General features: G+C 38.0%; 5 protein-coding genes and 1 non-coding gene across 6 annotated transcripts; 5 read left to right on the top strand and 1 right to left on the bottom strand.

The window, feature by feature from the left end:
- The first annotated feature begins 3,411 nt into the window (after positions 1-3,411).
- gpatch1 (G patch domain containing 1) lies at positions 3,412-25,758 on the top strand. The gene is made up of 20 exons (XM_041269120.1): positions 3,412-3,494; positions 4,352-4,486; positions 5,016-5,101; positions 5,721-5,881; positions 7,699-7,796; positions 8,220-8,278; positions 8,936-9,184; positions 10,673-10,823; positions 11,133-11,212; positions 12,914-13,118; positions 16,058-16,339; positions 18,130-18,308; positions 18,876-19,003; positions 19,481-19,623; positions 20,044-20,234; positions 21,759-21,960; positions 22,806-22,922; positions 23,248-23,363; positions 23,836-23,978; positions 25,074-25,758. Exons 1-20 carry the CDS (start codon positions 3,422-3,424, stop codon positions 25,102-25,104), a joined length of 2,829 nt encoding a protein of 942 aa, XP_041125054.1. The 5' UTR covers positions 3,412-3,421; the 3' UTR covers positions 25,105-25,758.
- Positions 25,759-27,405: 1,647 nt separating this feature from the next.
- LOC121325434 (WD repeat-containing protein 88-like) lies at positions 27,406-37,838 on the top strand. Its single transcript, XM_041267902.1, has 11 exons — positions 27,406-27,712; positions 29,370-29,480; positions 30,000-30,088; positions 31,519-31,582; positions 32,179-32,317; positions 33,224-33,356; positions 34,345-34,529; positions 35,982-36,064; positions 36,475-36,543; positions 36,951-37,043; positions 37,518-37,838. The coding sequence occupies exons 1-11, from the start codon at positions 27,602-27,604 to the stop codon at positions 37,641-37,643; spliced, it is 1,203 nt and encodes a 400-aa protein (XP_041123836.1). The 5' UTR covers positions 27,406-27,601; the 3' UTR covers positions 37,644-37,838.
- Positions 37,839-40,006: 2,168 nt separating this feature from the next.
- On the top strand, positions 40,007-40,080 carry trnat-agu. The gene has a single exon. It is a non-coding gene; the product is annotated as a tRNA-Thr (tRNA).
- Positions 40,081-40,398: 318 nt separating this feature from the next.
- Positions 40,399-48,829, top strand: LOC121325454 (cysteine-rich venom protein-like). Its single transcript, XM_041267936.1, has 10 exons — positions 40,399-41,035; positions 42,172-42,324; positions 42,872-42,979; positions 43,790-43,887; positions 44,059-44,156; positions 44,242-44,265; positions 44,989-45,081; positions 46,020-46,121; positions 46,707-46,832; positions 47,565-48,829. Exons 1-10 carry the CDS (start codon positions 40,883-40,885, stop codon positions 47,642-47,644), a joined length of 1,035 nt encoding a protein of 344 aa, XP_041123870.1. The 5' UTR covers positions 40,399-40,882; the 3' UTR covers positions 47,645-48,829.
- Positions 48,830-52,435: 3,606 nt separating this feature from the next.
- LOC121325278 (low-density lipoprotein receptor-related protein 3-like) lies at positions 52,436-90,665 on the top strand. Its single transcript, XM_041267712.1, has 7 exons — positions 52,436-53,308; positions 57,751-57,798; positions 67,493-67,631; positions 80,261-80,466; positions 83,995-85,081; positions 85,486-85,618; positions 88,927-90,665. Exons 1-7 carry the CDS (start codon positions 53,143-53,145, stop codon positions 89,734-89,736), a joined length of 2,589 nt encoding a protein of 862 aa, XP_041123646.1. The 5' UTR covers positions 52,436-53,142; the 3' UTR covers positions 89,737-90,665.
- Positions 90,666-93,863: 3,198 nt separating this feature from the next.
- Positions 93,864-115,888, bottom strand: LOC121326280 (asc-type amino acid transporter 1-like). Its single transcript, XM_041269520.1, has 11 exons — positions 115,641-115,888; positions 112,931-113,135; positions 110,296-110,447; positions 106,848-106,973; positions 105,398-105,551; positions 102,796-102,919; positions 101,474-101,577; positions 99,957-100,053; positions 99,063-99,212; positions 98,462-98,639; positions 93,864-95,838 (listed from the first exon to the last, which is right to left on the bottom strand). The coding sequence occupies exons 1-11, from the start codon at positions 115,798-115,800 to the stop codon at positions 95,732-95,734; spliced, it is 1,557 nt and encodes a 518-aa protein (XP_041125454.1). The 5' UTR covers positions 115,801-115,888; the 3' UTR covers positions 93,864-95,731.
- Between the last annotated feature and the right edge of the window lie 6,008 nt (positions 115,889-121,896).

The following is a 121,896-nucleotide window of genomic DNA, read 5'->3' as shown; positions in this document are numbered from 1 at the left end:
GTGGTGGCAGGGAAACTAATACACCTGCAAAAAAGCTTAGTTTAAGTGTACACTATCCTGTAATCATAGAAGTAAAAGCATTCTCATTCCTCTCCACATATTTCAGCTGAAGCGTGTTTACTTGTTCTCTTGTCAGTGTCACACACAGACACCCTGTATGTATTCAGAAGACCTGACAATCAGCACTTTTGTCATGTGATAATTATACAATAAGTTTGAAGTGCCTAACATACAACTAGACAAATAGTTGCTCAAGGTCTGTAATTATTGTCATTGGCCTGGTGTGATGCAACACAGGTTCTTCAGATTCTATATTGCATGTCTAAAGAAAGCCAGGGGTCATGTTGCAGTTTAAATCCCAGGGCTCTGTTTTGCTGTTGTCAGATTTAACTTTATTCGACCTCTATTCCATATGTGAGGTGTGAGCTGAGTGTGATTTTGGTTTAGAGAAGATTCTTTGTGTCTATATCAAAGTTGTCTGTACTACTGTATGGTAAAAGCTTAGCAGTGTGCTTGGTAAAACACAAAGAAATACAGTCAAAATCATCATAAACTCTGGTTGACTTAAGTAAAAGTATTTAAGAACAAAATACATTGCTGGTTAGTTCCCTGTCCCAAGGCACTGTGGATCTGTTTACTTGACTTTAAACTCAGAATGCATCATTTATAAATACATAATTTAACAGTAGGCATTTGACAAACACAGTAGTAAATGTATAGTATATGCTTACTATTACTAAACTACAACCTCTGCACATTTACTTTACTAAATGTTGTATGAAGGCATTACCAAATTATTTTATTGAATGTGTATTATTGTGAGGTGATCTATATATTACAAATATATCTAGTTCAATTCAATAGCTGGCTCATAAGAAACATCCACATATACAAAGACTGAAGATGTATCATTATTACCTTCTAGTTGACGTTGCTGTATATTTTCAAAGTTCTTAACCTAGTCTTATGATCTCCTCCTTTAATTTTACAAAACTAGAACCAAACAACTAAGTACTGTAACAGAATTTACCAATGACACCAATAAAACACACCTGAACTATATATAAATAAAAATAGTGTTTTTTCTATAAACACAGAGAGAGACAACCATTTATTTTGTGTTCGCTGCTCCTTTGATAGAAGGTGGACTTTTGTTCATAGGGACAGCTGTTATTTGATTTGAGCAATTCTCCTATAATTCAAGGTCTTCTACTAGCAAGCTATGTTTGTTTCACAGTTTTGTAACATTAACTTGGAACATTTGCCTTTTGGTTGTGACACAGTGACAATCAGGTTTCAAGAGCGGAAGGAAGCTTTCAGAAAATGCAGTACATGTCTTGTGACTACAATAGCTACAATACACTTGGAATGCAACCAAGCAGTATGTGGAACTGTTTTGTGGTAAAGATATTTAAGACGAGATCAATCCCTAAGAAAAAACCTAGCAACGAGTATCACAACAATGATTAGCCTAAATCTATGAGTTTATAGTAGTCTGACTGCAGGGCTGCAAAACTATCCATGTACATTAACACTAGAAAAGATTGGAATATATGTTTCATTGTATGCATCATGTTGCCGTGTGCAGTAAATTCCTTATGTAGCTGGGAACCCTTTAATCTCATTCACTGCCTTACAGTCTTGTTAACGATGGTAATAACAATGCCTTTGTGTAGATGTAGGCTGTTTGTTACAGAATTGAATTAAGTTAGCACACCATTATTATCAAATTAAATTATTTCCAGACAGGTAGTTAGTCAATTTGCTTCGGATAAAACACCACCTCTTGTTTTTTTTCTTCTTTTTAGTTTTAAAATTCAAATGCTAACTATGCAGTCTTCTATTTTATTTGGTTCATATACCATGGCTGATATTTACAATGGTACCACAATGGATTTGCAGTATATATTAGTTATCAGTGTATACTAGCGTTCTGAAAGTGGCTGTTGTTTTCATTATATATGTCTCAAACTTTTTTTCAGTGTAGATTGCACATGTGCAGTTTGCATGCCTTACTTTCAGGTCATTTGTTACACGCCACAACACCACAATGTCACAGCATGTCCATGGATTCACAGATGAAGATCAAGACTACTTGACAGTAATGTATGCAAACTAAGAGATTATTTTGATGTAACAATTCTTCCTTTTCAAACTACACATGAGACATACATAGTGAGTGGAAGGGTTTGACAAGAGAGATTTATGGAATAATTTCATTAGCTATAACCGCATTAACAATATATAGGGGGAGTATCTGAAAGCTGTCAAAAGAGCCACGGTCCTTTTAAAGACAGGCGTGGCTTTACCACAGAGTTTTTACAAGCTCGGATAGAGAGCAGACTCTCATTTAATCACAATAACAAAGTATTTCAGTAGACCATGGATTTCTCCCCAACCAGCTTAGTCTGTAGCCATGAACTAATTGGACTCCTTGTATGAGTCAACTGTCACATTTCTTTGCTTTAGTGTCCAGTACGTTTACCTGTACTGATATGTGTGCTTGACATTCCGACAACATTCTGAGGTCTAAAATGTGTACAGTACTTATTTGCAACCTGTTATTCCAGTGTAGTGATTATTAATCGGTAAAGATGTATGGTTTCAGTGCTTGTGAAAGATGCAGATGCCATGCTAGCACACCTTAACACTGGTATTAACACCCCTTGCCATTCAGAACTTTATCACTGGGGCAGAGACTGCTACGTGTGGAATTGTAGGGTGCTTTGGTTTCTACTGAAACTGCCAAACACCTTTCACTTGTGACCTGAGCTGGGGTCAACCCAGTACTCTGGAGGGGCAAGTTTTAGACATACTGAGCTTTTCGACTGGTCTTCATCAATGCCTATGTTATTATTTTCTTAGGACAGAATGCTGATGGCTGGACAAAAAGTTTGTTAAATGTCATACAATTAACCACTTTTTACTTTTCCTCCCCGATTCTCTGATCCCAAATACTTTCTTAAGTGCAGCATGCAAGTGTGCCACAGGAAGCAAATCTGTATTACTGTAGCAGAACGCACGTGATTTATTCAAAGTGATAATAATACTAATAATAATTAAAAAAAAAAAAAAAAAAAACATGGAAAATATAAAAGAATCAACTGCAAACCAACATAACCACCCAGAATGTTTATGCTAGTTTAGCTATGTGTTTATGAAAAATAGGTCTCATAAGAAACGTAACATCCATTACCAGTTACCGCATTTCAGAAAGCAATTTTTTTTTGTCTTTGGATAAATGATTAAAAACAGTACACGTTTTAAATAATGATACGGCAGTCTTGCATTTTCTCCTTTGGCAAGTGTCAATATTCACTTCGAACACGAAAACCGAGCACTGCAGAAAAATACAGAGAACACGCACGAAGAATGACCAACCACAGTTTGAACCGAACGGTGCACCGTAGTTGTAGTAATCATGGCGGCGTCAGACAGTGGCAGTGAGGAGGATTGTGTTACTTACGGAACTCCTTTGGAGCCGCTGGAGGAAGGTAAATTCGTACACATGTATTTTTGTTTTAAAGGTTCCAAAGTTATTGTTTGATGTATCTGAACTTTTCGTAGGCACCTGCGTTCCTACAAAACGGCAGTGAGTACAACCGCGTTGCTCAACTGTCAGAGTACACATCAAAATGAACACAAATCCTTTATGTATCACAAATCCTTTATATATCAAACGCAAATATCGGTAATTGTACTTTGCAATTTAAACAGACTATCAGTATATGCTTTACAGTGAACGCTGAGCGATGCTGTTTGAATTTAAAGTAAAGTAATCCGCGCAGACAGAGGGGCCTTCACAGTTAAGTCCTCTGCAGCTACAGTACAGAACGTCAGTAGGTACAAACTACAGACTGTCCTGCTAGGATTAGAATTTGTAACAACCATGTAACGACTGTGGACCCCAAAGGCATTAGTGTGAGGTGGGGCTATTCCACCCCATAGGCTGATAAAGTAAATTAGTCTCTGCTACTAGTCTGTCACACTAATAGTAACCCTGAAGTGTCAGGTTCTTTATAGTAAAGGTTTGTAACTGGTTAGTTAGACAGCATTAAAGTGCTCTGTTTGAATCTTTTTTTTTTTTGGTCACAAGTTTTATGCTGTCCGTGTGAATGTTCTCTAAATACATGTAAGTGTGTGACATACAGACAGCCTCTATTTGCGCCAGTGTTCTGATTCGACCAACGTGTGCTAAAGCTAAAGGATGTCCAGATATATAGCCTATGCAAAAAGTCTGTAGTACGCTTTCCATGCTGGAGATATGCACCTGAGAGCTTTCACAATTATACATTTATATTCAGCTATGATTGGTGTTACCAATATTTCACGCTTTTTTTTTTCTCTTAAGATGAGCCACTTAAAAAGCCAATTCGACTTCAAGACCAGACTGTCAAGGATGAGAAAGGAAGGTTTCAGCGCTTTCATGGAGCGTTTACAGGAGGCTTTTCTGCTGGTTATTTTAACACTGCGGGTTCAAAAGAAGGTATGGCATAGTGATATGTTTTAAGGGGTGTGGTGGTGCAGTAATGAGACGATACAATACGTATTGCGACGTTCTGCTTGTATGATGCATAATAATAACGATCATTTTAAACTTTAAGAGGAGAAACAATGTTAAGAAACACAACAACTTTGTTTAAAATAAATATCTACGATATTAAGGGGCTAGGCTACATGTGTACAACACTATTGTCTATATAGAATAAACGACTAAATATTAAATAATCTTCCACTGCATATTTAGTACTGTATAAACACTAAAGCTAACGACCTGTATTTCACATGCATATTTCTAATAATGCCTAGACAAAATGTAAAATTTGGAAGACATTTAAACTATAAATTAACACTTGTAGATGTTACCCCTCCAGCCCTGTATCTTTTTACAAAAAAATGTAAATTTTTTAATTTATTTTTTTGCTTCACTGAGCTAATACAGATTACATTGGAGCACTGTATAATAGCTTAATTTATTGTCTTGATAGATTGCATGAATTTTTTTTTTTTTTTAGGATGGGCGCCATCAACATTTGTATCGTCCCGACAACAAAAAGCAGAAAAACAGCTTTTTAGGCCTGAAGATTTTATGGATGAAGAGGTAATTTTGTTTAACTTTTTAAATGGTTAACTATGGAATGTTAGGAACCCATTCATATTTTAGTTTGTACAGATAGGAGGTCAAGGTGTTTCACTGTTTGTTTCGATGCTTGGAGCATCAGCTGAGCTGGTCACATGTATAACCTCCCACTGCTGGAAACTTGTGTTCACGGAGCTGAAACTACCTCTACTGCAAATAAATAAATAAATAAATAGCTTAAAGGGAAACATGGTACGATTGTAAAATATAGCAGTTATTGTAACTAATATTCTTCTTGTTCAGAATTACTTGTACCTTGTTTGTGCAGCGTGTGTTGCAGGGGGACAGGTTAATGGTTACACTCTGGTATATCAGCTGCACTTAGAGAGAAGACATGTTTAAAAGCTCAGTTGAGGCCACGTTGATTCTTTAAAAAGTCCCCAGGATATCATGTCTGAAACAGAAAATTACATACAAAGGTATTCTTAACAACAACAACGAAAGACATTGGTAAAGATAACTCAGATATTTGAGCCAGATTCTAAAGTAGTGTTCAAAGAAGGGTGATCAATAAAATAATGTGGTAAAAAATAACCCAGGAATCACACTGTGATGTCTACATGTTTCCTCCTCTTTTTAGGATCTCAGTGAGCATGGGATAGCCCCTAAAGAAATCATGACCACAGATGACTTTTCATCCAAAGCGAAAGACAGAATCGAAGAGAAAGCTAGAGCCCTGGCTGCACTCTCTGCCCCAATCCCTGGAGCCACTATCCTGGAGGACCTTGTGGCTGCTGCAAAGTAAGAAAATATGGAACAGGTTAATTACAGAAGGGTGAAGACTAGCTGACGCCTACCTCTCTAGTCAGATGGTATCCTGCAAACTGCAGCTGGATTCTGTACATGGTATCCCAGATTACCCCTTTAAATAAGCGGTTGATGCAATCCAGGGGGTTCCTTGGTGCTGTAAAGTGCTCCAAAAAATAAAATTAAACAATTGCTAATTACCGTTGTTTTAAATGTCATTCCAGCTTATCTGAACCATGTTCTGGGAAGGCGTTTTCTGCTTTTGTTTTATATACAGCTCTGGAAAAAATTAAGAGACCACTGCAAAATTATCAGTTTCTCTGGTTTTACTATTTATCGGTATGATGTGTTTGGGTAAAATGAACATTTTTGTTTTATTCTATAAACTACTGACAACATTTCTCCCAAATTCCAAATAAAAATATTGTCATTTAGAGCATTTATTTGTAGAAAATGACAACTGGTCAAAATAACAAAAAAGATGCAGTGTTGTCAGACCTCAAATAATGCAAAGAAAATAAGTTCATATTCATTTTTAAACAACACAATACTAATGTTTTAACTTAGGAAGAGTTCAGAAATCAATATTTGGTGGAATAACCCTGATTTTTAAGCACAGCTTTCATGCGTCTTGGCATGCTCTCCACCAGTCTTTCACATTGATGTTGGGTGACTTTACGCCACTCCTGGCGCAAAAATTCAAGCAGCTCTGCTTTGTTTGATGGCTAGTGACCATCCATCTTCCTCTTGATCACATTCCAGAGGTTTTCAGTGGGGTTCAGGTCTGGAGATTGGGCTGGCCATGACAGGGTCTTGATTTGGTGGTCCTCTATCCACACCTTGATTGACCTGGCTGTGTGGCATGGAGCATTGTCCTGCTGGAAAAACCAATCCTCAGAGTTGGGGAACATTGTCAGAGCAGAAGAAAGCAAGTTTTCTTCCAGGAAAACCTTGTACTTGGCTTGATTCATGCCAAGGGTGCCCAATTCCAGCCTTGCTGAAGCACCCCCAGATCATCACCGATCCTCCACCACATTTCACAGTGGGTGCGAGACACTGTGGCTTATAGGCCTCTCCAGGTCTCCGTCTAACCATTAGACGACCAGATGTTGGGCAAAGCTAAAAATTGGACTCATCTGGGGGTGCTTCAGCAAGGCTGGAATCGGGCAGATTTGTCTTTGTGAAGGACGCATGAATCAAGCCAAGTATATATATATATATATATATATATATATATATATATATATATATATATATATATATATATATATATATATATACACAAAAAGTGATAATTCCTCTATAGAAAAATATACTTGAACTTTGACCCATTCGACTCCTCGAGACCATCACTTTCAATTCAAACACAAAATGTTTCTTTTTCAATCACTCGATCAGTACTCGCACACCCACAGTACAGAAATGTTAATGATCAACAAAATGAGAATAGATTAATTACATTTGTTTCTCACAGAAACTGGAGAGGAACGGGAAATTAAAACAAGGTAAAGGCAGTCATCCAAATAAAGCTGAAACAGAGAACGACATAGAATGTCTGTACAGCACTGAAACTCTACGTTAAAAAAAAAAACTACTGCTGAACCTCGTCTTCTTTAATATTAGCATCACAAGGGTATCCATCTATTATAAAAACAATAGACTGGCCTCTTCAATGAGTTATCTTCAGTCTCGTAATTTATGACGTCACAAAAACCCTAGATGGAATTATTTTCCTGTAACTCACTGAAGCCCATCTATATATTATATGCCATTGCATGATTGAAGAATGCTTGCTTGCTTTTATCTTTCAGAATATCCATTGGTGTTCAGTTACTGCGGAAAATGGGCTGGAAGGAAGGGCAGGGAGTTGGACCGCGGGTGAAGAGAAAATCTCAAAAGCAGAGACCTGGTAAGTGACCTGGTGTGGAGTTCAGAAACTAGGAGATTCAGGGTTACCCAGGGAACGGTATCTGAGAGAGAGGACGCTTTGGGAACAATTGAGACGTATGCTTTGAAGGTGCTATAGCTAATTTAATATTTCCATAAATCCCACCTTTGTAGATCTCACATGTGTAAACATTTATTTTCACTTTAAAAAGCCTTGTACTATACTAGGTTTAAGAAAGCTTTATTCACAGTTCTTACTTTCAGGTAGTTTGTTACTGTTTCACTTCCTAGGTCATTTCACTGCTGCAGTGTCTTTGGGGTTTAAGCATGTCAGTGATTGAGGGAAGAAGTTGGTTGATTAATGGCTGTAAAGAAATGAAAACCAATCAGTAAAATATGTTTGTAAACAACAATTAAATAAAACTGTATTTTATCCCATTTTTAGACACTGATATGAAATTCTACGGATGCCCATTGCCTCCTGAAAATTCAGAAAAGTCAGAGGTAAAGTACATGTTGTTATCTGTTACAGTAAATGAAGGATGTTTTATTCAATATTCTGTTTGAATATTTTGAATTAGAACAGAGTACTGAGTTTAAGATTGTTACTTTAACCACACAGCCATCGTCCTTTTTTTTAATTGACCGACTAGCTGGTTTGCAGCAGTGTTTTGATTTGATCTGCCGATTAAAACAGATCCGTTCACACTCGTCGCACCCATATGCTTAAAATATAGAAATTTGCAATTTTACACACAGGAGAACAATAGCTAAACACTCATCAATAGTGTAAAATGTTTGAGGCCTACGACTCATCTGACGACTGTCACAGAGAGTTTGATTTGTGTAATAAGCATCATTGTTCTTGAATACAGAGTGAAAAAAATATTTTTCATCTTATGAAAGTTTCCTATAGTAAAAGCATAGCAAGTGTAATGAAGCATAGGCAAGCACTGTAAAGTTCAGAGAGGTAGGGTAAAGCATAATAGCATGGAAAACTATGGTAAAAGCATTGCATAACCATGGGAACATGGTAATGGGATGTGCTGAAAGCTTGTGTTATGTTACATTAGATTAGTCATGCAAATGGACCAATTAGTGGATTATTTATTGTTGGTCAGTGCTGTGCCTGTATTGTTGAGTGTGATACTTGTTTGACAGAATGAAGATGATGACGACTATGCTCCTGAAAATGTGACTTTTGCACCTAAAGACATCATGCCTATAGACTTCACGCCTAAAGAAGGTCTGCATGGGCTGGGGTATAGAGGCTTGGACCCCAAGCAGGCTTTGAGTGGAGGCTCGAGACAAGGTCACTTCAATGTGTTCAGTGTGGGCTCTGAGAGGGCGAGCAGTCTATTGGGCGATGATAAACACCGGAGGAACAGGAAGGGCGGTGTGTTGGGACAGGTAGGGCTGTGAAAGGATATTCTGATGCTTATTTCTCTTATGTACCACTGAATTGTCTGCTGACTGTATTATTTGGGCTTGAGTAGTTGATCTACATTTGCATGGTGTATTACCTCCCATTGATTTAAAGGGCTTTTAGGTTAAGTAGCAATAAAGAAGATTTCAATGAGAACTGTTTACTCTCTATATATATATATATATATATATATATATATATATATATATATATATATATATATATATATATATATATAATATAACAACTGTGGTAGGGAATGAATGTTACAGACATATTTGTTTAATTGTTTCTGAAACTTCTTGTGGCAAAGTGGTTAACAGTGTGCAAATGCTGGAGTGATGCGGTGGTCAATAACAGGCAGACAACAATAAGCCAGGTGCAATGGTCTTTTATTTATAATTCAAAGTCAGATGACAAACGATGACATAAAGCACAGGTCTCTAGTAGTTTTTTCTCCGGAAAAAGGCGATAAAACCTTCAGTGGCCGAGTGAGACCGATAAGAACCGAATGAAGCTGGAAAAAAAAAGAGCGTATCTCATATCCCCATGCACTACAGAGATAACACGGACATAAACAAAGGAGTTAGCTGCTTCTGCATCAAGCGCTCAAAGAATATCAGGGACATTTGCAGAGCTTTTTGAGATGTTATTGTAATAAAATTGACTTGGATCGCATTATTGAGGAGTTTGGTGATAAAACGAGTGATCAGGAGAAGATTTATCAGTATGCACGTCTATAAAGAGGTATGTGAAAAATACAGCGAACAAGGGGTGGGGCTTGGCTGGAGACACAGTACTGAGTGTTCTTTTGCAATTCATGCCTTTTAAATCGGTTTTACTCTGGGGGGGGGGGGGGGGACCAGTGCGTGTAAAATAAACAGCATGTGTGAAAATAAATTGGACCTGATGCACCTGACAAGTGCTAAATAAATGGATTGCAAAGGGTTAATACACCCACAATATACAAACACTGTCACCAGTCCTAAAGTGAGTGCTCTAGTGCTCGTGGTGCAAATACAGTTTAACGTGAAACAAGTGCAGTGTTGTCCGGGTTTTGTGCTGGCCTGTAGCGATGCGACAAAACACTCACGAAAGACAGTACGGTTCTCCTTCCAGTTCAGCCTTAACCATAACAAAGGAACAGATCACTTCGCTACGTTCCCTTACCATCAATCATGACCCCTTGGTTAACGTTTGCAGCCGCAGCTGCCACATTGTTTCCCTTCCGAGTCGATGATTTAATGTACAATAGCTCCGCCCCCTTTCTAGATTTCTGCCTAACCCTTGGAATGAATTATCTGGCCATCCAGTCCAGGGCAGTCTGTTCCCTTTACACAGCACCCTCACATATCAGGAGGGAGAATCATTCTGTCTCTGTCACACTCCTGTTTCAGTACATTGGCTTGTTAGTCTCTTACTGTATGCACTGACCATGCAGCTGTGCCTCGTGTTTTTTTTTCTGGGGGAAGGCCTTTGGTGTGGGAGCGCTGGAGGATGAGGATGATGATATCTACAACACAGACTCTCTCTCTCGATATGATACCACTCTGGGTGAGGAGGAGCCTGGGGATGGCATGTACGGCTGGACGGCACCGCAGGAGTACATGAAAAAGAAAAAAGGTAAAATTAAAGCGTATGGTGCTAGCTAGCCTGCTATTCCTTTGGGAATAAAAGTACATGCGTGACTTCCTGTCATTTACATTGTTATTCATGTCACGACAACATTGTGACTTTACAAGCAGTGTAGGTCATGGCTTGTTTTTGCATAAAATGGATTGTTATAAGTGTGCATTTGAAGAAGTATTGCCATTAGTTATGGGAGAATACAGTAAACAGACACTAGTGCATTTTATTTTAGTATAAAAGAACTTTGGCACTTTTCAAATAGTGTTATAAATGTAGTCTTTTGTTGTTTTCTTGATTTTACAGGATCTAATAAAGATGTCTCGTACGTTGGTAAAATTTTAGAGGGTTTTACACTGGCTTCAATACCAGCTGCTCCTAAAAAGGTAGGATCTGGTTTGCTGGTTTTATTTATTGTAATTTTACATTGTATTACCGTGTCAGAGTTTCGCCAACGGTTTCAGTACTGTCACATTGCAAATTCCTTTGAAGGCTGTTAAAACCCGAGATATGCCTGAGGGCATTCAAAGGAAGGGTGACAATGCAAATAATCCAGAATAATGTATGTGATTGGCTTTGTGCCTAGGTAGGGTCTTGTGTAATTATTACACTTGTTTTGTGTACATTGTAACGTGATCCTGCTTTATCAAGATATTTTAACTGCCTTAAATGTAGTTACTAAAATGATCAGATGCCATGCCCATCATTAATCTGCTCCCACCCATTGACCCTGAATATGTGATTGAATGAGCCCACAGATCTTTATGAGCCAAATCAAATGCACACAAGAGGCGTAGTGTAATTATTACACTTGTTTTGTGTACATTGTAACGTGATCCTGCTTTATCAAGATATTTTAACTGCCTTAAATGTAGTTACTAAAATGATCAGATGCCATGCCCATCATTAATCTGCTCCCACCCATTGACCCTGAATATGTGATTGAATGAGCCCACAGATCTTTATGAGCCAAATCAAATGCACACAAGAGGCGTAGGGCTGTAATATGGGGCTTTTTGAATGTCCAGGACGAGGTTTGGGTTAAGAAAAGAGCCCTTTTACATTTTCAAGACCAGCCAGTCTATTTTTTAACGACCTCACCACTGAAGCACACAGAAGAAGAGCCTCCTTAGTAGAAATACGCTGGTAATGTTGGGGTTTGCCAAGTTTTTCAATTCGACTCACCAGAGCTATACCAGCTATTGGAATGGGAGATGAAAATGAATGAACTACCATTCCGTTTTGTATTAATCAGATCTTTGCGGAATATTACAAATCACTACACTCCAGGGAATTTGATATAGATGCTTTCTTTTAAGGATTAAATGCCCTTACACTATCTAATGCTCAAAATTGTGTTTTTTTTTTATTTTTTAAATAAACCTGTATCGGATGAAGAAATACAGTAAGCAGTATTTTCAGTTAAATGCTGGAATCATTGGTTCTCAAATACAGTGTATCCTAGTGTGGAAGGGATTTGGATGGGGAACAAAGCATGTAAAACATACCTTGTATGTCAATGACATTCTTTTGCATTTTACAAATCCAAACTGGTCTGTTCCTTCTGTTTTAGGCATTACTTCACAATATGGAAATATGTCGGGCTGTAATTGAAATATTTACTGTGCATAAATACCATGGTAAACTTTTTATAAGGGTTGTGCAAGCGACAAGTTTCTAGACTTTGCTTCAGTCCTCATGATTGGTAAGTGGGTTGCAGCAGTGAAGTGACACTGGGCATTTCAGTTTGTCAGCCCCAGTTATGATAGTGGGCGGGCAGAAATAAATACTTTCTATAAGACCCCGCAGTAGAGGTGTAATCGGCAGCCAGTTTCTAAATGCAATGCAAGAAATGTCATAAGCTGCAATAATTGATGCATGAGAACTAATATTCAAAAGCATGAAGCAAAAAACGTGTAAACTCATCACGTCTTCAAGTACAACTGAAAACAAGCATGTAATTTAATATATAGGTGAGGCTCCAAGTAGGGCACTAGGGAGTCGATCAGTAAAGGTTTAAGTGAGGTTTGTAAAATAAAGCCTTGCCGGTTTAATGATAAATTAATTGTTGCATCTCCTCCCTTCAGGTTTACCAGCCTCCTGAACTGCCGCGCGATTACAGGCCTGTGCATTACTTCCGTCCTGTGCTGGAGGCAGGCAGTGCTAGTTCTCAGATGGTGCAGGTACTACTGGCATCAGGGGGGCAAATGAACCAGGACACCCAGCAGACAGGCAGGCATCAGATGAACGCAGCCCAGAGGAGGGAGCTGCTTGGAGAAACTGCTCTGCAAGGTGACCCAAATTACTGTCAAACTTACATTTCAGGTTTTGTAAAGGCTCTGTATCTGATTCTTGTATCTTTGTAATGTTAATTCCTATTCCCACAGGGGTGCATATAGTGGAGGTGCCTGCAGGTATTGGCAGGTTTTTGTTGAGGAAATGAAAACCAGTACTGTGTATAAGGGCTCTCCAGCGGATGGCTCTTGAGCTATATATGGCTCATTGAGCTCCACAGTATGGCTGTTTAGTTTTAGAGGCAAATGAACTCATTCCAGTGTGTTAGGCTGGTGAAATGCTGAATATATATTTTTTTTATTTTCAGTGCTACTATTTAGGGTATTATTATTACTAAACTGATTTGAGGTTACTGGTCGTCAGTGTGGTTCCTTAACTAATAAAGTTAGACCCCATAGGAAAGTGTAGTAAAGCAGAGTGAAAGCATATTTTAAATATACGGCAAACCACTGTATAGTATTGTCGTGGGAAAGGTGTACATTTACAGAGCTTATTATTATTTTTATAATAGATACTTCGGCTCTATATAGCTAAAATGTTCCGTATGTGTTTAAAGTTTTTATTTTGTAATGTTTTTTTTTTTTTTTTTTTTTTTTTTTTTTATATATATATAAAGTAAAGCCTTCCCTGTCTAAACCCCATTATGGCATTATAACGTCATTTTAACAGGTGTTACATGCTAACGGCTGTGGAAAATGCAAGTTGGACAATACAAGCTAAAGTTTGTTTTTAAGTTTCAACCTTTTGCAAACAGTTTTAAAAGACTCCATGTTATCAGCAGACTTCAGTGACTGCCCACTGGTAGGAAACGTGGGAATGCTAAAGATCTCAGGGTCTTAATAGATTGTTTTGATATAAATTAGATACCTTGTCTGATGAAGCAATCAGTGTAACCTTTTAGCTGTCAGCAGTTTTGGATCTCATGTGGAAGAATGAATGGAGTTAAACCTGCATAAGGAGCTTGACTCTTTCAACACTGCAGACCAGTATACAGGTCTAGGAAAGATAACACTCAACACTGCAGGCTGCTTTAGTACTATAGGAAAGATAACTTCATTCAAAACCACAGATCAGTAAACCTATCTAAAGTATTTCAATATGGGACACTAGAACAATTTAATAAGTTATCCTAGTGCAGTCTTTGTGATAAAAGGTAGAACTGAAGGTGTTATGCTGTTTGCTTGAATAAGGACAAGCAGGGGTCTATAAGATGGGAGTTTTGGTGACAAGTTGCAGCCAAAAGTTATATATTTAAAAGTTGTTTCCCTTTTAACGGAACTACCACAGGGTATGTTTACAGAAATGATTGTCTTATTGTTCCCATGTGTATTGAATCCTATGTAGACCCACTTGTGTGATATTGTTTTCCTACATTGCATCATTTTTTAAAGCAATATAATCTTTTAATATTTATCTTATAATTTTAAACAACATACTGAAGTTGTTAAAAGATGGTGCTCACATTAAAAAAATAAGTAGGGAAAACGACCTTCAAATTAGCAAAATTGGACAAGTAGGTCTACATAGGATTGGATACACATTGAACAAAATAACAACTTGGCAATAGACAAGTGAATTTTCTGTGAATACACACAACGGTAGTTCCAGTAAAGGTAAAATAACGTCCATTTTGTCTGTCACTTGTTGGCAAAATTCCCATCTTGTATGCCCTTGTTCTTTTTCTTCCAGATTGTGCCTGGAGAGGGTAGAAGGAAGTATAGGCTGAAATGCAGAGGGTAGAAGGAAGTATAGGCTGAAATGTTCAGCAACACAAGTTTTTACTGCTTTGGAAACAAAGAGGCAGTGACAGAGTCAATAAGTAAGAAGTAGGTAAAATATTTGAGGGATGACGGCCATTTAGATCTGCTGAATGGCAAAACCCAAGGCGGTTATTGAGAGAGGAAACATATAGCCGTTCATGCAATACAAGAACCACAGCATTTTGACTAAATACTTTCCAGGAAGCCATTTTCTTTTTAAAACTATGTAAACATTCTGCAGCTAATATGCTTCTACTGAAGTAAAAACAGGAAGGAATAGTTTTTATTGCACCATATAAGTTAAAAAGGAATAAAAGTGGTGGCTGTGTGGTTAAAAAACCTTTAGGAATGCTCACCGTGAAAATGTTCATTCTCTGCAATGATCATTCTTCACTAAACTTTTCTCTGCTATGCATTTACCATTGTGCATCATAATAAATATTAAAAAGCAGGTATGACAGGTGTGCCTGAAGATCATTTATGTGAATAGTGTTTTCAACATACTTTTGAATGTATGAGTTTTAAAAAGCATAAGCCTTTATGATATCGGGTTTATTGCAGTATATATGTTTTCTGTACTGAGTGGGTATATTGTATGATGTACTGTACCATTCTTGATTACCTATAAGCAACTGGAGGCAGGCAATTCAACAGGAAACAAACACTCCTGAGTTGATAAACGTGCATACTAACAAGTTTTACATAACCAGCCCTAAAGTTTTAGCAATTCTGCTACCTTTTAAAAAGTCTTAACTCACGATGTGATTTGTGTGGGCATCAGCGCCTGTAAACAGTAGAATCTCAGTATCCGGATACAGAAATTACATAGACAGCTGTCTTGAAACTGCAGGTCTGTGTCAATTTGATCTAAATAATGATAAAGACAGGCCCTTTTAAAGTTGAGCTTGCTTCATTCAGTGGGTGGATGTTGAACCAGGCAGAGGTTTAAAAGGTAAAGCATGTATGACACTGAAAATGTTCTTGGGATTGCTTCTGTACTGAGTATGTATATCTTAAGATATACCAGCTTGGATTATTTATAAGCAAGTGGAGCGTTCAGTTCCACTGTTATATGACTGGTACCCTGTAAGGAGCATGGCAGTATTTCTGAAGTCCTGGAGCGAGTGTCATACCCTAGTACAGGTACATACCTAACATCTTTGTGTTTTTCCTCAGGACCCAGCTCTGTCTTTGACCTCCTGACCAGCAAAGACAAGGAGCGGATAAAAGAATTGAAGCAGGTGGCTGAGGAGAAGCAGGCAGCAGCAGCAGCAGGGAGGATCTCCGCACAGCAAGGCCTGTCCAGCCGCTTCCAGACTCCTGCTGTTGACGAGGCTCTGAGCGCGTGGCAGAATATCAGCGTGGAGGCAGCTACCGCTTTCAAACCTTTTGAGAAGAACCCAGAAAAACAAGGACGATATGACAAATACATCACACAACTAAAACAGGGGAAAAAAGGTAGTTATGGTAATACTGTACCTACAATTCCATCAAGTATTGTTTTTTAAACACAGCTGGTACAGCAGTGTACCCATTAACCTGTCTTGTTAAGATAATGGTGATATTTCCTACTTGTACCACGTTGCTATTTAAAATTAACTGCTCTGGGTAAAATGTTTTCAGAATAAACCACAATAATTTAAAAAGCAGTCAAATAAATAAATAACCTGAGCTTAAAGGTGTTCCTTGGGGGGTGCCAGCAAAATCAGCACATTTCAAAGTACACAGAAGGCTAAACTGCTGTAATAACAAACCGATGCAAAATGAAACTTGATTGTGGGACACTGCAGCTACTAAATAATCCATCCCCTCCAGCGAGTCTGCAGCCTAGGATTTATGATATGTTTTGTATTTTGAACAGTCCATAGAAAGGTATTATTTTCAATTGTACAGTGGTTTCCACACCCATCTCTGTAACAGCGTGTACATCTCTCTGAAGTCCCATGTGAAATGGCAATGCTGTTGTCATGAACGGCTCCCATTGGTTACCCCTACATTAACTGCAAAATTGTGGCACTTGTAATTTTATTTATTTATTTATTTTAATAATGATGACCTGCAGAAGACATGCAAGTTACGTTTACAGGTGCATATTTGTATATGCAAATAATTCCGTATAAAATAATTTTGCTAGTTCAGCTCAGTTGCACAGTCAAATTGCTTTTTTAACCCCATATGACAAGGGTATGCCTTAATTTATTAGGTCACTTTCATCCTATTCGTGAAAACACAGACAATGTTACTTGTGTACTATACATGTATTGCAGATAATACCGTTCCATATTATGCCTCTTTGTTTGGTCACTAGCAATTTGGGATCATATACAAAATAAATTGGCTTTATACTATATTAAAATTTGCACCTCCCGTCCATCTTTGCATGTGCTTTTAAAGTTGAAGGATCATCTCGTTTAGAAACATGTCTCTGCAAATTTGCATGGAGACCTTCACGGTACCTATTGCAGATTGGGCTGACCTATTGAAGTACTGGGCTTCAGACAACTCTGCTGTAAACTTCCTTCAGAATGTGGTGGGCTACATCGTGAGAAACCGAGAGACACTTTCCATAACTAATTCATACCAACATTAAGTCTTTTCTGATTTTTCATTTGGTAGTGCCTAGAACACAGTGCATTATGGAGGATGCACAGAAATATATTTAAACTAAAATTACATGTACAGGCTTAAAACTCTCAGCACTAAAAAACTTTACAGAAAGACGACCTTATGATAATTCTTTAAATAGTGTCTTGTACCGGGAAAAAAAAATTAAATGGGCACAATGTACATAATGGTGTGTTGGATTTGTCTGCTGTCTTGAGTTGGGTACTCTTGCCTATCCTCCAGGAATAGAATAGCTTTCCTGGACCGATATTACCTCGTTCAAGACATCTAGACTAAGTAAAGGACCCGAATTTCATTCAGGAAGTGTGTGATTGCAACAATCAAAAAAACTGAGATAAAGGATTCATACTTGTCAGTTGCTTAATGTTAGCGTGTGGTTTATGGCTTTTTTTAAAAAGCGATTGTTAGTAATAAACTGAACGGAGACCTTGGACATGCAAAGGTGTCAATCTCAGTTTTAATTAAACATTGCAATGATAAATCTATATACTGTGGATGGGTTTATAAGATATTTATTTTTACTAATACCGATGGCTGTGATATTTTATACAACTGACAAATATAGTACAGTAGTAAGAAGTGTTGGGCGTTTTACATGCGTTGTTTTTCTTTGTGCAATACAGACGCCCTAGAGTCCAGTGTGGATCTGCACATGACGGAATGGGAGAGAAGCCGTGAGCAAGACGAGTTCATCCGCGCAGCAATGCTCTATAAACCCACCAACTCGACACTGGCCTGCAGATTCACTCGAGGCAAGCATGAGGACGACACTGACAAAGTAGAAGCCCCCCGAGATCAAGAGGTAGAATTGTCATTATTATTAACTCTCAACTTCTTACTTGACACAACTTTGAAACCCAAGAAGCAGATGCACATGTTTTTATTTGCATTTCACACAACTTTCACGGTTATTTTGACAAATCTGTTCTGCTAGATTCACTTTGAATATCATTGTCTGTTTCTGTCACACTTTCTTTTAGAAATGGCTGTCAAACGTGTCTTTCTAATTTGAATCTGTTACCCCAGTCTGTAAGTAATGCTCTTCGCCTTTCATAGTGCTGTAGGGGGACAGGTTAATGGTTACACTCAGGTGTACCTGCTTTACTTAGAGGGTAGGCCTACTTGAGAGTTTCAAAGCGGCCACATGAGCGCTTTTTGACTGTAAAAAAAGGTCACCAGAATGAAACAGAAAATGATATGCAAAGTGATTTCAAAGAACAATATTTTAGTTAAGACAACTGATATTGTAGACCAGTGCCAAGTTGCTCTTTTAAAACAGCTAGAAGCCTTGAAAAGGTGATGGTTTTTGTCAACAGCCACCTGGTAATCCAACTTTATTGTGGGAAATCTACATGCATTTTGTTTTCAGAATGACATTGATGATAAAACAGCGGCTGTGAAGATGAAAATGTTTGGGAAGTTAACAAGAGATTCATTTGAGTGGCATCCAGATAAACTACTGTGCAAGCGATTTAACATCCCTGACCCCTACCCTGGGTAAGTAAACGAACAACATTGTTAACATTCCTCTGTGCTGCCTGTGTGTTCATTTTTTAGATTGAAACAGCTGTACTGTTCTACAGAGCATACTGAACTGATATCAAAAGGCTGGTTTGATTCAGGTCACGGAACACTTGGAATAAGTGTATAATAAAATGTCGGAGAACTTTTAGGTTAGATTAGAAAGACAAGTGTACACCTCCCTGTCCACATGTGTGCTTCTATTATGTGACCAATGATGGAACCTAGTGTTCTATATGCAGTTTAAAGCTCAGGTAGAATGGAAATGCATGCTGTGCAGGAAATGAATCTATAATGTTGGGACAGGATTAATGGAGTCAAAGTGAAAATGAAGTCTTGAAAACTAAATGATGTAAAGGACTGTAAGTGGAGATGATTCTTTTTAAATCTAGTTTGATTGGTTCTTTGGCAGCTGTGGTAAAGAAGCTTTCATTTCAATGTGTTTATTTTCAGCTCAAGTTCTGTTGGCATGCCGAAGGTAAAAAGGGACAAATACTCTGTGTTCAATTTTCTGACTGTTCGTGAAAACACCATGCCTACAGCACAGGGAGTCAAACCTGAGCTGTCAGCACAGAGCAAACCCAGTACCTCAGGAAGTAAGTGTTACAGTTTACTATGGGAGTGTTTGACAGGTGTGTGAAAGCAAACTTTCCTTTGATGTAACATGTGTATTCAATTTAAAAGTGATACCTTGTATTTTCTTTAACTGTTATTTAGACCAAGATGTTATCAGTGTTATGAGAAACTCTGACAAACTGTTATTGTAATCTTCACGTTGAGGTTTCGGAAACCAGCATTTCTAATGGCGCCTGGGAGTCTCTTTGCTGTATTTCGGTGTGTAAAATGCCAGACACACTCCTATTTTGAATGATTAAAACAATGAACATATTTAGGTCTGCCACTGGGTATAGGAAGATTTCACTATTACATGATCAAGTTTTGGCCAATGTCAGACTTTGCTCTGATATTTTAAAGTTCAATTTTAATGTAAATGTTTTACCTGCACTTCTTGTCAGATGCCTCGAAACCTTCAGAAACAGGCAGGCGATCTAGGTGGGATGTTTCTGCCCAAGAAAAGGAGGGCAAAGATCCTATTAGCGAGTTCCTTAGTTTGGCCAGAAGTGAAGCAGCTGCAGAGAAACAAGGATCCCCCCTGTCTACAAATGAGCCAGAGCCTGGACAGAGGGAAGAACCTCCTCCCATAGTGGTAATGCATAAAGAACTTGATTTTCAGTTTACAAGAATGTATTATGTTACCAATCTACAATCTACAACCTGTGAATGGAAATTTACATCCATTGTAGCAAGAAGAATGTTGTCTGTCTGTGCAGGGTTCATGCACTTTAAAAATGGAAACATTTTAGAAAATGGCTTTTATAAAATCCAATTGTGATTAAACAAAATAAATAAAAAAAATTATAAATCTGAAGTAACAAAATATTTGCAAACTTCTAATAAGTCAAGTTTAGCTCGGGCATTGCCCAGAATGGCAGGTGGTTAATTTTGGTCTGCAATTCCATAAACAGTGTCTAAAGGAGCTTTTTGTAACCAACCAAAGGTTGTTAGCTAAACAGTATTATTTCTAGTTTACAGATTCCCCTTAAACCAAATTGCTGCTCATTCTCTGTTTACTTGAAATTCTCAGCATGGGCGGAAGGGGACTTTTGCTATCACCATAGGGAAGTGATGTTCAGCTGAAAACAATTTCCTGGCTACTACGAACTCCTGTAAAAGCTATGAGTAGAATGTGTTTGGCTGCATTCCCTAAACAATCACAATTGCTATGATGGGCATTAGTGCAGAGTGAAACTCTTACATTCTAAATTTCACTTCCTCATAGTCAGCCACCATTTTTGCACCGTAAAAAATGAACTAATCAATAGAATTTATTACAGAACGCACATAATAGGACATCAAACAGGTAGGACCCTGGATATTAGGAAAATATTGATGTAGCCCTGTGACAGGCTGGCTAAGTGGTGATGTCAGACAAGATGCAGGAACAGAAACAAAGACACCAGTACTGCAGTGAGAAAGATGCTGCGCAGCGTTTATTTAAGTAAATAAAACAGATATTTAAAGAAAAAACACTTACAGAGCGAAAATAAAAGGTTCAAACAAAAACAAATCACAAACACAAACCATAGGTCAGACTGAACAATCGCCTTCACTGTTCCTATATGTTTTATTTTAGTTTCGTTTTTACTCGCCTCACTCAATCTCGTTCCTCCTCTCGAAAACCCACCCCCAGTGCCGAGAGCTGCAGGCTTTTATATTTGGACCGAGGGATTAACTAGTTATCAATTATCTGATAATCCCTCAGTCACTTTCTGCATAGGGTTTTGTTTTCTTTATTTTTTTTAATGTGGATGGAGCTTCACATCCATGCTGCAACACAAATACAAAAACAAAACATATGGCTACGCTGTCAAAGCAATACCAAAGACATATGTACAAGCAGGGCTTTGCCCTTCCCCTTCTCAATAATATGCAGGACTCTCTCCTGCCACCCTGCTACAAGCCCTTACTCCTTTGTTTAGATGTTGGGTGCTGAATGAAATTAGGCCTCGTCCCACTCCAGATAAATCCTAATACAACAAGATATTAAGGTAAAAGGATTTTACGAAATTAGGATTTTAGTGGTGATCAGAATTACAACAAAACATTTTTTTGAAAAGTACTATATAACGGTCATGACCATTTAATTCCTGTACATGTTGTGTTAATGCAGGAAGAGGAGGAGGAAGAGGAAAGTCGCCCACCATTGGATTTGTTCAAGGCGATCTTTGCCTGCTCTTCGGATGACAAATCTTCTTCGTCCGAGGAAGACAGTGAGGAAGAGGAGGAAGAACAGAAGAAACCAGAGGAGGATCCAGTACTCCACCAAACAACTGAGCCTCCTGTTCAAGAGACCCTACCCGATACCACTCAAGGTGAAATTTAAACCAGTCAAACCTGCCTAATGTCACCACAGAATGCAGTGAGTCATTGAGGACAAGCTCCTGATAAAATCACTTTGCTTATTATCTCGCAGTTAATATTAATCTAATTTATCAGTCACACACCTGATTACCACACCACTTAGTAGCACTTTGGTAAATAAAAGTATTCGGTTTGGTTTTCATACTTTTACGTTAGCGTAATTAAGTGCAGTGTGTTCTGAATTATAAACTATGATCACACATTAGGTTGTTTTATTACAGCACATTGTACATGTGCAGTAAAATATGCTGAACTAGCACTATTGCAATCAGTGTAATACCTGGTACTGTATTTGAAATTCTGCAGAATATTTTTTCTCTTCTTTTGTGTTCTATTGCTTACATTGCCTCTTTATTGGTGAACTTCTGATAGCCAGCTCTGCATGTCACCATATTTGTTCAGGCCACTGAAGGAATATTAAAAGGGTTTGACTGAAGATAAACAGTGAAAGAACACCCTGAATTGTGTTGCTTTACCTTTGCTGTTCCCTATCTCTTACATATTTATTCAACATAGCATGATTGCGTCCTCGAATTGTGGGATCCAATAGTAGATGAACTGCTAAAAACATATGACTGGTCAACTTTGAGTATGTATACGTATGCACTGCAAAATTACTTGGATATAACTAGAAAATGAAATTGAAATATTTAAACAAGGATATTTCACAATTCAGATTGAAACCAGGAGCATTACACCAATCATTCCTTTGTTTAAAAGTCTCCACAGGGTATAAATACAATAATCCTTTTTTTTTTTTTTTTTTTTTTTTTTTTTTTTTTTTTTTTTAAAAAAGTAACCCAACCTTCTCGAACAGAAGATGCCCCTTCTATACATTCTTTAAAGCCTTCCCAGGATCAAATAAACAACGAGGAAGAGTTTGGGCCCAGACTTCCACCAAGTATATCCACTGGTTAGTATTATTAACAGTGGCTATAAAGTTTGTAGTGTTCCTTGTTTAACTACAAATGTAATTTAAATAGGCTGCTATACCCCTCCCATTTTGTGATGTTTGAAATCATTCTGAAAGGTTCCAATTTCTGTTGTTCTCGTATCTAACTAGCTGGCATCTTATGTGAGTTAAACACGTAGGCTTGAATGCACCGATATTTACATAAATGTACCAACCGCTGTCCCCCAGCTTCCATCAAGAATTAGAGACAGGAATCAGAATGGAATGATCAAATCCAATCCTGTTTCCAAAGCAATACATATCCTTGTTTGATTTTTTTCTGCAGGACAAGATAGATCATTGTCAGTGACTACTGGTTCCGTGGTCATCGAAAAACACAAGAAGAAATGCAAAGAGAAGCACAAAGCAAAAAAAGAACATAAACACAAAAAAGAAAAGAAGGTGTGTTTTAAACACTAACCTGCAGCAACACAGTAATAGACTGCTCAAGTGTAAGAACTTGCACCACAAAAATGTCAACACTAATCTTTGACCTATTTTTTTCAAATCTATGATGTGAAGATCTAATGCAATTTTGTACTGAGCCTTCTATTCTGCTGTTTTATAAGGGTGTGCTCTGCTACTGTGGGGCTGAAACATGCCAATACATGCTTGGACTGAGGCAAGCGACATTTTCCAAATTGACAGTAGTCAAAGTTTATACAATAACATATTTAAAGATATTGAACTACCCATAGGTATTATATTTTTAAATGGTTCCAGTCCTCCTGATCCATAAGTGGGTTACAGCGGTCAGGGGAAATTCAAGTGAGGCAAAATAATTGCTGAAATATGTATTTCACGTAAGTTTGCAAATGCAGCACTTAATATATTTTTTGATTTACACCTGTTTTCCCTAAAACTTGTTCAGCAGAAAAAGAAACACAAGAAGCACAAGCACAAAGGCAAGCACAAGAAGAAGAAAGCGGAAGAAAGTAGCAGCAGCACAGACGACAGCGATGACAGCGATATGGGGGATTCACCGCATGGATTATCACCTGGAGAGCTACTGAAAAGGTACATGTTTGAAAAGACAAAGATATCCCCTGTATACCCTTAAATTTAAAAACCCTGTTTTTTTTCTCCCCAATTTTGTATGCCCAATTATTATCTGTATCCTCGGCTCACTGCTCACAACCCCCCTGCCGACACGGGAAACTGCGGCTGGAACACACGTCCTCCAAAATGTGTTCCTGCCAATCAGTCATTTTTCGCAATGCAGATCCACAGCAAGGCCACCAGACCTATAGTGCCTGAAGACAACATAGATCTGGCGGCTCCACTGCAGAACCACAGGCGCCCTATCGGCCACAGGGGGTCGCTGGTGCGCGGTGAACCGTGGATTCCCCTGCTGACCTAAGCCCTCCCTAACCGGGCGGCACTCTGCCAATTGTGCACCGCCCCCTAGGAACCCCCGGTCACGGTTGGCTGTGACATCTCCAGGTTATAGGGCGCATCCTGCACTCCACCCAGAGTGTTTTTACTGGATGTGCCACGTGGGAGCCACCCCTATATACCCTTTTTAAGAATGATATTAAGACTGTACATGGAGTTAACAAAATTCCAGTAAATCGTACCTAATATGTATTGGTATGAATTTGTAGGTCTGACATTTCTATAAAACATTTATAGTAAATGTGTATTTGGATTTTTTTAGTGTGATTTTTTTTTTTTTTTAAAAGAGGCTCGGGTGACAAACATGCGAGTCATAGCAGAAGCAGAAAACAAGTGAGGCTTCTGGGAGTTCTCAACAGACATGGAAGAAATGTAGACTTTCAAGTTTGTTTTTTTGTAGAAGTGCTTTTACTAGTATTACTAGTATTTACTGGTAGTAATACTAGTATTTACTAGTATACTGGTAAATACTAGTATACTAGTATGACTAGTATTTTAATACAATCTCCAAATACTTTTAAAAAAGAAAATATGCAGGAGTATATGTTTACTTTCTTGCATCATGTTTACAGACCAATAATTGTGAAACTTTACCCTGGTGGTTTTTCAAAAATGAATGTTTTATCTGTAGACCTTTGAATTCATAATCAAATAAAGGCATGTTAGGTAAAACTTATTGTTGAGCTTATCTATTCTAATCTCTCTCACCCCATACAGGTTAAAAAGTCTTCCTCCGAGAAAGAAGTGACAAGCAGTTCACCATGGTACCATTGTATCATTGCAAAAGGAATTGTCTCCTCTATGAGAAGAACTTAAGGCACACTGTAGCTTTTGGAATTCATCTTTATTGGGTGTTTATAGCAACATGTCTGCTGTAGACATCACTGAATAAAATAAATGTTTTTCTTCCTCCTAAATGAATAAGTACATATATAGCTTGACAGTTCAATACATGGCAATAACATATTGCATGCTATTATAATCGGCAGCCAAGAGGGTCAAGTACTCTTTTCTAATGAACATGCAGTAGTTTGAGACACTTTAAGTTAATGCATGATGTGAAGTCCTCTTTATCAAAAGAAACCCGTGAAATATATTGATTCTTCTGTATATACAAGTGCCCGCCCAGCCAGTAATGAATGGTAGGTAAAACAAAAGAACAGAGAATCAATGCAAAAAGAAGAGGGAGTTGGGCACCTTTTAACCTTTTTACCTCTAAACCTTCTTTAAATAGAACACACTGCATTTTGACCTCGTGAAGTTCCATTGCTCTTTCCTGGCGCTCCATTGAAACTCCTGGGAACCTGATGCACTCCGAACCCTGTTTTGCTTTAAGTTTAGCACGTTGGACAGGTTTAATTGCTTTGGTCTAAACAACATGTTTTTGTGATCAGTCTTATCATACAGTGGCAACCACTTTAATAGAATCAGTGGCTCATTGAATTAACCGCATATTGTAATTAATTTCTCATGGATTTTGTCAGTCAATTAGGTTCTGAGTAGAGCAGTATTTATCTTATGGTAGATGTCCTCTAAAAGCTAACAGGGCTCTTGAAACTCACTTCATACAACAGCATAAATGCCTGGCAGTCTTTGGCTTTGGACACGTAACTAAATTGTCTTGCAGGTACCGGTATGTACCTCTGTATTAGACTTGCTTAAATACTGCATTACCTTTGCAATTGACACAACTGTTTAATTAAATGCAAGGATGTGACCACATTAAGAGGTTTTTGCTGTATTTATCAGTACTAGAAAGTATAACTTCATCTTTTTTTTTTTTTTTTTAAATAATGTTAGCTTCAAACAAGCAAATGTGTCCAGGTGCATTTTCCTACCTTGTATTACTCCATGCTGGGGATACATATGGTGGAGCCAAGAGTTTTGCATTTATCTAGAGATTTGCTTCTCTCCCTACAGCTATAACAACCACTGGGAAATTTAAGCAAACCACAACGTCTGCTTTCTGAGCAGAGTGGAGTAAACTACCTGCATGGAGGAATTAAACAGACACAAAGGAACTATATTTTACTGTACAGTTAATCCTGATAGTAGGACAGTTGTAAATCAAGCTGATGCCACCCTGGATCTGTGTGATATATTTTGGAACATGTTCAGACCTTTAATTATTGTTAAAGATGTTCACTATTTTTTTTTTTTTTTTTTTTTTTTTTTAAGTGTCAGAATCTGGGGATATATGTAATCGCTTATCCCTGCCTATATAGTATGCTTATTTAATTTTAGAAGTTTACAAAGAGTTACTTAACATAAATTACTTGCCAAGTTCAAATGGTGCATGGTTTCCCTAGGGCATATCCCTTAATATTCAAGTCACTTTGGAATAATTCTGTCTTTCAGTGAATTGCATCAGGTGTTTTGTGTTAAAGCCCTTGAAAAAAGCTGAATTCTAAACTTTATTTTTATGTTGTCTACCCAAAGTAACACTCAAAAAGACATTAAGACGACGTTTAATTTAATGACCATATTTGGAACAATACCAGGCACAGTAAGAAAACAAATGCATATGTTGTCAAAATGTAAAAGAGTAAAGCGAATGATTGGGTCAAAGATCATCAAAATGGGCATCTCTGCAAACTTCTCCCAAGATCCAAATATCTTCTTTTGCTGGAATCCTTTGTCCCTTGTGCTTGAATTATCAGCTACAAAGGAAACCGCTCCCCAGAATGTGGTCCATTTGAGCTGGAAGTAACACTGGAAAGTGCCAAAACATTGCTATGAATTATAAATGAAACTCGAAACAAAAACAGAATACCCGATCACAATGTCCATGTATGTTTTTTTTTTTTATTTTATATATATATATATATATATATATATATATATATATATGTGTGTAATGTATGTATGTATATATACACACACACACACACACACATATATATAATATCATACAGTACGAAAAATACTAGCACATCTTAATTAAAAAACGGCAAATATATTTTTCGAAAAATAAAATGCTTTCAGAAATGTAGTTCTATGCGTCATTAATTTTAGTGACGTGTATTAACAGGTTACAAGTATTCGAGTCAATGTCACGGTACCTGTTCATCACATTGAAAATCAATGTTGCGACAAAGCTAAGCATTTTACGGCAATTGCTATGGAAACACAAGGACGCCGGAACAAACATCACGCGTTATTGACTAAACTGAAGTTTGATTTCTATTGAATGTCAAGATAAAACAATACAACTACACAAGACGGCACCCATTTCCCGAACAGAAATGTCTACTGACATAAGTAAAATCGACCCTCTTGCATTAGATGAAGATATTCAAGTAAAGAAAGGTGGTAAGAAGGGAACCGCGAGCTGGGAGCATCAAGAGTTATCTCAGGTGAGTAGTACCGTATATGTAAACTCCATTTACGGTTGCAAAATGTGACAGGATTATTATTTCCCTGTAAAAGTTTCAAACGTTTTGCTACTTTATTATGTATTCCACAACAGTCCAGTGATAATGCATTACACATTGCACTTTTCAGAAACGTGTGACTAGTACTTGACCTTACTGTTTAGATCTGTATAGATATCTCTTATAATAATAAACACGTGTCTTAAAATAAATATTGGTGAATGTAACTACCGTGTATATGTAGACTCACACGTGTTCCTACTTTACAATCATATTTTTAATGTGAACGCAAACTTTAAACAACTTCGGGCATCAGAATGTGGTTTAGCATGATGAGATGTGATAAATATTAAAATATGACATTATTCTAAATTGGCTCTTACAAAAAAGGGTGCAAATATGGAAAAATGTAAATTGTACAAGTGGGTCTAGATACACATATCAAATTTAAAATATTGTCCTTTAGCATATTGTAACAAATCAATGCTGTTGTTATTTTAAGGCAGCCTCAGAGTCATGCAAGTTACATATTTGATACGGTTTAGTCTTTCGTGCAATCTTATTACTTTATGAGGAAGCAGACCTTGCTTTTCTCTGCAGTTTGTTTACATTCCGCAAAGATAGTTTTATCTGTGGAGACCAGAGTTAGACCTACAACTGCTGTTGCAGATACCTGTCAATATTTAATTAATTAACGAAGTGAATGTTTTGTTCTACTTAAACTTGCCATATTATTTGCAACAACATGAGGCAGGACAAATAGAAACTATACATGTGTTATTGCTTGGAACAGGCACATGTTCTCACAGCAGTTGCTTTTAAAACTGAATTCAGCAAATGCCTGTATTGGATCCCAAAAACCATTCATGGGATTACCACAAGTTGTCCCTGTACTCTCTCTATAGGGGTGAAAAGGTAGTTTTGCAGTAACTCTTAAATGCCTGTTCTCTCTTCCAAAAGTGGATCTCAGTCTGTTTTTAAACCTGATTGTTTTACTTTTGAAACAAAAAGTTCTGCTTTCTAATAAAGTTGAGCATTCAAGAACAAATTAAACAGACATGAAGGAATCGTATAAAGTAAAAATAGTGTCACAAGCGCACATCTACAGGGATCACAATACTGATATAGGCATGTTGTGTTACCCTTGCTTTAGCTTTATTTTGCATAAGGATCCTAGTGGCTTTAGATCTGATTGGGACAGGGATTCCCAAGGAAGGCCAGCGGGTTACAACAATGATGTCTAGCACCTGCTATGTCTGACTTGGGTGTTGATTTAATAAACTCTGCTGGGATAAGCCTCTCCTGGATTTTATTAGAGCATTGTGCAGCACTAGGGAATACCCCTGGATCGACACTCTGTTTTAATGGTAATCCCTGGGCAGGTGGTTGGTGCAACCCAGAGTGATTCCTCAGTGCTGAAACACACTAATAATTTCCAACTGTGTTTTATACCAATAGGGTATAGGTTGATCAAATTGATCCCTTAATTACAGTGAATCAGGAAGACGTGCGTTTATTTTTGCTACTGTAAGAGCTGAATACCTTTCAGAAAATCTAAACCTTATCTTTAGTGCATGGTAACCCATATTACTGTTCATTTAACATCTAATTTATTTATTTATTTATTTTGTGTGTGCAGATCTTGATCAAAGTGATAAGAGGCCATTCAGATGAAGTTAGCTGTTGCCACTTCTGTTTCGAAGACAGCAAAATACTTACATGTTCTCATGACAAAACAGCAAAACTCTGGGTATGTTTCGAGAAAATGTTTGTCAAGTTCAGTACCTTATTTATTTTTGTGGCTCTTCAAAAGTTGCAGTTAATATTTTACGGGCTGGTTTCACAGACCCTAGGAAAACTTTACCTTCTATTTGTCTGGTTTCATAAACCCACGCTAGCACTACTCTTTGACTGCCTAACCTACAGTCAAGTTTATACAGAATGTGAATGGCTCTACAGAAAACTTCAAAACGCTTTAGTCTTAAGCAGCTTTTGTGGTCATTTGTTTCTGTGCTGGTTACAAGACACGCATGTTTTGTAGTGTGTGACAATGTCAATATTTGTCATTTGATTTTATGTTCCTTCCTCTAGAGAGGCAATATACATTTTGAAATTAATGATCAATGTAAATACTGTGTCTGCAACTAATGATATATATAATGCAGCTCATGAAATCTATTTCCTTCAGATGGTTTTCAGTGCGTGAGGTATATATTGGAATCTTGCATTATGGATGAGTTCAATGAAAATGTACCCCTTCTCTCTGTAGGACATTGATAATGGGGCTCCTTTGCATGTCTATGATGGAGGACACAGTGCTCCGATTATTAAATGTGCACTAACTCCTGACAACAAAAGGTGACCTTTAAGCTGCTTTTTATATAGCAATAAAAACACAAAAGCGCAATTTAATGTTGATGTGGGCGGGTGATGTTAAATAAAATACAATGGGAAAAAAAAAAAATCTTAGCTTTTTGTACAGGACTTGCAAATATCTGGATAATATAAATGATTTCCAGTAAGCCGGCATGTATTGTTACCATTATGTGGGTAGTTTGTTCAAAGAAGTGAAATGTGTCCCAAGCTATTTACGGTCTTTGAACAGACGTCACTGTGACGTTATTTTCTATATCATCACGTTCATCTTTTTAAACTGTGTAGGATGTCTCTTATTGTATATGATATTTCGTCTTGAGCAGTTTGGGACAGAGGAACACAAAGTGTCGGGTTCTGAAATATGAAAGAGACAGCTTACGCACAAGTTACTGTATTTTATTTGTGGTGTTTTTTTACTTCAAATTGTGCTGTATGTTCTATGCACAGGATAAGATGTACTGGACCTTTGACAAATCCATAACAGCGATTTATTTTAATTATCATTTGGAGGAGCATCAAGAACATAAAACTCGACAAGGCATTGTAATATGGTACAGATTATAACCATACTCTGAACAAATGACTAATCTGAACAGGGTCTGGATCTCTAGTGATTTATATGAAGCCAGAGTGTATTATCAAGCCTCTTTACTAATATGTGAAAAAGTTGTCTGGCTCAAAGAGTAAGCATCGCGTCTTTCCTGACAGCCTAAATATGCTCTGCTGCCTTGAGAATTAAATGGTTTTTAACATTCTGGAGCGAACAACAGCATAGGAAATGTGTAAAAACTGTGATTCCCAAGTGATTTTTTCATCATTATACAAGAAGCCGGCTCCCCTGTAAAGTGCTCTGAAGAGCTCTATTATTACAGGGGCTCTGTGTTTGTGCATTGCAGCAGCACTGACACTGTTGCCAGGCAACATAATCAGCAGAAAATCCACACCAAGCCACAGTGACACATCACATTCATGGAAGTGAAAAACCCTTAATTGAATCAGAGGCCCTACAAAGCTGCTGGTAATTAAAATGTTACTGATGTTTCCTCGACCCAAGGACTGTACAGTACAAATCAGTCATTTGTTTCTTATAGTGGGTTTTGCTAGGAAACTAATAATATTATTTTTGGCTGCTAGATTTAAAGGATGTGTTGTGCTTTAGCACTTCAACAGTCTCACGCCATAGAGTGACATTTTACCGAGATATTTGCTGTTGGATGATTAAGGTATTTTGTTTTGGGGCTTAAGGTACATTGCCTTTTTTCATGTTCACAATGTCTCTTTTGTACATATGATCTTATAAATTTCCTCTGCTCTGCATTAAATAATAATTTTTTTTACAAATAATTTACAAAAAATCTGGAGATTCTTGTTTTTCATTCTTTTAATTGTCACCCTTTTCTGTGTTTTATAAGGCTGTTCACTGCATCCTGGGATAAGACAGTAAAAGCTTGGGATGTTGAGACAGGATGCATTCTTGTAAGTCACAGTACGACAAATATTTCAGTGATAGTGTCACACATTTATATAGCTAAACCAGTTACCACAGATGAAAATTCCTGGTAGTTCAATAGGAACATACAGTAAAATTCATCACACACTGCGATCATATCAATTTGTTTTTTGTTTGTTTTAAAAAAAGAAGCACATATAAACATTGCAGTCCTGCATGCAATACCCAAGCATTCCAGACAGTGCATTAAAATTATTTCAATAATGTTTTACTTGCAACTAGGCAAAACACACCAAACTGTATTCTAAAGAGAAACAGAAGGTCACACTCACTTGCTATTGTTATATCTTGCTACATCAGTAAACATTTTCTTGCATTCCTTGAATATCATAGTTGATGCTTCCTTTTATAATAAAACCTGTAAGTCCGAATGACACATTCTGATAGTTCTTAACAGCAGTGAGTCAGATTCATGTTGCTTATCCGTATGGGTGGACTCACTATGTCCATACAAAGGTTAAAATGAGTCATGCTTTTGACAATATAAGTTGCCCATGCTACAGTCTTTGTAGAATGCTGTCAACAAAAAATGACATTAAGAATAAATGTTAATATTTCACAGTGGGCTTTTTTTCATGATGGCATTGTTACCTCCTTTGATGTTTCTTCCGATGGGAAGTATGTAGTATCTGGCTCAGATGCGAAATACACCCTCCACCTTATTGATGCTGAAACCGGTACAGAGCTGTGTCACCTTGAAGGTACTGCTTTAAGAATACATTATTAAATATAATAATATCTTTATATAGTGGCTTTCATAGTGGATCATCATCACAAAGCACTTTACAGAGGTAGGCTGTGAACTGTGCATTATATGCAGAGTCACTTACAATAGGACATTGATTTAACATCTTGTCCACAGGATGGAGCACAAGGAGATAAAGTGACTTGCTCAGCGTCACACAGTGAGTCAGGCAGTGGAAGAGGTGGGATTTGAAACAGTGACCTTCTGGTTACAAGCCCTAGACTTTAACCACTGGACCACACTGCCTCCTAATTGCATATAGAACATTGCTTATATTTTAGTTAATACAATGTGTGAATATGTACAGTGTAATTGACTGTATATTGAACATGTATTCTATTGCTGTTACTTTATTTGAGTTCCACAGCAAAACAGGAAGATGTAGATTCAAAACTTCCGTGAACCCCTGATAAAGTCAGCTCAGTTTATGGTCAGGTGCTATTAAAGGGTTTGACTGTATCTCAAGATTGTTCACAACCGTAGTGGAGAATATGTGTGTTACTGGCATACTTGTAGTTTAAGATTCATGTTTATGTTTCTACAAGACCAAGTAGTAGCAGCTGATACACATTAAAAAACTAGATTCTGATCTGTTTAGATCCACTTAGAAGGGGCTAACGATGTACTAAAGAGGGAAGACTCTTGATGGGCTAAACAGCCTCCTCTTGTTCCCAAACTTTTCTTATCTTAAAAACATGCACAATATTGACACAGCACCTAATAATGGAAGGCCTGTACAACATTTTATTAAATATTTTTGAATAGGGAGACAAAGTTGAATTACCTACCGGTATCTCACAAATATATTAATTTTAAAAGAACATATTGCTGTTTTTTAAATTAATTTTCCTTTTTCTACCAGACCATCATAGAAGCACAATAACCTGCTGTCGGATTGACCCTGACAGCCAGCGTGTTGCTTCTGTATCCTCTGACAAGACCATAAAACTCTGGGATCTTGAAACGAAAAGAACGACTATCTTTATTAATAAAAGGTAGGAACAAGCTAGTGCTGGAGATCATCTTAATATTGGCTTTATGTTTTCACTGCATGCCTATAGGTTTCCTGTCCCCATCACTTCCTTTGTTAAAGGTACCTGACCCAACAGTTTTTGTGTGAGGCTCATTGTGCTATCCAGTCACCTGTAACACAGGAAGTGAACCTAAAGTCTACGGCAAAAAAAATGATGTTACTACATTATATTATACAAGTGGTAATATTCATTTTTTTTAAAAAGCCCTGGTTACTGTAGCTTTAAAACTGTTAAAATGTGCAAGGGGAATGACATAGTTTGACTGTGTTGTAGCTTTGTTGAAATATTAAAGAAACTGTAAAATATTAAAGTAACTGTCTTTCTTGTGTTTATTGTTATTACTTATTCTACCATTTTGTGTTTTTGTAGCTATGGATCGTGTTGTAGTTTTAAATCTGTAGAATAAATCTGACAGCGTTTAAATTTTTTTTCAGACATCTTTAACCCTATTTCAAACAGCACTGAGTAGCTCCATGCTGCTACTGTAATCTTGTTTTTTAAATCGAATGGCACTGGGATTCTGTTAGTTCCTGGAGTTGTGAATGATGCAATTTATTGGATTACCAACACATTTATTTTAACACAGTCTGTAGCCTCAGTGCACCTTTGAAGTATTTTTTCAAGTGTTATCTACTAAGAACAATTGTTTTGTTTGTATTTTATAATATGAACTACTGTCTTTATTCTGACTTTCAAACACAGGATGCTTTTGTTAGATCTAATTGAAAGAAATGGTCAAAGAAAACTGTGGAGCTGTACATGTATATATCCCTGCAATGTTTTTTTTTTTTTTTTTCCAACAAAATTTCGATTTAATATTCATTACTAATGCAATCAAAGTGGTTATGGGTAAAAGAAGCCGGCCTCCTGTTGCTGTTTCCTACTATACATGCTCAGCATGGATGTTCAGAGGGAAACGTAATGCTATTTTCCAATTCATACATTTCAGTGGCCATGGCAATGTAATCTCAGACTGCAGCTTCAGCCCGAATGGCCGTTACTTGTGTACTGCTTCGTGGGATAAATCCTTACGACTATGGGACATCAAAACGGGAGAGTTTCGCACTCAAGGAGCAGTGACCCTGGACGAGGGTCATGCAGGCAACATCAGCTCCTGTGCATTCTCTAAAGATTGTAAGCCAGGTTCACACTCCATGCAGACTTTATTACACGGTGCAATGCCCTTAATAGAATACATTCTTAAGTGAATCGGTCACGTAGTGCAATCAAAAATTGCATTGCATTTCATTTTCTCCAATACAAAATCCACCACTTTATTGAATCAGCATCCTTGTGATTATTTTCTCAAATAAAAAACAACATATATTTACCAAAGGCAGTCTTGGTAAATAAAACCACAAGTGGTGTGAGATCAGTCACTGAATAATACTTATACAATTGGATAAACGGCCAGCTGTGAGGAATTGTATTCACTCATCAATACAAAACATCAGCATGTTGCTGGTAATATTCAAGAGTAAAAGAAAGATGGTTTAGGAATATTGTTTTTAATTTTGTGTAGTGAAAATACTGTAACTCGCAGCATTTAACTAAATCAACACGAGAATGAAAACTGCTTGATTTATGTAAACTGCTTGGTGTGATCAAAAAGGACATTTTTATTCAACTTTACGTTCTTGAACCATTGACTGTTATTCTGATGATTTCATTGCCAAGGTTAATGCAGTGTTTTACTTATGTCACTGGTATTTTGTTTTTAGACCACAGACTTTTTAAAGTAGAATTAAACAGTAGCATTAAGAAATATAAGTTAACAGTCCTTAAAGTTTTGATGTTGTTGATGTTGAAGAAAAGTGCCTGTGGTTATTTGATAAGGTTGTGTGCCAGAATGCAATTTCCCCTTGGGTCATCAGTCAGAAATGCTTCTATGACTGCTTTGCAATGTGTGTTTTGAAGTATAGAACGTCAACTTGGCAGGTAAAACTAATTATATACAAACTGCAGGAGGTGACCAACTCAAACAGAGCATAACCCTAAAAACAGAACTGCTCTGAAATACTTCATGTATGTGCCAAAGAAATGCAAATGTCCATACCAGTAATTTTAATTAAGAAATAATACCCTACACAGAGGGTATTAACACAGATTATAGACGGCGGTTTTTAAATTTTTTTTTTAACACTAACAAACCTCATCTGTTTGGTATTATTGCAATATGTCAGCGAAGTAATGAAAAAATATATTTACTTATTTTTTTAATAGAAATTCTAGGTTGATTGGTTTAGAGTCCATTAAAGCAAATTCTGATTCAACCTTTTAACCATTTATGCATATTGCATTTAAAGAATAGAATAGAATTTTAACTTATAAGTGTGACACCCGGATACACTAGTCACAAGTTCCTCCATGTTACATAGTGTAGCCTACAGTTATAGTGCAGTAACATCATACTGTTTATCCTCTTTCCTTCATCCCTATTCCCAGCCTCTCTACTGCTTTCACCCCCTGCTTCCTGGGTATCTTATACCACTGTATTGCTGCTGCATATCCTTACTGTACTGCTAGCAGCAACGACAAAACAGAAGAGAAAGTCAACAACACCTGTTTCTTTTTATTATCTTACAGCATCTGTTCTGGTATCTGGTTCCTATGATAAAACCGTAGTAGTCTGGGATATGGCAGGAGCATGTAAAAAGCTTGTCTTAAAGGTACGATAACTTATTTTAGACTTTTAAAAAAAGATTAACAGTGTTTATCTACTCAACGTTTCACTTTATTTTTTTGTTTGTGTTTTTCAATAACAAATTATTTTTCCCACTGACGTTATTACCCATTGTGTTGGTCAGTCTCCTAATGAGTCCAGACAGAGACTTCCTAGGCTGGGCCCTCGCCTCTATGGTTCAATAGCTTGGTACCATTTGTTGCTTAGATTCAGCAGGTGAAAAGAGGATTGACTTGACAGCCAGAAGACCTGTTGCTCTTTAGTTCTCCTGATCAGTGACTGGGTTGAATCAGTGAGGCAACGTTAGAATCTGGAATTTTTAATAAGGTGGAAAAAACAGGTGGTCAGTCTTTTTTTTATTATTATCAGTGATTGTATATTTATTGTAATTTTCAGGGGCATGCAGACTGGGTGACGGATGTTGACATAAGTTCTGACAAGAAGTGGATTCTGTCCAGCTCTAAGGTAGGCACTACTGCACAGACCAAACAACAAGAAGCGTGTTTTAATTATGCCTGAGTAATGTAATACAAATAACTCTGCACTTTCCTATTCTGATCATCCCAGTTTAACCACATAAGCATGTCATACATTAGTAACTTTATGATTTACTTAGGACATTAAATATTGCACTTCAGTCTAAAACTAGTGTCCTTTTTCACCCGAGGGGGCTGCTTCTGAAAAATCTTTGAAATTAGGTTTAAAAAATAACCACTGGGTGTTTGAAACCTTCCCTCTCATCATGTATTTGCAACTGTGAATTTGTAAATGGAAAATCTCTGTATAAACCAAAACAGCTAGCAAGCACATTGTCAATATAACTGTTTTTTTCTTTCTTTTTCTTAATGGTTGGAAATCAATTTGTGTTTCAGGACTCTAGTGTGCGCTTGTGGAATATCGAGAATTCAGACCACATCCCAGCAGTGATTGAGACTCGAAAAGCGAAGGGATTAAAGATAGTGAAGGTTCTGCAAGTGTATTTCTTCTATGAAATTGGTGCTTCTTATTTAAGTCTTGCTAGAAAAAGGGCTATACCAAAATAAGCGTTTCTTTTTTTTTTTTAATTTTGTTTCTTCAGTTCACTGTAACATAAAACATTTAGTCACCTGTTTAATACTTCGCCCTGATTTGGGAAATAAAGGTGATTTATAGTATCGCCATGTGGGTACAGCAAGTTTGTTACTCATTTTTATTGAATACAATTGATAAAGACTAGTCATTCTGTTTAGTGTTACTATAAATGTAAGTGGTCATTATCTTTTGGCTATAGACTTTCTAAATGACTGTCCAGGCTTTCACTTCCTCACTCTAACTGTCATGGTATTCTATGACCATTGAAGTCTGTTGGCAGGCACAGTTGATCATGTATACAGTAGTATAGGGCACTTGGAGCAGATTTTGTTCATTGTTAACCCGGTGTTTCTGTTTTTGCTCTTCAGTGTGAAGAATGTGGAAAACCTTTTTCAATAACCCAGATGGAAGACTCTGAGTTTATTTCTAAATGTGTATTCTGCCGGCTAGCCTCTCCTTCCAGATACTATCTGCCATCACCACCTACTCTTTGACACTGACTGTCACCGCTTAATACATTTTTATGTATTCTATTATGATGCATATGTCACTGATGTTGGAATCTTATGTGTCCCCACGACCAGATTGCAAACTGTGGGTGATCAGGCCTTCTGTTCCTTTGTCCCTAGGTTGTGGAATGCCCTTCCCAAAGAAATCAGGGACACTGAATCCTGTTGTGCTGTTGTTGTTGTGATCTTTTTTTTTTTTTTTTTTTTTTTTTAGCTTTAATGTTTTAAGAATTATTTTTTATTTATTTTTATTTTGTGTTCTTATGTACAGCGTTGTGTGACAGCTTGTCATGAAAGGTGCTTTATAAAATGAAGATTATTATTATTATTATTCATGTCTGTGTTTTTAAAGGTATACTGCTTACCTTTTACTAAGCTTTTACCTGGTTTTCTTTCACTTTAACACCATTATAAAGTTAGCTCCAGGGAGAGGGATGCAATCTGCACTAAAAATAATGAAATATAATAAGTTATCAAATAGCAGGCCTTTTATAAAAATGCAAAAGTAAAAAGGGGGGAATTTCATCGCAGTCCCTCTCCGGGGGTTAGTTTTTTACGTTATCCCTAGCAGGCCTTTATGTCGGAAAAACTTTTCCCGTCCCATTTTTGGGGGGGGAGGGGATACACCCTACAGTACACCATACAGTACACCCTACAGTACATGTGAAAAAGCGTCAGACAGACAAGTGTCTCCATACAGCCCACAATATGGATACTTAATTTTCTTCACAAAAGTAATTGATTTTCTCTATGTAAGTCAACTTTTAAGAGCATCATACAGACAGATGGACAAACGACTCACGAAAAAGACTTTATATGCAACATTGAAATAAACTGTTCAGAAGTATTTGCCTCAAAATGATTAACTGTTTCAAAATAAATTAAAAATAAAGGTAACAGCTACATTATATTTGCTGGATCTTGTGTGGTCAGTAAAATGTGTGAAAAAAAAAAAAAAAGTATTATCGTAATCCAATTTTCTAACTTTTAACAAAATAACGCAGGCTTCATAGTTTGTGCTATGAAAAATGCCTTCATAGTTTGTGCTATGAAAAATGCCAACATTTTTTTATTCACTGAAAGTAAGTCGGGGTTGCAAAACATTTTTGAAAATTGGTGCTAAACTGTTTTGAAAGTTTAGAACGAGAGCCGGCGCTAAATTGTCAAAACCCATCCTAATCAACGATGCAAGGCTTGCATGCAGTACTATGCATTTTTTTTGTGCTAGTTATATCATGAAATACCCCTTCATTAATTTAAACTTACATTTTATGGTATGTCTTGCTTGATGATAGCATAATCCAAAAAGGGGTACATACAGCTGGAATGTGAGTCTTGAAACATAACACTATGTAACACAATTTTTGTTCCTGGGTAATAAGTGTTATTTCCTAATTGCTTATGCCTCAAAAGTATAGAAAATGGCTATTATTCCCCACAGACTTTGCTTTTGTGACCAGGACAGTGATATTTCAAAATATCACTATTTCCAATGGGAAAATGGGCAAATGTGTGTCTTTTTGTTCACATAAAGTCAGAAAAAAACAACATATGAATCCAAATTAACATGTATTTATACTAAAGTAATACAAACATAACTTCAAAAGATTTAGAAGTGAGTAGTTTTTTGAGATTAACAATTATACTGTATTTACAGTATAATTGTAAATCTCAAAAAACTACTCACTTCTAAATCTTTTGTAGTCATCTTTGTATTTGGTATAAATACATGTTTATTTGGATTCATATGTTGTTTTTTTCTGACTTTGTTTGAACGAAAAGACACACATTTGCCCATTTTCCCATTGGAAATAGTGATATTTTGAAATATCACTGTCCTGGTGACAAAAGCAAAGTCTGTGGAGAATAATAGATATTTTCTATACTTTTGAGGCATAAGCAATTAGGAAATAACACTTACTACCCAGGAACAATTTATTTATTTATTTTTTTGTTACACAGTGTAATCATTGTATTTCAAGTGCCATTATACCAAATGTACATTAAATGTTGATATGTAAGTTCAGATGGTAGGCTGCTTATGTGGCAAAGTATGTAGTGGGTAAGTAAACGCCACACCACCACACGGCCGCTCGACAGTCACTTACTGTCGCTAGTGCTGTGCTGTACAATGTCTGACTGCGCACTGGAGAAACCCCGGGAAACTAATCATAGAGGAATTATATTTATTGTAAAAAACTATCTGAAGACGAGTTGTATCTAAGGACATTGCAGCTTTATATAATAACGTGCTTATATATATAGATATATAATAATAAAAAAAAGTTCAATCACATTCGTCTTACGTCACTGTGTTATAAAGGCATTTTTTTGCTTTTACTCACAGCGGCGTCGTGGCTTAGATGGTTAAAGCGCCTGTCTAGTAAACAGGAGATCCTGGGTTCGAATCCCAGCGATGCCTTTAAATTCGCATTACCTTTTGTAATTAATTTTTTAAAAAAAGTGCTGGCGCAAATAATTGTACAATTTGATTGCTAAAATCAAATTATTTGTTTCTCACAGTTAAACTTAAGGTCACATTAGTGTAAATAGAAATGTTACATATTGTTTTCACTAAACATACAGGAGTATTTTTTTTTTACACTGACAGTAAGTAGATGGGCGACCAATACCAAACAGATACTGTACGTTTTAATAGTATGCTACATTTCAGTGAAACTTATTAAACCTGTCATTCCTCTGTGGATGGTGTTGTAGATTGCTAGGACTGGAACTAGGAGTCGCTGTACTTGTTTTTGAAGCTTGAGACGATGAAACTGTATAACCTTTTAGGTATACAAGTACAGTAGGTTTATTAAAAATGTCCACTGACAACGGTATGTTAAAATAAATATAACTAGGAAATGTTGTTTTACACTCTCACGCTCGGTTACTCAAATTTATTATTATTATTTTTTAAATTCATATGGACAGTTTTGGTGATGGCAACCGAAGATTGAGTAACATTTGAGAACTTGGCTAAAATGTTAGCAAAGTTACCTCCAGCGGGTCTTTAAATTAAAATTCCCCGCTGCTTCTGCTATGAAATCCTTACGTGGGAGTTTCTTACAAGCACTCGATTGTCATTTTAATGAGTTAATCTTGGCTGGGAAAAAAAAAAAAAAAAAATCATATTGATCTATTAACTCCACTGACTAGGAGACAGAAATCAGCCCTTCGCAGACAGGCAGTGTTGTTCCATCTTCCCATGCTCAGAACTTCAAATGCTGTATTTATTTCTAATCACGTTAGGTTGGTTTGTTATTTTGCATGGAAGAAAAACTGATTACTCTCCGGGGGAAATACAAATCTTATTGGATTTACACAATACTTACAGAAAGAGAGCAGTCCCAGAAGCGGCTAACATGTTGAGGCTGGTAAGCTCCTTGAATTAGTTTGTTATGCAAAGACGCGATTGTATTTTATAGTAACCTGTTTTATAAAATAAATACATCTATATTAGTTTGACAATACAGATTTACTCAAGTGACAAACATGTATCAAATATATATTCTTAACAACTTTTGATGTACTTTAAATATATTATAATACAAAATATTATTTGTGTGTACAATTAGTATGTGTTTCATATACTGTTCAAGCAGGACTAAATTAAATTCTAACTATATATGAAACCAAAGTAAAATCTGATTATTTTTCATACTGGAGTACTGTTCTGTATCTCTTTTATTGTTCATCTGATACTTTTTTTATATTAATTTACACCCAGGACAAGGTAGGTTGGGAAGATCATTCACTACACATAAGTCCTTTGATATGACTATTTATTAACGGGGTATTGTGATGGCTACAAATAGCTGATTGATGTGGGGTCGCTTGTGTTTTAACCAACCCTTTGTGTTTCTTTTGGAGGGTTGTTTAATGACAGTGTGTTTAAACAACACTATGGTCAGTAATATTGAATAGAAACCTTATTTAAAAAACGAGATTCCCCAAAAGGAAAGTCTATAGAAGCTGGAACTGTTATGTACCCAATAAACAGAAAGAAATGGGAAGAACGTTTTTTTCTTTGTTTTTTTTACCAAAATGGCACGAGATACAGTAAAGATACATTCCCGCACAGATCAGGAATACTGTGTTTGTTTTCTGCGTTAGCAGCTAAGATACAAAAAAGGGAGTCGTTTAATTTCCTTCTGAAATGTAGTTCCTTTGAGTGTTCCATTTCGTTATCAGAAAGCTGAGTCGTTTGGCTAACAGGGGCACACCAATTCTTTAATTTGATTAACAAAGCAACACTTTAAACACAGTTCATTTTTTTTGATGTTTCCTTTAGAAGACTTTTCCTCTAAGTGTTTGTCAAATTAAATGTGCTAGTTTCTTTTTAGTATTTCTACAGAAAGTAAAAGGTGTAATTTCATTTCACTATTTTAACTACCCACTAAGACCATATGTGTGACCATATATATGGACCCAGAGACTGCAGTTTAAATGTATTGTGAGCTCTTCTACAGCTAGTCATATAATTGAATTAATCTTTGACATTCTCTCCTAGGAGTGGCAGGATGAGCTGGCCAGCATGGCTCAAGACTGGGCTGATATGTGTGGTTTCGAGCATGGGCACCCCAAGAGAGACGAGCTTCCCTTTAATGGAATTGGACAGAATCTGAACAAATTCATGAGCACCAATCCTGCTCGCCTTAATTCAGTAAGCAATCAAAGCTATATACTCTAAATCGCAATAGCAATTTTAAAACTAATTCGGAAACAACTTTACACTCAATAGAAGCCCCTGATTTAACAAATGCACTAATGGAGATATGTAGTAAATAGCTTTGAGAATCTTGAGCATATAGTGTTACTTGTGTACAGCACGTGCAGCAACTGCTGTATAGACCAGATTGGCTGCATTTGAATACAAGTATAGCAGTCTGGTACATAGGTATTTTAAGGTTTTGGAACACTTAAACAAGAATATTTTATTCAGTACTACTGAAGTCTCAGGCAGTGTTTTAGCCAATCAGCTTGCAAGTTTTCCAGCAGTTTTTTATTTTTTTTCCCCCCCATGGGATGTAAATTCCAAGTAACAGAGAAAGATAAAAATATATATTTTTTTTTTCACTTCAACATTTTAAAACTAGGAGAGGTAACAGAAAAAAACAGTATTTCTATTTGAAAATAAGCCATTTAAAAATTAATTCAGCTGGACACAACCAATTCACCCAGTCAGCAGTGATGCTGTGTCCCCTTTCTAGGTTGAAGCACGGACTGTGCAGGCAGTACAGGCTTGGTGGGATGAGGAGAGATGGTACAACTATGAGAGCAGCAGTTGCAATGGACCCATCTGTGGACACTATACACAGGTACATACAGTACAGTACAAATACCTCGCTTCTCCACCCAGTTTTGTATAGGTTCAGCCTCTAGACCACAAGGTAAACAATAACATAGGTCATGCATTCATAGCTAGGAAGTATCCATTTCAAATCTAATTTGAAGCATATTGAAGCTATGAAGAAGGTGTTAATTTTCAGCAGGAGAGATGAGCACATTGAGAAGTGTTTGCACTTTTTGAGATATTGCTCCAAGAAAACTGCCAAGACTATGTTTGGTAGCTCAGTGACAAAATATTATTTCCTTAGTGCATAGCCAAGGCTGAATAACATGGATCAACCTCCCCGACAATGAAGTACTTTGAGCCATGTTGCCATGGTGACGAATAGGCTCTAGGCCCTATGGTTTGGCTAATACCAAAGAATGAATATTCCAGCAGTATATTATCTAAAACTAGTGTAGCCCAGAGAAAGTGTAGGAAAAATACATCACACTTACGGGTTTTCTTGTTTTTGGCCTGATAGATAATAAAAGAGCCGGACAGGCTCTGTTTTATCCTGTTTTCTAAAAAGGCCACGGACCATTTAATAGAAACCAATTCAATACCTTTGGTCAGCACCTCCAAAAGTTCAAACATTTCTCAATGTGTGCCAAACCCCCCACACACACATCATTTTTCAGAACGATTCCAGTTTTCCTTGGCAAACGTTCTTTCATGATGAAAATGGGGCTCTTGTCGCACTGGTAAAAATGTATACTTATTTACTCATGAACTTAATAATGGCTGCACTGTTATACACTAGTGAACTGTGACAAACCATACTGTGACTCCATTGCAGCTTGTTTGGGCAAGAACACAGTACGTGGGCTGCGGCTATTTGAATGGCTCGAGATGTCCTGGAATGTTTACCTTTGTTGTCTGTAACTACAGTCCTATGTGAGTAATTTCCGTTTTTTGGGGGGTTAGAGGTCAATGGATGCCATTGGGGAATGCTAAAATATTCTTTCCTTAGTGCATAGCCAAAGCTTTATATTGCTGGATAAAGAAATCTAGACAGACCCCCAGAATAAAATGTAATAAAGAAAAGTAAATATATCTTTACTGCAGGGGAAACAAAGGCTTGGATCCAAAAGTACCGTACATAAAGGGAAAGGCCTGCTCAAAGTGCGACTCTGGACATGGCTGGTGTGAGGATGGATTGTGCAGTAAGACCTGTGAAATTCAATTGACTTGAAATACCAGCAGTGATGATGACTGTTACAGTAATATTTATCTTTTCGATTTTTACAGTTGAGTGTCCTGGTGGAAACTGCGGTAAGAATCTGTTTGTACACTTTCAAGTCAGTTCAAGTTTTGTGGTTCAAAGGTTCCCAAACGTTCTTGGCTCAAGGTCCCCCATAACATCCTGACGGAGGTGTCACCCAGGGAATCCACTCAATGGAAAGTTTGGTTCAATTACAATCACCTCCTTCTTGTTAAATAATGCACACTGTTAGCATGGCACTGGAAATGAAGATTACAAATGTACGATGGAGCCGAGGTCATTCTGAGTAACCCCAAGTGCTTAATAACAGCATCCAAGTAAACACATTGATAACATGGGCTTGGGGACAGTGCTTTCTTAGATGTTGGGTCATTTGGGAGAATATATTATTTATGCTGTGGCCTCCTTGGAAACATCTTGCAGCACCACTGGGTACCCACGCCCAGCAGTTCTGGAACCCCAGGTTTTGTGGATCCCAGCACCTCATTTTAGAAAGAACTTTCAGGAGCACTAAGCTTCACATTTAGGAAAGCTATACTGTAATAAATAGAAATATATAAATGCAATAGCAGAAGCATGCTACGAGGATGTAGGGACAGGCAGGTTTCAAACAGACAGGAAGCTTGTGATGATTAAGCTAAAACCACATTGAGGGGATGTAAACAAACTGAACTGTATACAATGCCTGCTTTCTTACTGTGGGAAAACAACAGTGATCCGAATGCTAAAATGGGGTACAATTAAACATTATTATTATTCTATTTTTTATATAGATTGCCCGTTACAGTGTAAAAACTGTGGAATCCTGAACCAGAAAAACTGCACTTGTGCCTGTGCCGAAGGATGGGACTACACAGACTGCTCAGGTTTTAAAACAAAACAAAACAAAAAAAAACAGAGAAAGGAATTAATACTGTTCAAGTCCTATTCAGAAAACTGTTTTAAGGAACGTTTGTTTAAGGAGTGTTTGTAAGCATTCTCTTAGGTTGAACAGGGCTTTGAAAAAAGTGAGTAAACAAATAAACCTTCTCTGAAACAGTTGAGAAAACTGACAACTTGATTTAAAAATTGAAATTGACTTTTTAAAAAAACAGCCCTGAACAAAATATTCCTTAAAACAGTTTGTGAATTTTGTGAATAGCTTTTAATGTTTCTACCAAGAGTGCAGTAATTGCACATCTGGAAATTCATCCAAATTTTTTACATGAAAACTGCAAAAAAAAGTAACCTAAAAATCAGAAGCCTATTTATCGTATATGATACTTATTTAATTACATGGTCTGATAGCTTGACCCCACCAACTAGGAGTGTGCATGCATTCAAATTAATAGAAGGTGTCAGCATTTAAGGGGAACACTGCATAGGAGTTCACCCGGGTTATATTTAGACCGATACATCTAGATTACAGTTGAAAATGCTGGTTGATGTTTAAATTTCAAATTGCTGCTTTATTTAACCAGGATTGTTCCTTCTTTAATATCATTTTTTTTTTAATGTACATTAACCAAAATAAATATTGTAATCATGTATAAGCTATCAAACATTTCCCTCCTTCAGTGCACTCAAAAGAACTGAAAGGTGCTGTTTTTATAAGAAAACATTGTGCTTTCCTGTATCCACTCTATGTTAAGAAAATACACTGTATTGAATATATCAGGGAGTCTGATCAAGTGTTCCACCTTAATACAGCTTTTAAATTAAAGAGATTTTTGTGTAGTGCTTTGGGACAGCCTGGGTTGTGAAAGTGAATCCAAATTAATTGTTGTTGTTGTTGTTGTTGTTGTGTGTGTGTTTCATGTTGCAGAGGCATGTGAGGACTCTGACTCCAGTTTCTGCTCTACGCTGTATGAACCAAACTGTGCCATTATACGACCAGAGCTTTGCAGAGCTCAGTGTAGACACTGTGGTAAGTTAAAAACTGCTGATCCTGGAGATTCACAAACAAAACTTGAATGTTGTGCCTAAAATCACTTGTTCTTGTTTTGTTTTGATTCTAAAGGAATTTTTATGGCATGGAGAATTCTCTTAAGCCATTGATTTTCCATTCACTTCCATTCACTGTGTAGGTATCAAATGTGCAGTTTTGAGGGGAAACCCTTATAACTAACATGTATTTTCATTTTAAATCATATCTGGTTCTACACATTGTTTCTGGGTGTCTTGTACGTCCTTGGTAATTTCCCTTGGAGAGTAAAATGTCCCACTCCCCTTCAACACCTTAATTACTGTCATTAACAAACCGCATTGGCCTTGTAGGGCTGGCCTTTGTCCTGCAGAGGCTGGCAGCGTTCCAACATCTGCTCTCGAGCTCCTGGGGTTAAAGAGGGAATTGGCTTGATCGTGGGATCGTAGGATGCCCACTGACTTTCTCTTCTCCTCAGCTGTTTGCTGTGTGCTTGCTGTTCATTGAGACCCAGACAAAATGAGAATTTCAGGAGGCTATCCACAGACACACACTGCAGATTCACTTGTACACATTTCCATACCTTAGCTCCTTTCAGAAATACAACAAACACAAGGAAGTGCTGCGCTGGAAAGATCTGCCGCAACAAGGGATACCTGAACACTGAAGGCTGCCATTGTGTCTGTAAAAATGGATACTCTGGGAATGATTGTGGTAAGCACTTTGCAGCTTGTAACAGCTATGGAGCTGACAGTAGCTTGGGGTTATCATTAAATAGCATAAATACATTTTAAATACCATTAGCCTGTTCCTGGCTGTTCTACAACCCATCCAAACCTAAATACATTACTAGACAGCCACAGAACCCTTAACAAATTACAGACAGACAAAGGCACAGCAATAGCAATGGTTTTGTAGCTACAATGGGATGCACTTTAGAATGGTACCTCTGTGGGAACATTTTTATTTTGACATAGCAGTGGTATCCATGACAGCACCATATTAATACCACAGAGACATGGTGCTACTGTATCAGAACAAGTGAACCAGATTTGTTCTAAATACATTTTATGCCAGTTATGGTATTGCTGTGGTTGCTATGGTTTCTGTTGGGTCTGAGGGTAATATACACTGATATTAAAATCTGAATGGAAGTATTCCGTGAAGGGATGTATAATTGCATACAAACTGGTGTATTACCAATGTCCCCACAAGCCAGACCTTGGGGAACAATTTACTCAACTATCCAAAGTGGTTTTGTTTTACCGCTTATCTGAAAGTACTCAATCAATACTGTGGCTTCTGTAAATGCCTGCTAAAGTAACAACACTCATAAATAATGCATCTAAAAATAGACTCTTGTACCTTTTCTGGGTCAGGCAATTAAAACTGCTTGAATTACAAGTACACCAAATTCCTATGCTGTTCTGTCTCTCTTTTTTTCAGAGCATGGAGCTGGAAATGTAATAGAAAGCTGTTGGAGTCTGTTGCTGGTTTTAGCACTGGTGTCTCTAATGTATTTGTAGAACCTGAACTGCTAATCAGCGATGTCCCTAAGGTTTTATAACCACACTTTCTACACTTCAACTTCAGTATAAGTGGACTCCAGTGACAGGTCGACTGTACTTGAATAGTTCTGTAGATTACATGTACTGCTGTTAACTATACAAGCCTCTTGAAAACGTTTCCCATGCTTCCACAGTACAGCCCTCCTTCGTCACGCCACCAGGTGTATGACAAGGGGAATCTCTCTGTCTGTTATCAACTCTCAACACTGTTACTACATGTATTGTGTTTTATGGTGGCTAGTTTTTTTTTACCATATTACTGTACCTTGTTTCCCTATGGTTTACCATGCTTTCACTACACTTTGCTATGCGTTACTATCAGTGAACTTTTAGAAGGGGTTGTTTAGACGATCTATTCAATTGATCTGTTAGAATCATTGAACTAGAATCGTGACACATTAATTATATTGTTATTGGTACCCAGTACCCAGTCTTACCCTGTACCTAGCCAGGTATATACAGTATACTCTACCTGTTGTGGTTGTATTGTGGAGGTTGTCTGCCAGTTTTGCTGGAGTGATCGTTCAAAGGCAAACCATGTTTCTTTATACTCTAAGGAGGAGATACCTGAGTGAGGATTTTACCGGCTAACTTAGGCCCTTCTTTAAAATGGAAAACAATGTATGTCCCCCAACAATACCAGCAATAATAACACTATTATTTCATTATATTTTTAACCAGAAATTTTTTTTTTTACACGCAAACATTACACCTAATGTCATCTTTGAACCTTCTTTATAAAGGTTAGATGGTGTCTAGTAGGCTCCTAAATTGAAGGTGTCAAAGCATCTCATCTAAAAAGCATGTAGACTTTAACCATGGTACACACAGGGCCAATGCATTTATAACAGCTGTCCTGTGCATTTCTCATAAGGTCAAGGGCATTATCATTGTTCTCTATTGACACTTAACTAACTAAAGTACTTATTCCAAAATGTAAACTATAATTACATTAAAATAGATGAAGAGAGTAGTGATGGCAGTGACTGTAGTTCTACTTTGAAACTAAAAGATCAGCAATGTTCTAGAGTTGGTTTGTGGTTTGTCGGTCACTAGTTTAGATGAAATATACCCCAGTCTGATATACATACTGTACAAACCCTTTTACATGAAAATGTCATTTTTTAAAATGCAATAAAATATTAACAGTTGCCTTTGTGTTTTTTTTTGTGGTATTGTGCCACTTACAAACTGCTCAAACTTCCCAATTAATTCACATGCCATTTGCAAAGACTATTTATTTTGTATCTCTTTATATCTCATGAAAAGTGTTCCTAATCATCGTTGTTTCTGTTTTTGTTCTCATGTATATTTAAGTGCCTATTTTAGGACTGTTTAGCAGTACGTGGAACATACAAACGTTTACTAGAGAAGGAGATTTTTTTTTCTGTATTACACACAACCAAACTATGGATGATCAGCTGTGATGATAAATTTTTCTATGTCCTGTGCAATGACAGATGATGAGGACACGCTTTTACATGCTGCAAACTGTGATATATACAGTACACTTGGGATGAGTAAGCCTCTGCCATATGTTTTAATTGCCTGTTGAATAAAGACAGCAAGGTGAATAGTTAAATCCCCATTAAACACCAGAACTACAGTACTATTATATGCAAAGGAATAAGCAAAGTTCTCTTTTAAATATAATGATGATGAGTATGAATAAGTATGAGGAAGATCTACATTATGTTCATATAGTTTTTTTTTTTTTTAAAGTATGCCTCAATCCTAAAATTCTAGGCGATGCAAAACTTTTGGCCATAGCTGTACAGCTATTACTGCATCTGCTGCCAGTACTCTAGACACATCATTGATTTGACCCATGGAATTAAAGGTCATTCACATTCAAATCAGGTTAAGATTAACAGCAGGGTGCAAGGATTTCCAATCTTCAGTGAGCCCAAAGCATTGTAATACTGATCAGCAGTGAGACAAAAATAGCATTGGCTACAGAAGAACAAACTTTGGATACTACACATGTTGGACTAGGATTGTGTAGAACACTTAAATAGTTTTTACATAAATGTATAAAATATGATGACTTACTTTATAGAAGACAGAGTTAACTAAATACCTGACCACTCTAAAAAAAGACATTCACCTATTTGTTTTATTTCGCAACAAAAGATCTATAATCCAATAATATTTCCCGCTACAAGTAGAAGCATGCATATTGAGTTGGTAAGTTTCATAATGACATTTTAGCGAGACAATTGCTAGAGAGGCTTGTGGACTACCAAGAAAAAAGTTCTACAACTGGGGAACATGTAGTAACACAAATACATTTTGTAGAATTCTTTGACAGTTGTATTTGTTAATATCTTCAGATTATGTAGTGAACTGACAGAAATTATATTTTAGTGTAAAATTTAACTTGATTGTGGGGCACAGACAGCTCAGCTGCTGTCAGAGCTCTGTTATAAAATAGTAGAATACAGTAATTACTTTCCTTAGATAAAGCTGTGCATCTGCTTACTTATGCAGCACAGTTTGGAATCCCTGTATCATTGAATAAGAGACAGATAGATTGCTATCTATCTATCTATCTATCTATCTATCTATCTATCTATCACTGTGTTTCCTATGGGTAAATAGCTAGTGCTCACATGAAGGCTATCAGTCAGATGTAATAAGAGCATTAGTTTATTTATAGTGGTATGTGATATTTCTTGGGCACAGACTCTCCTGGGACATACACAATAAACCGAATCATGTCTGTTGAGGTGTTGAGAGTTCATCCTGGGTTTATAAATCAGAGTTAAATTAACAGGCGGAATCACAACTATGTTAAAGACTGCCACAGTGCATTTGGGGACGGGGGAGGGTGATGCTGAGACGCCAGAATCACTGTTGAGCCCTCTTGAGGTGTGGTGGACTAATCAACGAAACACCAAGGACAGAAGGTGCCCACTTGAAGACCCCCTTACTTAGTTCAATCCAAACGGTTGTCATGCTGATGCGCTGGGGAGACCGCACTGAAGCAAATGAAATAATTCCTAAACATTTGCAGTTTTGAAAGATGCATGTTCTAACAGCCACGTGTTTTCATTTTAATAAACTAGCTCTGCAATTGGGTAAAGTTCTTAGTTTGCTTGCCTAGTGTACAGAGTTTGAAGTCTGAGTTACTACTGTACCATTATATATTCTGAAATAGCCACGAGTTAATGGTGCAGTGCCTCACACTGTTAGCAAACTGAATAATAACATTTTGCAAGATTGTATTTGAGAACTGGGATTTATTGTTACCTTATTGTTTCTTCTTGTGTTTTTGCTATTGTACACTAATTTGGTTGGTATTAAGTTATAAATATGCTTTATTCTTAGTCTGTTTTTATTTTATTTTTTTTTAACTCGTTGGTATGTGTATTACTGTATACGAGGACAGTACTGTAGTTAATTAGTTATAATTAGATATTTTGGGGAGTGTAGTTCCATTGAGAAATATGGGAATGAAAAAATGTATTAATTATGTGGAAAGTACAGTATAGATGACAGGTCAGTTTTATGATTACATTAGTTTAACTGGTTTTTAATAAAATCACGTTTAAAAGGGTTTCATTAACCATGGTTTATTATGAACCTTCTGGACTAATGACCGACTACAGAAGGTCTTTTTGTCATCCAGCCCGTGTCTGTTTTAATAAAACAACCACATTTGCTACCCTGAGCTACACTTGCAGTTAACAACCATAACCTCCTACTGCTGCAAGTATAGTGACAGGGGCATGCCGCCTGTTTTGTTCAATGGGTGACAGAGTACAAAAAAAAAAGCCTGTGTACCTGAAACTAAGACCAGGGCTACAGCGTAAACAAACTGGACAACTCTACTGTTTCTATAGAAATACAGTATAGTGCAGGCTAAACTTTGGACAAGTATAATAAACAGACAATACATAACATCGTAATGTATCATTTAAAATAATTCACCAGAATGAGTTTGCATCTGTGTATTTTTTCCGGACGCTGATGCAGAACTGATTTGCTCTTTACTTATTTTTTAAATATTACTAACAAAAAACAGAGTACAAACGTGTGCCAGAAGTGAGCCCTGTGAAAAGTGAAATCAGCAGTCATCACACACAGACCGCTATGAAACCCGTAGAACAATAACGTCAGTTTCTGCAAATCATATCTCAATGCATGAAAATAAATATAACACGTAGTAAATGTTGTATCAGATAATAATAATAATAATAATAATAATAATAATAATAATAATAATAATAATATATTATTAAATAGTAAATGTTTATTATGTCTGAAATCTATTTAAAAAAAACAAATATTTATTTTCATATACATTTACATATTTTAATGTCCTATAAGTGTTTCTTATTCAATTATTAATCACGTACTTTTTTCTCGCTTCATCTAGTGTGGTTGTTTTTTTTTTAATTTATTTTGGAAGCATTATTTGTATCTTGTACATATTTTTTCTCCTGCTTTCTTATTTCTGTATTCTGTCCATGCTGTATTAAATTGGAGAGCTCGATCATCATTTCGCAGTTTAGTTGTGCTATGGCCCTCCTGCCACGCGGGGGCGTATCTGAGTGTCACATTTAATAAAAACAACCTAAATTAAAAGCAACATTAAAAAAAAAACAGAGAAAGCGTCAAACAAACGCCAATGTATTTACAACAACACCTTCATATAATTTGTGACGTAAAATATGTTACCTCTACCTATTTAATAAATGAATTTAAAAAACAAAAACAAAAAAGAAACAAACAAAAAAAACCAAAACGTTTTTTCTTTCTCACCTGGCTGAAGCCACGTATTACTGTGGATACGCCAGGGCAGGAAGTTAAACATCATTAATCAGAAAATGAGCTAATCTGTGCCACAGCTGCAGACTTTCTGATTCATCAGCAGCAAAAGCTGTCTAAAATCACATATTACTTGGAAGAAACGTTATGGTCCATCTGTTATTAAACGAAGCAACAGCAGTGACAAAAAACTAAAGGACGATAACGTTTTTTTTTTTTCTTTTTTTTAATTCTGATGCATCAGATTTATTAATAATATTTATAGAAGAAAGTGAGGCGAAAAACAGCGACAGTTCATGCTGCAAGTGCATGTCAACTGGAATGAATGGTGCTGGCTTTGAGTTTCAGGTTTTTTTGGGGGTGTTATTTCTGTTTTGATGGGAATACAATAAACAATCAAACGGCGAAAAATGACCGCAAAAGTGACGCTATATATACCTCGCTGGAGCTGTAAGGCAGAACATTCAGACAATATTTATTGACGACTGAATAGCAGACAGATGTCAATCACATCAAGTGAATATATTATTGCAGTCGCCGGTTATTTCCACCTTCTGACGGTGACACTACCGAGGAAAACATAAAACCAGCAACCGACCGCTCGTTGAGAGAGACTGCTAAGGAATGCCGCCTTCCTGTACCTCTCTATGTGATGACGAAGACACTGCAAAAAAATCGTCCAAATGTCAGTAGTGTACGACACATTACAACACGGGGAAAGCGGCAAATGCTTTTATCCTCAGGATGACAAAATAATCTTCTGGGAATTTCGAATGATGGAGAAGGCTGGAACCTCGCCGAGTCTTCGTTTAAAATGGACATTTCGTCAAATAGCTCTGATTTCCTTTGGTGAGAGAGTCCTTGCCTTTCTTGTACCTTGTTTTTTATTTTTGCATTCAAAAATAGAAAATGTGATTTTGTTGTGTTTTGATTTGTAAACGTTTATCAATATACAAAAGTGTTATTTGCATTAACATTTTTTTAAACGTCATACAGTATAAAAGCGTACGAGATTTAAATTGAATCGTTGTTACAAAAGTGCAAATTGTATTTGTGCCTACATGTAGCAAATATACACACATGTACAGTACCCAGCGTTTCTATCAGAATGTGTGTGCTAATAAGAACTGGAGGTCTGCTGACTTCTTGAATGTCCGTCATTAACTATGCTACTCATTCAGCTGCTTCAGGTTTCAGCGAAGTGTCCCATGACGTTTAAACACTAGTACATCATATAGGTTGCTATTAGCCAATATAGAAAAAATAGCACTAGGTTACTTTTTTTTCAATAACAACATCAATACCCCATTATACTTGTATTAGGGTTCCTGAAGTACATCTGCGTTTAAATATGCCATTTATAACCGTCTACTGCTGCAAGAAGTCGCAGAACCATGCTTATTTGGTTCATATAATTCTCCTACAGCTAAGACTGGGATGTAAAGAAACTATAATAAGTCTAGAAAAGTTGATTCATAATGCATAACCAAGGTGCAATATGGTATTATCACTGATCACACCAAGGAATTGTATTTTAGTTTGAAATTCAATTGAAATTGTGGTCATCTTGGTATTTTTCACACAACTACAATACTAAAATATGAACTTGGAAATAGAGATAAGATAGCCCCGTCATTAGAGTGACATTTGCCCTTTTATTGATCTGTAACCCAAGATCTCAATTCATTGCCGTTGTGTCGAATAATGATTTTTTGTTGTCTGAATGGTTTTGTGTTTGCTGGACCTTCAAACAGGTCCTGACCTCAGAGCATTTGAAACTAATTTACAAATAACAGAACCAACTTACAATACAGCTTCATTGAAGTCTGTGTCCTTCACCTTAAAATGTGAAATTAAATGTTGCGGTGCAGAATTGTAACCAAAATCTTTGTACAGAATAAGAATGTTTGATGAAAGCAGGATGTTTGGAAGTCTCTTGGTATTAAACCGCAATGGTGGTGTTTAATCTCAGAGTTGTCACTTTTTATGATCGACACTTTTCTGTGGCCCCTTAGCAGTGGTATTTCCCATGAATCCGTGTGATTTCCATTTGCTTCAATCACAGCATCCATTCTTGGCAGGATGTGGTAAGGATGTGGGGCTTGTGGAATTCTTTATTTCTATCTAGTGTTTAAATCTGCATCAGCAGAGCCTTCATTATACCAAAGTGTGTGTTAGTCTAACCTGCACCGAGGGCTGTGATCATACAGCACTGCCTGCACTTCATGCAGATTTCTCATGCCAGCTGCCCCCCTGGGCCACAGTTAAAGATGACAATGTGGAGAGCATCATATTCTCTCGAGGTTAAAATAGGAGGCTTATCCACTGCATTTTCACTGCACTATGTCCAAAGTAGTTTAACTGAACAGCTGACCCAGAAGGAAATAATTTTACCCCTGCAAAGTTGCTACATTTATTGTGTAATATATAGTATGTATGTGAATAAAATTAAATCCATAAACATAGCTGTTTTAATGTTTAAACGTGGTACTAAGACTGCAGTATAGCACAAAATGTGTAATTTAAATGAAAAATGCCCCCCATACTCCTTACACAGTCCTTGAGAGAACACTAATGCATTTCAGTGCTCTGCCTCTGTAACTAATGCACACTGCTTCTCATTCCCCAAGTGACTGGAGTACTGTGTGACCAACTGAGATAAAATTCTAATTTATTTGGTGGCTGGAGAACTGCAGAGACCGCATTAGCACTGTACCAATTTTGAGTTGTTCAATTCATTAATTCACTAATTTAATATCTTTATATTCAGTTAATGGAAACCAGAAACGGACAATCAGATATAAAGGGCACAAGGGTATATCCACACATGCTGTAGCTTACTGTATCAAACAGAAGAAGAGTGCTAAACTTTGGAACTGGCACAAGAAACAGGGAACGCTATTATGCAATACAAAGAGTTACCAATAGGGGGTGCTGGTGAGGCCCATTCATGAATATCCAGAACCCAACCAGGATAATCAGTTTTTCTGCCTTGTCTGTATCTGGGATAATGGGCTAAATACAAAGGTAATGCTTGTCAATGTATTCAGTCTACAGTAAATGAACATAACTGATCAAAACTATTACAGTACGCTGGGGGTACGCAGGACGACTAAAAAAATGCACAAATAAAAATGAAAGAGAAAATAATGATCTTGAATTGTTTTAACGTTGTTATATATTCTCTAAACCATGGTGTATACTCATTTAATCGTTGTTTAGCAGCTCAAAGTTAACCGCTAATGGGAAAAAAAAACCAAACAAAACTCAGAATCTTTCACATCCACATTTTCCACCTGTACGAATGCGCGACTTCAATTGCATGGATTTCCACTCTGAAAGGTGAAGCAAGCGTCTGGCGACTGTGCCTGGAGAGCTCTCTGTACTGTTTATGATCTTTACTGTTTTCAACTTGTATCGGTGAAGCACAGTGTTTCTGCGTTTTTTAGAAGTATAATGAATCAATCAATCTTTTATATAGCGGCTTTCATAGTGGAACACCATCACAAAACGTTTTTCAAGATGCAATAAGTACAAGAAAATCCATAACACTTCAAATACAGAGAAATGCATGAATGCTTTGGTAAACATAAATAGTCATCACAATACTTCTACCTGGACGGTTTTTGTTTATTACCGCGGCTTTATTTTATTAACAGCAATAGCGGCTGGTTGAATATGTGTTAGGTGTTTGATACATTTCTTACTTGCAATAGGAAAATACGGTGGCCCGGAAGGTCAAGGTGACCATTTAAAAAAAGTGCTGCGCAGCATTTACGAAAATGGTGTTGAAACTTAAAAACGAGTGTGCGAACACAAAAAAATGTACGCCGGAAATAAGAACGATAATGACTTCTTGCACACATTTTTTTTTTTGTGTTCGCAAACTCGTTTTTAAGTTTCAACACCATTCTTGTAAATGTTGCGCACCACTTTTTTTGAAATGTTCACCTTGCTCTTCTGGGCAACCGTAGAAGGAAAACACAAGTCAGAAAGTGCAAAGCTACATAAAGTTAGTCCCTTTGGATAATTTTGAGTTGATTATTATAGTTTTATCTTGAGGTTAATGTTTTTGATACTGTAAACATTTTAAACCGCTCACAGTTCTGCTGAGGTTGGAAGGAAATAATAACGTGATAAATATTTACAGTGCAGACTGTTTTGTATTATTAATAATGACTTTTCCTGATAGAAAGTGAATGAGTCTTTCCAAGGATAAGTACTACCTTTTAATTCTTTGCATCCAAAGACATGTAATTAAGTTTTCTCCAGCAATTTGTCAGTCCCAGACTATTGTGTAAAATTATACATTAAATACACAAGAGAAAAAAAGAAATGTGTTAACCAGCTTATTCTGCTTATATTGCAACTGTGGTACCATTCAGTGAGCAAAAATTGTAAGGGGTACTTTAGCTGAAACCTCCCGACAGAAGGGTAGTTTCAGCAAATGGTTGAAAACCCCTGCAATACAGGACTAATGAAAGCAATAATTTTCAGCAAGTACACAGCACAGGAAATATTCTATTTTTTTTCTTAATGGATTAAAAATATCCAGATGCTGCTTTTTATTTTATTTTTTTAAATTTATATTCTATCCATAGACTGAAGGATTAGACTTATATCATGGTCCACTTGCTCCTGGAATAGGTAATGACACCGGCATGGCCGGTCACTGGATCACCCGGGTCACCACCACCCTCCCCCCCGTATTATACTTGTGCAACTACCTAGTCGTACTGCAGATGATAGTCCTAAAAACTGCCTTTACTGTATACGCCTATATGATATGTAGAAGTCCGTCAAGGTAGTGGCATTAATATCTAATACTAGTTTATTAAAACTTATTTTTAAGGTGTTGTGAATTGGACCATAATGTTTCATTCTCATCTTGAGTTATACCATATTTAGTGTTAAAAGATTTAGCCGAACTTCCACTCTGCTTCACCTCTTCACAAAGATGATGGTGACTTTTACATTACAAAAAATATGATCCCTCATTGTCTGTTTCCTGCAACCTTTCTTTGTTTAATTACTTGCATGTATGCGCTCTTCTGTGTGAGAAAACAGTGTGTTTACAGTGCACTTGCCCTCCACCTAACAGCTGACTAAAATGGATTTGAAAATAGCAAAACTGAAGTGTAGCAAATTGATGAACCGTAGTGTGTGTTTTGTTATGTTTGTTTAGCACACTAACCCACTGCACGCTATTGAGTGCTTGCCTGGCTTGCACACTAAGAATATTAGTTATTTTTTATCAATAGGATTAATGCAGTGTTCTTGTGTTTTTCCAGCTGGTTTCTTCATTGTTCGGAGAACCGAATCTACTGCAATAACAATGGGTAAGTGTCTATACTTGCAAATATTCCTTCTGTTGGGTAGAGTGCTGGCAGGCACAGTTCAGTCAGAGAACACCTCAGATTAGCCCCTGCCATTTGGAGCAGGGGTGGCCAAAGTTGGTCCTTCCAGCCCTGGTCTTTGTTCCTACCTGGTCTTTGTTCCGGATTGTTTAATTGAACCAATTAAACCTCCATCCAGACCCTGAAGTAGTTGTCTAATTTTACCTGTTAAACCTGGAGTGGAATTGCTGTCCAGGAACGAGATTGGACACCCCTGATTTAGAGACTGGCAGTTGTGCTGAACTAATACTAGAGCTAAGTTAAGACCACCAAACTTAACCTGTGACTTAAACCAGATCTGAACCCAGACCTCCCAAGGTTAAAGGCAGTGAGGCTAGTGAATAAGGATTCTGAAACCTGATTTGTGCTCCACGAATAGCAGTGTGAAGAGTGGTTGTTTATTGCTTGTCAGTTACGTTTCTTTTTTTTAATGCCCTGTGTATGTACTAGAGTAAGTGGCCTTGTTCTATTAATGCATGCATTGACTAAGTGAATTAACCTGTTTGTAATGTTGCCACGCACATGCATTCTTGCTTCGTCGAGAGCTTTCGTTTATAACATCTAAGTTTTACAACTGAACTCTGCCACACATTGATCAGGTGCATTTTTTTGTGGATTGTTATATCTTCCACTAAAAGAAGGGAATCTGAATTAACTTCATTTAGACTTGAATTTATAGCCTCAGTGCCACCGTTCGTGATGAGTTCTTCTTTAAAAGCAATATGTGACAGAATTCAATACACAGTGTCTTGTCTGATTGTTTCATGTTTTCCACTGTACGTGTTTGTGAGGGTCATTATTACAATGCTTTGGTATTGAGTGTAGTAGGAATCCAGTTTCACTGGTGCTTTTTAAAATTTATTACTCGGCAGTTATTTTTAGGCTCCTCTCACTGCTGCCACCCCCAAGCTGACTCGGGAGTGGCGAAGACGAGCACATGCTGTCCACCGAAGCATGTCCGGTCAGCCGAGCGCTTTTTTTTTTTACCCCACTGTAGACTCACTGTGCAGCCACCTCAGAGCTACAGTGTTGGAGGACAATGCAGCTCTGGGCAGCTTATAGGCAAATCCACAGGCGGCCGGCCAGACCACAGGGGTCACTGGAGCGCGGTGAGCCAAGGACACCCTGGCTGACCTACTCCACCCCACTGCGCCCCGGGCGGTGATCGGCCAGTTGTGCCCCTTGTCCCTGCCGGAATCTTGTAAACCGGAGTTAATCAGGGAGAAGCTCCTAATAACTTTGCTTCTTTAACCATGTGGTACACTTGACTTCCACCCCACTTAATATCCCTTAGGGGAGTAAAAGCATGAGATTCATTTTACATTAATATATTTGCTGTACAACATGACAACACTTCTGACATGCAGTAATGTAGCACAATAGTCTACAGACACTGCAATGTGTGTTTACAGCTTTCGAATGTGTTCTGTCATTACAATGAACAGTACTGATATTAAAATTACATTTTTTTCCATAAATTAACCTTATTCTTATCCATGCAATACATTTTTGTTCCACAGTAAAACACATTGCTGTCACAATATGTTGTGTGTGTTAATATTTTCTTGCCAAGCTGGTAAAAACTGTAGTCACAGTTTTTGCTTAATGGGTTTGATGATCACTTCTACATTCTAACTCATGACAAAGTCTTGGTGGATACATGAACAAACTGTCAAAAAACAAATAAGATCAGTAAGATTTTCTTTGTTTGTTTGGAGTGGTTGTTAACTGCAATGTCAAAGTATTTTCAGTTGAAATCCTTTTAGCAGATTCCTGTTTGTAGCAAAACCATGACAATGACTTGATCTGAGACATTCTGTTCTAAAGACTGTCCCCCACCCCATCCAGGTGGCTTTAACCAAGCCTATGGGGTCACACCACCTTACATGGATCGCATGCTGGGGAGGAGGGGTCTTTTCGTCCTCCTGGATGAAAAAAACATGGAGAGGATTTCCCTGAATACTGGCCTGTGAGCTGATAATCAGATTGAGATAAAAACAAATAATATATAGGGTACTGTAACCACCTGTACAGTATCTGATAAATTCAGAATTGTACATGATTGCATGAACGATGATTGACAAGCTGTAATAAAACTGCATTATGTAGCTTATCTGTAGTACATCCATGCTGTAACTTGTAGAACACTGGATCATAAGGTGAAACTTGAAAAATGTGTCTACTAAGTTTTATCATAAAATACAAGTGTGATTAAATGGACACAGTGAATATAGCAAAGGTAAAATTAATGCCACCTTAATGGGGGGTTTATAGTACAGTGCTTGTCTTTGGCCCAACATAACACTGGAACATTCATTTTAGTTTAGAGAACCCATATATTTTAAGAAGTTACAAGGAAAATGTGTCGCGCATACTGCTTCTCAAGGTTGAATATGAACATTGTTATTTGTTTATTTAGCAGAAGCTTTTATCCAAGGTGACTTATGCTATGCATCAGCTACAGAGTCGCTTACAACAACGTCTCACCCGAAAGACAGCACAAGGAGGTTAAGTGACTTGCTCAGGGTCACAAAGTGACTCGGGGATTGAGCCAGGATTTGAACTGGGGACTTCCTGGTTCAAGCCCTTTTCTTCAACCACCAGACCACACAGTCTCATTTAAGATAATACAGTGAACCTAGACTTGGAGGTTAACTAAAAGGCAGGTAGGCCTACCTGTATACTGGAGTTTTAAACTAAATTTTATTTTGCACTCCAGAGTATTCAAAAGCCTGTGCAGCAGAACACAGCACAGCAAAAACAAACAAAATCTACTTTGGACCGGAATTGAAATCTGCAGTGTTATTATTTTTTCTGTTGTTATAAGTAGTCGTAGTGGTACTAGTGTATCTTTATTGGCATAAACTGTTCTCTTAAATACAAGAGCATTTATATTTAAAATTGTTTAGTGTACGTGTGAGAAAATTGAAGTAGCCACTGAACTTATTGTTACTGTGCTTTTGTAGTTTAACTGATTTTTATGTTATTTTTTTAAGCATGCACACAATGTAAGTACAATAATTTTAGTAAAGTTGCATTGTGCGCATGGGAGTGAACATTCTGCATCCCTGTAGTACTCTATCCTCTTTCTTCCAGTCCTTAAAACATAAATAAATAATAATATTCTTCTATACACACAAACAAATACAAAAAATATTTTCATCCAAAATTCAGCTGTGACAGGTGCTTCAAAAACAATCATGCAACATGCTGCTTGTTGAGATTGAAAATAATTGAAATCTAGAATTCTTTCTGATTGACAGAAACAGCAGCTGTGAAACGCACTGCTTGACTCTGCTTGACTGTAGGGTATTTCAAAAAAACATTTTGTAGTCTGTTTTGTGAGAATCCGTCCTTAGACTGGTTGATGTTGATTTTCTTTTTAAATGTTTTTTCACTGTTCTCCTGAAGTGCGATGGCATTAAGAATAGAATGCAGTCTGACATTTTAAGACATTGTGAGGTCCCTGAATGAAATAATTTAGGAGTGAGTGTGTCATGACAATACTAACCCTCCTACCCCCTGGTGTGCAATGTGTTAATGTTTCCAATTGGGCCCATACCCAAAAGGACAGGAAAAGCAGGGAGAATGACCTTCAATTGAGCAAAAATTTGAGCCTATATATTATTCAATGCGCATACTAACAAACAAGGACATTTCTGCAAGTATACCCTGTGGTAGTTCATTTAAAGGTTCAAATGTCAATGTTATTTCATATGGTCTATGACTGGTGGGCAAAATTCCCATATTATAAACCCATGTCCTTTCCAAGTACCTGAACATTTAAATGCTATCCAGAATAAATAAAAACACATTCTAGTGAACAAAAAGTTTGTTACTTTTTTTCATATTACTGATGGCTCTAATTTTGTGTCAGCTGTGGCTGGGGATGAATGTCTCATATGTTTTTAAACATTCAAAGGGCCTAATTTTCTACTTTTAAAGGCATCAATCCCTCAGGTAAATCTCTCTCCTTTTTTTTATTCCGACAAACTTTAACAAAGCTTGAAAATGCATAACATTGTAGCGCTTCAGATAGTAACAGAAAAATGAAAGCAAACTTGAGTGTCTTTTAAAGTGCATTGAGATTGGTTTGTTTGATTCACTTGCAGCTTCATCCAGACTAGGGTTCTATTGGTTTCACATCGCACTTTTCCAATTGCACTCGGCTCTCTTGCTGATTTACTAGAGCGGAAGTTTTCTCTGGGAAAAACTTTTTTCCCATCATGCCCAACATGGAGAATACTTGATGTGGTTGTGCTGCTGTCTGTGTTATTTTGGTTTGTCTGGTGCTAACAACGTCAAACTGTTACCAAAGTAACGTAACATGCCAAAAGAATGTCAAGTGTTTGTTGGAAAAACGCTGTTTTGGAGGAAATGCCAGAGACAATCGTGATTAAGAAAAAGATGGACATTTAACCAACTGCAATTTAATTATTATTGATGATACTGATAGCTTGTTGTACGCGTGACAGTGTGGTGAGATACAGATATTACAGGAGCTGGCTCACTAATCGGGGAGCAACACAAATGCAACAGTGACTAATGTCAGTACAGACACTACCTCTTTGTCTTGGTACAGTGTTTTCTCTGTGAGTGTATATGGCACCATTACAGTAAAGCCAGGCGTAATACATGTGCTAAATAATTATTCAATTGTTATTTCATACTTTTCTTTGCTTGTGACAGTTTTGCTATTATGCTTAAAGAACACACTTGCTGCAGTAATAATTAAATCTCAAACACTATTCCCATCATTTGATTGAATAGGCCAGGTTGCGCCAGTTAATAAACTGCCCCACAGTGTTTGTCTGTCTGTCTGTCTGTCTGTCTGTCTGTCTGTCTATCTATCTATCTATCTATCTATTGCTATCATTATGTTGTTCTTTTCTGGTGTGTATGTGTGACACTTTCCTTGGTGCTTGCTGACGTACATCATTTCCACGACTTGCTACGCTGTTTGGAGCGGTTAGTTTCCAAGTGAACTGGAATATGTTTTGTTTCACGTTGCAGAAAGTTGAAACAGAGTAAAGTGGCAAATGTACCGAGTCCCCTTTCCAAGCGAACCAAGACAACCATTTCAAGGGATCTCAGTTCACTTGGTTTGATGCGCATCCTGGTGCGATTACATGGTTCTCAGAGGTTTCACATATCACTCCAAGCGAACCAAACCGAACCACACTTCAATCCACATCAAAGGGTCAAACGAACTACGTTTGAAAGTGCCCTAAGGAGGTGTACTTACAGCTGAAACTACCTTGAGGGCTTGTAAATAAACTGCTTGTTGAACAGGACTGTGGGACAGTGCAGCTTTAAAATACTCCATGAGTTTCTGATAGATAGATTTCAATTTGTAATGTTCGTTTTCAGTAGACAGTCTAATTTAATCAACTTGAGCAGTACATCAAATGTTGGCTTCCCGATTTAATAGATAGCCTTTAAAAGCTATTAAGGTAATACAAACATCTTCCTGCATATCTAGTTTACTGCACCTCTGGCTGATCTTTTTATTTTTCCATGCTTTCAGTTATTGTGATCAGTGAAGCAGCTTTGAAGCCTCTTTTAAAGACAGATTGCAGTACTGAAGAAATGCTCTGATATACATCCGGCAAGCTGTTTACAGTGTTGGATTGGGCTGATAACATGTTAGAAAAATAACTTTCTTCTAACCGAAAAGGCACAGAAGATGTTTTTGTCATTTTTTTTCCCCTTACAGAGCACTTACATGCACACCTTCAGCCGTAATAAAATGTACATTTGCTTGTGGAAAGCATTTCTCCCAGGGCAATGCTCGTGGCATTATAAGTATTAAAATGACAGCGGATATGGAGAAAACAAGGCAGACACAGTCAGCTTTCCCCTTGTATGGTACCTCCAGGGATGCTTGGTTTTTGTTCTCAGAAACTCTGATTGATAGATAAGTAATGATTTTGTCACAAGCCGATGTGTTCACACTGTAGTCCCTGCGCAGTCACGCAGTGAGTAAATGATAACAGGGAGATTGGTTTTGTTCACAGATAACGCATCAGTTATTCAAATTGTTCAGAATTCGTTGGAATCAATGACAAATTTCAAAACCTCATATAATGTTTCATTGGCTATACTGTAAGAATGCTTTTGCCCGAGGCAGCAAAGGATGAAGAGAGTAGTTAAGTGCTATGAGGCAGTATATGAGAGAGAGGAAAAAAGAACAATAGAAAATATCTACAGAAAGTCGGACACGTGGAATGAGAGCAGCTGTTCCAGGAGACATGTTGGGACCTGTCTTGTTCCTAAGTACACATCAGTGCAGACGTGTAAATCTTGTGTGATCCCTCACTGTTTATTTCCCTTGTAGTTCACTGTATTACCCTAATCCTATCCCCAGACCTCACCTTAACCTATTACTATTATAGACTGATTTATAGTGATATAAAAAAAAGGGAAGGATTGCTTTGGCTGAAGCGGCAGAGTTGTGATTAGCTGTTTCACACACACTGAGGCAGATCGCAGGGAGAGCGGAGACCGATGGATCAGAAGCAGAGGGGATAACTATTCATAACTCTGTACTTCCAGAGTTTAAATGTGCCATTCGGTATGTATGTAATAACATACGTATGTAAAAATGAGTGACCATCTTTTGATTAGATGAACCTTGGATATATAGAAGTCCATCATACACATACACATATACAGGTATGGCCAAAGGTTTTGCATCGCCCTGTAGAATGAAACCTGCTGTAAAACATTAAGCTGTAAAACATACTGAATTGCATACCACGTTGTAGTTTTCCATGTACTTCATGAAAAACTGACAAATTAAAAAATGGGCATTTCAAAATCTAACTGTAAAGCCATAAGTATTTGCAAGCCTTCTATTATGTGTTTTTCACTTATGGGGGAAAAAGAAAAACCCAAAATAGGCTTTATGGGTGTGGTTCACCAAATATTTTGGTTGCAAATATTTATGGATTTACAATACTGTACTACTATTATGGCTTCTGATAGACTTTTGCAATATAATTTTGTAGTTTCTTTGATTACACAATGTCTTCACATGACGTGCCACAGACTCTGACTTGAGAGATAGCCAGCCAGCCATCCATTCAGTCATTATTATTTCAGGCTTGACACACCTTTCCAATCGTCTTTTCTGTCCATCGCGAATGTTTACGGCCCCAGCGGTCTCGTGCTGATGCAGCTGAGGACCGCTGTCTTAGAGAAGCCCTGTCCTTGCTACTGGGGTACCTACTCAACATGCACCCACCAGCAAGTATCTTTCAAGTTCTAGTAGATCTTTGCCTTCCCCCATTTCTGCTAGACTGTTTGCAATTGTGCTGAGGTTTAATACTGATCTCTAATAATCATGGTTGTACCTTCCCAATGCAAGATCAGTGTACCTTCCAGCATATTTAACTAAAATGGCAAGGGTTCCATATGACAAGTATTATGCGTGTAACACATCTGTGTCTAGAAACTTGATTTATGATCGGCAAAAAGCAGAGCAAATCATAGCCAATTGAAATAGAATATACAGAGTTTCAGTAGGTGTTTGCTTGGCTTTCCATCGCTGCTGTAGTACAGAAAACAGGGTACAAGTACAGTTTGGTATTGGCAAAAAAAATAAAAAATCCCTGTTAGTTCTTAGAAAAAGGATGCCAGTAAGCTTGGCAGGCCGCACTGCCAGCTGACATACAGCTTCCAGCATATTCCATTTGATCAGCTCAGAAAGCTGCTCAGGGTTTATTGAATATTTCATTGAAGCAGATGGAAGTTCTTAAGATTAGGTGGGTCTCAAATGCACAGTCAAGTTTATTCAGGCTTGATCTACTTTAACAGTACTGTTGGAAATCATGGAAACACTTCTGCAAATACAGTGAAAACTGCTTAAATAGTGTATACCAGTCTTGACAGGCACCGCAATAGAAATGAATTCATTAGCGGTGAAAGGGGTGCCACTGCACTCGTGGGACGCCTTGACGTTGAAAGGAGGTCATCTACAATATTCAGGTATAATAAGATATTTAGTAAAGGGCTGGCAATACATATCCCACCTCCAGTTATTTGTCATTCTGAGAAAATGGACAACGTGGCTTTAATTTGCATTGGAAGAGAGGATGGTTACGTACAAATGAATGTTGAGAGATAATCTGAAGCACCTAATAACTTCTTCATATTCTATGTTGGTGATATTTTGGAATCTATTTTGCATTCATTCAACTCCAGTGACCAAATGACTGGGGAAATCGCACAATTACAAACGCTGACGTATGGCTTGATTCAGCTGTTCATTTAGGTGTACGTGTTATATAAATAGAATATTGCATGAACATTCATGGTAAACTGTGATTATTTCACTCTTTAAAGGGAGGGTCTTGGATTATTTGTCCATTCTTATTTGGGGAATAACTACAGTACGTGTTGCATCCTTTATGTACTGTGTTCAGAACTGATGTCCATCTAACTTACACAGTCCAGAAGGTGGCTGATTTTACTTTTGAGTCAGCTGAGTCAAAAAAGAAATAAAGAAAAAAAGATAACTTTCTTTAACATTATACAGAATTAAAGCTGTTCTGTTCTATTAGTGAAATGCTGGTTTGTATTGGTGAGTAAATAGTTACTCTTTTTGTTGAAGTAGATAAGCTGTGTAATTCAGTGACTTATCTCAATCTGCTGAACTGTTGGGTTCCAGAGAAGCTTAGCAGACATGTTAAAACGTATACCCTGTTCTCAGACTAGTATGGGTTGATGGATCCCCTATTGACTGCTGGTGACTCTTCAGTTTCACAGCGGTAACTGCATGTTCAAGATTTATAATGCAGTGTAGCTTGTTTTTTTATGAATTCCAGTGTTGATGGGTTATTGGCCACCCAGGTAGAAGTTTTTTTTTTTTTTTGATGAATTCAAAGTTCAGTGCCCATGAAATAATTATTTACTTTTTGGAATAAGGTAGAACAACATCCTTTGCACCTGAGGCAAAAGCAGTAAAACTGTCCAACCGCGTGGAGATATCCACTAAATCCAATCGGTGAAACCAAACTGAGCAAATTGAATGTATCAGACAGAAGTTTGAAAATGCTGAGTTTTCAAAATGCATTCTATAAAACAAAAAACAAAACCTCTTTTAAAGCCAGCATTAAAAAGGCCACTTCACAATTGAGACTGCAATGTACCGTCAATATAAAGGTCACCCCCCTATTCTATAAAAAGGCCACCATCTGCAGTGTAGTATCTATACTGTTTAATTTCTTCATTTAATAAGTTCAGTAAAACTTTAAGGGGAGAAAGAAAGAAAGTCCCGCCCTTTTTGAGACGACAATTTCAGCAAAAAGTCGATCTCCCCTTTTTAGGACCCCCTAAAAATACCTAGAAAATAGACTTATACAAAGGTTTTTACAGTATTTCTTCCAGAAGCTTAATCTAGTCACATGTGCATAATTAAAATGCTGGTGCATTGACATCATAATGTAACTATCATGCAGTGCAACAGTACAACCAAGTGCTTCAGACTATTCCAGTAAATTAGGACAGTAGTGATAAGTAAAGTATAAATATAATTGAAAATGTTTAAAGTATTCAATAAAGCATCACTTGGCTAACACTATGGTGTATTAAACAAAAAAAAAAAAATCAAGTACACATTTTTTTCCTTTCTCAGCTGCCTGCAATGGGAAGCTGGAACAGCACACAGAAAGGCGTGGAGTCCTTTACAGCCCGTCCTGGCCTCTGAGCTACCCAGCGGGGCTGAACTGCAGCTGGTATATCCAGGGGGACCACGGGGATGTCATCACTATCAGGTACACCAGGCTTCGGGCATTGGACCAGCCACAGCCTTCTCCCTCCAAAGTGTTAATAGGGACGCTAATGCATTAACTGTGTCCGTCCGCCACGTTTTACATGGTGAACACTATTGATTTTCATCATCAAACTTTTATCATACAGTCTTACCCTCCTGTAGAGGTTTCGGATTGCATTTGGCTGAAATCAGATATTTTTTACTTGTCCATTTACTCTTTCGTGTTCATACCTTTGCGCTTACATTCAAACTGCTGTTGCAGTGCCCAACTCTACACAGACTGCTTCTCTGTGGGGTGCTTGGATGAATATTAAACTTGTAATAAATTACATATTAGAAAAATTGTAGCTGTTCTAAAATCCCTTTCAGGTACTGTGTGATTTATGAGGACCCTCTAAATGTACCTGCAGAAGTTTTATAATAAATGTGGTGCTTGTCAATTTAGGGCTTATGAAAGATACTGTAATGTAAGCAATTTAATTGGTTATGTTCAGGTAAATGACACATTTTAACTCAATTACTGCATGGCTGGATGTTGGATGCTGAAACGTTTTATTTATTTTGCTAAAAAAAAATAAAAAAATAAAAAAAAATTATTAACACCTGAGAATTAGCTTAACATTTTACATAAACCTACATTTCCAGCATAATTGGTTCAGGTGTTGAGATGTTCAGACCAGGTTTTCTGGTTTAAAATACAGCCCATTAATTGTTATTTAAACATATTGCTTGGTTATCTATAGTCATTATTTTAATCCCTAACATAGACCAAACATTATTAGGTAAAAGATCCAGATTCTGGAATCTGTGTTCTATGATTCCACTGTCTGTATGTTCATTGCCAAATGCAGCCAGTGAGAGAGGGTGTGTTTGTGCTCTTTAAGACAATTGATATTCTCTGATTCAAAAGCTGGAGCTGCACATGTAGAATAATAGATGTGCAACAAGGCTGTGTTTCCATAGAGGGAGTCTGAAGACATCATAGACCATGAGAGAGAAGATCTGAACCATCTGTTTTTATTTTGGAGAATAATTCAGCCAGCAGCAAAGTCAGGCTAGGATTTTTTTTTGAGGAAACACAACAGAGCTGCAGCCATGTTTGCCATGTTGCTGTTTAGGAATTAAAATGTCTTATTATTATTTTTATTTTTTTTAATTGTCACACGGAACAATGATTGCAAAGATTGTGGCATCAGTATTGTATTGTACTTTTAGTAAAGTATTGTACTTTTTGACATCAAAATTATAGTTTTTGTTTTTTAAAAAAAAATGTCAGTACATAATGTACAGCAACCGTATAACGGGAAATTTTGGCGGTGAATTTATTTTCATTTTATTGGTGGTTTTGATTGGATCGCCAATAATACTTCCACCAATCAGAGGGTTGCGTACAGCGAGTGATCCCACCCTCTGACAGACTGGAATGCAGCACTGGTTAAAGAAGTGGTAGACCAGGGAGAGAAAGTGTCGGATGCAAAGTGAATATGAGAGTAGCAGTGAGTGAGGAAGCCAATGTGCTTGAAAACATCAATGGATTTAAAAAGTCTGGAATTGGTGATGCGATCAGAAACCCAGCGGCAGTGTAAACTGCTGCCGTGGTACCCGTAGGACTGTTCTTTTTTATGTTTATGTTCAAATGCATTAGTTCTGCACTGTATAATATTGAGCAGATTTTTGCCAGTGCTTGCTAGTCTATTAACAAGTTTGAAATTATTTCGAATCACATTTAAAGCATTTTTGTTTTGGCTTTATTGTTAACGTTTTCACAGGTGACAATTTTTGTAATGGCGCTTATTTGAAATCGCTCTTATCCATTTATTCTACTTACCACTTACTTACTGCTCCTAATGGAATTTACTCTTTACAAGCAAGTATCTTTACTATGACTGCTCTTAGGTGAAATCGCTCTCAAACATGATTATTTACAATTTTTTATATTCTTATTTGAATGTTCTTATATTTACTACTGACTTTATTGTATTTTATAACTGCTCTTATATGTAATGTGATATTATTGAACAAAATAAGTGTCTGCTAAGAAATAAAAGAATAATACTGTCCTACAGTTACTAAATGATAATTCCACTGCGATATATTGGTGAACCATAGCTACATTTTAAAACTGAGAGTTAGCAAATGCATAAATGCCTATCGTTAAAGTTAAAGTTATTAATCCTTTCTAATTACCGGTACCTTAAAATTATGGGCCATATAAGAATGATTTAATATAGTAACTGAATTTTAGAAAGCCGCCTTTGTTGTTCTCCATGTTGCTGCGGTAACATTGTGGGTCATATAACAAATTGCTGCAAATGAGATACTGTCTTAGCAGACAGATTTCATTAAGTAAACATGCATTTAAGTGTTTTTGAAATTAGTATTAAACTAAATTAGTACTTTTTGAAAAAAGTATAAGTGCAAAAAGGTGTGGCACTTTTCATTGTGATACCAGCCAAAACTTCCCATTATGTGATATTATAAAGCAAGAGGAACCTCTTGTGCTATTTAGCACATGGTCATGTATATAAGCTATATCTCCCGGTTGCAAATTGATTTCAGTCCTTTGATCGAGGACTGTTTAGTGGCGCTCATTGGACAGGTGTATCCAAATACAATTGAAAATATTTAAACAAGCCAGATGAAAAGTTACCTTGGCAACACCCCCACCCCCTAAAAAAAAAAAAAGTTTGATTTTGTGCCTCACTGTGCTCTTCACTTGGTGGGTATGACACAACAGGAAAACAATTACAGATTCTTAAATTGTAACCACATGGAGTGTAATTTCAAAGGGGCTAACAAAGTCAAAGCAATTCTTCATATTGCTTCCCACTGCCTCTGTATTGACTCATCAGCCCACAAAGATACCTAATCATTTTATCATGTCCCCAAGGTTTTTTGTTTTTTTGTTTTTTTTCTTGCCATGTCATTGTTATGACTGGGTCCTCTGCAATAAACCCAGAAGGAGTTATACAAGAACACACTGCTACGGTTTGCGTCTGTTTTAAAAAGTACTTTAAAGGTGTAATGACCGATAGTATAAGATACTATAAGAATCCATTAGTGTGTAGGGTTTCTCTTCTTGTATAACAGATGTGATCTCGTGCAGTTTGCGTGAGAGGACTGCAAAGCGAAGCTGTTCAAACTGTGTGAAATGAATTATACAAAGAGACACCCTACACACAACGTTTTAACTTAATACTAATCTACAAAATGAGGACTGTACTTAGTTAAAATAGTAGTAGTTAATAGTTAAAAAAAAAAAAAAAAAAAAATATATATATATATATATATATATATATATATATATATATATATATATGTATATATATATATAACTAAATAGATTTGGTCTTATTGGAGTTTAATACTGAATACAGGGGCAGGTAACTCTGCAAAGCCAACAATGGAAACAAATCAGGATTCTAAAAAAAAAAAGCATGAGGTGGCCTTTTTCCTCAATCAAGGTTTTACTGTGTAATGGTTCTTTTGATGGTGGCATGGAAACACAAAGCTGCCTGTTCTGCACTGCTAATAAAGCTTTTCTGTGATGAGACGGTATTCTCTGATTTAGCGGCTAGCTCTCCCAGCGGCAGCATAGCCGCCTATTCATCACCATCGCGTGGAAAAAATAAAATAAAAAGGCAGGCATTCGGGTGCAGCTATAATAAAAAATGAAAACTCTGTACAGATTATTGCACGTTTTGAGTTGCTCAGCAGCACATCAATGAGGAGAGTTTTCCCCTGATGTTCGAGGCTTCATAACACATTCCAGGGGTTAGATTACCGTGCTGTGTAGCTGAACAGTTGCTGTGACACTGCAAATGCTAAACAAAGAAGCTATTTTCCTCTAGCGCAGTTTAATCAGACTGTACACTGGAGATTAAACCAGAGCTGTGTCTGATTACTTGAGCTCCTGCTATCCTGTTTAATGCTGCCCATGTGCTCCACACAGTGTTTCATGTCAGAGGGCTTTATTGTGCTTCTGGTCCCTCTCGCCAGTACAGAAGGATCAGTGACTGAGCAGATAACTCCTGCTCCAGAAGTAAGCAGGGTTTTGGAGAGGGGTCTCGGCTTAAATAGACTAAGAATCCCTGCTGTGTGTGTAAACAATCTACTGCAGGATTCCTAACACAGCCTCAGCGTATGCAACATAGAATGTTGAATCACAATGCCAGATGATGTAAACAAGCCTGAGTTAGCAGCTTCTAGTTCAGAGAGCCAGTTTCTGACATAACAATGTAGTTTTGACTAAGGGTCTATAAGATGCTCTAACAACATTACCATAGGCTATATTTGCAGAATTGAACTTGTCTATTGCCACAATCTTATTTTTGCCCATGTGTATTGAATCCTGTGTGTAGACCCACTTGGGCAATGTTGCTCATTTGTTTCAACTTGCATCCATTCATGCCAATGTGAGCACCATCTCTAAACTACTTCAGTCTTTGGTATGTTGTTTAGCATTGCAAGACGTGATGAATATTAAAAGACAATATTGTTTAAAGATGACCCTTGCATTAAACATTGAATACAAAGTGGGAAATATTAGCTTCATGCGGCATGCTAACACTACCATTTTATTGGTTCTAGTTTGTTGCAAGCACCAAAATAAAAGGACATTACAAAAACTCACAAACTTAAATATTGCAGGACGAACGGCACGACACAGAACACGAAAAACACAAGCCACATACCTCTAACACCGACATTACCTCTAACATACTAACTGTTTCACCACTGGTGAGCCACCTTATTTATACACCCGTGGCTGGAGCCTTAATTTATCATTTAAACATTTATTCAATTGATGGCTCCAGCCACATTCCCACGTCTGTTTTTGCGGGAGGATTTCAACTCCCTCCCTGCCACCCAATATTCCCCCCCACACAGATCCCTGTGCTTCGGCAGAGCTTTCATCCTGCCTCGCTGCCAACTACGCTGAACTAAAATAATAATAATAATAAAGTACTACAAATAAACACAGGGTGGGATGTACCCTGTCACAGTTCCTAAAAACAATGTGTGAAGCCTGACAGACAGTATTACTTCATGTAATGCTTCTGACTGTCAGTTTATGCTGTCATACAACATTTAGTGGCAATTATGTGGTATTAGAGATGGCGACTTTTTATTATAGGCCTATGTAAAACTTAGTTTAGGTATGCCTGATTTTGAAGGGTTTCATTTAAGGTCTGATATCCCTGTGTGAATGCGTCAGTTGCAGTGCGTAGGTGTAGGTGCTGCAAACAACGACAAACACAAAGTTCACGGTTTAAGTATTTTCTTTTTATTTTCTTTAGTGGTCGGCTTGACCGTTGAAATAGTAATGGTGGCTCTACCCAACTATGGGTATTGCCAGCGTATAAACCAAGGGGTTGCAGTCCCAGAATAATAATACAAAAACACAGACATACAACACAATACAGACATGCCTGTGGACAGTGGGTGCTTTAGGTGCAGGTATGGTGATTAAACAGTGGTGTTTGTTTGAACACAGGTGCAGTGCAGTCCGGGTTTAGATCTGGCTTGAAGCAGCAGCTCCAGGATTCGTATTAGCCGCCTGGCAAAAACAAATATACACAGTTACAAAAACAAACAAAACACTTCCCTAATGATTTACAAATTGATTACTTCCTTTCTCGGGCCTAGTGGTAACCACATCAAAAAACATCAGAAGACAGAGGACATTGGGGAAACACAGCCGCGTGTGTTTTTCTGATAACAAACAAGCTGAAACTCGGAGCAGCTGATTCAAATTCAGCGCCGTTTTGAGACACGGGCGAGGGGAGGAGCCGACAGCACAGCAGAACAACGCAGTTAAACGAGGCAGTCTTCCCAGCGACAGCGAGTGGAAGCGACAGCGAGTGGGAGAAGTACAGTGTGGAAAAGTACAGAGCAGTTTCGAAGCAGAAAGGAGAAATTGCATCTTGAATTGCTTTAATCAGAAAACAGAGGACATTGGGGAAACACAGCCGCGTGTGTTTTTCTGATAACAAACAAGCTGAAACTCGGAGCAGCTGATTCAAATTCAGTGCCGTTTTGAGACACGGGCGAGGGGAGGAGCCGACAGCACAGCAGAACAACGCAGTTAAACGAGGCAGTCTTCCCAGCGACAGCGAGTGGAAGCGACAGCGAGTGGGAGAAGTACAGCGTGGAAAAGTACAGAGCAGTTTCGAAGCAGTTGGAAAGCAGGTTGACAGCTGCAGAAGAAACTAAACTTCCAAAAAAAAAAACCCTCAACATGGTCTTCAAGCCAGTAATCTGTGACACCTGCTTGATGTGGGAAATCCGAGAAAACCCAGCGGAGCTAAACCAAGTGTGCCTAAAGTGCCGCACGATCCAGGATTTGCATAAACTAGTAAGCATGCTAGAAATGGAGCTGGAAGAAGTGAGACAGCAACAGGATCTTGAGGAACTGGCACACCCACAATTCATGGAAGTCTGCATCACCCCTAACAGACTGAAAGCCACCAGGGAGATAGAAGGTCAGAACAGCTGGGTTCAGGTAGGCAGAAGCAGGGAAAAAAAGAAACTTCGTCAAACACAACCACCAGAAATCAAAACAACCAACAGATTTGAGTCACTTCAGAATTGTGATGAGCAGAACCAACAACAAGAGAATGAAAGGAACAACATCCAGGACCCTATTGACAGTGGTGACAAGACAGTAAAAAGAAGGGAGGTCATGATTGTTGGGGACTCCATATTGAGAAACACAGCAAGTTCAGTTCGCAGTTTGGACCCCCTTACTACAACAGTGTGCTGCCTTCCGGGAGCCTCGGTCAAGCACATCACTGAAAACGTGGACAGGCTCCTAGAACGAACAGGAGACGACCCGGTAGTAGTCGTCCACATCGGTACAAACAACATTGGAAGAGACAGACCAAAATCCCTGCAAAACAAATTCAGAGAGCTAGGAAGGAAATTAAAAGAGAAAACCAAAACTGTGGTATTTTCTGGTATACTACCCGCACCTTGCAAAGGACCATATGGACAGCTGGAAATAATAAATCAAAACGAATGGTTGAAGACGTGGTGCACACGGGAAGGCTTCACCTATCTTGATCATTGGACCACTTTCTACAACGAGGACTATCTGTATAGACGGGATGGACTGCATTTAAATAACAAGGGAACTAGTCTACTTGGAGAAAAGATCCTCGAGCAGGTTCGGAAGCATTTAAACTAGAAAGGAAGGGGGGAGAAATCAACAAAAAAACAGAAGGGAGACCGCATCAAAACAAGAACAACAACTCAGGTAAGACAACCATTAAATGTATTTATCTAAATGCTAGAAGTATCAGAAACAAAATTCTAGAACTTGAAGCTACTGCACTAACAGGTAACTATGATGTGATAGGTGTTACAGAAACGTGGTTATCTGAGAGTGATGGGGACGAATATAATATTTGTGGGTATACACTGTATAGGAAAGACAGGCAGGACAGAAGAGGAGGAGGGGTAGCGCTATACATAAGAAACAGTCTTGAAGCCCAGGTGTTAAACCTGGACAAAGAAAATAAAACCGAATCAATATGGGTCAGAATAACAGACAAAAATTCAAAAGGCATAATAATAGGAGCATGCTATAGACCGCCAGATTCAGACGGTGAGCAAAATAATCTGTTATACAATGACATTAGAAATGTGTGTAGCAAAGGAGAAGCCATACTAATGGGGGATTTCAACTTCCCCCAAATAAAATGGGAAAACCCGGTGGGTAGCACGAAGGATGAAATAGAAATGGTGGAAATGACAAATGACTGCTTCCTAACACAATTTGTGAAGGCACCCACTAGAGGGGAGGCATGCCTTGATTTAGTCTTTTCAAATAACGAAGATAGAATAACTAAAACAGAGGTCAGAGAACCACTGGCAAACTCAGACCACAACATGGTCTCATTTGAAGTGTTTTTTAAATCCTCAAAAGTAAAGACTAAAGCTAAGGTTTACAATTTTAGAAAAGCAAACTATGAAGGCATGAAACAGAGACTAACAGAAGTAGATTGGAGTAAAATAGAGAAAACACCCACAGAAGAAGGATGGTTGTTCTTCAAAAATGTAGTACTAGAGGCGCAAAACAATTATATCCCTAAAGTAGACAAATCTAAATGTAAAACTAAATTGCCAAAATGGTTTAATAGATCAATTAAAAAAAATATTCAGCGAAAAAAGGCACTTTACAGAGCATTAAAAAAGGACCAAAAAGAAAGTACACAGAAAGAGTACACAGAACTGCAAACGCAAGTCAAAAAGGAAGTTAGAAAGGCCAAGAGAGAAATAGAAATGAACATTGCTAAGGGAGCTAAAACCAATTCCAAAATGTTTTTCCAATATTACAACAGCAAGAGAACATTCAAAGAGGAGATTAAATGTTTAAGAGATACAAATGGCAAAATCATAGAGGAAGAAAAAAAAAATAGCAAATATGTTAAATGATTACTTTTCACAAGTTTTTACAAAGGAAGATACTGACAACATGCCCCACATGTCATCCAGTTCCTATCCAGTTTTAAATAACTTTAGCATAACTGAGGCAGAAGTGTTAAAGGGACTAGGAGCTCTTAAAATAAACAAATCCCCTGGGCCGGATGAGATCCTCCCAGTAGTACTCAAAGAAATGAAAGAAGTAATTTACAAACCGCTAACCAAGATCATGCAGCAGTCTCTTGACACAGGGGTGGTACCGACAGACTGGAAAATTGCAAACGTAATACCGATCCACAAAAAGGGAAACAAAACTGAACCAGGTAACTACAGACCAGTAAGCCTGACTTCTATTATATGCAAACTTATGGAAACTATAATAAGATCCAAAATGGAAAATTACCTATATGGTAACAGGGTACTGGGAGACAGTCAACATGGTTTTAGGAAAGGGAGATCGTGCCTAACTAACTTGCTTGATTTTTTTGAGGATGCAACATCGATAATGGATAATTGCAAAGCATATGACATGGTTTATTTAGATTTCCAGAAAGCTTTTGACAAAGTCCCGCACAAAAGATTAATTCTCAAACTGAACGCAGTTGGGATTCAAGGAAACACATGTACATGGATTAGGGAGTGGTTAACATGTAGAAAACAGAAAGTACTGATTAGAGGAAAAACCTCAGAATGGAGTGTGGTAACCAGCGGTGTACCACAGGGATCAGTATTAGGTCCTCTGCTATTCCTAATCTACATTAATGATTTAGATTCTGGTATAGTAAGCAAACTTGTTAAATTTGCAGACGACACAAAAGTAGGAGGAGTGGCAAACACTGTTGCAGCAGCAAAGGTCATTCAAAATGATCTAGACAAGATTCAGAACTGGGCAGATACATGGCAAATGACATTTAATAGAGAAAAGTGTAAGGTACTGCACGCAGGAAATAAAAATGTACATTATAAATATCATATGGGAGATATTGAAATTGGAGAAGGAATCTATGAAAAAGACCTAGGAGTTTTTGTTGACTCAGAAATGTCTTCATCTAGGCAATGTGGGGAAGCTATAAAAAAGGCTAACAAGATACTCGGATACATTGTGAAAAGTGTTGAATTTAAATCAAGGGAAGTAATGTTAAAACTGTACAATGCACTTGTAAGACCTCATCTTGAATATTGTGTGCAGTTCTGGTCACCTCGCTATAAAAAAGATATTGCTGCTCTAGAAAGAGTGCAAAGAAGAGCGACCAGAATTATTCCGGGCTTAAAAGGCATGTCATATGCAGACAGGCTAAAAGAATTGAATCTGTTCAGTCTTGAACAAAGAAGACTACGTGGCGACCTAATTCAAGCATTCAAAATTCTAAAAGGTATTGACAGTGTCGACGCAAGGGACTTTTTCAGCCTGAAAAAAGAAACAAGGACCAGGGGTCACAAATGGAGTTTAGAAAAAGGGGCATTCAGAACAGAAAATAGGAGACACTTTTTTACACAGAGAATTGTGAGGGTTTGGAATCAACTCCCCAGTAATGTTGTTGAAGCTGACACCCTGGGATCCTTCAAGAAGCTGCTTGATGAGATTTTGGGATCAATAAGCTACTAACAACCAAACGAGCAAGATGGGCCGAATGGCCTCCTCTCGTTTGTAAACTTTCTTATGTTCTTATGTTCTTATGTAAAAGGAACAGTTTGCTGGGGCCACTTCCCCTAAATACCCCCCGTCACGCCCTATTTTGGTGGTGCGGCCAATCACGTCTCATCCAATCCGTGACTGACGCATCGCCTACTGCTTTAAGGCAATACTTCTGGTATTGTGGCCCCGCCTCCTTCCTGGATGGCTGGCTTCCTGCTGACCTTGGAATGAACTGCCGAACCATCCATTACAGGACGCTCTGCTCTGATTTATACAGTGCCCTCACAGATCTGGACAGAGATTGTTGACTAGGATTCATTTGCTCTCTGTCACACCCTGTCTGTCATTTTATGAAATTCCACACTTGCCAGATATTTATTATACATCCACAGTAATTGTACTTTTGTAAATGGCTGTTGTCCTCCTTTATGAATACAGATAGGTGGGCTATCAGAACAGCTTCAGGAGAGAGCTAGATCCTACAGCATACCAGCAAGGGAAAGCAATGACTCCAATCCACATCGCTTATAAAGCAGATCGTGCCTGCCTGGTAATCGTTCCTTTCAGCTCCTACTGAGCGATCTCAGAACAAGCCTTCAGGGAAATCCTGTGTTTACACTGGAATAATAAAAGGTCATTTGAGACTGGGAATTCACAGGCATTTACTGCACAAAAAGTAAATCAGAGTCGGCTTAGCTAGCAGTAAAGTTAATCTACCTCTACTGGTACTGTAGCAATGAGTGGAGAGGACTTGTCACAGTTTCACTATTCAGAATTGCAGTGTCCTTGGCAGCCGAAAGGACGTTTTATTTTTCTTTCTTTTTTCTTCATTTTAACTGCCTCTCGTCTTTTTGTTTAACATTTGTGGAAATATTAATACTACATGAATGTATCTATCTATTTACAATGCTACCTTACTTATTCCTCATAAATTGATATAAAGGGTCATGACTGCTGTTTGCCCTATAATTCCATTCCATGCCCCTTCATTCTAAGGCAATATACCAAGAACTGTCTGATCCTGTTGGGATCATAATTGATAATTCGATAATATCACAAGAACAACAATATATGTTAAGTTTTTTTTATAATACCGCATTTAAAAAAAGACAAACATGAATGTTTATTTGTTCTGCAAGAACGTTAACCAAAAACGAGATTCTGTGAAACTAGCCCACGTAGAGCCACCTAACAGCTGGACAGAGGCAGTTAAACAAAGCCATACTAGTACTACTTCCCTCTGTCACCCTACTTGTAGCTATGCTCCAGTCATCATAAACTGCCTGATAAGGACTCTATTATACTGCATTGCAGGGGGATACACAGCGCTGTCCCACAGCAGCTAAGCAAGCGTGTTCAGTCTTGTAAAACTAACCCTTTTCAACTTCCCATTAATACATACGTGGAATATTAAAAAAAAAAAAAAAAAATGCATCAAATTACTTTGCATCATATGTTGACTTTTTGATATTACACCACTGAGAAGCAAATATTTCACTTTATGTGGTTACCTTACTTGCAAAATATTGAGCTCTTTAAAACCATTGTGACTCTTTCCTTGTTGTGTATTCTCATCTCGGTGCTTTTTCATTACTCTGGGCTTACATTTTTAAAAGCAGCACCTTCTAGATAAACAATATTCGATCTGTTTTCTGGGATGTTTTGGAAGTCAAGGTGTTCTGCTCTTGAACAATCAGTGTGCTGGCTGAAACAACCCATTTTACTCAGAGCAACAAGGGTTGAATCTGATCTGAACAGACAGTCTTATTTTAACATCTTAAATCTGCCTTAGTGGTTTGTCCGTTTGTGGACTCATATGAACTGTAGTGAGGGTTGGTAACCGAGTGTTAGTAGAGAAACTGCTGGTGTGGAGGCCTAATGGTTACTGTAAAGAATAGATAAGAAGTGAGACGAAATAATGCCAATATAGCATATGTATATGCTAAAAAAATTGAACTGGTGGCCTGAACTGGTAACTTTGTTACTTTTGGATAATACTTGCATATTTTAGACCTGTGGTTGCGAAGCACTGAGAGAAATTGGTTTTTGAAAGGTTTCATATTGAACGGTGCCAAAATCTAGTTTTGCTAGCACCTCAATCTGTATATGAGCACTTCAACTTTTCATTAAACAGACTATGTGTTTGCCAGAAGGTTATCAAATTATATGGGCTACCTAATAGGACACATAGTGTAAGCACTGGGGTTACAGCGGTGAGATGACATGTCAAGTGTGCATTTCAAATTGGGCAGAAAAAAATCAGTATTGTAATCAGTCCTGCTGATTTGGATGGTGATTATGCGCAATTCTAGCATGGTGTGTGGGTGTTACAAATGGTCATGTGCAATTGCAGCAATGTGGGGTGGACTTTATCTGCAATGATGCTTAAGTAAACTATGACATTCGTTCAGCCATCAAGGGACCCAGCGCGCAGTATTACAGGAGAACATGTTCCATGCCAAAGCGTGTCGGTGGCACTGTGTGTACCAAGTACAAAAAAAGATGAATTTTAAAACCCATGTTCTTCCCAGCACTAATCACTAGGTAGTCTTTCATCTGCTTCCCAGTTTCAGGAACTTTGATGTAGAAGAGTCTCGGAAATGTGCTTCAGACTGGCTCCTGATGGGCCCAGCTTCGAAGAGAGAGTACAGGGTGTGCGGCTCTGTCATCCCCCCGCCCTTCATCTCCACACGGGACCACGTCTGGGTGTTCTTTCACTCCGACAACGCCGGCTCTGGGAAGGCTCAGGGATTCAGACTCTCCTATATCAGAGGTAAGGAGACACAGTCTTCTATGGTAAGAGTGTATTCCTGTAAGTACATTAGGTTACCAAGACGACTTTGAAACTCGTACCCACAATAACACTGGGTTAAATTTGTATACATTTAAAAGGCTTATATTCAGGGTTAAATACTAAGATGATTGTTCTCATATGAGAACCATCAGAAATGTTCTTGTTCAGCTTTTTAGGACATTCTAGAACAAGTTATGGAGTGTGTCATAATCTGGGGGTACATATATGGAGGCTGTCTGTCAGTTGTTACATATCCATACAGATGCTGTACGTCCATTGTGATGAACTTTTTACATCTGCAGCTGCATTAACTGTATCTCTATTTTAAATGTGTAACATGGAACTGAATTACTACCAACATCTGACAGGATTACAGCACGAATGTTGTAATGTACCTTATTCCTGATTGGTTACTGTCCGAGACACATTTATTTATTTATTTATTTATTTGTCGGGCTGAAGAATGGCACTGCTTTATTGTGTGTATATGAGAACAGGACAAAACGTGTTTTTTTTTTAACATATATTTATACACAACCTCAGAATAGGACCCAAGAGTCCTGTGAGATTCCTACGTGATTTCCGACAGCATATTGTGTGCATTTATTTGTGCAGTTCTGGTCATTTATTTTATGTCGGTGGCACACCTCGGGCTCGCTACAAAAAAAGATAAGAATGGCACTGCTTTATTGTGTGTATATGCAGAACAGGACAAAACGTGTTTTTTCAGTTTTAACATATATTTATACACAACCTCAGAATAGGACCCAAGAGTCCTGTGAGATTCCTACGTGATTTCCGACAGCATATATTAACATACGACGGCATGGCAAGGTTTCTTATCATGGGAACACGGAAAGACACAAAAATGTTGATAAACCAAACGAGCAAGATGAATAATCACTAAGGATATGCTTCTGTCATGCCAAGTAATGTAATGTTGCCTCGCTTCACACTTTCATCCTGCAGTGTCTACAGACTGAACAGCAAAACTTTTCTGGCAGATGACATCACACTTTAGGCAGTACAAAGGATCTGTTACAGATTAATCATGTTTGTTAGGGCTAATGTAAAATCAATTGCAGATTGAAATTTTAATAGCGGGGCTACTATGAGTTTGTGTTCTGTGTGAACTGCTTTTATGTGTTGGATTATTTGAGCAATTATTTATTTTGTTTTATTAATTGTCAAATTGCTAAAAAGAGGAATTATTTATAAGACTATTAAGGAAATAGAAGCTGCAAACATTGTTTGGAAATGGGAGCCTGTCTGTATATTTAAAAAAAAAAAAAAAAGTCAGAAAGTGTAGCCATATTGGTCTCCAGTGTGCAGTTTTGAAAGAAACACATGCTATAGTAAACCATTTTGTTACGATTTCCTTTAACCCTTTGCGGTCCATTTTTCAGCGCCTGTGAGGCGCATCAGGTCCAATTTATTTTCACATGCGCTGTTTAAAAGTATTTTTATTCATAGTAAAACAGGTTTAAAAGGCACTGCATAGCAACATAACACTCAGTACTGCATCTCCAGCCCCGCTCCACCCCTTGTTCGCTGTATTTATTACATACCTCTTCATAGTCATCCATCCTGATAAATCATCTCCTGATCACTCGTTTCATCACCAAACTCCTCAATAATGCGATCCAAGTCATTATTTTATTACTATAACATCTCAGAAAGCTCTGCAAATGTCTGTGATATTCTTTGAGCTCTGGATGCAGAAGCAGCTATCTTGTTTGTTTATGTCTGTGTTATGTCTGCGGCGAAGGGACTATGTGTATTGCTCATATCTGTCTCCTTTTTTTTTTTGGCTTCTATCGGTCTCAATTGGCCATTTGAAAGGTTTTCTCTGCTTTTTCCGGAGAAAAAATGACTAGAGACCTATGCTTGATGTCTTTTTGATGATGTCGGACAGGGTCTGACAGAGGACCGGAAAGGATTGAGGCAGGAAACCAGTTTCGGAACAGAAGTGTGTGTTATTTATTTTTTTTTTAATTAATTTTCCGCCTTGTGGGTAGCTGAAAGTGCAGCTTTAGCAACGCTTCTTGTATCGAGATTTGGGTCTTACAGCGTTGGTAGCAGTCGAGGTAAGAGATTTTACAATTTTGCAATCGCCTTCTGACTCATGTGATTTACACCAGTTCAAAAACATTTTTGTTTGGAGGAGTCTTTTTTTAAAAACTATTTTGAATAGAGACTGCCTGACTGAAAATTGAGGAAAAGGCAAGTCACAAACAAGAAATGAACTGCACTGCAGTGAAAGTGGGTGTGTAATCTATCTCGTCTTTGTACGTTTTGTCTCTTACTGCAATCAGCAACCTCTGATTTCAGTTACACTGCAAAAGGCAAGAAAAACTCAAACTAAAAAGAGGTCTGGTCCTGAAGGGGTTAACAAATCAATCGCAAGGTGTTTGGCTTTGGTTTCTCTGCGTAGATTGTTCATTAAAGCACATTTGTCAAAATAAAAATAGATTTCCAGCGATAGATCATGTTTCTGATGGTGGTGTTGTACCTACCATGTTAAATCATTCCTTTTGATCGTATATTTATAGCTTTTGTTGCCTGCATCTTCATTTTACAGTTCACAGAAAATGAGAGTGAATTCATAAAGAGAAAACAGTTCTCCTTTTTTTTCTTTCTCAGTTTATGTGTTAAACTCAATTAGATAACATTTTTTTGTGTTTTCTCAGCTTCCTGTAATCACCCCGTATTGGCAAGGAACAAAGTAGGATTGTTGTGTGGTATAAAACAAACGTTTTAAGGGTACGAACAACACTGAGGTATGCAGCCAACACTATATGTACGGTAATGGAACAGTGCATAATGAACTGGGGAATATGCTGCCAGTAATTGATCCCATACAGAATGAAGCTCGATAGAACCTCTTATTTAATGAGACAATGATTCTTTGATGCCTTGAAGTTTTTTCGGTCTCACATTCTGGGGGTTAAAAAAAACAAACAAAAAAAAAACACTATATATTCTGCAGCAACACTTCAAAACATGCTTTTTCAAAACAGTTGCTTAAATTGCTGGCTCCAGGTACCTTATTAAAGTAATGTAGGTTACGTGGCCTGATGGGAGATTGACTGACAATCTGAACAAAAAGTGGTAAGGATGCAGCAGATATAATTGTTAATCTTTTATGTTGCAAAACTTGAGAAATGTCCTGAATGATGCTAACAATAACAAAAGATTTTCAAGACAAAAAAAGGCGATCAGTGGAAATGGTAATTAGAAAAGGGTAATAAACTAAGCCATGGTTATGACTTCACGTGCTGTAATTTGTTATAAAGACGAGAAGCCTCCATACTTACTGTGGGTCTACTTTTCCTTGATACTGAAAGCTCTTCTATCCTCTTGTGGGGATGAGATCCCTGACAATGTGGAATCAGTCACAATTTACACTTTTCCATCTGAAAACAGCTTATCCAATTGGGATGAAACTTGTCATACTCTAATTTTGGGGGACAGTCACCTTTCTTTCTTTCTTTCTTTCTAAACCAGGTAAACTAGGCCAAAGCAGCTGCCAGACTGGTGAATTCCTTTGCGGGAACGGCAAGTGCATTCCCAGTGCCTGGAAGTGCAACACGATGGACGAGTGCGGGGACGACACCGACGAAAAGAGCTGCGCAGCCCCTCCGACCGAGTCCCAAACCACCATGTGTCCCTCGGGGACCTTCCAGTGCACTGGAGTCCACTCCACCCAGTGCTTATCCAACAGCCTGCGCTGCAACTCCAACAAAGACTGCAGGGACGGCTCGGACGAGGAGGACTGCCCTGACACGTCCTGCGGGAAGCGGCTGGGGAACTTCTATGGCTCCTTCGCCTCCCCAGACTTCTTCCGGCGCAACCACAGTGGATCAGACCTGCGCTGCACCTGGTACATGGATACGCAGGACCCGCGGCACATCATCCTCCAGCTTGACCTGCAGCTGGGCTACAGCGACTACATCCAGGTGTACGATGGCATGGGAGAACGCAGCGACAAGCTGCTGCAGACTCTGTCCTATCACAACAATCGCCGTTCAGCCAGCGTAGAGTCCTCCAGGGGGCAGCTCACGGTCCTGTACCATGCCAAGCCCAAGAGCGCGGGCCACGGCTTCAATGCCACCTACCAGGTCAAAGGCTACTGCTTCCCCTGGGAGCACCCTTGTGGCAGCGATGAGGGCTGCTTCGCCGATCACCAGCGCTGTGATGGCTGGTGGCACTGCCCCAACGGCAAGGACGAAGAGAACTGCCCCGCTTGCCAAAAGGGCGAGTACCCCTGCGAGGGCAACAGTGGGGTGTGCTACGCGGGCCCGGACCGCTGCAACAACCAGAAGAACTGCCCCGACAGCTCGGACGAGAAGAACTGCTTCACCTGCCAGCTGGGCAACTTCCACTGCGGCACCAACCTGTGCATCTTCGAGACGTGGCGCTGCGATGGGCAGGAGGACTGCCAAGACGGCAGCGACGAGCACAACTGCCTGGTAGCGGTGCCCAGGAAGGTGATCACCGCAGCACTCATTGGCAGCCTCATCTGTGGGCTGCTGCTGGTCATCGCCCTGGGGTGCGCCTTTAAACTATACTCCCTGAGAACCAGAGAATACAGGTAGGCACTGTGCATCGAGTTACATACAGAATACATTGATGTCTCAGATGTATACACTGTGAAGACACTTTATTTGTGAACAGAAAAACAGACATTTCCCCCTATATTTTTTTTAATATAAAAGAGAATCAAACCTGGAATTGCAGTAGTGACCTAGAATTATATTACTTTGTTATTTTTTAAAACAAACCTGCCTTTAAAAATATATATATACACACACACGCACAAACACACGGGTTTTTCCCATGGGCACGGCTGTATATATATATATATATATATATAATATATATAAATAAATGTAAAATTGAAGAGAGGTCCCCCGACAAGTATGAGAACGTCTCATCTAAATTAAAGAGGAGCTCAGGGCCGTCCTCGAGGTACCCATTCTGTCTCTGTCTACGCAGGGCTTTCGAAACCCAGATGACCCGACTGGAGGCGGAGTTTGTGAGAAGAGAGGCCCCTCCCTCCTATGGTCAGCTGATTGCTCAAGGCCTTATACCCCCTGTTGAGGACTTTCCTGTTTATAATCCATCCCAGGTATGACCACATGTTTCATTTGATTTTACTAATAAAAAAGTATTCAGAATTAAACAAAAAAACAACAACATATAGGTCATAAAGTGCTTTAAAAACCATGACTCTGTTATGAAAGTCTTGAACAAGTCTGGGATTTTACTAGTATCGTGGGAGAATGATAATTGATCTCGAAGGTGGGTCAGCATCTCTAGCGGCAACTGTCTAGGTAATTTACTACAGTAGTAGCAAGTGTGATTTAGTGTGATTAATAAAATGTACTGGTAATTTTATTGTAAATGTATGGTGCTTGCTTGTAACTTACAGTACCGAGTGCAGCAAAAGTTTCGGGTCCAAACCGTCAGACGAGTGTAGATCTACTATTTACATCCTCGCTATATGGCCTTCATTGTACGATTTAAAAAAAATGATTTAAAAAAAAAAAAAAACAGCTGCTAATGTTGGCTCGTACAGCTCAACATAAGGAACCGAGATTTAAATTAGCATTTGCAATTGCAACGAAACTGAAGTTTTGATGTGTTTTTTTTGGGGGGGTGGGGGGTTGTACTGTGTTCTTCAACAAATAGGATATAGCCAGAATACATGATGCAGCATGCCACAAATACGTACTTTACTTGTAGTTCTACTTTTATACACAATCTCGTTGCTATTATTATTATTAGTGGTAGTGACAAATATAATAATAAAGAAAATCAAAGGATAAAAACTGTACTAATATTATTAATCATTTAGCTGATGCATTTATCCAAGGTGGCTTCCTTAACTTGCTCCAGCAACTTATATTGTTCATTTTGGATTGTTCGTTTAGTATAGAGAACAAAAGGCTTTGGACCCAAACAGGGTTGTTATAGTGTACTGCATTTAGTATTTGACTTGTATGTTTAATATACGATTCTTGCACATTTTAATATGTAATGCGTGCACATGTGTTATTTTATTTCAACATTTAACAGAGGGTATAAAGAAGTTTGGATCAGAATCCAATATCGTCCCTTACAAAAAAGTCATATACTGCAAGTATACTTGTACCAAAATTGTCTGATTTTAGTATACTATTGGTACCATTATTCTATCCTGTTTTGACACAAGTATACTTGCAGTATACAACTTATTATATTCTTTTTGTAAATAATGCAAGGTAGGTCTCAAATATTGGTCATTTCTTAGATTGTGCCTGACTTCTCTTTTGCATACCTGTCTCTTGCTTGATATGCACCTCCAGATTCTGACAAATACTTTTAGAAAACCAGGAGCAACTTCTTCTGTGGATCAAAAAGCTATAATGCTTTGTGGCTGCCCGTCTACTAGTAGAAACTAAAAAAACAAGTCTGGGAATAACAAATGGAACCCTGGAAAAGTATGGAATTTTAATGTTGAAAAAGTGTATGAACCCTGATATACTATTCCCCATTTAATGAGACCGAGTACCCAACTAAATATTGTGGTATTACTGAATAGTTAATGGCAATGGATTTGGATGAGCATTTACATTTTCATATCAGTACAGAACTATTGGGCAATGGTTACTGCCTAGACTGGTAGAAATTGTGTTGCCACTTAAGGAAGGAGTCTGAGTGGGGTCAAATTGGGAACAAGTGTACCTCCCTCCTGGCCTGAACACCCCCTGCAATTCGGTCCTGAGCCTCTCAACCAGGGACTATGCAGGATTGTGATGTGGACTAATGTCCACTGCAGGTTCAGGTCAGCACCAGTGGTCTCGTGGTCAAAGGCATGAGAAACTTACAAATTAGCCTGCTGTTACATCTAGCTCAGAATTGAAAACCCACATTTCATATGTACAACTGTAGTGTGGAAGCTAGGTCACTGACTGGGTTAGAATTCGGAACATGACGTATTTTAGCTGAGAGTAAATGGCTTAAAAATAGCTACAGCAGAATTGCACTTAGTTGCAACTATAACCCATTAGTAGATGTCACTTTGGATTGATTTGTGTGGATCCCAGGAGTATGAATTGCAGACTGCGTCTTCCCAAAACCTCATTGCCTGATGGTGTCATTTATTGTTTTGTTCCCAATTTCAGCAGACATTTTTTGTTGTTGTGAGTAAAAAGGAATTTTCTATTGCACAAAGCAGAAATGGTACCGAATAGTTTCTAAATGTATTTAGTGAAATTGCATTAAGCCTTTATAAACTTTCGAAAAGACATTACTGTAAATTGGATTTGTGTGTCTTTTTTTTTAATCCTACTGCCTAGAACCAACTTTCAAGCTCCTTTTGAAGACTTGTGTGCCAGACACGACTTCTCTTGTTTAACCTGGAGAGAGAAATAATTATAGTAGTAGTTCAGTAGTAGTGTTGCGACGTGGAGTCCCTTTTAATCTTGTTGAAATCGTTTGAGATTTAATAGAGGCATGTGTAAAATTAAATTTCACGTCATATGCTTTTTATTTCCAGTCCATTAAGTATAACTCCTATATAAAGGCATAAAACACACATTAGAAATAATTTCTTAATGTCATTTTTGTTGTATACATCTGTGTGAGCGGACAGGTTTTGACAGCGCTGTTTATAAAACTGACAGCACACCCAGGTATAAACAGGAGTGTTTCTTCCCAGATTATGATGAACAATTTGGTGACTGTAGAACACAAAGATTTTACCAGAACAATGTAAAAGTTCAGTTTTTACCAAGCAGGAACAGTTAAAAGGTAAACAGCTTAGGGATAAACCTGTTAAAATGAACTTTCAAATATTTGGAATGTTTGTAACCAATGAGATTCCCAGAAAACCCATAAGTGTTTTTTGTAGACTAGAGCCATTTTCTAATCTTTCTGGAATAAGTGGACATATGGCACAGCAGGCAAATTCACTCGCCTATTATTATTATTATTATTATTATTATTATTATTATTATTATTATTATTATTAGCAGACATTTTACAGTTGTTACAAAGTATCACATTACAAAACAGATAAGAGCAGTTATAAAATACAATAAAATTAGTAGTAAGAGCAAATTTCAATGAGAGAAAATAAATGTTTTGAGTTATAACCGTAAAGTCCGTTGAGCAAGCATTAAGTACAATAAATGGAGAAGAACGATTTCAAAGACGAGCAATTACAAAAAACGTGAATGTAGTTACTTTTAAGAGTAAAATCAAGTACAAGATACAGAAGGCCACAGCCATGAGGTCACAGGTGAAATGCGTGGACATTGGTCGGCATTACATACTATGTACAGCTTATTAAGTAATTTGTGAGACTGACAGTAGGCTTTGTTCTGTCGCTGTCTCATAAAATCAGTGCTTCTGAGGTATTGAAGTTTGTGTGTTTCATTCTCCGATCTGCAGGCCTCAGTCTTGCAGAACATCAGGACGGCGATGCGACGGCAGATCCGACAGCACTCCTCACGGAGAGCTTCCTCCCGGAGGAGACTGGGGTGGCTTTGGAGCTGGCTATTCCAACACGGGGCTCGGGTTCGGGGGCAGATTCCACTGCTGACTCCCCCCAGTACCTCCCACACCTCCCTCAGCCAGGGCATCCACAGGTACCAGGCGGTGGGGGGGAGCGGCGGACACACTCCCTCCTCCACACCCCGGGGACTGGACCTGGAGGCAGAGTCTGTGGCCCCGTGCCAGCGTGGGGCTTTCCACAGGGACCACCAGCCCCCAGAACATTCCCCTGTGGATCACTCCCCTCAGTCCAGCACAGACGAGGCTGGGGACCAGACTCGTGGGGAGGAGGTAAGTCGTGACTTCTGTGCAGGGGCAGCCGGATTCCAAAGCGATCCTTTGTCTGATCGTATAGAAGCCCCTAATACGGGTAGCGGCAACTCAAACAGACATGAAGGATCAGCGCCCACGAGGAACAGTAGCTCCTACAAACGAAAGCTGTCTCGGAAAGAGGTGCAGGGTCTAGCTGCTAACCTCCGCGGTGTGGCGCTGCGTCGATGCTCTCACCCCAGGAGTGTGCCCTCTGCTCTGGACCAACCCTTCCAAAGCCGTGCCCGCCACTCAGACCTCAAGCAGGAGGAGCTCACGGGAAGTCAGAGTGTAAGTCAGAGGTGCCACTCTGTGGAAGTGCCAATACAAGAAACTGCTGTGCTGTTCTGCTCCAGCCAGCATGCCAGCGACGATGATGAGTCCCTTCTCGTCTGCTGATTTAAAAAAAAAAAAAATAAATAAAATAAAAAAAAAAAATTTATAAAGTGTTTCAGCTTCTCTTGGGACGAGACAATTTCTTTCACGCCAAATCTGTTTGCCATATATTTTGTGTGTGGAAGTAGTTTTTTTTTTTTTTGTGTACTTGTTGTCGTTCCCCTCTCCCTTCTGTTTCACTCCAAAGGGAATTGTAATTCAAGAGACCTCCATGATCACCTACACCCTGCTACAGAATCTCACCTGAAATGATTCTGGCAGCTACACCAGACCTTTTCATAGATAATGAAAATGAATATATTCGGTCAGGTGCATTAAAGGGATATTGGTGCAGCTTGGCTGTATTTACAGTTATACACAGTGCAAGGTTGAGCTCTGGTTCAGTAGCTCTCATAGGTTGACGTCAAAGTGCATAACACCGTTCCAGTTTAAAATGCATGACTTCCATCCAACATGTTTTACAGTATATTCACTGATAGATGAAATGGTAGCCGTATCAGTCCAGAGATGACAAAGAGAAGATGTGATATCTTTTATTCGACTAACTGAACAATACTGAATTACAAGCTTTCAAGACCTCAAAGATCTTTTTCATTGTGTACAGTGCTACCAGTACAACTGACAACGCAAGACTCCATTCAAGTTACCAGATAAACAATGTGCATAGGATTTACGGTTTTCAATCTTAGTTTAAATAATCATCTGTGAAAAGGGGACTTATACTTAAAAAGTGCATGTCTTACAAACTGTTTTCCATTTACAGTATTATGGTACTTTTGGGATTATTATGTGTATCGTGCAATAAACGTTAACTCTATTGAACGCATCATTTTCTGTCAAAACGGACTTGCAAAACGAATGCTGCCATCCTTGCCTTACACAGTTTACTCATGCAACTGAAGCTATTTAATTTGTAAAATCTGAAAATATTGAATTATTATTGAATTCATAATTGTAACACAGATGTGACTCTGTGTGTGTGTGTATGTGTGTGTTTGTGTGTCTGTATGTGTGTGTGTGTGTGTGTGTATATATTATAAAAATTAAAATAAACTACTTTATTCAACCACATATCATGGTGCCAGCGAGGTAATATTGTTTTGGTGTTTTTAAGACTGTCGCAGGTTTGCAGTGGAAACCTTTGAATATAGAATGCTAATCATTGGCCAGATGTTTTTGTTTTACTTTTTTTATAGATGACATTATAAGTGACTTATTTTTAATCAAAAGGCATCGGTTATGTTGCAAAAATAAGTAATTTATAAATATTGTTTTCAATTCTAGTTTGTTCTAGCTAATAACTTTGAGCCGTTTCCCTTCTAGCCTGCAGGCAAGGGAAAACCTGTTCTGTTGATGGTAAAATAGCACCTCCTAGCTGTTAAAAAGAGATCCGCATGCAGCAAGCCATACTGTGCAGCTGGTCTGTCATTTCACAGGAGATTATGATTCAGGGAAATGTTAGTGGGTGTCATTTTATGTTTTTACAGCTTTTAATTGTTTTTATGAATGTCAAGCAGTGTTCAGCTTTGTTTCACAGTAAGCCATTCAACATTGGTGAATTATTTTTAGCATATCTAGCTTTGTAAAAAAACAAACAAAAAAATGATTGAAATTCTTATTTTCAGACTAGTTACACTGCCACAGAGAATTGATTAGGATCAAGCAGTTTTTTTTAATTTTTTTTATCATTAATCTTAAGGCAAATTTGTAAAGATTTAAGAGAACAATTTGTAGAATAAAATTATGCTGAAAAATTAACAAAAAATAAATAACTCGGGGCATTACTTTCTGTACGTGTGGATGTATGTACAGCACGTACAACTAATTCTGTTTTTAAATTGCATCATCTGCATATTGCAGAAGATAAAGGGGAAGCTTCAAAACTATAATAAATCTAGTATTCCAGACCCCTTAGCAGATTTACTGGCATCGCTAGACTCATGCTGCAAATAAGCCTCCTCTGCAGAGACTCCATGTTTTACTTCCCTAGCTCTCCTGTGCTCTTACTGCAATGATATTGTCCACAGGGCACCTGTGAAGCAAGTATTTTATATGCCTTGTACTGTGCAAGTTGTGCTGAGCCTTCCCTATTCCATTCAGCACTGTTACGTGATCGTGGAATCGATTCTCGTATAGATTTGAGCTAGAGGTAGACATGGGTCTTTGAAAACCTGATTACCACCTATTGTGAATTACCAGAGCATGCCTCTTTTTCCTACTAACATCTTTAACAGAGCAATTGACTTTTCTGAGGCTTTAAACATGAAACTGTGTATATGACAGGCCTTTTAAATAATGCTGGGGTGGTCAGTCTTCTCTTTGAGCTCAAGAACAAAGTCCTCTGTGAAGGTAAATTAGAAAGAAGCACTGTTCTCTACATTAGAATGTGTTTTTTTTTTTTTGTTTCGAATTGCTCGTTTAACTCTGAACACATTTCAGACAATGTCTGTACATATTTTTTTTTCAGGTCATCTATGCATTGGTTTCCTTTGCGTGATGTATATTTTTATAAAGTCATTTATAAATGCTTTTAAATGAACAGTTACGAACATGGTCAATGTTTGTGCATGTATTTGTCCCAGCACTACTTTTGAAGGCAGTTTAAGTACTGTGGTTTTAGTTTAACAATGATATGAACTGGAAACTACCCAGAAAGATACCCGACTATTTTTCAGGATGGGCCTCTATTCCAGATTTCCTACCCGTGCTACCTCTAGTTTGAACTAGGATACCAGGAAGGGGGAAGATCCAGTTGTAGTAAATATTACAGCAGCTAGAAATGCTAATACACTTGCTACACACAGAGGCTGCATTGGGATTGCTGTTTGGGCAAAGATGTCTTTATGATACTGTCTGGTGGGATGGAGACATGGAAGATCTGTAGACAGACAAAAAGGAACAGCATTGAAGAAAAAATAGAAGAACTGGCGTTTTCACATAGTGACTTTAGGAGATGCGCAAAATTGTTACTGCCCTTTAATCAAGTTTTTTTTGTTGTTTTTTTTTTATTAGAAGGTAAGCTGGCAGCTCCTGAAGCACCCCCTTTAATTAACGCTAACTGCATTGACAACTATGGTGGTATTGTTTGTTTATCCACATCAATTTTACTGTGTTCTACAGTGCAATTCTCTTTATTAGAGAGACATAGGCATACTTTAGATTCTCCTCCATAGTTGTTTATCTGCAAGTAGCGTAAACTTGATATATATATATATATATATATCTCGTGTGTGTAAAACAATAATCTTGACACTAGGGTACAAACCGTTATGATTGTGGTGGTGTCTTTGTGCCTGCATTTAATAATAAAACTTCCAAGGTTTCCTTAATTTACTGAGTATTGATGTTATTTACAGGGGTTCATGTTTGAACAGAAAATGTATGGAAGATGAGTACTAACTGAATTGGTAAATACCCAATGAGGTAAAAATCTGAAAAACAGCTTTGTTTAGTGGTGAGCTACAGACCAAAACTCCAACCTGTGCATCCAGCAGGATCCACGTGCTCTGACCTCCGTGCAGGAGAGCGAAGTGTCATAATTCGTGTCACAATTGAGGTAGGTGCATTTGTTTAACTGACTCTTGCTTTTTATACGCTAGAGGGAGCTATGTGACTAGAATTTGGAATTTCAAGCAGTATAACTGAATATATATCTGTATCGCAACCTGAAGCCTACGGCAGCTCATGCGGTATACCCTTGAGGTCTTTCTGCTTAGCCTGCTGAAAGGGTACAATGAATAATGAATGAAAGTGATGCAGTGGTTCATAACATTGTGGAGCAAAAGGATGTTGCTGCAAGAGACGGAGATTAGAATTGACATCTTTATACTGGCCTCCAGCATAAAATTCCAGATTGCAACAAAGGTAAAAAATACTGATGACTTTTTGAAATAGGCCAAGTATTCATGAGTGCTGAAACTAATAAACGATGATAAAGAAACGATATAAAATAATACATAGATTAAAAATGGATGTCCTGCAAATTCAGAGGATTATTTAAAAAAGTAGACCTTTTCTACAATATCTATTATGCTACATTTTAATGTATTACAGTACATTTATATAGTGTTTTATTTAATATACAAATTATTTTCCTTAAAGTAACTACATCTGTACAAATTAATTTATCATTTTCAGGAATACAGTAAAATCTGGGAAGTGAAACTTTCATACTGAGAATCAACTTTTGCCAAAAAGACATTCTACTATTTTGTGGTCTATTGTATCTTTGTAATCTACTGACATTGAATTAGGTCAAATCCTCTGATTATACATTAATTCTCCTGTTCCTATCAGATATTTGTATTGGAGCAACCAATGACCTGCTCAGCAAAATAGGAAATAACCAAAATGCATGACAAAATATTTCTGGAAGTATTTTAATAACTGCCACCACTTTGAACTGTGCTGTACGAAAGTCATTTAGTTCATCTGTAGGTTTATAGACTTCCTCTAGTGACGTTGGTAGCGCCGGTGGAGTCATTTATCCACATACATCTTGAGCAGGATATTGAGACGGAAAGGGCTAACCAATGTAATAGCCACTTGAAATTCTCACAACACACGGATTGGTTTCATTGGGCTTGTTTTGTGGGAAAAGGCAGCTTATGCTAGTACTGTATAGCGGCAACGTGGAGAAGATGCATAGATATATACAACTTTTTTTTTTCTTTAAGGCACAATATGACATACAACAGTAACCAACTGATGTTCATTAAAAAATCTGCATGCCACTATTTTCAATAAAAACAATATCAAAACCTCTCATACATTCCTGAAAAAACAATTCGCAATGTAACCCCACTGGCATAAGCCCATATTTCTAAAAACAAAACAACCCAGTTCTTAAAAATGATCAAGCTATTTAAAGTTCCCAAAGCTAAAACAATTCCATTATTTGTCCTTCAGTGCACTGCCATCACTTATGTAGGTCTCGCTTTCTGGGGTTTAAACAGAAAAAGGATGTAGGATCCCAGAGTCGCTCAACTGGTAAAGGCACAGCTGCGAGGTGCGCAGGGGGAGTCAAGCAGTCTGGGGAGCACAGGTTTCAGTCCTGGCTGTGCCAAGTTGTTGTTATTCTCTGGTGATCCCAAGTGGAGCTCTGGCCCTCCCCTGGGTTGAGGATGAAAACTCAGCTGGGATTAAGCCACCTCACCATGCTACAGCGGCCCTACTGGCCAGGTGGCTGGTGAGCTTGAGTGAACAACAGCATTTTGGCCTTTGTCCTCCAGGGGCCAATAGCTCACCAACAGCCCCTGTTGAGCACCTATGTGTAGAGAGACAATTTCAGCAAATAAGAGCGCACATTTCTGTTGTATGCCATGACAGATCACAAAGAAAACCCATTCATGACGTAAAATATACCGTATTGATTTTTAACCGTATTGTAGCTGGATTGTTAAACTTAACAACACATCGTTTGAAAGTTATAGGACTGCAAACATCTTCGTGTAGGTTATATCAACACTTGTGAAAACACACACAAAAAAAAAGGTTTTAACAACTTTCAGGCCTCTCCTTGCACTGATATTCCCTCATCCACAGACGCTCGTCGACCTATAACCCTATAATGCTTCATCACATTTACTGTTTATTAATCAACCAGCTAAAGCCCCCTACTGATGGACACAGTTAAGAGCCAATCATTGAGGCCCCTTTGCCACTAGACAGGCTGCATATCCTTTTAAACCAGAATCACACTGATAAAGCAATTGAAAATAAAAAATAAAAATAAAAAAAACTGGCTGAAAAGTAATAAAAAATGTTTTAAAAAGCCTAGAATCTGAGATCTTGAGAAGGAATGGCATAGCACTAAAGGGGGGAGGGGTGTCTCATTGGTTTTGCGGGCTTGTTTTGCAGAACCAGCTCTATTCTATAATAAATGGGAGAAGTACGTTTGTTGTTGCATATGAAAACAAGGATAGTTTTTTTAAACATTCTACATTTGTCACTGTAAACAAGGTAATTTGTTTTTCAAGAGTGTCCTGAAGGAGAAAGTTCATGCTTCTGACTGTTGTGAGCAGTCCAGTGGCGTCTCTTCTTCTGCTTCCACATGTTGAGGATAGACGACGTAACACAGTTTCTGCCCCGAATAGGTAATGGATTCTGAAAACACAGACAGAAGGAGAGGGCTCAGTTCAGAAATATCTTTCATAGGGTTCCCTAGGCATCATTCCAAAAAGCATTCATTTTAGATTACTTGCATTTGTCTTGTACCATGATAACCCGGATTCCAATGGATTTGGTCATGCAATAGGGGATAAATAATTGTACCCAAATTACTTTTGTTCTAAAATATATGAAAATATAACTATAACTCCAATGTTCTTTTCCAGAGTAGAAAGCCAGCTGATGACTGTCTAACACAAACACACTCTATGGATTTGTATCATTAAGCAGACAGATCCAATTTAAAATGGTAGGGAAAAAAATATTATGGTTAAAATATTGCAGCAGTGTTTGATTAGATGTCATAGTTAAGAAATATATTTTATTTTGTATTTTATATTCTTTCTTTTTTAAGTCACCTTTTACTCGGCTTTGAAATGGGGGTTGTTGACGGCAACGATTTATTAAGCTGTAATAACCAGGCTTTGCGCGGCTTCATTGCATCGTATTGATGAAATCAAACCCTACAGCCATCATCTCAATTACACTTTGTTATCAGAAAGAATGCTCTACTATTCAAAGGACAATCTCATTAGGAGATGGTTGTAAAAGCTTGTGTTATTTCACGACTTGGTATCCACGCACACACAATGTATTAAACGCAGTTCTTTACTTCAGCAGAGACGCTGCTCTGCTTTCTCACCTCCACGCTTACAATTATATTGTCATGCTTACACCTACAGTGCACTTCCTGTATCCATCCACAAGGTGGCGTGCACGCACTCAAAACACAATTTACCGCAGCTATCAAGCACTGCATTGATGGTTTGATTTGCATTTGGAATATTTATTTTCCTGATTTTCACTTGGACTTGGCAAATGTATCCTGACACCACACTACAAGTTTGTTTCCTTTTGATGTTACTGCTTTAGATCTCAGCCTTCTATTAAACTTGTAGGGTGAAAAATGGGCTTGGCAGGGGTCAAAGGGTAAATAGTCACAAAAAGATCATCAGTGAAACATGCTGTGGCTGTGAATACAAAATCAGAATTCCCAGTAGGAAAACAACTGATTTCTATGACCTGTAAAGTTATGTGTGACATACGCATGTACGTAAAGATAGGCTGACGGGTATTTTCAAATACCCCACACAATATTTGGATGCTCTCAATAGCTTGTGATAAGGAATGCCCTTACCAAGTTTCATCACAATAGAATAAGCGTTTTTTACATACACAGATGTTTTTTTGGGCATTACTTTTACAAGGCAGTAGGCAGTACAGCGCTCATCCCTTCCAACTGGTGAGCTGGGTGTAGAAAAATGGGGCCAGAGACCAGTGTACTTCAACACAGTCTACCATTTTTAACAGAGCGAAAGAAATCAAATTTATTTCGAACAAGCAATCATTCCTGACCTATTCCTGACTGCATACTGCAAGTACTGGTATAGTACACAATTGGGAACATGGCTTGTGTTATCATTAATATTATTTTGAAATGATATACTGCAGACAGCTATTTTGACGTGCAAAATAAGACAGGCCCTTTTGAAAGTAAACTGTAGGTTGGTATCCGTTTCAGTCAGTGGCTGGGGGCTAAGCTACGCTGTGAGCTACAAGGTTAAGAAAGTAATTCTTTTAGGACGTTTATATCGTAGCATATACAGACTTGGAATCCTTATAGAAGTAAGTGGGCCAGTCATTTCCACTATCATGTAATATCTGTATGCTAAGTTGCAACAGAAAGTCTCCCAGGTTCCAGATGCCATTGCCTGGGCACTGGAGATCACCCCCGCCCTCTCTGCAGCCTCCTCCTCGGTGTTCACTTCATTCACATTCCCCTCCAGCCACTACCCCTGTTCCTTTGTATCCTCTGTGCTGAGATTGCTAAATGAGTTCCACGTTATTGATGCCTGCTGAAGGATGGTCCTCCTCTAAATAACCTCAAAGAATCTTCACCATGGCTACTCCCCCCGCCCCTGCTCAAGGGTTCTGCACTAGAAGGAAGAGTTCCTTCCCTGAATGCATGTGGAACTTTTATGAGCACTACACTCTCAAGCATTGAAACACAAAAAGCCAGGTGATGCTGCACTGCCCCCTAGTGTAGAACACAGCCAGTGCTCAAGGATCGAGCAACAGGCCTGTAAGGAACACAAGGGAAAGGCGAGCTCATGCAAAGACTGAGCTAAGCAATAGTGTTTAAAAAATAGACAGGAATATTAGTAGTAGCACAAGAAAAACCTAATAAACGACAATACAATCCGATTGTATTTAGTTAAACCTGTACGGGTTATACAAAACATTATTTTATAACACATTTATTAACTGTAAAATACATTGTTTCTTTCTGTAATAAGGGCATTTTATGTGCCAACCTTTCCTTTTGAGGTATAGCCTAACCATTTGCAAAGCCCAGCATAGCCTGTAATGGCAACACAATGAATTAGGAACAAAGACTGCTCACTGGTCCTAATATGGTATCACACGTACTGATATAGTACTATGATATGGCAAGACACCAGTTTGCATTGGTTGTTTACTATATAAAATGTTAATACCTTTCTATTCTGCAACTGGACCATTGGCTAGTCGGTACAGGATTACGTTTGGTGTCACTTACCTATAAATTTGTCTAAACACTTTGGTTTGTTTTTCCAGTACACTCCCAGGAAGTAGACAGGCACTCCAGTTAATATTATGATCAGGCCGATGCCGCAGACGACCGGCTCCGAGTACAGACTGAAGATCAGCAGGAAGGCCCAGAATATAAGGTAGGTTACCGGAATGAGAAGATTCACCTGTGAGAGAGACATTTCAAAAACATACTGTGTCTACTTTATATTATATAAACATGCCTGTCTAATGTCACAAAAGTACTTCACACTCCTTACAATTTTTACACTGCTACACCTTATTTTCACTCCAACTAATAAACTGTAGCTCAATAGAGTAAATACAGAACTAAAGTATGTAGTTAACGTACTGACAGGCAGGTTCCTACATATACAGTATCCCACTCAATCACTTCTTACAAAAAGTATGCTTAAGAAGGGACTAGCCACACCGTTTGTCGACTTCAATTTTACCTTCTGTGGCAGACAGCCAGCCATCATCCCTATCCGCCTTATTCTTATGCTCTCAATAGCTTAAAGAACAGCATCCATTTACTAGTGAAAATGGTTATACAAGTAAAGCTAGCCCATGAGCAGCAATATCTGTACCTTGATAGGCCTAAAAAGAGTGGGCTTCCTCCAGCGCAGAACAAGCAGCCCTGCGATAGTCACTCCATAGCAGAGGTAGTTAATAAAGGACAGGTAATTGATCAGTGTGTATGTCTCTCCGATAAACATGATGACAATAGTAGCAGTACACTAGACAGCAAGGAGAAACGTCCTGTTAATGAACTCAGAACAAACACGGCACTTTCCATTACAGAAACAACAACTCTCAGATCATTAGCACCCTTTTCTCGACTCTACTCAACAGAGGGGGAGCAAAACGTTTTGGGGTGACAATTACGTCTTTTAAAACACATTTCTTAGTTCTTCTTTTATCATTCTAAAAAACAGTATGGCTGTGCTGAAGATATTTTTCCAGCACAGTATCTGTGCATCTTGGACTATATGAGAGGCCAGACCACAGACTTGACCATTGTGCCTGCATATCTGCAATTATATAGTAAATAAACAAAGATGCATTCATTAACCCAACCAAGCACAGGCAGTGTTCACTTGGTGTTTGAGCTAGGGCTTGTGTTGAGCTACTGTACCTTACTGGTTACTAATGGTGTGGTCCTTCATTATTGTGGAATGAAGTAGACAAATTAGACTAAAACAAAAATCATTGGATGTGAGTGGGTGTGTGTGTGTGGGGGTGGGGTGGGGGTGTACTAGGTGTCGTAGAGAGCTACTTCACTGATTTTCATGCCATTCACCTCAGGAAGCCTGGGTTCAAATTGGCTGTCTAAATTTAGCCTGAATGGCAGGCAGAGGGTGTTCAGGTCAGGATTGGGGTGTGCTTGCATCATAACTGAGAGAGGTGCCTAACTTTTCATCATCATTAAATTCATGAACGCCAACATTTCAAGAAACAATAATAAAACCAGGATTCCTTACACAAACCAGGAGCGCAGGAATGGGAGTGCGGGTTTTGAAGTGGATCATTGCGAGCAAGCTGGGCATGTGACCCTCACGGGCTCCAGAGAAACACAATCTGGAAGAATGGATCACAAACAATAAAACAAGACACCCACACTCGCCCTACAGTGTTCCTGCGTCATAGCCATGCACTTGTTTGTTCAACTTGATTTTTTTTTTTTTTTTTTAACAAAACACAATAGTGCTCAATTTAGAAGTGCTTCATTGACATTGAGTAACATCTGTCATTGAACTTCAGGGATGGAAATAAGACTCCCATTGCATAGCAGTTCCGTTCCTGGATTTACTTTGAGTTTAATAAGACAAATAAGTGTGTTACCTATACACTCTGGCTAACCTATCTTATATTAAAATCTGGAGTCTGGTGTCTGCGGTGGTGACATGGAAAGGGCTGCATTTGTACATGGATAGGGAGCACTGCTTTGCTTCCTTTCAAAAAGAAGCACTACTCCATGAAGAGAAGTGCAATACATTCAGTGTGTCTCTGGGGTGAAGACTGTTACCTAAGATGAATCACCTTTTGGAAGCATGTGGTGCATTCGCCTCCAACACAGGAGCTATTGAGTCTAGACTAATAGGGCTGCCAAAACCCTGTGTAACAGGAATCAGTGTCCGGAGTGGGAGTCGAGCCTTGAGTGCTGCTTTACTTTAAGTGTACCTGTTTGCCGTAATGCCATAATGCCTCTTTGTTAAAGGAGAAAATTAATTTTAAATGTACAGTTGCAAATGAAATGTGTGTCATTGTAGCTCTGTGATATGTTCTGACTGCTCTGCGTGGGCCCTTTACCTCTCCCGGCTGCTCACAAAATTAATAACTGAAGGGACGAAAGCTTCATATAAAGCGGCAGGATTTTTCTTTCATTCCTAAAACCTTTCTGGATGCTTTAACTGTGACCAAACCAATTTTTTCATGTAATGTATTTCCCGTCTAGTGACAAGCCCAGATCATGTTTTCAGTGTGACTGTGGGAATCCAATCCTTTTCAATAGGGGCAAGACACTATTTTTACATCTCACAAGTGCAGGGGTCTCTGAAAGAAAGGAAGGTCAAACCAACTTGTCCAGTTGAATTTGTACAATGGTCAGCCATAGTTTTAGATACTGTGTATTACTGTCATATTTATAAGTGAACTCTCAACCACACTACAATGTAATTTTGTCCAGTAGGATTCTGGGAAGTAGAAAGCAACCTTAACTTACTCATGAGAACATACGCTAGAGAAAATAGTCATGAATCCACAGTGAAGACTGGTGACTGCATACCCAGGACACAAACATGCACCGACTTTGACTCACGCTGCATGCCGCGTGGCCGTGCGGGGACCAATTGAGCCATTTGGGGACCCCTTAATAACCCCCCCCCCCCCCCCCCCCCAACATGTCAAACTTTTGTTAATATTACTCTGTTGTCAAGTAATAAATAGATGCATAGCCAATACCGAATGTTATTTGTGAAGATATTATAAAAAGACTAACCTGGAAGAGGTGAAAAGATATCCATTAATCCCTCCGAACGTGGACAAGGCCACTGAGATCGGCATTATCCAGGACATCGCTCCCAGGAGTTTCTGACCAAAGGTCTAAAGCAATAAAGGAAGAATTGTCATTGAAGCCTGATCTCAAATCTCATCGTTAAGATTGATCGAGGTCAGACCAAAATGCACTGTTCACTTTTTAAAAAAAAAAAAAGTATGACTTTGCATTTTTTGGAACGTTTGCAATCATTCTGAGTGGTTATTGTGTCGGCTGACTGAGTTCTAGTTGCCTGCCATAGACATGCAATGTAGATTACATTAGTCAAACTGCCTTTATATTCTTAAGAGCCAGGCAGCACCATCTAGTGCAGAGCAGTGTATTGACAGAAACAAGGGAAAAGGAAACTTCATCCCAAGTGGCAGATCACTCTGGCGTCCACTCTTACATGTATCTATGGCAGGCAACTAGAGCTGAATAGTAGCTCTGGAACTCTTGCGAAATAATTATTATTTTTTTTTTTAAATAAAACAGTATTTGAGTAATTGCTGTAAGAACCACTCAGAGTGATTTATAAACATCATAAAAAGCGAAGGAAAAGACTTGACCTTTCTTTAACCCAAGTTATATTGGGGGTAAATGGAAGCTGTCTGTCTGTCCATTTATCCACTTACATCTGTACATATATCTAGAGCAGTAGTTTTTAACACAGTTATAAACCCCAAGATTGTATTTGTGAATGATTACATTTAGATATAAGATGACATTAAATTGCCCTTTCAGAACTGAGAGTGAGGTGTCAATTAAATGTATCTATAATTTATAACTGATCAACGTGAAGACTTTTCGTACATGTAGTTATTGGAATTTGGAGAAATGGTTCTACCAGACTTATTGGCCAAACACTTGTATAATTGTATGCTTCTTTTTAGTACTAGTCAATGAAATCCAGCAGATTTAAATAAAAAAAAAAAAAAAAAAAAAGTTTAATACATTGAGAAAACACATCAAAGGGTTAATCAAAATACCAAGTTAGTACAGCTTAGTCTAAAGAATCATCCGACTAACTTAGTACCTTGTTTTACAATGCTTTAGATGGCAGATGACCGATACATTGTTTTACATGAGAACATCTTAAAACCTACCTGCAAATTGGGCACTCGATTCGTTGCAATTCAAACTAACCTGCAGTTGAAAATTAATACTGTCTCCTTCATACTAACCACGGGGTCATCCACCCATGCTACATTTAGTTGGCTGCATTTGACCAAGTTTAAACCCTCCTTGCAGAAACATTACCAGTTCCATGGCAAGAGCTTACTTACAACAGCGACAGCATTTGATGACAGCAGTTCTTCAGGTGACATGGCAGTGAAATAGGCAATATTGGTGAACGTATACACAAAGGTCACCAATGGGATGGATATGAATATGGCACGAGGCAGATTCCTAGCAAAGGAGGGAAAAACATTATTTTCACACATGAACATGAACGAGACATGCAGTGAACAAAACAAAAGGTGGAAATGCGTTCTTGGTTTATTCTGAAACCTCTTTTAAGAATGCAATAAAAGCTGCCAGCAGTCATTAAACCCAGAACTGGATTATTACTCCCATTAAAGCCGCCTTGCAAGAGCAGCCGTCTGTCTTAAGCAGTCAGTAGTGTTGGGTTTCTATGGTGACCAGGTTTCACTGCTACTGTTTATGCCAATTAGAGGTGCAACCAGCAACCCAATTCCCTAATCGAACACCAGACCGGTAATAATCTGCAATGATCGCTGCATTGAGAACTCAATTGTTTAAAAGGAAGAAGCAAAAGAAGTATGCAGACTTCACAAAAGCCTCCCAATACAACTGAAAACATGCATAATACAGTGCCTTGCAAAAGTATTCAGACCCCTGACCAATTCTCTCATATTACTGAATTACAAATGGTACATTGAAATTTCGTTCTGTTCGATATTTTATTTTAAAACACTTAAACTCAAAATCAATTATTGTAAGGTGACATTGGTTTTATGTTGGGAAATATTTTTAAGAAAAAATATATCTGGCTTGCATAAGTATTCAACCCCCACACATTAATATTTGGTAGAGCCACCTGTCGCTGCAATAACAGCTTTAAGTCTTTTGGGGTAAGTATGTACCAGCTTTGCACACAGTGTCGGAGTGATTTTGGCCCATTCTTCTTGGCAGATTTGCTCCAAGTTGTTCAGGTTGGTTGGACGACGCTTTTGGACCGCAATTTTCAAATAGTGCCACAGATTCTCAATGGGATTGAGATCAGGACGTTGACTGGGCCACTGTAGGACATTTACCTTTTTGTTTTTGAGCCACTCCAATGTTGCTTTGGCCTTGTGCTTGGGATCATTGTACTGCTGAAAGGTGAATTTCCTCCCAAGCTTCAGTTTTTTAGTGGACCGAAGCAGATTCTCTTGCAGTATTTTCCTGTATTTTGCTCCATCCATTCTTCCTTCAATTGTAACAAGATGCCCAGTCCCTGCTGATGAGAAGCATCCCCACAGCATGATGCTGCCACCACCATACTTCAATGTAGGAATGGTGTGTCTTGAGGCATGGGCAGTGTTAGGTTTGCGCCACACATAGCGCTTTGAGTTTTGGCCAAAAAGCTCTATCTTGGTCTCATCTGACCACAAAACCTTTCCCACATCGCAGCTGGGTCACTCTCATGCTTTTTGGCAAACTCCAGACGTGCTTTCAGATGGTACTTTTTGAGTAACGGCTTCTTTCTTGCCACCCTCCCATACAGGCCAGTGTTATGCAGAGCTCTTGATATGGTTGACTGGTGCACCATTACTCCACTCCCAGCCACTGAAGTCTGTAGCTCCTTCAAAGTGATTGTTGGCCTCTCTGTGGCTTCTCTCACAAGTCTCCTTCTTGTTTGAGCGTTGAGTTTTGAGGAACGGCCTTTTCTTAGCAGTGCCTGGGTGGTGTGATGCAGCTTCCACTTCCTGATTATTGATCCAACTGTGCTCACTGGAATATTCAAACACTTTGATATTATTTCGTACCCTTTCCCTAATCTATGCATTTGTATTACTTTATCTCTAACTTCTGTAGAATGCTCTTTGGTCTTCATTTTCCTTCAGATTCACAGCCTTACCAATGATCCTTCAACAGTGGGGTTTTTATCCAGAAAATGTGACAGCAACTTTAATGGTTCACAGGTGGAAGCCAATGGTAAGGTAATTGTGTCCTCATTAGGGCAATTTCTTTCTTCGGTGCAAACCGGGAGCTTCCACAGCACTGGGGTAGAATACTTATGCAAGCAAGATATTTCAGTTTTTTATTTTTCTTAAAAATATTTCCCAACATAAAACCAATGTCACCTTACAATAATTGATTCTGAGTTTGTGTTTAAAAATAAAATATCAAACAGAACGAAATTTCAATGTACCATTTGTAATTCGGTAATATGAGAGAATTGGTCAGGGGTCTCAATACCTTTGCAAGGCACTGTGTGTGTGTGTGTGTGTGTGTGTGTGTGTGTGTGTATATATATATGTATATATACACACACACACACACACACACACACACACACAATAGGGCCCCTGGGGTGGATAGTCGACTTATTGTAATTAAATACCACAAGTGAACATCTTAATCACCATACAAAAGAGCTGGGCTTGTCTGAATTCATGGTTATAGAACTTTTAATTTCATCATGCCTCATCTCATCCCATCTCACTGACAGGGTCCCACCCCTTACCCTAAACACAGTTGCGTCTGTTGTGTACTTATTGTTTGGCTTCTTGCTTATATGTGTTAAAAATACATTCTGCTAAGCCACCTCAAAACACCTGAAAGGAGAAAACAAGCAAATCTGAACCACTGGCGCTGATCTAAAGTGTACACAATAAGCATGTTGAATTCGGAGCTAGAATCGGCAAACAGGCGCCTCACCGACGTGGATCCACGAGTTCCTCCGTCACGTAATTCAAGAAGTTCCAGCCGCTGAACGCAAAGGAGCCCTGAAGGAAAGCCAGAGCTATCTCCCCCACAGAGGGGGTCTTCCAGAAATCAAAAGCAGCCTGGGGTTCAAGCCATTTGTAGTTCCCTGTGAAAGACACCCTGTATTGAGCCCAATAGCATTCATACTGCCTTCCCACAGGCACCATAACATCCTTTACAAAAACACATACCACATGTTGTTATTATAAATTAAGCATTTCAAGTTCATGTCTGTAACACGTAGCCACTAACACTTTCACTGTTCTTACTGAGCAAGAGACTCGAGATTGGAAGTCGGAGAGCTACTGGCCTCTGGAGGACAAAGGCCAGCCCAGCAGATGTCAGCTTAAGATCTCCAGCTGCCTGGTCACTAGGGTCTGCAGTAGAGTGATGAGGAGAAACAGCCACTTTCCAATTTTGCATCCATAATCCACAAGAGCCCAGTCAATGCAAAGCCCCCTTTGGAATCCCCAACGAAAACCGGTGACTTCGAACCTGACTCTAGTAACCTTGTGTGTGGGTGTCTAGTAGAGTATTTTCTATGCACGGGGTGGCATCTGTACACAGGGTAAGATTTTGACAACTCCTCCAGGAAGTAAAAATGTTATAGGATCTGATCCAGTGACAGTTAAACAAGTGTGACGCATGTATGATTATATAGTGCTCGATAAGGCCCTAATGTCACAGTTTACTTGCAAACGAAAGTGCACAAAAGCAACTAAAAATCACAGATTTAAGAAAAATGCTTCACCGTATCTAAAACTGTTTAATGATTAACTTTTACATTACCATAGCTTGTCTCGCTCTGTTTGTTTTTGCTGCATTTTCGTCATGTGAACTTGGAGGAAGCACAGTGTAACTGCATAACAAAGACAGACTTGGCATGCGATACAAAAAACACGGGCTGTGATGGATAAAGAAGTACATTGTAACATTGAAGAGATGAGCTTTGTATCAGTAAACTGGTGACTTAGTCAGAAATCGCATGTGATGTGTAATTGCATTAATTTGTTACATAATGGGGATTGATTTTATTCTTAATACAAGGGTGGTAAAACGTGACTGACATGTATCTGAGTAACCTATATCCGAGTGCTGACTGTATAGAAAAATAGATATTGAAATGGTAACTGTCTGAATCATTGTTAATGCCACAGTATTATTTAGAACACATATTTATTTCTACATTTGCCAGATTGTCTGGTAAATACAAGAATACTGTTGTAATATTTGTGTACTTGTCTTGATATTATTTTGTATTACTGTTGTGATATTTTTTGATCTGTATTGTCTCCCCCATTCCCTCTTCCCAAGGGGAAAAGAAAGAAAAAAAATTAATAAAAAATAATTGCTCACGAAAAAATGCTCAGGAGAGATTAGTGTAGTTAGGTTTTTTTTTTACCTTTGCAGATTTGCACCAGTCCCACAGTGATGATAAGGCCGAGAGCCAGGAGTTTTCCTGCTGTGAACACGTCCTGAATCCTGGTTGCCCACCGGACACTTGAGCAATTCACCCAGGTCAAAAACACTATCAATAGAAAGCACAACCCCTTTTTAATCAAGACAGAAATAATGGACATGTAGTACAATATTGTAGCCACAGTTGTTTGCCAAGTAGTGCTCTTTGCTAATGGAACGACTGCAGCAACAGTCACATGACTGATTAATTTGTAATGCAAATAGAACCCTGACATGTATTCTGAAAAGTAGCATCGCCCTGCTTCTAGTCATTTTCATAATAGGCAAGACAGCAGATCTGGCAGGCTTGATAAAGGGCCTAATCTCCCAAAGTGACTGTTACAGAAATGACTCCAGAAAATGAAGACAAACTACTGTCACTATACAGGACAGAACTTTATAGAAAATCTGGGGTATTACCAAAGCTGTTCCAAAAATGGAAAAGTTCTTATGTTTATGAACACTCTAGCATAACATGAACAAAACACTGATTTTAATTTAATATAAAAAATCCTGACATGAAAAAATCCACATGATGGAGGGATTTCACAAAACTGCATACTTACAGGGAGGTATAGGAACTAGGGAATGCAGCAGTGTGTTTTAAAATGTGTGATTGAGATTATAATTACTGTGCAAATTCTAACGACGATTATTAATCATTATCAAGTTGGAATGTTTAAAATTACAATTAAAAAAAACCTTCCCTCACAGTAACAGTTTAAAGGAACAATACGTCCTCTTTTTATAGAGCATGGTATAAAAAACTCAATGTTTTTAAAACTACATTAACATTACAGCCTATTCACATTGAAATAATTCAATCTCTCATTTTTTTTTTTTTTTTAATTTGCAGTTGGTTACAATTTATGAATTACATGGCCCAGCTTCTGCTAGTGAAAGCAGCAGTCTCTTCCAGAAAGCAGCAGTCTCTTTGTACAACCTGCAATGTTTCATTGGATCACATACGTCGAGCTACGATCCAGTGGAATTTAGACTGAGACAGCAATCAAGAACGAAAAATGCTGCGGATAGTGCATTGCTTCAAAAAGAAAAGGTAAAAAATAAATAAATAATTTTTTTTGGATACAGTGGCACGTGACAACGTAGTAATATTAATATTATTAGTTTCGCTCAAGACAGACGGCTACAGTTGGGACTGGTTTAAAACAAAATAATATATGTATAAAATACATTGACAAAGCAGGTTATTCTTGATCTCTGCATCATCACCCTGCATTTGTTCAAAGACGCATATTCTCAGTAACTTTTAGAAGTAACAACACAGATTACGTTATTGACATGTTAATATATACAAGACACGTTTTTAATTTCATGGAATATTCGATTTTCCGTTAAAATATTGTCGTTTTGTTATCGTGGGGTCCCAATCGATAATTTGATTATTATTGTATATATGTCATATGAAAGTACCACAGCATGCACACATTTCTTCACTGCAAATCTCTCAACAGCAAGATTTAAATGGATACTGAGGGAGAGAAGGAAAACATTTCAATAAGCATGTGTTGTTTTAATTTTGAGGAAAATAATGATAATATTTTCTAAATAAAATGTAAAATTGTGTTTATAATGTGGGGGGAAAAAAATAAGAACGTTTGCTGCAATTATGACACAGAATGTCATATGATGTAAACAAAATGGTGATTTTCAAAGGCAAGTTAAATGTAAGACAAATAATAATATGGAAAGTTTTATTTGGTTTCTTTTGATTGATATTCAAACAGCAATCCTCAGAACCTTTTAGAATGAACACTGTGCTATGACAGGTTTTTGAAACCTTTTACATTTTACACCACAATCGTTTGTGGACTATTGCAGTTATTCCATGAATGAACATAGTCTGTGGCAACCTCACTGGTGAAATAACCACAGATAAGGTTCCTAAGTTATTCAAAACTAAATCTCTCAGAACTTGCTATGTAAAGTATTTTATGTCCAAAAATTCCAAATATATATATTTTTCTTTTTTATTTTGTTAGTTGTGTGCCTAGTTGTGTGCCTACAGCCTACAGCTGACAGCAGGCTGCAATCTCTTGGGAAACCTTAGCCAGTTGTCGAAAAGAAATATGGAGAGGGGAATTGTTCAACATCGTCCATCACTGCCACTTCGCTTTGGCTCACAGTTGCTACACTGCAATGGAAAAGGAGCTGTGTGAAAAAATTCAGCTGCTGCAAGCCCTGCATCCAATAGCTCAAAAAAGGCTTTTTGAAGCATTTATGCTGCCAGAAATGTATCCAACCACTGCAATTGAGATAAAAGAGGTGTTGTGTTCATCGAAGTGCCATGGTTTTCCCTCTTGTAAATGCTCTTGTAAACGCTGTAGCAAACAGAATATGGAATTAAAGTGTAAGTTCTGAAAAATACAGCGTTACACATCTCCACAGGTTGCTACAGCGTACCTGTAATTTGTCATTTCAATGTCAACACCCTGACAGCTTTTTACACATCCAACTTTACAGTCTGTTTTAAAATTCAAAATGTGGTGCAATTATGTTTTCCTCCTCAGTTTTCATAATCTACGGTGCTATAGCCAATATTTGCTCATGTGTGCAGTTTAGGAAAAAAGCACATATTTTAGCAAACGTACAGGATGTCCATTTAAGAAAAGATTTACCATACTAGGTTGGTTTTCTATGCCTAATTTCCAGGTACTTCCACCTGAAGGTACAGTAATTTCACATTGAGAGGAGGAGAGTGTCCCAACCCCTTCAATGCCTTCTCTTCTGGCTTTAACTAACTGGCTGCTTCTCCTAATGACTGAAATGCATTGAAGCCAGTGGCATCTTTCAGCTCTGCAGGAGATTCCCAGAAAGTAATACATGCAAGTTTTCAATCGCCCATTATGGTACCAGATATCACTACTTTATACCATTGGCAACAATCTCACTCTTACTGTTTTTGGTTTTTTTTTTGGTAGGGGGTATGCAGATTGTATGCCACACTGTAGCAAAGGAAAGTCTACACTTACTTTCTTCCTAGCACCATAGCCCTTCCTGTAGTAAAGGTCAATTTCTATAGTCTAACCAAAAGGCCTCCCTCTGAAGCTCTGAGTAACACATAGGAAGTAGAAGTGCACAAGCTTTACAAAGCTACAGTGGGATTAAACTTTAAAAAAAAAAAAGAAAATTGGCTTAATAACTTCACAGTGGTCATGGTGGCAATAAGACATTCAACTTAAACCTGGATTATTAAAGTAAATACATACGCTGTGTAGAGTGCTACAGTTCAAGGTGGTAGAGTATCCACCGTACTGACTCAAAACTGGTTTTTCAGTGGTTAAAAACTGGACCCCGAACAGCACGGTAAAAGGACAAGAGCACTTTCACTTTGAACCAACAGTTAGAAGATGAAGTAAAGCGGTACTCACAGATACACACTGTTGAAAGGATTCGAGAGGCGTTGTACGGAGCGATACAGTCTGGGAACACGGGTTGTAGGACGTAATTAGAGAATGTCAAAGATATGACAGCAAGACTGGTGGGGTACATTATCAGCACTGCACTCCATAACAGCAGAAACCTTTTAAAAAGAGGAAAGCAGAGTTAATAAAGTGAAACCTTTGCAGTGAGAATTAGGGGCTGTGACAGAGATCGAATGGCGCTTGGTGTTCGATCTCCCTCCCGACCTGAGGGTATTAGACAAAGGGAGCAGAATACCCTGGACTAAAAGGCATTACACTTTATTCCTGTGGGTAGGTGGAAGTTGGCCGGCTGGAAAAGGGACCGAGCTACGTTACCCGAACTCAATGATCCGAATGGGAAACAGCGTGGCACCCGCTCGTTAACCAAGGGGTCATGAGCGAGGGTATAAAATAGGGGCGTAGCAAAGTAATCTGTTCCTTTTCTAAATGGTTAAAAAAACAACCTAAAAGGAGTCCCCGCATTTAAAAGAAACCATGTGTCTTCACCACAAGCACTTAATTCACGCACTGTAGGAACTGTGTCTGTGTCTGTGTCTGTGTGTTTTGTGTGAGTGATAAAACTGGACTTTTGGTTGCAGGTCAAACCCGTGGGATTACACAAACTGAAATGATACACACCGCTGTATCACTTCCATCATTTATTATTTACAGGTATTCGCCATAAGGCTCTGGACATTGTAAACTAGACACATGCACTCACCCTGCGCTCACTACTGTAATGGGGAGCAAGACTGTTTCTACTACTTCCTAGCTATGAAAGGAAGCTCCTTTAAAAAGGCTGCTGAGTGGGTCAGGTGGAGTATGAAAAGTCTCCACACAGGAAAAAATGGGAAAACACATTATTAGGGTCAAAGTAACCTCTGTATGGAGTCTCACCTGGGTCCACAAACCAAGCCCCGCAAAACCGAATCGCAAGAACCAGTGGATGACTAGTTAACCTCAGCACAGAAGTTATTTGATGAAACAGTTTTGTGGTGCTTTCTTTTTCTGCTTGTTAAGGTACATCTTATGTCACTCCATATAAAAAGCATTATGTTGGACATAGGGATTTCTGAGGAGTCAATGGAGGAGCCCCTTTGTTTTGGTTCTATCAGGATTTACACTCACTTAAGTTAAAACAGTTTCAAAGTTAGACACTTACCCAATGCCCTGGGTTGATGAACTAATAGGGTGTCTAGGGGTTGCTGTATATTTATTACAGACTGGATCTCACCAAGATTCAGACAGACTCAGAAGGTGTGTGTGTGTGTGTGACTGGGTATAAGTTCCCCACATACTTACCAGTTTAGTATAAATGGAAATACTGAAAATACTGTACAGTCTTTATGTAAGAAAGTCCAGTTGCTGTTGTGTTCTCTGTGATTCACTGTGTAACAGGGTAGAGGTTGGGAATGAACCAAGGACTCCACACTCTTAACCACTATGCAAAAGAGCCAGGCTCGACTGCATTCGGGGAGAGCTTTTAACCTCATCTCACGGACAGGGGTCCAAATCTGTAACGGCTCTACCCATATTACAGTCTTCCCTCTAAGCTACAGCCTATGAGATCCTATTCTACGCTTAGATGCGTTCTTGTTGAGCACAACATTCTTGAGATTTCATTCTGGTTCTCTAGAGCTCCACAGTTACATTTTTATACCTCAGCCTTTCAAAATAATTTTATGACAACTTTTACTGCCCTGTGTGCTTACTAAAGAAGACCTGAGAATTATTTACCAACCATTGTTGTTTAGAGCTTAACGAACATACCCATTCATACTGGTCACCTTGTAATTAAACTCACTTCTTTCCTTGCTTGAAGGATTGAGATCCACCTGCTGCCTAAGGAACGTCCTTAAGTTTCATTACAACTGGATATTTAAGATATTGTCACGAAACGTACCATTACGCACAGAAAACAAACTAAAAAAAACAATGTTTAAGTTCATCCCACACCTCCATTGGAGCGAGTCTGTCTCCTGTGCCTTCAATTGCCAGTAACAGCAAAGTGGTCCCATTATTATCTTGAAATGTGCTCTTTCTGTCAGGGAGGGCATTGTGGGGTGGACCTGATCAGCAGAGGTGTTCCGGTATACATGCTTTTCCAAAGGAATCAAAGGGTGCTGTTTAGTTTGCATATGCAAATCTGAAATACTATACTTGACACCAGATTACATTTTTTTTTGGAACCGGGAGTGGGAGTTTCATTTTGAAATAAATTCACATTTTTAGTGTTGCCATTTATTATCATTTCTATTCGATTTAAAATAGCCTCTTTACAAAAATACACAGCATACTTTCAACTACCATTCTAACATTGCTTGCTTTCTTTCTCCTCAGAATGCACGTAAGGACCATTCGCATTTTGTTTTATCAACAGAAAAAGAAAAAAAAATAGCATTATGTTTTGTCAGCACAGAGACGCATATAAGCTACATAAAAATAAAAATAAGAAGTATTTAAGGTTTCCACATGTTGCGGGCCTGGTTTGTGTTATTCATTACTCAATCAATCAATCTTTATTTTATATAAATATTATCTCTATGAACCAGTGTTGAAAATCTATTTAGCTAGTGAAAATGAAAACAGCTACGTTTCTTACCCAACTAAGCCGCCAAATATTTCAGTTACATAGGAGTAATCCCCGCCTGATTTGGGAATAGTTACTCCGAGTTCTGCATAGCACAGCGATCCGAGAACTGTGATGCCTCCTCCCAGCACCCAGATAATCAGAGCCAGGCCCACCGAACCAGCGTGCTCCAACACTCCCTTGGGGGAGATGAAAATCCCAGAACCGATAATATTACCTGAAGAACAGAAAAAAAGAAGACAATGCAAATTAGGTATTGCATCTTATTGTACAAAATGGTGTCACCAACACACACACACACACACATATATATATATATATATATATATATATTATATATATATATATATATATATATATATATACACATACCCAGAATCTGATACTCTCTTAAATAATGTTAATACTGCTTTTTACAACACATGGATAACCAGTTCTCCACAGACATGCAAAAATGTAAGTGAGATATACAGATAAACAGATGTAACACAGACAGACCCCCCCATATATTCTCAGAATCTGACATTCTCAATAACTAAATAATGCAAACAGCAGGTCTCGTGACAGTTGGATAAGCGGTTTTCCAGATATATGCACACATGTGTGAACTGTGACATGTATGACCGCCTGCACTACACCCCCTTTGGAGCAGATTTTTAGAAAGCTTGTCAAATTTTGAACAAAGCTGGGGGTAGTGGCCCAGGAAATAGGTTTAGAACACATACTGAACTAGTTCATATTTTATTCTCTGGACCAGAGGATACAGTCTAAAATTGAGTGGAGATAGAGGGAAGGTCACACTGTGATCCTTGAAGACCTGACTATATGATGTTCTGGGATCAGTCAGCTACACTACAAAGAACAGTATGAGCATTGATGGACTGCACAGCCTACTCTTGCAAATGTGTCAAAACGTGTTTTTATGAATGGAGGTTTAAAGTTATAAATTTGAGTCTCTGTGAACTTCTGTTGAAGAGCATAAACCTTGAAAGATCACCCTGTAGTAGAAATGATTATGTCCCTTGTTGAAGTACAGTACTTACAACAGCAGGCAGGCATATAGGACAGTCGGGGCAACATGGGTAAACCAGACAGGCACAATGCAGAAAAAAAGTCAACCCAAACGATTGCTTAAAGGACAAGTGACTTTAACAATAATGCATTATTACTGGGTCGTCCTCACTTTTGATAAAATATTACTTTCTAAGATGTGTGAAGTGTGTGCTATCCCCGTTGGGTGGAATACGGAGGCAATTATATTTTTTCATTGATCTGGAGTACGCTTGTCTAAGGACCCTCTTTAGCAGTAGTATTTGAGTACTATACTCTGGGGTTATCTGAAGGCTGTTTTGATAATTAGGAATATGAAAACTAGGGCATAAAGTAGATCAATGTAAACATCAACAAAGAACCTAAACGATAACCCTATTGTTGTTTTTTGTATATATTGGAGCAGCAGTGTCCCCTGGTTATGTTGAACTCCACACTAAACTGATGTTTTCCGATTAAATTGTTCTATAAACCCCTCCATTCTGTTTCAATTATGCAATGACAAGCGTACTCCACTCACTGAGACATGCTAGCCTGATTCTTGCAGCAATAGGTAGTTATGTTAAAATGTTAAAGTAATATGTAGCTAAAGAACTTGGGTTTTGCTTCATTGATAACATTTTACAGGATATCTTAAAAAAGTATTTTAAAAGTGATATTGTTTATGGTTCTAGCTAATAAGAGGTACAGTATGAAGGGATTCTTTAAAGATTAAATCCTCCATTGTGAATTACATCAAATAAACACTTTGCAACTATGCAACATTATTTTGTTTGAAAGCAAGTACATTATAAGGATTATCTGATTAATCCTACATGATTACCATATAACAATGGGAAAATATCATATGCGAACTGGAACCTACATTTACTGGTTCATTTTTGGATGCATAGGAGTGGGTTGGACACGTTGAAATTCTTTCTTTCTTTTTTGAATCTCATTTACAATGACAATGATCTCTATTCAGGAATACGAAGATATTAAGGTGTGGTCAGAGTGGGGTAAATCCATGCATCACAGCCCAGCAGAGGTTATTCAATGCTTTTTTTCACTTACCGTATGTATAACCCAAGTACAGATTTGTGTAGACAAGATTGTTTTGTAATTACAAGTAAAACCAGTTTCGCTGGTGTGAAAATGCCAGCGATAAACATATTCACTACATTGTTTAATCTAGATACTGTAAAAGTACAACAAACCATTTTTTTTTTTTTACCATTAATTACTGGAATGTTCATTATTGTGTACGTAGCTTTGTGTAATGTTAGTATATTTAAGCGTATACGACAGTAACATTGTATTAAGGTACTAGCTGAACACTGATGAAATGACTGGAAATAAACCGTAATCTGCGCTGATCTTAATTAAACTATACACACTGCAACAGGCTTTCAGTGTAGAAATAGACCTATAACAAAAGTGTATTACCAATGTCATTGAAGTATAAATATCTATATCTATATCTATATCTATCTATCTATCTATCTATCTATCTATATATATCTATCTATCTATCTATCTATCTATATATATATATATATATATATATATATATATATATATATATATATATATATATAATTAATGACAAAAACACATCATCGTATATGTAATTTGATTAGCAAATAACTGCTTCACGCAGACAATAATTTATAGACTGCCAGCGCCTTACCTATAATGATAGCACAAGCGCTAATAAGTCCGATTTCTTTTTTTAAAGTCACTCTCTCTGGGCTGTTCTCGCGGTTATATTTCCCGTTTTTCAACATCGTTGCTTGAGCCGTTGGATCCTGCTTAGTACCGTTGCTTCTGTGCCGCTTTCCTCCATCCATTTCTGTTGCACTTCAACAAGACGAGTTGCGGTTCCCTTTTCGATCTCATGAACTGTATTGAGACACAGTGAATAGCATACGCATGCGTAGTGCCTCACTTCTTCTCAGTGCAGAATGCTAAATACCCTTCGAGAGTCTGGGGGATGTCGTTGGGCACACCTTTCGTCGTACCTGGTCGCGTACTGTGCGTACTTTAGTTATTTACATAATTAATTTACACGTTCTTTTTTTTCCTTCTTATTACTCTTTTTAACCCTTGTTGTTTCTATTTGAAACGACTGCTTGTCCACACGTGTTCATCATTTTGAATGCGTACTTTAAAAAATAGTTGCTATTTGATGACATTTCAAGCCATATAGTTTAAATTCTTTCTTACATCGTTAAGAAACATTAACCGCCTCCAATAGCAACTGTCCTAACAGCAGACAGGAGGTCATACAATCCCCCAGGGAATGTTTGTTTCAGTCCTAAAATAGCTCATGTTTTTCTTTGAAAGGTGAAAAAGCCCATGACCTTGAATTATACAAACTAATTGCCTAGTTCTAGTTTTGTAAACCAAACGGCTTTTTCTCCTTAAGAAAAAAACAGAAGTTAATTTGAGATTGGAGTACATACTTCGAACATGCTAAAAAACACCTTGAAAATTCCTGTAATACTTATTAATACACTTTTTATTTTTTTTTTATTTTTATGCAGTCCTTTGGCTTGGGTGATGTCCTGTTACGTAATAACGGCCCAATATCTCTTTCTTTTAACACCGTTCTTGGTTATTGGTCTGGTTGGGTTATATAAGTACAGCAGCTGTTGGGGGTTGCCTGCAAATTTAGAATCCAAGTGATTTTAGACTATTTCTGAACCATTGCAAAATGAGAGATATAACTTTTTTCCAGTTGAACCATGATAATTAGTTTTACCGTAATTGTCAAATTCTTCAACTATTTTATTCTAGAAGTCTCAACATTTGAACATTTCATTTAAGTAATTAAAACAAGGGCTCTTCTGTTCTTCCCACCAACAAATGTTAGGACATTTGAAAAAGTAAAGGGATTTGGGACATTTCACATGTTTGGCCTCTCATCTTCATATGCATGCAGAATACTGTCCACACTGCTACCCCACATGCTATCTATTAGCATTGCAGAATGACTGGAGCTAGGACACTTGTTCTTCATTTTATCACTAAAATAGGTTTCCCCTTTTGCATTGTAGAAACTGATTTTCTAGCGTAAAATAAAGAACACATAAACCACACCCAGTCATTCTGCAATGCTAGGATTGCATAGCATTTGGTTATTGTGGCAATACTTGTTTATGTTTAATGATAAACCCCCCAAAAATGAACTAAACCCTTAATTGAACAATAAAATTGCTTAATTAGACCTTTCTATTTGTTTTCAGCAGTTTAACAGTTGGAGATTTCAAGTTAGCTATAACATAATAACACACAGGGTCCCCCAGGACCAGTGTTGGGATAACCTGCCATGGACAGTTTTCAAGTTGCCATGGTGCTCACGCATCAATGCCATTTCTATAAATCAGTGCGAAAAACATGCATTATCCTTGCAGACAAAAGTGGACATGTTGAAAACAGTGGGTTACTCACCACTGTACAAGAAAAAGAAAGATGTTGCTGTAGAAAACGAGGATACAGACCTCCGGACAGCATACTGTGGATACAAGTCTGAGTTTTTGATTTGCTCAATACCCTGATGTTGAGGACGCTTTGCTTTTGTGATTTAAAAATGCCCATGATGAAAATCAAAGATTTCAAGTGCACTTCATTTGAGTACACCTTTTAAAAAATTCACTTACAACTGTGTTTTTAATGCTTTTCATTCTCCAACTTAAACTTAATTTCAGTGTTACTGTAACTGCAATAAAAACTGACAGTATTGATTTGGCTTGGACTCCTGACAATAAAAGTTACTTGTCTCTTGAAATTCATCTTAATGAGAGTTGACTGCATTTTATTTGTACATTGTATTTGGCAAGGATAGGGTTAAAACTCCTAAAGTGGATAATTGATTGCCAATTAAGTCTGGCCACAAGTATAAATGAGGAACTGGGAGATGGCTAATCAATTCAGCTCAAGGTCAGAAGTAGGCGGAGCATTTCCACTTTCCTTTTATCCCAGCTATACCAGAACTAAGCCTTGAAACTTTGGGCTTACAAGACATCTGAATCTGGGCCCAGGCCAAAGGAGGCTGTTGTTAAGGGGCTGTGCAGTGGAGGCTCAGCTCAAGTCTTGTTGGACAGCTCCTCTGCTAGGAATCAGCTCCATTCATGTACAGCTATGGCCAAAAGTTTTACATCACCCTGTAGAATTAATACATTTTGCTTCATAAAGTCGAATGAAACCTGCTCAATAATTTTACGTTAACAAATTTGACATTTTGAAATCTAATATAAAATACTGTACTACTATTATGGCTTCCGGCAGACTTTTGCAGTATAATTTTGTAGTTTCTTTGATTACATGGTGTTAAATAAAATATCAAAATTCTGTTCATATTGTTTGTTTTTTTTTAATTACAGTAAGTCTCAATCTTCAAATTCTAAGTGATGCAAAATTCTTGGGCATAGCTGTAGGAAATCAACATTTACAACATTTGGAGACATTGAAAAATACTTCCAGCCTTCTGCATTAGATTAATAGCCCTTTGCCTTCTTGCTGCTGTTACTGTTCAAATATACACAATATATCTGAGTAGCAGTGGAGCTGATCCTTTTTAGCTTTGGATCCGTCAGAGACACCATTCTAACACGATCAGTTTTGAACCCCATTCTGAACTGCTGAACTTTGGATTTTGAAATGTACAATAATTGTCTGAAATATTATGGGTGCCAATAGTTTTAATGAACTTTAATAACAATTATAAAGCCTATAAATACGCTCTTTGGAGACCAGCGTCTCAAGTTTGGCTAAACAGCTTACTGTATTTCACCTGCTTTGATCTTGCAAAGTTTAGTTATATGCAAAGATTTATCCGCTTTGCTTCTGTTTCCTGTGTCACCACACTAGCTGTGCAATGTTCAGGGCAGCTGCTGCTAGTTTTGAAAGATTATTGCTGAGATAGAAAGCATGCAGTCCCTTTTTCAGTTCTATTGTAAATGAAAGGGACACACCCAGAGAGCTGCTTTCAACCAACACAGACGAGCCTGATCCCAAACAAATGCAACAAACAAGCACACACTAATTAATGTGGCACGGGCATTTTGCCCATCATTGTGTAACGAAAATTGATCATATGAGAAGCTTAGCTACTTTTGTGACAGCACAACACAGTAAAATAAAATAAAACAGCTCTATAAACCATACTTATAGACCACCTTACAATTAAGGACAATTTTTTACAGTGCAAATTTATTGATGGCAATGTAAAGTCGCCTTTAATATTAGGGCCACAGCTATATTCAGTCTTGAGGACACCGTCTGAGGTCTCAAATGTATGAAACATTGAGTAACTCTTTAATAAGACCAACATTCTTACTACCAACTGTCTTTAAAATAAAGAAAAAAAAGCAAAATAAATAAGATACAGAATGTTTAAATGGGTTCAATAAATTGTCTAACCAACAACTCAAAATAATCAAAAATCCCTTTGTATTGGGTATTAAGGCTGCCCCCTAATTAAGGCTATATTTTGTTGGTGCCTTGCCTGGACTTAATACTGAGGTTTCACTGTGTAAAAAAAAAAATCTTTTAAAGATAAAGTGATATTTTTTTAAAATGGTGCTTGTGGTTTTCTGTTGTTGTTTTTGGACAAAGTGTGGCTTGAACACTCCTGAAAATAACAATTTAATAATGAAACTGCAGCTCTTTTCTGTAAAATGTATTTGAAATTTGACAAGTTACCTTTAACAGTTGTTTTTTTCCCCACAGAACCAAAGCCAGGTTCAAGTACAGTGTCATCAAAAAGATACGCCCAATCAGGTATTAACCCCAGTTTTCTCAAACATTATGCCTCCTTCTCACTCTTACCCATATTTCAGTGCAGGAAAACTGAAGTTCAATGGATTCTCACTGTCTAGCCTCTTTTCATCCTGTAAACCCTAAGCAGTGGATGTTACCAAGTCACTAAACTGAGAAAGTAAAAGGAAAATGTCTCTCATTGCATATTTTCATATAATCTACGTGGTGTCTGGTGGGAAGAGAACTGAAATTGTGGAGTTGTAGGACATTATCTGTACATGTATAAATACATTGTATTGTTTGTCTTTGTTTATAGCACAAACAGTACACATTCCAGACAAACGTAGCTGAAATACAATACCTCTTTTATCCTGTCTGCTTTGTTTTACATGTTGAAATACTTTGGTCAGATATTTCTGTAACACGGTACACGAGTGGTATAGTAATACTGGTATTCCATCAGCATTGCCATATAATACAATTTGTGTCATACAAAGCCACAAGATACCAAGAGGATACTGATGGTTGTATCACACTGCTATCAGTGTCCACTATACTGTACACATCATGTACAACCTGTCGCTTAGGGTGCTGCACGGCATCAGGTGATCCACCCAATGAGAGTGGCTTTCAGGTAGCTCTGACTTTGAATGGGGTGAAAATCAACATGCATCTTACCCCTGCACCCTGTTTATAATATACAGTAAAATAATTATCTATGATTTAAATAAGAACAGTATAGCTAATCCTAATGTGACGTCATTTTCTGTATGATACAATACAAGCCATCTGATACACCGTATTACAAAGACAGTATAGCTTTATCACGTCAGTATCAGTGGTCTCTCATTTTATGATAAACAGTTTTTAGCTGTTATTTTGAAAGCCTAAGCTGAACCTGCGAAGGCATGCAACTTTATTTTCAATCCCATCCCTAACAGGGATTGATATGAAGTTTAGGAAGTTGTGAAGTTGTAACCTGGCTTTGCTCTTTCACGAACACCATTAAATGCACAATAAAGAACGCGGCTGAGACTTATCCTGTTAGAGCAGTCATGAAAAAAGGAAAGGCTTTGTTAGCCAACTGTGGAACCGAACACTGGCTACAGTGTGTAGTGGTTAAAGGGCGAAAGAAGGCAGAAAACCAATACATCACACAGGCAACGCCAGAACGGGAGTCAGAGGGTGGAACACCTTTTCACCAACTCTTTCTCATGCTCTTCCAGCATAAAGTTAAATACTGCTTTGACACATTCAGATATCGCAATTTTTTTTTTAAACACAGAACTAAAGTAGCTGGGCTCTACAAATTGATCTTGATTAACTATTTAAAATAATTGATGATCTAAACATCCTTTGTTGCTTTTGAATGGACCGCATTAAAGGTAGCATAAATAGAGTGTACACAATTTAATAATTGTCTCTTGTCTTGGGTTTTAATTCTTGTTTTGGCTGTTTTTTTTTGTTTTTTTTAAGTTTGAGTGCATCACGGTTCATAGCAATAGGTTCCCTATTAAAGACCATGTATGATGTTTCTAGTTCTCTACAAGGGAACTAGAAGCATCATAAAACAAGTCTCAACTTCAACAAATGTGTTCTTGCCGTGTTCACAATTGCGTTGTGGTGATTTAGTTGCAGCTGCTAATGAGATCCAGGGACTCTCACACAGATGTTGAAGGTGAAACAAATAATATAATCCCTCACTCTCCTACCGAAAGTCTCATGTTGATGATGGAAGACAATACAAAGAGTCCTTGTGGGGAACAAACTAGAAGCATCTTATATTGTAATGGTATTTAGTAGAAAACATACAGCTATGAGGTGGAACACCATGAATCACACATGGGTAAGAAAATGATTTAATTTTACACACCCTGTTTATGGGAAGGTCTTTCAAATGCTGTGAGCAGTTCGTCCATAATTTTAGTCGAGGTAAAGCTGTATGTTTTTGATAAGCAGGAGAAATTCTCTTATTCACTTTCTTTTGATTTCACAGACATCTCAGTAGTTTCTATACATCTGTATAGATTCTATTTAGTTTAAAGACGACCTTATAACAACCAACATTACATTTGTGTTCACTACAAGAAGGAGCCAGTCTGTGTTGCATTAGGGGTTGTTCATAAAGAAAATAGGGAACTTATGCTAGGCCAGAGAACCTGGTGCTAACTGGTGTAAAAGGC

The sequence above is a fragment of the Polyodon spathula genome, chromosome 13 (assembly GCF_017654505.1).
Source record: "Polyodon spathula isolate WHYD16114869_AA chromosome 13, ASM1765450v1, whole genome shotgun sequence".
Classification (NCBI taxonomy): Eukaryota; Metazoa; Chordata; class Actinopteri; order Acipenseriformes; family Polyodontidae; genus Polyodon; species Polyodon spathula.
Note: the sequence above shows the minus strand (reverse complement) of the source record. Positions and strands in the feature narration are given on the sequence as shown.

What these genes read in the sequence shown, in the direction of transcription:
- gpatch1 (XM_041269120.1), top strand. Translation starts at nt 3,422, where the DNA reads ATGGCGGCGTCAGACAGTGGCAGTGAGGAGGATTGTGTTACTTACGGA. An exon ending in TCCACCAAGTATATCCACTG is followed by an intron (nt 22,923 to 23,247) that starts GTTAGTATTATT and finishes TTTTTTCTGCAG; the next exon opens with GACAAGATAGATCATTGTCA. An exon ending in AACACAAAAAAGAAAAGAAG is followed by an intron (nt 23,364 to 23,835) that starts GTGTGTTTTAAA and finishes CTTGTTCAGCAG; the next exon opens with AAAAAGAAACACAAGAAGCA.
- LOC121325434 (XM_041267902.1), top strand. Translation starts at nt 27,602, where the DNA reads ATGTCTACTGACATAAGTAAAATCGACCCTCTTGCATTAGATGAAGAT. An exon ending in GTAAAAAGCTTGTCTTAAAG is followed by an intron (nt 36,065 to 36,474) that starts GTACGATAACTT and finishes TGTAATTTTCAG; the next exon opens with GGGCATGCAGACTGGGTGAC. An exon ending in GGATTCTGTCCAGCTCTAAG is followed by an intron (nt 36,544 to 36,950) that starts GTAGGCACTACT and finishes TTTGTGTTTCAG; the next exon opens with GACTCTAGTGTGCGCTTGTG.
- LOC121325454 (XM_041267936.1), top strand. Translation starts at nt 40,883, where the DNA reads ATGCTGTATTTATTTCTAATCACGTTAGGTTGGTTTGTTATTTTGCAT. An exon ending in CGGCTAACATGTTGAGGCTG is followed by an intron (nt 41,036 to 42,171) that starts GTAAGCTCCTTG and finishes ATTCTCTCCTAG; the next exon opens with GAGTGGCAGGATGAGCTGGC. An exon ending in GTGTGAGGATGGATTGTGCA is followed by an intron (nt 44,157 to 44,241) that starts GTAAGACCTGTG and finishes CGATTTTTACAG; the next exon opens with TTGAGTGTCCTGGTGGAAAC.
- LOC121325278 (XM_041267712.1), top strand. Translation starts at nt 53,143, where the DNA reads ATGTCAGTAGTGTACGACACATTACAACACGGGGAAAGCGGCAAATGC. An exon ending in AATAGCTCTGATTTCCTTTG is followed by an intron (nt 53,309 to 57,750) that starts GTGAGAGAGTCC and finishes GTGTTTTTCCAG; the next exon opens with CTGGTTTCTTCATTGTTCGG. An exon ending in CAGACTCTCCTATATCAGAG is followed by an intron (nt 80,467 to 83,994) that starts GTAAGGAGACAC and finishes TTTCTAAACCAG; the next exon opens with GTAAACTAGGCCAAAGCAGC.
- LOC121326280 (XM_041269520.1), bottom strand. Translation starts at nt 115,800, where the DNA reads ATGGATGGAGGAAAGCGGCACAGAAGCAACGGTACTAAGCAGGATCCA. An exon ending in CCTTTCAACAGTGTGTATCT is followed by an intron (nt 106,974 to 110,295) that starts GTGAGTACCGCT and finishes TTCTATTGATAG; the next exon opens with TGTTTTTGACCTGGGTGAAT. An exon ending in GAACTCGTGGATCCACGTCG is followed by an intron (nt 102,920 to 105,397) that starts GTGAGGCGCCTG and finishes CTCCTTTGCTAG; the next exon opens with GAATCTGCCTCGTGCCATAT.